We start from the raw sequence: 105,190 nt of genomic DNA, 5'->3' as shown, positions 1-105,190 counted from the left end.
CAAACAATTCAAGTAAAAGACTTCTGCTTTACCTGAGGCCAGGTGAATACTAGGGACCCAAGGTAAAACACTGCCCATAGCCAGCTAACCTAAAGCTGGCCTAACAGCCTCCAAGGGCACCCCCTCCCTGGAGCTCCACATCCCAACACACAACCTTGGCAGAAAATTTCTTCTTTACGGGAGGCATGCTACTAGGAATCCCTGAGACCAAACAGGTTCCCAGAACCCCAGAGGCCACAAAGATACTTGGAACTTCAGAGGCAATGTTGGCATGCAAAACCCAGAGGTCCTGTAGGCCACAAAAATCATCCACTGGAGAACACCTCACTGGACCTGAAGAGTTGCTAGTCAGAAGAACAACTAGCCACTTAGGCCAGAAGTCCAGAGAGGGAACAGAAACCAAGGAACAACACACCCATCCAAAACAAAGACAAACTTGGGAACCAACACCTAGACCTATAATCATCCCAAACCTAGATGCCTAAACGCCAGTGTAAGAACACAATCAAGAATAGGAAGAGCAATATGGCACCACCAGAGCCTAGCTATCCTACAACAGCAGGACCTGATCAATCCAACATAGGAGAAGCACAAGAAAAAGTCCTTAAAACCAACTTTATGAAGATGATAGTTCCTTAAAGAGGAAATGAAAAATCGTCCCCTAAAGAATGCCAAGAGAGCCAACAAAAAAGCAAACTAACAGGTGAAGGAAACTGTTCAAGACCTGAAAATGGAAATAGAAGCAAAAAACAAAAATACCCACAAACATAGGAAATTCTGGAAATGGAAAAATCTGGATAAGCAAACAGGAACTACAGACATTGAAGACATGATAGGAAAAATAGATTTGGTCAAAGAAAATGTTAAATCTAAAAAATTCCTTACACAAAACATCTAGGAAATCTGGGATACCATGAAAAGACCAAACATAAGAATAATAGAATAGAAGAAGAATCCTAACTTGAAGGCACAGAAAATATGTTCAACAAAATCATAGAAGAAAATCTTCCCAACCTAAAGAAGGACATGCCTATAAAGATACAGGAAGCTTACAGAACACCAAATAAATTGGACCAGGAAAAAAAGTTCCCATACCACATAATAATCAAAACGCTAAACACACAGAACAAAGAAAGATTAAAAGCTGCAAAAGAAAAAGACCAAGTAACATATAAAGGCAGCCCTATTAGAATTAATGCCTGACTTCTCAATGAAAACTCTAAAAAATCAAAAGGACCTGGATAGGTGGCTTGCAGACAGATGCCAGCCCAGACTACTATACACAGCAAAACTTTCAATCATCATAGATGAAGAAAACATGGTATTTCATGACAAAGTCAAATTTAAACAATATCCATCCACCAATCCAGCCCTACAAAAGGTACTAGAAGGAAAACTCCAACCCAAGGAGATTAATTACACCCACAAAAACACATGCAATAAATAACCTCATACCAGCAAAACCAAAAGAAAGGAAACACACACACACCACCACCGCCGCCACTGCTGCCACCGCCACCACCACCACTACCACCAACAACAAAATAACAGGAATTACTAATAATTGTTCATTGACATATCTCAACATCAATGGACTCAATTCCCCAATAAAAAGACACAGGTTAACAGAATAGATAGGAAAATATGATCCATCCTTCTGCTGCATACAAGAAACATACTTCAACACAAAAGAAAGACATTACCACAGAGTAAAGGATTGGAAAAAGATTTTCTAGTCAAATGGACCCAAGAAGAAAGCTGGTGTAGTACACTTCCAACTAAAATTAATCAGAAGAGATGGAGACGGATATTGTGTATTCATCAAAGGAAAAATCCACCAAGAAGACATTGCAATATTTAACATCTTCAAAAAATGCAAGGACACCCACATTTGTAAAAGAAACATTCCTAAAGCTTAAATCATGTATCAAACCTCACACATTTATTGTGGGAGACTTCAATAACCTACTCTCACCAATGGACAGGTTATCCAGACAGAAACTAAACAGAGAAATAATGGAGCTAACAGAGGTTATGACTCAAATGGATCTAACAGATATCTACAAAACATTTTACCCAAACACAAAAGAATATACCTTCTTCTCAGCACCTCATGGAACATTTTCCAAAACTGACCAAATTACTTGGTCACAAAGCAAGTTTCAACAGATACAAGGAAACTGAAATAACCTCCTGTACCTCATGAGACCACTATGGATTAAAGCTGGATTTCAACAACAGAAAGAACAGGAAGCCTGCAAACTCATGGAAACTGAACAGCTCATTTCTGAATCAACACTGGGTCAAGGAAGAAATAAAGAAAGCAATTAAAAAGTTCCTAGAATTTGATGAAAATGAATGTACAACATACCCAAACTTATGGGACACAATGAAAGCAGTGCTAAGAGAAAATTTTGTATCACTAAGTGTCATCATAAAGAAATTAGAGAAATCTCATACTAGCAACTTAACAGCACACCTGAAAGCTCTAGAACAAAAAGAAGTAAACTCACCTAGGAGGAGTAGACAACAAGAAATAATCAAAATGAGGGCTGAAATCAATAAAAAACAAAACAATACAAAGAATCAATGAAACAAAGAGCTGGTTCTTTGAGAAAATCAACAAGATAAGCAAACACTTATACAAACTAAATAAAAGGCAGGGAGAGAATATTCAAATTTTAAAAATCAGAAAAGAAAAGGGGAATATAACAAAAGACACTGAGGAAATTCAGAGAATCATTAGATCATACTTCAAAAACCTGTGCTGCACAAAATTGGAAAATCTAAAAGAAATGAATCATTTTCTGGATAGATATCACTTACCAAAGTTCAATCAATATCAAGTAAACAACTTAAATAGACCTATAACTCCTAAGGAAATAAAAGCAGTCATTAAAAGTCTCCCAGCCAAAAAAAAAAGTCCAGGGACAGATAGTTTTAGCACAGAATTCTACCAAACTTTCAAGAAAGAGATAATACCAATACTCTTCAAATTATTCCACAAAATAGAAACATAAGGAACACTGCCAAATTCTTTTTATGAGGCCACAGTCACCCTAATATGCAAACCACACAAAGACTCAAGGAAATATCCTTGAAAGTATTGGCACAGGAGATAACTTCCTGAACAGAACACTAATCACAAAAGCACTGAGATCAACAAGTAATTAGTAATGGAACCTCATGAAACTGAAAAGCTTCTGTAAGGCAAAAATATACTGTCAAAAGGTCAAAACAGCAGCCTACAGAATGGGAAAAGATATTTACCAACCTCACAGCTGACAGGAGCTGATCTCCAAAATGTGTAAAGAATTAAAGAAACTAGACATCAGCAAACCAAATAACCCAATTTAAAAAATAGATACTGATCTAAACAGAGAATTCTCAACAGAGAGATTTCAAATGACTGAGAAACACCTAAAGAATTGTTCAACATCTTTATCCATCAAGGAAATGCAGATCAAAATGACTCTGAGATTCCTTCTTATGCCTGTCAGAATGGCTAAAATAAAAAACACAAATGACAACTCATGCTGGAAAGGATATGGAGCAAGGTGAAAACTCCTCCATTGCTGGTGGGAATGCAAACTTGTACAGCCACTTTGGAAATGAATATGGTGGTTTCTCAGAAAATTGGAAAGCAATCTACTTCAACACCCAACTGTACCACTCCTGGGTCATATAACCAATGGATGCTCCACCATACCCAAAGGACACTTGCTCAACTATGTTCATAACAGCTTTATTTGTAATAGCCAGAAACTGGAAACTACCTAGATGTCCATCAATCAAAGAATAAATAAAGGAAATATGGTACATTTCTATAATGGAATATAACCCATCTGTTAAAAATAATGGCACCATGAAATTTGCCAGCAAATGGATGGATCTAGAAAAAAAATCATCCTGAGTGAGGTAACCTAGACTGAGAAAGACATCCCCCACCAGAACAAAGCTGTAGGCATTACCTGGCTCTGACAGCAGGTTACCTTTCTTTTCAGAACTGTGATACTTCCAAGTATTGCCTGGCTTCTAATGGCCAGGATACCTTTCCCTCCAGAGCTGTAATACCTACAGGTATAGCCTGGCTTCTGATGACCAGGATACCTTTCCCCCCAGAGCTGTAACATGTGTATACACTGCACTGTCAGGGATATTATTTTGCTCCAAAGACAATTGGAGGCTTGATGTCCTGCTTTGGTCTTAACAAGGTTTTCTATACTCTCTACAATCAAACTAATGTCTATTCTTCTCAGTCTCACATAAGCTGACCAAGATCAGGCCTTCACTCTAAGCTCCATGCCTCTAACTCTTCTTGAATCACACCTACCCTACCAATGACTGTATTCAATGAAGACTGGCCACTAAGCTACATCATGAGCCTCTTCCTAAGAGGACAAAAACAAGTAGCAAGGCTCTGAGCCTCCATTTTTGTGGAGACTGCACAAAAGGTAGGGCCACCCAAAGGAGCAACCATAGAAACACTCAGGACCCCAGAAAAGTCAGTGGAGGTACCAACACACACCTCCAACTCTGCCTGTGACTCCATCCTCCTACTCCTAAGCCCCTGCAGTGCCTTACAAAGTGCCTTTACAAGTAAGCAAAGCAAGCCCAAAACATTAGCTTTGATTCCTAGAGTTCTCTATATAACAATAAAATGTGCTTTTCTCTACAATTCTCCCAGCCCACCCCAAGCCTCTGAAAGGATTTTGCTACCAAAATCAGAAGAAATAGCTACACGCGCGCGCACACACACACACACACACACACACACACACACACACACACACACACACACCTCCTGGGCATCAACAAAGATGCCATAATGTTCTGGATGTCTATGTCTTTCCTGAAACTAGTATGTCAGTCTTGCTATGAGAAAACAAAGGAATCCCACGTCTTAACCTTGCCCAGTTTTCTCTGCTTGGAAATGACAGAAGACTGAACAATTAAAAACTGCTCAAGCTCAAATATTTTAGGCTGCTATACAAAAATAAATAAGAGAGCACAGTAGATAAATATAAATCAATAAATATTTGCTCTAATCTACCCTGCTAAAATCTCCCCCAAATGTATAATGCAGACTACTGAGGAAGTGCAGAGTCTAGTCACCCTTTATGACAGGCATAATTCCTGTTGAGGAAGGATCTCAGAAGACCTCTCCTCTCCTGTCCTGGTCCCTCCAAGGAAACTGGGAAAGAAAAAGGCTGGGCACTAGGTGTGGGCTAGCAACATACATTGACCCAAAAGCCATTAATCACCACCCATTCATGGAATCCACTCAGAACCATGATGCTCTCTGATGACCAGTCACCAAATCAAGAAAAAAAATTCATTTCTCCTTATTGTTCACTTTCTTTCCCTAATTCCTGCAGACTTTCTGGCTTCTTAGAAGACTCTTACCTCTTACCATATTACCTCTTCCTGGTTGGTGGCTTAAACACTGAGAGAGCCACCACTTCCATTCAGGGTGCAGAAGGATATGGTAGAGAAAATTCTGAGCACAGGAGTAGGTTTGGAACTGCGTTACTTCTGCAAGACTACTAGACCCAAAGCAGGGCATTTGGAAGACACGATCTTCCACAGTAAGAAGGGTAAAAGCCTTAGTTTCATTGTTGGTCAAAGTTCAAAGGTGAAGTATTTGTGTCATTGGTCTCATTGTGTCATTGGGGTAGATATACCCCAACATACACACACTCCTAACCAGACTATCAAACATATGCCCACACCCAGCATATAAACATTTTGATCATGCTACTGACTGTGTGGGTTGTATCCCACCAATTTCCTTTGTAGTCATTGAAAGAAGAGCAGAAACAGTTCCCAGCAATATGAGAGTGCTGTTGGCCTCCAAGAAAAGCCAATAGGAGAACAGTCTGAGCAGTAAATAGACATCGTGTCCTTTCTGAGCCCTGGAGACATTACAGTACAGCTGCCACCTAGTGGCCATCTGAAAGCTGTTTCCAGCATCTGGTTAGATAGTATTAGTACCAGAATTCCCTGTAGGAACCTTAGAACAGTTAGCCAAATTTATTACAAAGTCCACCAGCCCTGGCATCCCACTTTTGCATTACATCCCAGAATCAGGTACAGGAATCATCTGCTGTGGGAGAGCTAGTGAAGACCACACATTAGATCACTGAGAGTCTCTAAATACTACCCCAGTATTTCAGGTAGATTTGCCCTCAAAATCCCCAGGAAATGCTTAAGCAAGCAGCCCATTATGACATGTGGTAGAGAAGTGGTCCACTCCTGAAAAAGAATGTAGTCTCTAAACTCTACTCTTTTTTGTTAGAGTTATAGTCCAGAGGTCAAATGTACTCGAACACCTCAGTTAACCACATCAGTTGGAGGGTCCAAGGCACATAGCCTAATCCCATAGCAAAAGAAACTCTGCCCTTAGCCTATGGTGATATTTTATCTGTGTCCACCAATAAAGTTTATCTGAGGATCAGAGAAAAAAGCCAGCCAGTATAGTAAACATAGAAGTCAGGCAGTGGTAGCATACACCTTTAATCCTATCACTAGGCACTAGGGAGGCAGGGATCTGTCTGGATCTCTGTGAGTTCAAGGCCACACTGGGAACAGAGCCAGGCGTGGTGGCACATGCCTTAAATTCCAACACTAGTTAACCATAGAGGTCTGGAGGTCTGTACAGACAGACAGAAAGTGACAGAGCTGGGCAGGAAGAGGAAATGATGTATCTGGGCGGAGAGAAGAAATGTGTTGGCAGAACAGAAAGGCATATAGGTGTGGGTATACAGGAAGTAGGTCTCTTTGGAAGCTGCGGAGTTGGTGAGGTGAGGTTAGCTGTGGCTTTTCCTATTCTTCTGATCTCTCAGGTTTTAACCCTGATATCTGGTTCCAGGTTTTTTATTTAATAAGACCTTTTAAGATTCATGTTACATTAGCCCTTCTTTGACCCATGTTCAGAAGGAAGCTGTCGTAGTATGGCTTTCATGGTGAAGAGGTAAAGACCCAAGTGTGGAATCCATCTAGCTCTCATGGTAAAGACCCAAGTGTGGACTTCATCTGGCTCTCATGGTGAAGACTCAAGTGTAGAGTTTATCTGGCTCTCATGATAAAGACCCAAGTGTGGAGTCCATTTGGCTCTCATGGTGAAGACCCAAGTGTGGAGTTCATCTGGCTCTCATGGTGAAGACCCAAGTGTGGAGTTCATCTGGCTCTCATGGTGAAGAATCAAGAGTGGATCTGTCTGTAGATCACTAGGAGAAGGGAAGCACCAAGATCTGGCTGCAGAGGTACAGAAAGTCCCCAACATGGAAGCCCTGATAGAGGACAGCTCCCTAACACTCAGGAGAATGAAGCAGTAGGATTTTGGGTTTGAGGCTAGTTTGGGCTATATAGTGAGAACCTGTCTATAAAAACAAAACAAAAACAAAAGAGCAAACACAATATTCTCTAGAGAGAGAAAAATAATTAGTGTGACAGGGAGTTTAAAATCCACTCGTGTTGCAAGGAAAAGCTTATAGAAAGTGTGTATGTTGGGGGTGTAAAAACATGCATGCAACAGAGGGCTATAAAATCTCTACAGTTGGTTCTGGTTGCTGTCCTAGCAGTCAAACTGTAGAAACAAGAGGAATAAAAGTTTAAGGCCAGACTAGGCTTAATGGAGAGTTTCAGCACAGCCTAAGCTGCATATTAAGATCTTGTCTCACAACAACACAATGGTTTTCTGTAGTGGATAGCTGTTCTTGAAACACTGCCCTTACAGATGTAGCAGGTAACTGTCCTAACTACCTAAGATCTTGAAGTCCCTGCCCCTGGGGCATGGCTCAGGGCTACCCTTAAGACCTGAGACACACATAGGCTGCTCTTCTGTCCCTGGTGGGACTTGGATGCTGGGACAGTCTCAGGTGGAAGAACTGTGTAGAACCCTGTCTCACCTTTCCAGGACCCCACGACAATTCTGTCTTGTGAGTTTTCCTTTCTTAATAAATCCTTTTGCCCTTTAAGCAGACTCCATGGATTTCTCGCTTTAGTTTTCTTTTTCTTTGCCCCAATATTCCCATTCACACACTCAAAGGAAATAATTTGTGCCCAAAAGCTAAGTAGTCAATGAGCAATCTCATTGCATCCCTAGAGCTCAGAATCTCTATGGAACACTATAGGAGTGGGGGGGGGGGGTCGGGGGGACGGGGTTCAAGCACTGCACCAGTCCAGTTATGATAGGAAGGGATTGAAGCTTTCAATTTTCCAATAAAGGCAACCAAAGAAGACCTGATTCATTGCAAAGGCTCAGCCAACAGATCTTCCCAAATGGATCGGGTATGAGCCAGGAGGGCAAAAGAAGACTCTGGAAAAAGCTGCTTGAGATGCTAAGCCCGATACAGTTCTATTTACACAGCTGGTGAGAAGGGAAGAGAGCAATCAAAACATTTCGAAAGTTATAAAAATTCAAGTCAAAATCCAATGGTGAACTGGCGACATGAGACTTGTACTCATGGAAGACACGGGGGCTAATAACACAGAGCAGGCACAAGGGAGGGCACACAGCCTATGTGGCCTTTTTTTTTTTTTACAGTAATTAGATGAATTTTATTTATTAAAATATACAGTTGTGTATTACATAACACTATTTTAACCAAGAAATTTTGTATATCCAATGGTAGTCCCATGACATTACAGTGCATAGAGACTGTTCCAATTAGTGTAAGGACAATCTAAGAGATTCTCATAGTACCTAAACCATCCAATCCCTGGGGTTTTCAGTCTTTTGCCAACTGAACTCCCTTCCCCCTAGCTGGAGTCCTCTCAAGGCCCTTTCCTAAGAGCAGGACCCAAGGCCAGCATAGATATTACAGGGATCCCAAAAGCAGTGTGGCTCCAAAGACAAGGTCACATTTCAGTCCTGCAACAACAATGAGGGGGTTGCAGAATACAAGAAGCATGGGGGAGTGGGTTCACTTCCCTATTAGAAAGTGAGCAAGCTGGAAGCCACCTGACCCACAGACGATGTCTGCTCATATCAGCTCATGCTATTGACCAGCCTGGTCATGGCTTCTGCTGGAGACATCCCTATTCCTCCCTCAGATAGTCTTCTATTCCTCAGGAACATTCTGCGCCTTTGGCTTTAACTCTAATTAGTTCAGCTTGAACCTATTGGGATGCCCAGAGCCCTCTCCCTCTCCTCTCCTTACACTGCACAGTCAGGTATGCTGAGGCTAATAGGGAGCACCTCAGGCTATTGCTAGTGACACAAGTGTCCTGCCCAGCATCCCCTGGCTTCACCCTGAAGATGATCAGTGTCCTGTCAATCAGGGTCTGCACACTAAGTTCAAGTCACTGCATGACGGACAAGCAGGTAAAGTGAAATCAAGCCTGCTGCTGGACTCCTTCAAATCCTTGACCTCCACTAAAATTGAGGCTGCATTTTCACTATGCCCTCTCTCCAGGGACTCCAATCCTGACACAGTGCTAAGCTTTAGCTTCTCTCCATGACTCCTTCAGTCCTGGGGTCTCCACTGTTACTGAGGCTGCATATTCACTAGTGGTCTCTCTTGGCCTCTCATAGTGCTGCCCTGCATGACCTGTTCAATCCTGAAGCTCTCCTGTCACCAAAACTCATGCACATCACCAAGTTTGACTGCCAGCTTGAGATGCAGCATTGATTGGTCCTCCCTAGATGACAGCTCTGTGCTGACCCTGAGGAAATACTTCCAGAATATTTCAACTCAGTGATGCTGCTCTCCTGCTAATCACACTGGGTTTTTCATCCCCAGGTAACCAGCAACAATCATCCCTGTAAAGCAGAGGTGTTGCCCCAATGGTGCTGGGCTCCTGCTAATCATAACTGATTCTTCAGCCCCAGCAGATCAGAAACTGCTGTACCCACATGTGAAACAGGAAAATGCCCCTCAGTGAAGGTCGAGTCCATGTGTCAGCAGTGGAGAGCAAGCTCATGCCAGAAAGGACTCTCCAGCCAGGAGAAAGCAGAGTATGGTTTATAAAAGTACAACTATGTCATAGCAGGGGCAGGCCAGGGAGATGGGAGTTTCAAAAGTTCCCATTAACAACGATTTTAAAAGCTTTGGTGGGCTAAAAGAATTTGTTTTATGTTGTAAAACAATGGATCTCTCAAAACTGCAGGTAGGCTGCATGAGAATGTTCTGCTCAGCAAGACATGGTTAGCCGGGCTGTGGGCTGGGGGGCTGGGGGAAGGAGGGGGAGGAACAGACACAGAGGCCAGGGAGGGATGCTTCTTGCTACATTTCTCTTCCATGGATTACTCAGCTTGAATTTTTATTCCACCTATGACCACCTGCCCAGTGGTGGCACAGCCCACAGTTGCCTGGGACCTCTCACATCAATCATTAATCAAGACAAAGCCCCACAGATTTGCCTACAGGCCAATACGATGGAGGCCTCTTCTCCAATGGGGATCCCTCATTTCAGATGACTATAGCTTATTTAAAGTTTACAAAAACAAAACAAACAACAATAACAAAACAAAAGTTAGGGAAAAAACAAAAACAAAACAAAAATCCCACACTAATGGCACAAGAAGAAATAGCCTTTCTCTCTATGTGCTGCATATGAAGTCTTTGTACAGAAAGAGCCATGTAGATACGCAACTGAGCACAGCTTGCCATCTGCTGGCAAAATGTAATAGTAACTTTAGGGAAGCTCTCATATTTTCAAAGTTCTGGAGCACCTTTTAGGCAATTACAGTATGTCACATAGTGGGATCACGTAGCAGCAACCTGAACATATCCAGGCTGTTGGAAACAGAGGTCAGTGGAGCCCAGTGTGATGGAGTGTGTAAAGGAGGTGGTGAAGATGAGATTTTTTTACTAGATTTGTTTCTCAGCACAATCCACAGACAGTCAATGGTTGGTTTGCATTTTTTGAACATACTTGGTGATCTGGAGGGGGCGGTTCAGCAGTTAAAACCATCTGCTGCTTAGTGCAGAAGAAATGAGTTCTGTTCCTGACACTTGTGTTGAGAGACTCACAGTGACCTGTCACACTAGCTTCAGGGCATCTGACACTTTCTGGGAACTCATCTGGGCCTTTTTGGGAACCCATGTACATTCACATACACATTAATGAAACAAATTTTATTTATTTATATTTATCTCTTTCAAGACAAGGTTACTCTGTGCAGCCCTGGCTATCCTGGAACTTGCTCTGTAGGTCAGGTTGGCCTTGAACTCAGAGACCCACCTGCCTCTGCCTCCTGAGTGCTGGGATTAAAGGCATGCATCACCATACCTGGCTAAAACAAATTGTTTAAAATGCACATAGGGCTCTTTTCCATTTTAAGTTGATTTTTGTGCAGGGAAATAGATATGGGTTTAATTGCATCCTTCTACATGTAGACATACAGTTTTCCAGCACCATTTGTTGAAGATGCAGTCTTTTGTCCAGTGTGTGTTTTTGGCATCTTTGTCAAATATCATATAGCTTTAATGATGCATACTCACTCTTGGGTTATATTGATCTACATGTCTGAATTCCAGTTCACTTCATCATTATGCTTAACCAGCAGTGCTGAATCCTTGGAAAGGTTGATTAAAATGCTGTTCTTGCAAGTTCGTATTTCTTACCATGTCACAAAAATTTATTCCTTAACTTGTTCCATTATAAATGTTTGTCAATTGTTTATCTGTTGGATTTAGCAGCCTATGAGTGGAAGACACCCTTTGTCAGCTACATATCTGATAGAGGATTAATAATATACAAAGAAATCAATAAAGACTCAAGAAAATGAACAACCCAACTAAAAAACAAGCTACATTTAACTGGGTGTGATAGCAAATGCTTTAGTCCCAGCACTTGGGAGGCAGAGGCAGGCAGATCTCTGGGTTCAAGTCCATTCTTGTCTACAGAGTGAGGTCCGAGGAAGCCAGGGCTACATAGAGAAACCCTGTCTTGAAAAACAACAAAAAGACTATAGGTCAGAATAGAGTGTAGTCAAAAGGGGAAAAATGGCTAAGAAATATCTTTAAAATATGCTCAGAATCCTTAGCTGTTAGGGAAAAGCAAATAAAACCTGTTTTGAGATCTCATCTCATTGTAGCCAGAGTCCTTTAGATTTAAAAAAAAAATAGACCCCAAAATGCTAGCAAGGATGTGGTAAAAGGAGTATTGTCACTGACTGTCGGTGGGACTGCAAACTGGTCCAGCCATTCTGGATATCAGTATGGAGAATTCTCACCAAGCCAAAAGTAGATCTACCATATGACCCAGTGATATATACCCAAAGGACTCAGCATCCTATTTCACAGATACTTGCTCAGCCATGTTCATTTCCACTCTATTCACAATAGCTAGAAATTGGAAACAACCTAAATGTCCTCCGACTGATGGACTAAAAATGAAAATGTGATGCATATACACAAAGAAATACTGTTCAGCTATAAAGAAAAATGAATCATGAAATTTGCAAGTAAAAGGATGGAACTAGAAAATATTACACTGAATGAGGTAACCCAGACCCAGAAAGACAAACACCAGATGTTCTGTCTTATTTGAGTATTATCCTAGCTATGCTGGTTAGTTTTATGTCAACTTGACATAAGCTGCAATCATCTCAAAGGAGGGAACCTCAAATGGGAAATTGCCTGTATAAAATCAAGGTGTAGGAAGGCCTGTAGGGCATTTTCTTAACTAGTACATGAGGAGCATAGACTTTCCAATCAAGCCATGAGGCGTGAACCAGTAAGCAGCACTCTTCTATGGTATCTACATCAGCTTCTGGCTCCAAGTTCAAGCCCAGTTTCAGTTCCCTGTTTTGGCTTCCCTCAGTGAACCATTATTTAGGATATATAAGCCATCTACAAGTTTTGGCCATGGTGTTTCAGCACAGTAATAGTAACCCTAACTAAGACACTGGCTATGAATCTTTAGGTGTAGCATATAACCTGGAGTAATTGAAGAAATTAGGAAAGTAAAAAGGAACCAAGGGATAGTAGGACACAGTGGTATGATGGGGGAAAAGGAAGAGGGGGCATTTTAACTGGATGAGGGGAGGGAGAGTAATACAGAGGGGCAGGGAGAATTGGAAATAAATAACACTAGGGATGTTTGGGAAAGCCATAGGGAAAATTATTTTATGTTTACCTGAAAATACATATCTATAAATTAGTGTGTGCATATACATATAATATTTACATATATTTAAATAAATTTATAACACTTGGAATGATAATGCTTCCCCCAAAAGCCATTGTCCATCTAGCAAAAACCTCTGTGCCAGATAAAACATTCCTTCCTGTTGTGATCAGGGAAGTCCAAGAGACTCCCAAATAATATAGATTATTGTCATTACCCTTGGTTAGCTCCCAGAACTCGAAGGTAAGACCCTAATGCTGAAGAAACCACAAACCTCAGACATAGGGCTTGAAGGAATTGAGCTGGAACTGACCTGAATGCCTCCTTCCTGAGGACTCTCGCAGTATCTAAAGGTGCTGTATAAGCTGTCAAGGGTGAAAACTAATCCACAGACCCGTCTCTAAGCCTATGAACCACAACAATGACGAACATAGCAAGGCATGCCCAAGCACGTGATAGTAGTACTTTTATCTTGGGGGTAACCAATAGCCAACTAGTTAAACTTAAATCTCACTCAATAGGTGGGAATTTATGCTTGCTACTGCAAACCAAGTCAAGAACTTGGAGCTGGACAGGTCACAGTTCTTAGAGGAGAACCTACTATTGCCACTCTCCCAAGTCATTATACTTCCTAACTGCATTCTAAATACTTATACTTGTGCACATAGATAAGTGGACCTGTTACTCCTCACCAATGAATCTTCTTTTTGCAGAAGATGGAGACCGTTGCAGAAAGCTACAACTGGTCAAAATTCAGAGAACAAGTAATGATGGGTGCCAAACACCAATTGATACATCTGAAACACAATCCCTACACCTAAGACTCCAGGAACATCTTGTAAAGGGATGGAATGCTTGTTAAGGGTCAAAGGACCAGCAATCTTTCTTGAAGATTGCCTTTTATATACAGCAAAGAATCTGTATCCATGAAATCACAATACAGTCACCTAAACTAGGTCTGAAAAATGACACCAACTGACATGCCAAAATATATGGGATGGGGGGATCTCACAAGCCCTACCCTACATGAAGAGCTATGTGCATTTAATGGCTTTTGGGAGAAGGGGATTCAGTGTTCTCCAGGAACAAACACCCTGATATATTATCCAATCTCAAGTAGTTAGCCCCAAACACATATACATCAAAGCAATACCAAATACCAGCAGGTTGTAGGCTGTGTGTGTGTGTGTGTGTGTGTGTGTGTGTGTGTGTGTGTGTACAAAAACTAAAGAAGAGGTCATGAATTTGAGATAGAATTGGGCTAACATGAGAGGCATTGAAGGCAGAAGAGGGAGTAATGAGAATGATGTACATACAATACTCATGTGATAGTCTAAAAAAATAAGTTAAAAATTCGCTTGTAATTAAAAAAATGAGAAACGTTTTCCTTAACAATTCTCATGTAACTAGATTGTACATAATCAAGTGCCACTCACAAGCGTCACTCAGTTGTATCAAGCAGTGTTGGAGCACTATAGTTTTCAAGGGAGTAATCAATTACTAACATCAGATGGGACAGGTCATAGAACTTCCTAGCTCACTTGCCAGAGCACATTCTTAAGTGGACTGAGAAGGAGGTGACATCTAGTGGCTGGGAATTGCACATGAACCTGGGTGTGAGCTCAGGAGTCCTTCACTGCAAGAAATGTGCAGTTTCACCCGAGAGAGGAAAACATCTACCTTCTTCTGTTCTTTTCTGTGAAGATAGTGTCAGCATCATACCTTCAGGGAGCTAGCAGCAGGGTCTGCACAGTCTCATAGTGAGATTGCAAATTAAACAAATCTCCGCCTGGGGAGATGGCTCAGGGGTTAAGTGCACCTGTTGCTCTTGCAGAGGACCTAGGTTTGGATCCCAGCACCTACATACAACCACTTATAACTCCAGTTCCAGGGGACTTAACACCCTTTTCTGACCTTTGCAGGCACCAGGAATGTACACGGTGCACATACAAGTATGTAGGCAAAATGCTCACAGACATGAAATAAAACAAGTATTTTAAAAATTGGGGTGAAAAAGTGTTTTTATCAACATTCCATGTTCTTAGACTTTCTGGCTGGTAGATTTATTGTCAGATCTGATATTGTCAATTCCGAATCTTGTAAGTCTTAGAAGCTTGCAGTATTCTCTCCCAAGTCACTCCTCTAAAGGCTGCATACACACTAGACTTCTTTCTAGCTCGTGTTTCTCCTCACCTTCTGTCATTTCTTGCCTTTATATAATCCATCTATGCCCTTGCTGAAAAATAGACATATGAACCTGTTTTGAGGTGTGTTATGGTTTTTATTGTTATTATGCATAACCATGCAAGTTTTCATCTTGACATGTCTTCTTCTTGGAGGAATTTTGGTTACTGCTTTTCATAGAAGGCTGTGCTTCATGGTTTCTGTTAATGAAAACTTCCTCATTACCATCTCAAACTTCTGTGAAAAGAAAAAATACATACTTCATAAGATAAATAGCAACGTTATAGACTAATTTTAGAGCAGTTTTTTTTTTTTTTGGTGATAAGATTGGAGGTCTTTCAGACCCCTTCATTTTGGTCGACTCTCCCTCCCCACTCCATCTCCACTATCCTCCCATCCTCTTTCAATTTAAAAATTTTGAACCCCAGTGTTACCCCCTCTGCTTGCATATTACCTAGGATCTGATCTACCATCCTATCTCTCTTAAGGCACCCCTTTCCAGTGGTATTTTCCCAACTCCTATCACCTACAGGAACTCTAAATTGAATACACAAAATAATGAAATAAAGCTGAAATACACATATGGGAGAGAACATGCATTTGTTTTTCTCACCTGGGTTACCTCACTCAGTGCAGTTTTTTTCCAGTTTCACCCATTTATCTGCAATTTTCATATTTGTTAACAGCTGGATAAAAATTTTGCTGTGTATACATACCACATTGTCATTATCCATTCACCAGTTGATGGAAATCTACAGATTCCATTTCCTGGCTACTTCGAATAAAGCAGCAATAAGTGTAAATGAGCAAGTGTCTGGGCAGTAGGATAGACAGTCCTTTGGTATATGCTTAGGAGTGGAATAATTGCATCTTATGGTGGTTCTATTTCAACCTTTTTGAGGAATCTCCACACTGTTTTTCATAGTGGCTGGACCAGTTTGTCTTCCTGTCAAGAGTGAATGAGGGTTCCTCTTTTCCCACATCATTGCCAGCATTTGCTAAGATTTATTTTATTGATAATAACCTTTCTGACTAGGGTGAAATTAAATTTCAAAGTAGATTTCATTTAAAAATGGATGTATCTCTTTAACATTTTTAAAAGTGCTAACTAGCCATTCATATTTCTTCTTCTGAGAATTCTTTGAACAAATATGTAGCTTGTTTTTTTTATTAGGTAGTTCACTTACTTGATTTTTTTTTTTGAGGTTTGTGTATGCCCTAGATATTAATCCTTGTAGCAACCATTCTTTCAAACTATTTTTGGATTGCCAGCACCCAAATAATGACAGGGAAACTTCTTATTAATTATAAAAACTTGGCCTTTAGCTTAGGCTTGTCCCCAACTAGCTCTTATAACTCAAATTAAGCTGATTCTACTAATCTACATTCGGCCATGTAGCTTTTACCTTTCCTCAGTATGATATGTCCAACTTATTTCAAGTCTGCTGCCGAAATCTCCATGCCTAGATTCCCCTTGAGTTTCTTTCTTTCTCTGGGAGTCCTGCCTATCCTCTCCTGCCTAGCTATTGACCATTTGCTCTTTATTAAACCAACCAGAAGGCACCTTAGGCAAAGATACATCTTTACAGTCTAAACAAATACTTGGCAACAAATTCTCAGTCAGATGTACAGCTAGTGAAGATTTCCTCACTTTTATCTCCTCACTTATTGTTTCCTTTGTTGCACAGAAGCCTTTTTATTTCATGAAATATCATTTGTTAGTTGTTGGTTTTATTTCATGAGTACCAAGAGGCCTAGTTAGAAGATTCCTTACTCTGCCTATACATTGTAGTGTGCTCTATATCCCTTCTTCTAGCAGTTTCAGTCTTAGGTTTTACATTGAGGGCTTTCATCCACTTGGATTTGATTTTTGTGCAGAATGAGAGTTAAGACTCAAGTTTCATTCACCTCCATGTAGACCTTCAATTTACCCAACACCATTTGTTGAAAAGATTCTCTTTCCTCCAGTGTGTATTGTTGCTGGAGAATTTCTCTCCAGCTCCCACCACCAAGTCCCGCCAGTCTCAGAGCCCACTTATAAAATAAACACACAGACTCTTACATTATTTAAACTGCTTGGCCATTAGCTCAGGCCTGTTATTGTCTAGCTCTTACTCTTATATTTAGCCCATTTCTATTAATCTTTACTTTGCCACATGGCTCATGGCTTACTGGTACCTTACATCTTCCTTGTCCTGATGGCGGCTGGCAGTGTCCCCTCTCAGCCTTCCACTTCCCAGAATTCTTTTCCTTGTCCCGCCTGTACTTCCTGCCTAGCCAATGGCCAATCAGTGATTTATTTACTGACCAATCAGCAACACACTTGACATACAGACCATCCCACAGCACTTCCCCTTTTCTTTTCTTAAAAAGGAAGGTTTTAACTTTAACATAGTAAAATTACATATAACAAAACAATTATCAAGCAAGAATTACAGTTACAATATTAAAGAAGAGATCCTACCTATCTTATATTTGTAAGTTTAAGGTTTTATATCTAACTTATCTTTTATTATAACTAAGGAAAATTGTAAGTATCTAGTCTTTAACCACATCAAAGACCTCAGAAGGATATACTACTACCTGAGAAATGGAGAAGGATATAAGCAACTTTTAGGAGTCTTGTAGGGTAGACAGAGACAGCTGGCAGCCTGGACAGTCATTCAAAGTTCTCTTGTAAAGTTGGGGCATCTGTCTTCAGCCCACAGGCCTAGAGTCTCTTATTCACTTTTCTCTGTGTCCTGTAGAATGTCTGGCAGTTTTCTCTGCAAAGCAGGAACCTGAAGGACCATTTTGTCAAGCAAAGTTCAGTGGTCACCTTTGTATGGGTCCTGCATGTCCAGTTGATCAGACAGTCCAGGCAAGAACAGTTTCTTGCCCAAATGGCTATTTTTGTCAAGGTGAAGATAAACTCCGTATGGAGTGTCTTCGATGCCCATCCTCCTCTCTGAAGTAAATCGGTGCTGTCAGGAGCAGACATGTCTCATTGTCCAGAAAGTCTAAATTTTTAAAACATTTTAAATGCCATATTCTGTAGGTCTTTCAAGTGTTTGAAGACTACCTATCTATCTGAAATATATCTATGTATACCTAGAAGACTTAACTAACATGGCTACAAATATTATCATAGATGACTAACTATTAATCTATTTTTTAATTATCCATTACAATTTTAAATGAGTTACATAAACATAATACCTCAAACAAGAATAGAAATATATATACAGTATAACAAAATTAAGTTTAAACTTGTATCAATAAACTAAAATCTGTAGCAATGTAAAACATTTTAAACAAGTTGTTACTCTTTAAAAGTAGGTTCATTAATCTACCCTTTCATCCTATCATATCTAAACTATCCCCTTTTTTTCTTTAGAAAGAGATTGTATTTATAATCAACCTGATTTAAATAAAAATATTGGTTTTTCTCTGTCCCACACCAGAGGGCTCTTCTGATTTGGGACACAAGAATCTCTTAACCATTTTTTTTTTTTGAGCAATATGTCTGGGTTTAGAGGGGGAGTGAGCCAATTCCATCTCTAAAGCCAGCTTGGTATATTTGGGAATTTGGGCGTAGCTTCTCTTACTACTTCCTGCTGGAGGGGGGTGCTGTATCTTATGGGGACACAAAGAAAATTTTAGGATCATGGAGTAGTTCATGAGGCTGTATCGTCTGAGCCATTTGCCTTGAAACCATTCTGGATGTTGAGTCATCTGGGCCATGGTGTCATTGGAGACCTTTCAGGGGGTCTTGGCTGGTCAAACCTGATGTATCTTAATCTGGAACAAATCCATAGTCTCTGGCTTTCTGTGGAAACAAAAGCAGAGACTCTGTTCCAAAGCAACATATCCTTATATCCAAATTTTGAAGTCAAGGTACCTTTAAAATATACATTTTGGCATAACTCAACAGCTTTTACAATCAAATGTTTTTCTGCAGTTACGAATATCAAAGAGAACATAATCCAGATTCTCTGTGTGGTAGTCATCTTTACGTGGCTTATTTTTTTATATTAGCTTGAGCCTATTGCTTTAAACTGCAGCCTTCTAAGCCTGAAACAGCGCAGTGGCTGCTGGCTCCGCCCACTTTAGCTTCCCAACATGGCGGCCGCTTTCCGCCAGCTCTGGGAGCCGTAACTCTCAGAAATAGTGGGTCTACACTTTTACCAAAGTAGCGTGTAGCCCAGAAACCCCTTTTTTTGTTTTGTACTAGCAAAGGCTAAATCCACCACACAGTTTAATGTGCTACTTGCAGAGGCCTCATTCCCACCATACTGCAGGTCGAGAGCGCACGCTAGGAACCCGCCAGTAGCTCAAACCGGCAGCTGCCGCTTATTTGAGAGAGACAATTAGGAAGCTGTTTTTAGGTCCGTTTTAGAATCTTTTTTCTAAGTTTTTAGGTGGAAACTCTTGCCACCACGTTGGACGCCATTTGTTGCTGGAGAATTTCTCTCCAGCTCCCACCACCAAGTCCCGCCAGTCTCAGAGCCCACTTATAAAATAAACACACAGACTCTTACATTATTTAAACTGCTTGGCCATTAGCTCAGGCCTGTTATTGTCTAGCTCTTACTCTTATATTTAGCCCATTTCTATTAATCTTTACTTTGCCACATGGCTCATGGCTTACTGGTACCTTACATCTTCCTTGTCCTGATGGCGGCTGGCAGTGTCCCCTCTCAGCCTTCCACTTCCCAGAATTCTTTTCCTTGTCCCGCCTGTACTTCCTGCCTAGCCAATGGCCAATCAGTGATTTATTTACTGACCAATCAGCAACACACTTGACATACAGACCATCCCACAGCAGTGTATTTTTGTCAAAAATAGGTTTGCTGTGATCTCTTGGGCTTAGGTCTGGATCTACTATTCAAGTGATTATATATATATGTGTGTGTGTGTGTGTGTGTGTGTGTGTGTGTGTGTGTGTGTCTGGTTTTTTGTGCAAGTACCATGCAATTGTTTCTTTTATTAATAGAGCTGTGGAGTACAACTTAAGACCAGATATATAATAATGCCTAAAACATTGTTCTTTTGACTCAAGATTACTTTGGCTATCTGGGGATCTTTAGTATTTCCATGTGAGTTTAAGATTGTTATTTCTATTCTATGATAACTGGTATGGAGACTTTTATTGGGATTTCAATGAATATATACATTGTTTGGGGAAAGATGGCCATTTTTCACAGTATCATTTGTATTCATCTATGAGCATGAGAGGTCTTTCCATCTTTTAGTATCTTCCTTAATTTCTTATTTCTTAGTTTTAAAGTTTTCATCATAGAGATCTTTTACTAACTTCATTAGATTTACCATAAGGTATTTTTTTTGTCTATTGTAAATGATATTGTTTCCCTGATTTCCTTATCATTGAGTTTACCATTGGTATATAGAAAAGCCACGTATAGTAATTTTGTATACTGCAGCTTTGCTGAGTTTCTCAATTCTAGGAGTTTTCTTTATCTCTGAGATAAAGCCAACTTGACCATGGTTTGATCTTTTTGTATTTGTGTCTGTATTTCATTTTCATGTACTGTCTTGTGTGTTCATCAGGAACATTGACATGTAACTCTCCTTTGTTGTGTCTTCACATAGTTTGGGCACAACAGTTAAGACTGGCTTTGTAAAAGGAGCTTGGAAGTTTTCTTTCTATTTTTATTTTTTGGAATTTTTGAGGAGTGGTTGTAATTCTCATTTTTTTGGATTTCTTTGTTTTCTTGAAACCTTGTGTGTGTTTATTAGAACCCTTTATTCTTTTGAGTTCCATGTCTTGAGTTTTGTCTGAGTTATGCTTGTTAGAGACCATTACTATAAGATTGGTAGTTTGTTGGGGGACATATTATCTAGTATTTTCATATTGCTTATGTTTTTGCCATGGGATCTAGGCATTTGGAATTAGGTTGTTGGTTGCATCTTTGATGAGTTTTTATCCTGTTGGACCTGGGATGGGGTGGTGACTTGATTGTTGAGGGTCTCTGCAAAAAGTGGAGGGATTTGTTAGGATTGTTTTTAATCTGTAGATCACTTTGGTTAATAGTTTCATTCTAATAATAGTAGTTTTTTGAGTTCATGAACATAGGATACCTTCCCACTTATCTATGTACTTTTTTTTTGATTGGTGAATATTTACTTTGTATTTATCAGTTTGTCAGTGTTCTCTAAAAGCCAGCTTCAACAACAGCAACACAATACCTCTCCATATTTACAGATTACATTTGTACTTAAATGTTTTTTAAGACATTGACACTTTTGCTTCCGTAAGTCAAGACACTTATACTTTCTGCTTAAACTGAGTGCACACATCAGCCAGTAGTGAGAATTTAGGACTTCCATGTCTTTTATGAGCATATATACTGCTCTGTTTATCTGTAAAATTTATAAATTCCACAATACATACTAGCACTTTTGCATGCTATGGTTTCCTAAAGACATTTTCCTTTAACCTCTCTCTGACCTCAGACAGTCTACTATATGCATTTTAGCCCTAATTTTCAGCCACAAATAACTGTGGATTTCTTAGTTAGTGAGCAATATTTCCAAGCAATGCTCCTACTTTTCCAGTTGACTGGTTTTCAGCTTAGGTGAAATATACATGCAATTATTATTCAGCTGGCATCTGGAAAAGCAAAAGCAGGCAAACAAAATAATTTGTAAAATCTGCTCTTTTGTCTTTGGAACCAGAGACTAGGGTCTGACACTGGGAACTCAGCCTAGTGTCTTCCCACGGTCATCCTCTTGAGAAGTCAATATAAGTGAAAATACCACAGCATTCTAGACCATCTTATGTTGCCCTTATATTGAATCATAATTTTCTAGCTTCCTGAAAATCTTTACTTCCAAGATTCATGAAAAATAGCTTTCTGACCATTTCTGGTAATGTTCTTCTTAAGTCCCATGAGCAGGACAGGCACATGCTCCAACATTTTGTTGATATCACTGTATTCGGGATATTCTAAACCTCCCTAGCTCCTATAACTTGATTTATCTTCAATTGTGAATATCATCTACCCCATATGACCAACACAGAAAACATGGTGTTTTCTAAATGACTTCTCTCTTTTGAATCTTCTGTCTGAGAATTATTATCTTACTTACTCAGTGGCTGAAGCCAGAAGACTGTCTTTTCTCATTTCTTTGGTACTGCAGCAGCCAATTATCAGATCCCCCATGTGCACTGCAGCCTTTTAAGAATCATTTTATCATCCACCCATCCTAAACTCACTGTTTCCAAGTTAGTTCAGGCTTCTGTAATACTTTACATCAATTATTGCCAGGTGTCCTGCCTGGGTAACTTGTGTCTCACTTCTTCCCACTCTACTTCCTATAAGCATGTGCTAAAATCACCGTTGTTTACTTCAAAAGGCCTAGGACACATGGCATTTCCTATCTTCTGTTCTTACTGTCATAAACACATTCAGAATAAAGAATTATGTGTACCTAGCTCTGGAGCACCCAGCAAGAGTTGAAAAAATGAATCTTGAATGTCTAAAAGAGACTCATAATACTACCCCCATAGTAATTTACATAGCCATAGCACAGAAGGCACAGAAATGCAGCATCCAACAGAAAATCTTTACACACAAGCATCAAGAGAGTTTGTTTGTGTGTGTGTGTGTGTATACTTAGAAACTTAAAAAAAACTGAATTCTCTTTCTTGCCTCTTTATCTCTGACTTTGAAATTCCAGCCTACATTTCTGGGTATATTTCAGTATTATCTTGCCTGGTTCCTACCCATGGAATATGCATACCTCACAGTCCTGCACTGAATTATACACGAAATGGAAATCTCCAGATCAGAAATAATGCTGCTCCTGGCACAAAAGGAGGGCAAATACAGTTGTTAGGAGAAAGACTCACTCTCAACAGAAGCTATAAGCTGAGTGTAGGTCTGCTAAGAAGTCTTGCTTCTGCCATTTACTCACTTTTCATTCCATTGGATTTGCATTTGCCTGTAAGAGCATACTTAATTCAACCATAGCTCAAGCCATATATAAAATTCAGATTTCCAAAACGTGAACATCCATGCCTTGATTTATAGAATTACTTTTATATATAATACTTTGATTCAGTGTTTGAATGGCCAAATAGAACATGGAACAGTGTGCTGGATAGTTTTATCTTAACTTGACACAAGCTAAAGTCATTTGAGAGGAGGGAACCTCAATTAAGAAAATGTCTTCATAAGATCAGGCTGTAGGCAAGTATGTAGGGCATTTTCTTAATTAGTAATTGATGGAGGAGGGCCCAGCCATTGTGGGTGATGCTATGACCAGGATGGTGGTTCAGGTTTTGTAAGAAAGCAGGCTGAGAAAGCCATCGAGAACAAGCCATTAAGCAGCACCCCTCTATGGCCTCTGCATCAGCTCCTGCCTCCAGGTTCCTGCCCTATTTGAGTTCCTGTCCTAACTTCCTTCAGTGATGGACTATGATGTGGAAGTGTAAGCCAAATAAACCCTTTCCTCTCCAAGTTGCTTTGGTCATGGTGTTTCATCACAGCAATAGAAACCCTAACTAAGACAAATAGCATGCTGTTCTATCCCGGAGGGGCCTTCCTGGAAGGTTTTCTTTACTTCACAGTTTCCTCACTTTCTTGTAGACACTGAATCTCAACATGGCCCAGGAACGTGATGACAACATTCCACACATTGATTTGTTATTGGAAATCCACAGCTAGAGACCTTAGGGTTATCATCCTTAAGGCTAGATTTAAGACCTGCTTAACAAGAAAGAAACAATGCCTGGTACTGGAAACCTAGCTAACTGGTCAGTGCTAGAGACGTCATGGTTATTGAAAGAGAATCTATAACCATTAATTTACTAAATCAGCATAATCCCTAACAACAGTTCTATAAACATTTGTCTTTATACCCACAGATAAGTGTAGTCTTCACCTCTCATCAAGGAAAGTTTTCTTTGCAATAAATGGGTGTAAAACAAAGTGTTAAATGGTCTTATTAATAAAAACCCAGAGGTAAATATTAGGGTAAAAAGCTGAGAGATCAGAAAAGCAGAAAGAAGCCAGCCACGTTCTTACCCGCTTGGAGATCTTCTGTCAAAGAGACCTACTTCCTGTATACCCACACCTATATGCCTTTCTGTTCTGCCATTTCATTTCCTCTCTGCCCAGCTACATCAATCCCTCTTTCTGCCCAGTTCTGTCACTTCCTGTCTGTCTGTACAGACCTCTAGACCTTTAAGGTTAACTAGTGTTGGAATTTAAGGCATGTACCACCACGCCTGGCTCTGTTCCCAGTGTGGCCTTGAACTCACAGAGATCCAGACAGATCCCTGCCTCCTGAGTAGTAGGATTAAAGGTGTGTGCTACCATTACCTGACTTCTATGTTTACTATAGTGGCTGGCTTTTTCCTCTGATCCTCAGATAAACTTTATTGGGGGACACAGATAAAATATCACCACAGATGGGGACTAATACAGAAAACCACAACCAATCAAAATGCAGAATTATGGAGCCTAGACCCAATGGGTACATCTACTAAACACTCTTTGAACCTAAGGCTTAGGAAACATTGTGAAAGAAGAAGCAGAGGATCAGGGAGTTTGCTGTGAGGTTGTGTCTCACATCAATTGGTTGTCCAGTGCCAAATGATCAGCCCTAAAAACATACATACAAGCAATATTATATGGACTAAACAGCTTACATTTAGGAATATATATGTATATACAAATATGCATGTAATAACAGTAGAAAAGGAGGCCATAAATTTGAAGGAGAGTGGGAGTAGGTATATGGGATGGTTTGGAGGGAGGAAAGGGAAGTTGTAATTATATTATAATCTCAAAAATAAAATTAAAAAGAAAAGAAAAGTCATTGAAGTATACACTTTATAGTACATACTCTAGTGTTCTCCGTCCTCCTCATTGCCCTCTGTGAACACATTACTGATGACGGTTTCTGCTTCAGATACATTAGACGCCCCATGGATAGCGTTTCTCAAAATATCTATTCCATATCTGGCTCGGAGGGAATCTGGGGAGAGTAGTTTTGCTTCTTCTGGGTCTACTGGACCCATCATTCGTCTCCATTCTGCAACAGCATTCCACTTGGTCAGAACCATGATTACAGACATGCCCCTGCAAATAGCAATTCTTTTAGAAGGCCAGCTCCTTCAAGGATTGAACGCAGGGCTAAGGAAAGAATGCTTCCGGTCCATCCAGAACATTTTTTTCCTAACAATATGATCCTGTGCTTCCTATGTTTTCTCCTTTTTCAAGAAGTTTTGTGTTATTTGAGTGCTGTAGTTTAATTCTAAAGAATGAATGTGAATGGATTTATAGTTTTACTACTTTGGAGACCACACAAACATTGTTATGGATCCAGGACTTTTGCTTCATGTTCACCCTTCAGCCTCTAGTTCTTTAGGGGTTGCCTCCATTGCAGAAAAGCATCTTGCACAGACCACCCTCCTTCCCTAGATGTCCTGATGCAAAGATGTCTTACCTCAGCTCAATGCAAAGCCACCTGTATGGCTAGTCTAATTGGTCAGCAGAAACTTTGGTCATCTGTAGAGCACTCTGAGCTCTTCCTCTTGCCCTCCTGCCTCTCTTTCCTGCCTCACCCTCACACAATCCTCTAAATACATAGCTTGAATCATGAACTCTCCCCAGGAAATGTAACCTACAACAAATGCATCTGGAGCGTTACTTTCATAGTGTTCATGATGCAGGTTCTCAGTCATTTTCCCTTCCTGTGAAGTGGTTTCCTCTTCATTTTACAGAAAAGGAGATTTAAGCATAGTTCTGAATTGGCTAATGAAGAACCTAAACCCTGACAGCATCTACATGTAGTGTGAAGAACTAAAGAAACAGGAGGAGGGAGGGACAGAAAGGAAAGGAAGGAGGGAAGAAATTGTAAAAATAAATAAACTTTAAAAGTTAACAAGATGTCTTTTCATGAGGCAGATTAGACAGAAAGTTGTTAAAAAATAATTTGTGTTTCCCACAGTTTCTAGAGTGTACAATTACCACTTCTACAATACAAACAACCACATTTCAGAAACTTACGAAGATAAGACTTCTAAGACATTTTTATAAAAGTCTTTTCCTGTTATTTTGAAATAAACTTTGTTTGCATGCTCTGGAGTCAAGTGCATTTCCTTCAGCATGGTCAACTCAAATCCTGCCTCTTTAATGGCCTTCAGGATCTCCGCTAAGGAAACAAACATTAATTAACATTGTAGATCATTCACTCCATGTTCATGGTATATTCAAGATCAAAATACCAGAGGAAAATAATAGTTCAACTTGCATCTTGTAGTTTATATATATACAAAATTGTGTACAATTAAAAGCACCAAATTAACATCCAGAAGACCTTCAGAATTTTAGCATGAATGTCTTGCTTTGATCAACTGATGTAGAATCAAAAGGAAAAGGAGATCTGCTGGCATGCTGCTAAGCATGAAGAGATATTTTCATCCTTAGGTCCCAAATGCCCAAGAATGTCTTATATGATCTGTACTGGGGAATAGCCAAGGTGAAAATTCTTGTCTGAAGTGGAAAGGTGTGCTGAGTGCATTAATGCACTGAATCCTGCAAGAATCTCATCAACAGCCTGAGCATTGAAGTCCCATTGCATTCTCCAGACCAAGGGGAACCAACCGAAAGACTTGGAGCTTTCTAGTAAAGGAAGAAGGGTGGGGAAAGACAGGATTCAAGAGAAGAGGGAAGGGGAAGGGAAAGTAAGACACAGCTGAAGGAAGTGTACTTGACTCCAGAGCATGCAAAGGAAATAGGAAAGAAAGGATTTATTTTATTTACTCCAAATAAAAAACACTCAGAGATGCTGGGCTGGGAGGAAAGGTGAGTGAGATCTAATCTTTAGAAAACCTGAAGAATGCTGGGCTTTTCTTGCTGGCAAGGAGATAGCTAGGATCTACCTCAGGAGACCCTCTGAGAAGAAATGTGAGATTCCAAAGCATACAACAGAAATGGGCCAATCTTATAAGTTTATCATAAGAAAATGATATTATAAAGAGTAATGTGTATGGTGCTAAGCCACAGTCCAAGAAACAATTATCTCTGGACTCTCAGGGATTTTTATTTTTAGAAATGTCGATTTTTGTGATAGGCCTGAACAGAGCAAGCTACTATCACAAAGCAGTGTGTCTTAGTTGGTATCTCTACTGCTACGATAAAACACCATGATTGAAAACAACTTGGGGAGGATAGGGGTTACTTCATCTTGTACTTCCACATCACAGTCTATCATTGAAAGAAGTTAGGGCAGGAATTCAAGAGGCATAAAATGAAGCAGAAACCATGATGATGTGCTTCTTACTGGCCTGCTCCCCATGGCTTGCTCAGTCTTGTTACAGTTCTTACAAAACTTAGGACCATCTTCCCAGGAGTGGCACTTCCCACAACGAGTTAGGCCCTCCCATGTCAATCATCAACCATCAATAAAGAAAATGTCCTCCAGATTTGTTTGCAGTCCAATCCATTGAGGTTATTTTTCTCAATTCAGGTTCTTTATTATTAAATGAATCTAGCTTGTTTAAGTTGAGAATACATGTCAGTACAATTAACCACTTGCCAACTTGACCCACAAACACATCACTATCCAACCACAACCTTCCTGGTTCCTTCTGTCCTCCAGATATCATGTTAACATTAATATCACAATGTCAAACATCACAACTCTTAAAACACCCGGTCTTCAAAAACTCAGTCTTTAAAAAGCATCCAGAATCCCAGACTTCAAGCCTCTCTAAAATATCCTGTCTCTCTAAGACTTTAAAGTCTCTCTAAACTCCAAAGTCTCTTTAAAAGTTCAAAGTCAACTGTGAGCACCTGTCAAAATAAAAAAAAAAATGAGGTAAATACTTTCTTACTCCAAAAGGGAAGCATCTATTCACAGTCACAGTCAAATCAAAGCAAAACAAAGTTTCAAGGTGTGGAAGTCTCAGTGTTTGATGCCTAAGACCTATTCACAATCCTCTGGGATCTAAAGAGACCCATGCCTTCAAATTTGCTGTTTGTGGCACAGGACAGCTTGTCTCGTAGGCTCAGGCCCACCCCACACCAAACATGCTGCTGTCCTTGGTGATTGTCCCATGGTACTGTCATCTCCAGAATCCTGAGGTCTCTGCTGCAACTGAGCTTCACCTTCACCAATAGCTTCTGGGCTCTTTCAGGGACTCTGACCTTGCCACGTGGTGCCAAACCTCAACTTCTCTCGGTTATCCCTTTAATCCTCAGGCTTCTACTGCAACTGAGGCTGCACTTCACCAGTGGACTCTCACTATGTCCAGCCGCAACTCTTCTTCATGACTCCTTTCATGCCTTCAAAATCAGTAATACCTGGGAGACTCTTACATATTACCAAGTTCAGCTGCCAATACAAGTTTCAGTCTTGGCCACCATTGGATCATGACCCTGCAGAAACACCTCTCAGAATATTTTACCTCAGCGATACTGATCTCTTCTTAATCACTGCTAATTTCGTAGCACCAGCTAACTAGCACTAGTTGTCCCAGTAAAGCAAAGGTTTTACTTTAGTGGTATCGGTCTCTAATCAATTACAGATGATGCTTCAGCTACAGCTGACCAGACACCACTGATTCTTAACACAAAATATCATACGAAAGTCACAGCATGGTCTTCGCTTTCCCCTGACACTTCATAGGCCAGACCTCCGTCATCCACATTGCTCTCAACATTCTTATCTGCCAAGATGCCACAGAATGGACCTTTAAGCTCTGACCTCTTGATCGTTTCTCCAGCCCAAAGCTCTAAGGACCTTTCACAATCCTCCCCCAAATATGGTGGGTTCTGTCAAACCAATAGTCCATTCTCTGGTACCAATTTCTGTCTTAGTTAGGGTTGATTTTACTGTTATAAAAACACATTAAGACACAGCCAGTCCCCAGGAACCTCCAACCCTCTCTGCCCCAGTTGCTGACCAGTAGGGAAAACTCCTGTGACCAGGTTCCTCCACCAAACCCCCCCATCAGACCCTGCAATCTACAAGACCCATGCCCTACCCCAATACTCATCTGTCTGAAACCCCATTAACTTCCTGAGACAAGAAATCCACCAGCTCTCATTGGACCAAGAGGTGAGTGACTCCCCTCCCACCCAGAAAGTCCTTCCTGTAGGACCCAGGCCCTGGGACACAGCCAGTCCCCAAGAACCCCCACCCCTGTCTGCCCCAGGTGTTGGCCAGCAGGGAAAACTCCTGTGACCAGGTTCCCCCACCAAAACCTCCCATTGGACCCTGCACTCTACAAGACCCATTCCCTACCCCAATATCCATCTGCCTGAGACCCCAGTAACTTCTTGAGACAAGGAATTCACCACCTCTCATTGGACCAAGAGAGGCTTCCTGAGACACAGAATCCATCAACTCTGACTGGACCAAAAGCTCTGATAAGACCAAGAGTGGCTCCCTGAGTCACAGAATCAGCTAGCTTGAATTAAGCCAAAAGCAGCTCCCTGAAAATACAGAATCTGCCAGCTCCAGTTAGACCAAGAGCTAAGATTGGACCCAGAGGGGCCCCCAGAGACACAGACACAACAAGCACAGAGTGGACCAATAGCAGCTTGCTCAGACACAGACACCTCTTGCACCTATTAGAGGAAGAGATGAGCAGACATCAGTGCAAAAATACATACAACAACATAAAGAGCAATATGGTATCACTAAAACCTAGTGGTTCTACAACAGCAAGACCTGAACATCACAATGTAGAAGAAGCAGAAGAAAGCAACCTTAAAAATAGCTTCATGGAGGTGTTAGAGGCTGTCAGGAGCCATCCCCAGTGGTCCGGATGTAAGGAGTCAGCGGGAGAAGGAAGTGAGCCAGGCCATGGTGGTCGAGAGAATCTTGCAGCCTCACCAACTAGCAGCCAGTGTTTTTTTTGTTTTTTTTTGTTTTTTTTTTGTTTTGTTTTTTTTAAAATACAGGATTTAGTTAGCAGGGATACATTCATGATGTTCCAAAACATAGATCATATCATTTTTGGTTTTGGACAAGTGTTTCACTTCCTTTTGCTCATCTTTTTGTCTTCATTAATAAACTATAACAGAACAGAGTTATCATTTCCAATCATTTCCCCTCAAGTTTTGACATCATTAATAAACAGAGTTATCATTCTTACTCATTAACCCCATGACCCAATACAAGAATAAATGAAACAAAAAGTTGGTTCTTTGAGAAAAATCAACAAGATAGACAAGCCCTTATCCAGACTAACCAAAAGGCAGAGAGAGAGCATCCAAATTAACAAAATAAGAAACAAAAGGGAGATATAACAACTGACAATGAGGAAATCCAGAGAATCATCAGGTCATACTTCAAAAACCTGTACTCCACAAAATTGGAAAATCTAAAAGAAATGGACAATTTTCTGGATAGGTACCACATACCAAAGTTCAATCAAGACCAAATAAACAATTTAAATAAACCAGTAATTCCTAAGGAAATAGAAACAGTCAATAAAAGTCTCCCAACCAAAAAAGCCTAGGACCAGATGGTTTCAGTGCAGAATTCTACCAAATTTTCAAAGAAGAGTTACTACCAATACTCTTCAAACTCTTCCACACAATAGAAACAGAAAGAACGTTACCAAACTTCTTTCATGAGGCTACAGTTACTGTGATTCCCAAGCCACACAAAGATGCAACAAAGAAAGAGAATTACAGACCAATCTCCCTCATGAACATTGATGCAAAAATACTCAATAAAATACTGGCAAACTGACTCCAAGAACACATCAAAAACATTATCCACCATGATCAAGTAGGCTTCATCCTAGAGACGCAAGGATGGTTCAACATACAAAAGTCTGTCAATGTAATACACCATTAAACAAACTGAAAGAAAAAAAACACATCATTTCATTAGATGCTGAAAAGGCCTTTGACAAAATCCAACACCCCTTCATATTAAAGGTCTTGAGGAGATCTGGAATACAGAGAGCATAACTAAACATAATAAAGGCAATTTACAGCAAGCCAACAGCCAACATCAAATTAAATGGAGAGAAACTCAAAGCAATTCCACTAAAATCAAGAACAAGACAAGGCTGTCTGACCTCCCCATATTTATTCAATATACTTGAAGTTCTAGCTAGAGCAATAAGACAACAAAAGCAGATCAATGGGATACAAATTGGAAAGGAAGAAGGCAAACTTTCACTATTTGCAGATGATATGATAGTTTACATAAGTGACCCCAAAAATTCTACCAGGGAACTCCTATAGTTAATAAACACCCTCAGTAATGTGGCAGGATATAAGATTAGCTCAAAAAATTCAGTAGCCCTCCTATATACAAATGATAAATGGGCTGAGAAAGAAATAAGAGAAACATCAATCTTTACAATAGCCACAAATAATATAAAATACCTTGAGGTAACTCTAACTAAGCAAGTGAAACATCTGTATGACAAGAACTTTAAGTCTCTGAAGAAAGAAATTGAAGAATATATCAGAAAATGGAAAGATCTTCTATGCTCATGGATAGGTAAGATTAACATAGTAAAAATGGCAATTTTATAAAAAGCAATCTACAGATTCAATGCAATCCCCATCAAAATCTCAACACAATTCTTCACAGACCTGGAAAGTATAATACTCAACTTCATTTGAAAAAACAGAAAACCCAGGATAGCTAAAAGAATATTGTACAACAAAGCCACCTCTGGAGGCATCACCATCGCTGACATCAAGCTCTACTATAGAGCTATAGTAATAAAAACAGCTTGGTATTGGCATAAAAACAGACATGTGGACCAATGGAATCAAATTGAAGACCCTAACATTAACCTACACACCTATGAACACCTGATTTTCAACTAAGAAGCCAAAACTGTACAATGGAAAAAATAAAGCATCTTCAACAAATGGTGCTGGCATAACTGGACATCAGCATGAAGAAGTTTGTAAATAGATCCATATCTATCACCATGCACAAAACTCAAATCCAAGTGGATCAAAGACCTCCATATACAACGAGTTACATTGTACCTAATAGAACAGAAAGTAGGAAATAGTCTTGAATGCACTGGCACAGGAGACCACTTCTTAAATATAACACCAGTAGCATAGACACTCAGAACAACAATTAATAAATGGGACTTCCTGAAACTGAGAAGATTCTGTAAGGCAAGTGACACAGTAAACTGAACTGAACTGGCTTTCCCCAGAGATCAGACCACTGAATACCCTGTCATTACAGAGCTTTTTTCCAATGACTGATGGAAGCAGAAGCAGAGATCCACAGCCAGTTACTAGACAGAGCTCCAGGAGTCTAGTCAAAGAGAGAAAAGAGGGATTCTATGAGCAAGTGCATCAGGATCATGATGGGGAAACACACAGGAAACACCAAGCCAAACTATCGGGAACTCACGAAAGTTGGGTCAATGGCTATGGAGCCTGAATGGGACTGGACTAGGCCCTCTGCATGGCCTAGGCTGTTGTGTAGCTTGACCTGCTTGGGGGAGGCCCCCTGGCGGTAGGATCAGAATCAATCTCTAGTGCATGAGCAGGCTTTTTGGAGCCCACTACCTATGATGGGACACCTCATGCAGCCTTGAAGCAGGGGGGAAGGGCTTGGACTTGCCTCTACTGAATGTGCCTCCCCATGGGAGGACATCCTTTCTTGTGGGTGGGAATGGGGAGAGGGCTGGGAGGGGGAGGAGGGAAGAGGGGGATCTTTGATTGGTGTGTAAAATGATTGAAAGAATTTTCTTATTAAAAACAAAAACAAAAAACACAATGATTGAAAATAACTTGAGGGTGAAAAGATTTATTTCATCATATACTTTCTGCATCACAGTCCATCATTGAAGGAAGTTAGAGCAGGGACTCAAGAGGCAGGTTTGAAATAGAAGCCCTAAAAGAACATTGTTTACTCACTTGTTCCCAATAGCTGACTCATCCTCTTTCTTATACAATCCATAACCCTCTGCCTAGAGGTGGCAACACTCACAGTGAACTAGTCCCACTTACCTCAATAGTTAATCAAGAAAGTGGCTCTTCGTGCATGAGCCATCTTTCCTGGCCTAGTTCCAGACCCACAGCCCAAGAACCACCTTTCCTAGTTAAGTCCTTGAGCCCTCTTTGTGCCAGGGCCACCTTACCTGGTAAAATCCCTTCTTCCCATTAGCACCCCTCAAACCCTCTGCCATCTGCAAACCAACAATCCTAGTTCCAGACCTGTGTCTTTGAAGCCTTTTTATATGTGAAACCCCTTTGCCTGGCCTAGCTCTACAGCCATGGTTTGGGAGCCAGCTTCCCTGATCCAGTTAAATAGCTCATCAACCGGCTTTACCTGGGCTAACTCCGGTCACACATCTCCTGTACTGGCCCAATCTAAGGAAAGCTAGACTATCATATCAGATACACAAGCAAAGAAAGAATTCCACGTGCCTGGGTTAGATCACAAAAACAAAAACAGTATGTCAAAACAGTATGTCCCCCATCAGATCCACTAGTCCTGCAGAAGAACCCAGGAGGCAGAATTTAAAAGAACAATCATAAACTTCACCAAATAACGCAATGAATTTAAAGAAGATATGAATAAACACTTCAATTAAGTCTATATTGATAAGAATGAGTATTTGAGTAATGTCCAAGAAAATAAATACTCAACTGAATGAAAGAATACAGATAAGTCAGTATTTGAAGACTGAATTCAATAAAGAAAAACATTGAAGGGAACACAAGCCAAAATAACAATAAAATTGAAAAACTTAATATCTCAATTAGAAAATTAAGGGGGAAAAGCTTCTTGTAGAATAAATCAAGCAGAAGATAAAATGTCAAGACTTGATGATATAGTAGATGCTTACATCTTTGTTCCTGAGTCATGTGAGGCTTGATCAATGCCAGCGTGGCCTGAGGAGGGAAGAACTCCTCTATTTCCTTCTCTGCTGCCACCTTTGAACTGCTTCCATAGAACTGGTTGATAGGAAAATTTCCTGTGGCAAACTGTACACAGAGGCTTTGAAAAAGAGGCCAAGTCAAAAATTGAATGTAATATAGCAATCTAATGTAATAGGACACTACTCATTTAATTTGCTTTAAAAAATATCATGCAACAGATCTCATTCCATATCTAGGTACTGTGCAAAAGGAAGTAATTAGCCAGTGACTTGGACATACTATATATATATCCTTTCAGGGAGGTAGCAGACATTAGAAAGGAAATACATAAACATTTAAATCCCATTGTTAATGGGTATTACCAAGGAAAACTAAAGAACAGGACCCCTGAAGTGAAAAGAGACCTAGACTAGAATCCTGGCTAGCTACATGACCTCACTTGGTAAAATTTAAGTTCTCTGTATAGTGGTGTTAAGGTTAATCTTGGTTTTTCTCATCAAAATTTCAAAACTTTTAGGATCAACTAAAGACATTGCAGCTATGACTACAGCTTTAATAAGGGTCATTTGTCATAAGCTGTGGTTATGGTAGATATTTCTTTCAGTAAGTGAGATGAACCATTAGCTGGGTTCTTAGTTTCCAGGCCCACATCAAACATCCCACCTTCTCTTGCAAAACTATAGCTATTTTCAAGCTTACATTAAACCAGGTCTGTACAATAAGAAGTCAGTTACTCCACCAGATACAGGAGCTTTCATGAGCAGCCATCTCAGACTAACACTGCACTTCCTGTATCTTAGACTTGAAGAGAAATTAAACTGCATTGCATGAAAAAGAGTAGGGAGCCATGGTGTGAGCAATACCTCTCTGGATCAGATGCATAAGCTTCCTCAACAGTTTTTGGTCCTATTAACTGTTTCCAATGTTCCACACTGTTTTCCCTCAATAGAACAAGGGCATAAGATGGACTGCTGTTAGAAAAAAAAGAAAAACCAAAGGTTAATGAAAGAATGTCTCAGTAGCTAATGACATACAGAGAACACAAGTGTGAGTGTTGTTAAACTGACTGCAGCATGTCAAACAATCTATAAGGAGTCCAACTTTAATATATGTTGGAATCCACACAAGAGCATACTTACATGAACTGGGAAGAAAGACAGGAGAGGGAAGGGTAGGACCCCAGTTCTTTAAAAAGGTTTCTTCCAGGCTATTATGCTCTGGTTGGTTGATGTAACTCTGCTGGGTCTTTGCTTCAGCTGCATTTCAGTTACTCCTCTAGAAACCAGGCAACTTTCTAGCATCTCATTTCTTCTCCAGGATGTATGATATTGAAGGTTATCAAAGCCCCCAAAAGAGTAATTAGACTGCCCAAAGAGTCAAATAGTTCTCAGTTTGGTCTTGGCGATGCTGTCCACTCTGGAATTCTGCATCCAACTCAACTGGAAACTGATATGTGTCTGTGTCCATGGGACTTATTATTTACCCTAACAATGTTCCAGGAATGGAGAGGAAACAGATATTTGAGCAGAGAATGAGTACAGTAACATGACTGACAAAGACATAGACCAGGAACTTGTTTATAGAATTTAGAAGTATGCCAAATCAATAAAAAGGTAGCTTAAGAAAAGGTTGAAATGAGTGGAAATAGATCACAACTCTTTCTAACTCTGAACATTGCTTTACCTGCACATGAATGCTATAAGTTTGTTAAAATACTCTTCGTTCTCATAGTTCTTGCACACTGTTCTGGCTTCTTCCTCTGATAATGACATTTGTCTCTGCAACAGTATGGTGAACCCTTCATTCTGAATAACGTTCAAAACGTTATCTAAATAAAAACAGTCATGACAAAGTAAGTTTCAAACTTGCAGATTCCTCGCTATAAACACAACTCATGGTGCAGCATTGTGAGGTATCTTGTGTGTCTAATTACCTTGGGAAATGTAAAAGTTTACAAAAACAGCTTCTTAGGTTTCAAGATGAATGACACTATTTTTTTCCTTTGGTTTTTCAAGACAGGAATTCTCTGTATAATAGCCCCGGCTGTCTTGGAACACACTTTGTAGACCAGGCTGGCCTTGAACTCACAGAGATCTGCCTGCCTCTTTCTCCCGAGTACTAGGATTAAAGGTGTGTGCCACTCCTGCCTGGCAGAATGGCATTTCTTAATATATCACTTATAATGTTGCTTCAAATTTTCCTGGCACACAGTAGTTACTCACAAATACTTACACAAAGGAGCCTCAGGAAGTAATTTCTTTTGCTTCGCATGTATCATATACATGCAGATATGTGGTGATTTGAGTGAAAATGGCCTCCGTAGGTTCATATACTTAAATGTTTGGTCCTAAGTTTGTGGAACAGTTTGTGAAGGATCAGGAGATGTGTCCTTGTTGGAGGAGGTGTGCCACTGGGTGTGTGTTTTGAAGTTTGAAAGCACATACCATTGCCAGTTAGTTCTCTCTTTCTCTGCCTCCAACTTGAGGATTAAATGTAAGCTCTTAGGGATTGCTCTAAGACCATACTTGCCATCATAAGACATGATGCTGGGATCTGTAGACACCACTGGATAAACCAAAAATACAATGCTTAACTCAGAGCCCAATCAGTATTATGCCTGCTTGATTAATTTTTACAATCAGATTCAAGGAGTATCAAACTAAGGAAGGCACACACAAGGACAGCCAACTACCACTCCAGGTAAGCATAGTTTCATTAGTGGCAATAGCATGATGGATTGCCACTATCAACTGCCAATCATATAAACCTAAAAAGGATCAAAAATTGAGACTAGAATCAAACCAAGGACCAGAAGAGTAGGATGTCTGAGAAATGTTTCAATTTTCTTTCCCTACTTTATCACCATCCCAGCAACTTTAAGCAGCACTAAGTTCCCTGAGCCATGACAGCAATCTGTTACTATCTTAGCTTCTATTAAAATTCATAAAGGAAAGAGAACCGACTTTGTTTAAGCAAAAATATTTTATATACTCTTCAAAAAGATGAGCTTTCTAGCATTGACTAGAGTATATTTGCTTTCTTTAGAAAAATGGAAAGAATGTATCAGTTGTCCAGTAATGGGAGTCAGGAGCTGAAATGCAGTCCAAACCAAGGCATCTGATGTGGACAGAGAAATCATGTTAAACATTGTTGAGAGAGAGAGGGAAGGAGGAAGGGAGGGAGGGAGGGAGAGAAAGAGAGAGAGAGAGAGAGAGAGAGAGAGAGAGAGAGAGAGATTTGAATTTGGGGCACCTAGGAGACCTGGCAGAGCACACATGGAAGGAGGAAGGAGTCGGAAAGTTGAGAAGCTTTCAGACACAATGAACAATCTGTCGAAGAGGTGTCAATGCAGGGGAGCAAAGAAGCAAGGACCAGCTAAGGGTACTAAGATCCCATGGAGGTTTTTGGATTTGTGAATGTGTCACTGAATTATGTTTATTGACGTGTTAGACTATATCCCTGTAGTAACCAGGAAGCTTCACTCTTGGGGAAGAAAGCAATGTTGGAAGAGAATAAGGGGCATCTGCAGATGGACACTCTGTGATAAGCAGAGATGGCACGCATGGAATAAAAAAGGGCTAGGGATCTGAAGGGTCATATACAGCAAAAAGTTATCTCTTTTAGCCAAGGATGATGCTTTATCACTTATAGAGTAATAAGGCATAAATAAACGAAAACTCCCTCAGCTTTCTACCACTAGCACTATTCAAATCTGCAGGTCTTGAGAATCTCTTTCTCTTACTGTAGAGGAAATAAGGTCTTCTCTCCAAGGCTAATCCTCACACCTCTGCTACATAAGTCATTTCTGCCTGGATCTATTCGTCGTCAGTCCTTCAGCTAATTTAGTCACACGGCACAATTCAAATACAAAAGACTCAAAAGTGTAGCTCTGCCGGGCGGTGGTGGCGCACGCCTTTAATCCCAGCACTCAGGAGGCAGAGCCAGGCAGATCTCTGTGAGTTCGAGGCCAGCCTGGGCTACCAAGTGAGTTCCAGGAAAAGGCGCAAAGCTACGCAGAGAAACCTTATCTCGAAAAACCAAAAAAAAAAAAAAAAAAAAAAGTGTAGCTCTAAGATGGATGATATGATGGGGAGCAAGTGATCCTGGTGACACATGCCACAGCTCTAACCTCACAGCATTAATCTTCTCAGAATAGTCCTACTACCTAGAAGAGTATTATTGGCCAAATACCAAGCTGCTGAGTGTGTCTTGAACATATACATATTTTATTGCTTTTCCACAATCAAACCATAAGAATAATTTACATAGCATTTACACTGCATTACATATTGCAAGTCATATAGAGATCATCTGATATACACAGTGGCATGGATGTACATCACAAGCAAAGGATACCCCACTATGTATGGGGTTGAATATCCTAGGATTTAGCATTCAGTGCAACTCTGTAGCCAATCCCTGAAAACACTAAGGGAGGAGTGACCTCAGGAAATAACATTTAACCACTGCCTGAGCAAAACAAATAAATAAATGAGGTGGACTTCTGAATGTTGAATTGTGTGGTATGAAGATCATATCTTTAAAAAGATACTCTAAAATATATTCAGGCTACATTTAGTACTGCCTTGATTTTTGTTAAATTATATTTTTTGAGGTTATTGTATAATTACATTTCCTTGTTTGGGGTTTGGGGGAGGTATTTTTGGTTGGTTGGGTATTTTGATTTGTTGTTGTTGTTTAGAGAGAAAGCAAAAGAAAATGAAGTTGGATGAGGAGGGAGGTAGGGATGATCTGGGAAAGGTTGGGGGAAAGGAAAGCATATGATCAAAAAATATGTGTGAAAAAAATTAAGCCAATAAAAATTAAAACCTCAAAGAAAATGAAATACTTAGGTGACTTTTCTGGGTTTATTTTGTCTTCTGTCTTTCAGATGAAATCTAACAATTGAACATCAAAGGTCAAGACAAAACCAAAACCAAATGCACTGGAGACAGTACTGACTGCCTGTCAGGACCAAAGTGAGGTCTACTTAGGCTATGGGAATGAACAACTCTTTCCTCACAAGTTCTGTCAGATGAAAACCTAAAATCACGCTATGTTTCAGTGGAGTGTTCAATATGCATACACGTAATACTGGTGGGAACAGACAAAAAGCCTTTGAAAATGACATGCTTGCTTTTAGCGTTATTCCATCTCAAGTAAGAAAATATAAACTGTTGGTCATTTTACTATTGTTTTATATGTAATCTGTAGACCAATCACTAACAGAAATATATAAATTATACATACATTCTTATGGTTAAATTAACATGAGTCACTTAAAAAGCATGCAAATTCTAAAAGAAAGCAGGAAGGAGGAAACAGAGAATTCCAAATTGATAACGACATTTAATTTAAATGCCATAAACACAGCAATTAAAAGACAGATGCTCAGACTTAATTTGGTTCTAGGACTATATTCTGTGCTAATTACTGGTAAAGAGACCACATGATAATGGAAATAGTTGACAAGCTTAGGTACAAAATGTAGAGAAGGAGCTGAGATGTCTTCAAGGAAATAAAAAGAAACAACAACAACAACAACAAAATACTGCTACCATTTATGTTACTGCACTTGCCCCTGCCACTCCCATCCTTAAGGGACTCTTCCTCAGATCCTCAGCTGTGCCACTCTCCTCCAAGCATGACATGGCCATTGCTGTCTCAGAATCAGAGCACTGTGGTCACCATTAAGGCTGGAATAGGGGAAGTCTCATAAAGCTCAGGAGACCCAGGAGGTCCACAAGATACAAGATCCCACTCTTAACAGGTTCTATTACAAATAGTTAACAAATTCGGGGAAGGGAGATTCTACCTTGGTATAGACACACATGTGTTGCCTCTTCTCCTGTAACTAATGTCAATAAAAGCCACTGATGCACCAAGATAGACTTGGGTGTAATCATTTATTCTGTCTGTAATTGGTCTCTTTACTAGGGACAAAGGGAAATAGAATGCTTAGGAGACGTCATGCAATACAGGGGTATATCTTAGGTACAGCTTAGGTGTATATCTTAGGTACAGCTGAGCGCTATGTATCATTTCCTACATGTATACAAATAAGAGATTAGCAGATACTAATTATAAAGTAGAACAAATGTTTTAGGGGGAAGTTTCTGAGACAGTTTCACCCTATAGCCCATGCTGGCCTTGAACTCATGATAATCTTCCTGCCTCAGGTTCCAAACTGCTGAGATTTCTTGAGTTAGCTACACCACCCAGCTAAAATAGAACAAAATGTTTATCAATTTATTAACAGTGGTATAAATGTTATTTATAAGTGATTTATCTCTGAATATATCTGTGTGCAATGCTCACTAAAACACTCCAACTAGTATCTGAGATGGCCACTGAAAGACTAGATGGCAGGCAATACTGAAAAACTGAGTGCATCAAAGTATGCCCAAGAGAAAAATCAATCATTTTGAAATACAACCAGAAAATTCTCCGACACAAGTTTTTTACAGGAAACTAGTTTATCATAGACTTATCCAGTCTAGGGAAAGGGCAATCAAGCAACTGTAGCATATTTTGACCTCCTTGTCTCACATAAGGAAAGATTATGTCTAAGAAAGGCTTTGAATTGTTCAGTCAGGGCACTCAGGTCCAATAGAATCTTAGTTTTCATTAGAAGGTGAACAAGCACTCCTCCTGCCAATTTTAATAACAGTAAAGAAATCGAAGTAATTTTTAAAAAGGAGGAAGGAAGTCTAAAAAGGAAAAACCAGGCACTGAAGCAAACTGATACACATGTGATTTAGAAGCATCAAAGGATCAGCAGAATTGGTAGTTGGGCCACAAGCCAAGATGAATCAATGAGTTGATGATACATTAATAAGAACTCTCCAAACTGAAATGTGAAACAAATGAAGTAGCAGAGGATAGTGTACAAGAACGGTTGGACAATTATAAAGTGACCCAAACCCATAATGGCTGTACCAGAAATAAAGAACCAGAAGAAAGAACTAGGACAAAAAAATGAGAAAATTATAATAGCTAAGAATTATGTTTAATTAATGATTGCAAGCTGGAGAACACAGAATATGATAAATTCCAAAATATTATAACTATGCATAGTCTTTCAACTGTAGAAAATAAACATAACAAGAAAACCTTGAGGAAGGATCTAAAATAACTTACCTACAGAACAGGATAAGAATTACACTGCTACCGGGCAGTGGTGGCGCATGCCTTTAATCCCAGCACTCGGGAGGCAGAGCCAGGTGGATCTCTGTGAGTTCGAGGCCAGCCTGGGCTACCAACTGAGTTCCAGGAAAGGTGCAAAGCTACACAGAGAAACCCTGTCTCGGAAAAAAAAAAAAGAATTACACTGTTATTCCCTTGGATACTGTGACAGTAAGAAAGTAGAGACTATCTAAAGTTCTGAAAATAATGTACTAACCTAGGATCCTGGGTTTGGTGAAATTAGGCATCAAAAGTAAAGTACAAATAAAACATTCTCATGTTGTAGGATATTTGTTTACACTGTGGGAAGATGTGTCATTGTGATTGGTTTAATAAAAAGATGCACAGCCAATAGCTAGGCAGGAGAGGTTAGGTAGGACTCTTGTCAGAGAGAGGAACTCAGAGGGTCAGAATCTAGGCATGCGAGAGACACCAGCAAGACGCTGAGAAAGTTGGATACACATTATAAAGGAAAGGTACAAAGCCCCATGGCAAAATATAGATTAATAGAAGCAGGTTAATTAAGTAATAACAGTTAGTTGGGAATAAGCCTAAGCTAAAGGCTGAGTTGGTGGCCAACAAGAAAGTCTGACTCTATTCTTAGACATACAAACACAGACAACAGGTCTCATGAGTCGATAGGAATTGGAAGAAATGTTTCAGGAAAAGGAAATTATTGTATTAAGAATTTAAGGACATCTACACTGAAAAGGAGAGACATATGAGAGTAAAAGTGATGGTGCAATAACAGCTGTTACTTTTCAGATTCTCAATTCAGTGTTGGCATTCAGTACAGAGTATTTATGGTGAAGAGGTGAAAAAAATGAATTGCTTCCAGGTTAGAAGGGGCAGAACCAACTGGGGATTCTCTAATAACTGAACTACCCATCAAAAAGTATAATATTATATCAAGGATGGATAAATGGCTGAGCAGGTAAGAACATTTGCTGCTCTTGCAGAGAGCCAGGGTTCAGTTCCTAGTACCCACATGTTGAGTTATGATTGTCTATAATCATGAAACTCTAGCAACCAGAAAGTCTGGTGTCCTCTTCTGGCATTCATGGACACTAGGCATGCACATTGTGCACAAACAGATGGGCAAACAAAAAAACTCATATACATAAATTATAAATAAATTTAAATTTTAAAAAATGGGCATAGCTGAAAGTTTTCCTGTGATGGATGATGTGGTTCGTTCCATAAGCTGTGAATATGTGTTGCTCTGGTTGATAAATAAAGCCATTTGGCCAATGGTGTGGCAGAATAAGGTTAGGAGGGATATTCTAACTAGAGAGGAGGAAAGAGAAATTCAGAACAGAGGAGACACACCAGCCAGCTGTCCAAGGAGCAACACGTAATGGATGCAAGTAACACCACAGAACACATGGCAAAACATAGATTAATAGAAATGGGTTAAGATATAAGAGCTAGCCAGCAAGAGGCCTGCCATAGACTATACAGTTTGTAGATAATATAAGCCTCTGTGTGTTTATTTGGATCTGAGTGGCTGTCAACTTGGTGTACTCGAATTTCCATAAGGCCTAAAAGAGTGTAAAAAAGGATTCTAAACACACACAAAAAAATGGAGCTAAAAACAGCTTTCTAGTTGTGTCTCTCAGGCAAGCTGGGATTACAGTATGACAGGTTCACAGAGGCGTGTGGGCTTGACCTGCAGCATGCCATATTACTGCCATGATACGCAGAGGCATCTCCAAGTTGTGCTGTATGCTGCATGATGGATTTAGCTTTTGCTAGTACAGACAAAAAGGAAAAAAGGTTTCTGGGCTACATGCTGCTTTAATGGAGACATAGACCCACTGCTTCTGAAAGCTGATGGTACATATGGCCCGGAGTTGGAGGTAAATTACCTCTGCCATGTTGAAAAGCTGAAATGGGCAGAGTCAGCAGCCAAGGCTTTTTGTGCTGGCCACACAGTTTAGCAGTTTAAAGTCTCTTCTGGCCAGAAAAGAATTATAGATTCAGAATAAGACAGATTCAGAGGAGATAAACCCTAAATAGTTTACAATGTATATAAAAATGTACATAGGCCTAAAAGAGAGGGGAAAAGGAATATAGACAGTTATATAAAGAAATAGAAAAAATTTAAAAATAAAGTCTTTAAAGAGAAAGTAAAAGTATTATTTTTTTAAAAGCCATGTAAAGATGGATATCACACAGAGAGTCTGGATTATATTGTCTTTAGGATTTTTAACTGCAGAGAGACAATTGAGTGTAAAAACTGCTGAGTTAAATCACTATGTATATTTTAAATGTATCTCAATTTCAAAATTTATGTCTAAGGATACGTTGCTTTGGAAAAGAGATTCTGCTTTTGTTTCCACAGAAGATGAGAACCTATGGATTGCTTCTAGGCTAATATAGTTTAACCAGCCAAGACCCCCTGAAAGGTCTCCAATGACACAATGGCCCAGATGATCCAACATCCAGAATGGCTTCAAGGCAACTGGCTCAGACAATGCAGCCTCACATACTATTCCAGTCAGGACTTGACCATAATTCTTAATTTTCTCAGGATTCCCATAAGAATACAGTGCCCTTTATAAGCAGGAAGTAGCCTAGAAAACTATGCCCACATTCCCAAAAAATGGATCATGGATGTTTGTCTTTGTTTAGATTGTTGGTTACAAATTGTTATTGGCCATAGTCAATATCTTTCTAAAGAAGAAAGGGGAATATGATATGGAAATATATGATAGAGATATGAAAAGATAAAAGGATGGATCGTTGAACTTACTTTTAAAGAGCAATTTGTTTAAAATGTTTTACATTGGTATAGATTTTAATTTATTGATACAAATTTAAAGTTAATTTTGTTATACTGTATGTATATTTATACTCTTGTTTAAGGTATTATGTTTGTGTAGCTCATTTAAATTGTAATGGGTAATTAAGAAATACATATTAATAATTAGTCCTCTATGATAATCAAACTTATAGTCATGTTAGTTAAGTTTTCTAGGTATACATAGATATATTTCAGTTAGGTAGGTAATCTTCAAACACTTCAAAGACATACAGAATATGGCATTTAAAATGTTTTAAAAACATAGACTTTCCTGGACAATGAGACATGTCTGGTCCTGGCAGCAACAATTTACTTCAGAGAGAAAGGTGGGCATCAAAGACACTCCATATGGAGTTTATCTTCTTCTTGGCAAAAATAGCCATTTGGGCAAGAAATTGTTCTTTCCTGGACTGCTTGACAAAATGTTGCATCGACTGGACATTCAGGACCCATAGGAAGGTGACCACTGAACTTTGCAAGGAAAAATGGTCTTTCAGGTTCCTGCTTTGCAGAAGAAATTGCTAGACATTCTACAGGACACAGAAAGAAGTGACTGAGAGAATAGGCCTATGGGCTGAAGATGGATGTCCCAACACTGCAGAGGAACTTTGGATGACTGTCCAGGCAGGCTGCTGTCTCTGTCATTTTCAGAGTTTTGGAAGTTGCTTACAATGTTCTTCCTGTTTACTTAGGTAATATTATATCCTTCTGAGGTCTTGAAGTAGTTGAAGACTAGATAGTTATAACTATGGTTTTCCTTGGTTATGATAAGAGATAAGGTAGATATGAAACTACCTTGGACTCACAAATATAGGTTAAATAAAATATTTCCTTTAAATTTGCCAAATATAAAGAGACTAGATATTGTAACTGTAATTGCTGATGGATAACTGTTTTGTTATATATAATTTTACTATGTTAAAGTTAAAACTTCCCTTTTTAATTAAACAGAAAAAAGGGAAATGCTGTGGGATAATGCTTTTGTACACTGGTTTAATAAAATGCTGATTGGCCAGTAGCCAGGCAGGAAGTGTAGGTGGGATAAGCAGACAAGGAGAATTCTGGAAAGAGGAAGGCTGAGTCAGGTGACACCAGCCCACCATCCAGGGAGCAGCATGTAATGGCACACAGGTAAAGCCACAGAACATGTGGCGACATATATATTAACAGAAATGGGCTGACTTTAAGTGTAAGAGCTAGTTAGCAGTAAGCCTGAGCTAATAGCTGAGCAGTTTTAATTAATATAAGCCTCTGTGTATTTACTTGGGTCTGAGTGGCTGTGGACCAGGCAGGACCAGGAAAACTTCCAGCTACACAAACTGAAAAGACAGCAAAGAGCTCAGACCTGGCAGGGTGTGCACAAGAAAGAGAAGCACAGCGACTTTCAGGCCTGAGACTCCATGTGAACCTAATCTGCAAGAGGATAAATGACATCATGTATTTCTCTCCACACCTGGACTGTTTGAAACCAGGAATGAAACTTCATACACACTATGAACGTTAATTCAGGTATAGTAACAATATTGTGGCATTAATTACAACATATAATAATACAAGATAGTTACAACAAGAAAAGTGGGGCAGAAGCACAACTCTGCACATGGGAGCTACAGGGTAGGTTAGTGGTTTGCTAAAAGTTTTTCCAAAGCATTAAGTCTATTAATTTAAAAAAGCAACATGGTCATGATAAAAAAAATCCAAAAGGAAAAAAAATACAAAAAAAAATAGTAAAACCTCCGAAACAGAAAATCCCAGGCACAGATGACATCTCTAACAAATCTCAGAAAACATTTAGGAAATATCTGAAGTAAATAATGTTCTGCCTCTTCCAGAAAACATGGGAGAAAAGACTTTCCTTTCTCTCATTTTGTAAGTTCCATATTATTTGACACCCAAACCAGATTACCATAAAAGAAACCACAAATATCTCCCATGTATACAGACACAAAAGTGCTTAAGAACACACAAGAAGCAAGCAGGGTATGCAAAGCTTGTTCAGTCTTCAAAAATTAATCTATCATATTATCAAATATAGAAAAATACATAGTTGCAGTAGACAAATAATAAATTGTTCACAACATGACAACATTCATTTACAATAAGACATACTATCTACTCAATCCCCAGCAGTGCAAAATAAAATAATAAAAGCATTAACAAAAAAAAAATAAAATTCACCTTAAACCACTTAATATGTGGAAATTTCCTTAATCAATAGCTGACAATGAACTGAATGTTACAAAAACTGAACCTTTTGCCTTAAGATATGGTGTCTCACTACTCCTTTTCAACATTAGCTCCTAATCAGCATCACACAAACACTTCAGCTTGTACAAGGAATAAAAGCAAAAGAAACCAAGGCACATGAATGGAAAGAAAGAGTGTGCATGTCCCCCAAGGCAGATGACATAATGGCATTTTAAATGATTCTCAGTCCTGTTCAGGACATTTGACAATCAATGTCTAGAGATATTCACATTGTTACAATTTAGCTTGGAAAGGATGCCCCTGATACCTAGAGGCAAAAGAGTGATGGTAAGCATTTGTCAATGTAGCATGTGATGACCTATGTACCCACACACTCAAAAAGAAAATTACCTGCCCCAAATATAAATAGAGCTAGGGTTACAATACAGTATTCTATGATGATATCTCTAATACTGTGTCAAAGCTTTTATACAAATGTTTCAAGACATTAGGCATAAAAAAATGAGTAAATAAATGAGTGGTATTATCTAGGACCTCTATTCTCACTTTGGGGCATTTGCTATACTGCATAACAATGGATCGGGGTTTAAAATGTCCAGCAATTAGGGATGCGGCTGTAGCTCATTATTAGAGAGCTTAACTACAAATATGAGAGCCTGAGCACACCCCCCAGTACTGAAAAACAAAGAGGCAAATAAAAACTAACATTCAGAGTACCAGGCACTTTGTGTATGCTTGCTCATCTTAGTCTTTTGATTTTTACAAATGAAATAGACCTGGTACAATATCTTACTCAGGTCATACTACTGATCAGCTTTTCCCAGAGCTCTATCCTGAGCTGAGGCAGTGCAGACTTGAGGTAGTTGTCCTGCCTCCTAGTGTCCTTTACGGCCCTGACAGTGGTGAGACAGACTCTAACAAGTCACAGATTAGAAAATACTTTGTAAGCTCTTCAGCTAAAAATGTTTTATCCATTATAATGGATTAAGTGATAACAACATTCAAATCCTACCCACCAAGTTCTTATTTTGTGCTTCATTCCTACCTTTACTTTCCTCATAGACATCTGGCCGCAGTAATGCCAGGGTCCTTTGTATATTCTTGCTTTTCATGGTTTTGAAATTAGGGAATAAGATGTCAATCCACTGAGAAACCTTAGACGCATCATCCTCAACATCGCAAAACTCAGATATGTGTTGTCGTTCCAAGTAGTCTTGCAAACTGTTGAAATCCAAAATATAACCTAAGATTATTGTAACTTAAGGTATAAACTTATATGAAACTGTATATGTTAATGAATTAGAGCTTAATAACACATACAAAAATTCTTTCTGCCCATACATTATCACTCTGAAAGTAACTCCTGCTGCTTCCAAAGCCCTTTAGCATCCACTGAATCCCCTTTTATGTTGTTCTGTCCTGCTTAAAACTTTAAACTAAATGACATCATAACCTTGCTCAGAGGTAGAATACTTGGGTAGCATGCAGAAGGCTTTAGGTTCTAGACCCAACAATACAATAGCAAAACAAATTCTAGAATTACCTGCTACCTAAGAAATATGAAGTGACCAGAAACCACAAGAAAAACTCACATTTTCGAAAGGAGGAAACATCTTGTAACTCCCTGACAGAAGCTGCAACAGCACTGGGACATGGAGCAGCAGAGGACCTAGCCACAGAGTCTTCTACTCACAAAACTCATTCAGGCCCATCCTGCAAAACTGCTGGCTCCAACTACACCTCTTAGTCTTCAGCAGAATAAAGGTCATGGGCAGCAACACATAAAAACAGCATTCTGAAAATTGCTTTCTCATTTTGAAATATCTAGAAATTTATTATCAAAATATACATTTATTTTGTTACCATCAATTCCATACCAGTAAGAATCTTAAGTAAAAGAGAGAGTCTGGAAGATGGAAGAAGGTGTGCAGTGTTGGAGGATGGGCAGGATTGATTAAGACAATGCGTGCGTGGTTCCAGTATCCCCTCTAGGCCTGAGACAATGAGGCCAGATGGCGTGCCCGGCTTAGAAGGGTCAGCACGGAGAGCTTTTCCCTTTCTAACTTTCTTAGCATAAACATTCAGAGAAATCCCCCATTTTCTGAACATATAGTATTCTAGGTTGACTGAAAGGAAACTTGTAGTATCTACATAAGAATATTAGGTTTTGAGACATTTGGGCATTATGCTCCATCAGCTAATGACACATTATAATGTCTGGCCTTAGCTACCTGTCCCGTTTCTTCTTTGACACCATAGGTGCAAACTTAACATGAGTCTCTTCTGGATACTCAAATGGTTCTTCATCTTCTGCATCAGACTGAGGTAGAGTTTCTTCCTGGATAACCTCTTCTTCTTCTCCTTGAGATGTAATGAGCACACAGCTTAGGCCGCTTGTTACAAAAGATACAAAGTCTTCAAAGTCGGGCTACAAAAGAAGATGAGAAACTCTTTCCCTCTGGCTCCCAATGCAGGGGCATTAAAGTGGTGGCCACTGTGAAAAAACAGTAAAATCTTCTCTTTCATGGTCATTAGCAATGTTATGTCACCCTTATAAACCTTCTGTTTGCAGGAACATTTTTGCACAATACACATTGACAGCCAGCAGAAAATGATTTTAAATCATGTACACAACTACTTCCCAACACTAGAATGTTGCTAATTCATCTGAAAGGTTAGTTAAAACACCTTCAGCTGCCTATATACTCTTGGAAATGAGCTCTTTCTCTGGAGCATGATCCAGGGGCCCAAATCTTTTTTTTTTTTTTTTTTTTTTTTTTTGGTTTTTTGAGACAGGGTTTCTCTGTGTAGCTTTGCGCCTTTCCTGGGACTCACTTGGTAGTCCAGGCTGGCCTCGAACTCACAGAGATCCGCCTGGCTCTGCCTCCCGAGTGCTGGGATTAAAGGCGTGCGCCACCACCGCCCGGCCAGGGGCCCAAATCTTAAAGAAAATCAATTCTCTCTCCACAGTTATCATTGCTACTAGCTCCTTAGCTAAGGGTGGGACTTTGTGCCCACCTCCCCATCGCTACACTAGGATTTTGTCTGGCTTCAGCTTGAATAGGTCCTATACATGGTGTCACAAACAAATTTGATAGCTTTTTTGTTTTGTTTTGTCTTTTTGTTGTTTTTTGTTTTTGTTTTGAGACAAGATTTCTCCATGTAGTTTTGGTGCCTGTCCTGGATCTCACTTTGTAGACCAGGCTGGCCTTGAACTCACAGAGATACACCTGCCTCAGCCTCCTGAGTGCTGGGGTTAAAGGTTTATGCCACCATTGCCTGGCTTTGTTTTAATGAGGACACAAGTTAGGTGGGTAAGGTAGAGGAGGCAAACCTAGAAGGAGTTGGGAAAAAGGAGAGAAATGAATAAACATATTGTCCAAAATCCTCAAAGAACGTATACAGACACACATGTGCACACACACACACACACACACACACACACACACACATACACAAGGTGTGGGAAGAGAGATGGGGCAGGGGGGAGGGGGAGGATATGGGTGAGATCTTTTGGTGCATAATCCCAGAGTCTAATTTGGTAACTGTCGTGGTTGATCCAAAATGTCCCCCAATGGCCATGTGTTAAATAAAATCTTGGTCACCAACATGTGATTGCATCTGCAAGCAATGAAACACTTAGGTAGATGGCTGTTCAATTACTAGATACTTTCCTGAAGCAGTTATCAGGGTTCTGATAGCCTCTCAATCACTCTTTATCTTGTGGCTTCATGAAGTGAGCAGCTTTCTTTCACCGTGATTTCCTAAATAGGATGCTCTGCCTCCCCACAGACACTAAAGGTATGGGTCCAGACCATTAAGGAATGAAACGTCTTCAGTCATGAGCCAAAATGAAACTTTCTTCCTTTTCAGTTGACTTTCTCAAGTATATTTGTCACAGTGATAGAAATCTGACTGACATAATAGCTTCTGAGTGACATTCCTAAGATGTTTTTTATTAAAAGTACCCAAGTGTTGGTGACACAGCTGGCTAAATTCTTTATTTTTTATATGTGGAAACTAGGGCCAAGAGAGATAGCTGGAGTGATACATCAGTTATGAAAGTGCTGACCAGTAGAGCTTTCTGTATGGGTAACACACTCAGGACTCTCCAACAATCTTCCTGGATATGGCTATTGAGCACCTAAAATGTGGATCAATTTCTAAATGTTATTTAGTTTAAATGAATTTAAATTCAAATAGCCACATGTACTTACTGCCCATCACAATGGCAGAGTGTTTTTAGATCTCCCTTTTAAAGTCACAACCCCCTCTTCTTTAAATTTTTTTTTAAACACTGCCTTTCCCACATTCTTCCAGGAAGAAGACAACTTGCTTGAGTATATATAGACTTAGATGTGGACAAGGAGTGGATTACAGCATCCCTAGGTACCAGATAAAAAGGAGTACTTTCAGCCAAGTCTGAAAATTGATGGGAGATGACTGGCTCTTCACTCCCAGAGAACATAGCAGAAAGAAGTCTTCAACAAAACAAATGATTTGATTTTGCCTGGGTGCTACTGTTTCCACTGGAGATGTTCCCAGACACGCCATAGTTGGCATCATCAAGATGTGGACATCGTCAAGGCACCAAAAGTTTATTCAGTTGGTTATACTTACTAATTATCTATTCTGTAATGTAAACTTATAGCAAACACTGTAATTGAATATATATGTGCATGTATAAATACGTAAATGAATACACAGTGTTTTTTTAAAAGCCTTCTTACCTGGTCTGCATTATGACTATAAAATTCCCTCACTAGCTCTTCAGGGAGAAACATGTTGTCCTTTGCTTCTATGATAAATCCTTCTTTGACAATCTTCAATTCAGGTAAGGTCAGAAGTAAACATGACACAAGAAAACATATAAAATAAATTAGGGCTGTTTACTTCAGGACTTAATAATTACCTAGTTTTAATCTGTTCAGGTAAAGACCCCAAGAAAACCTACATTTGAAGTGGCTCAGAAATGCATAAAGGGGTTCCTTTGATACTCCCTAGATATCTATGTTTTTAAAACTTCAATAGAAGATTTCAAAATATTTATATTACAGTGGACTACCTCAAAATTTGAAAGACTAACATAAAAGGATGGGGAAAATAGGAATATAATTCTAAGAAAATAAACACATACTCCATATAATCTTTCTGAATTATTCATAAAATTGAAATTTAAAAATACTTCTCAACTATGTTCAAAACTATTTTAGCTTCTTTTGTTTCCGTGTTTTCATTTTTGAAGGCTAACTCAATTGAAACACTAGATCCCATAATATATTGTCCCCAGGAAACACACCTTACTAGTAAAGGCATCCACAGACTGAGAGTCAAATGATTAGAAACAATCTATCAAGCAAACAGTAACTGAAAACTACCTGACATAGCAATCCTGATAGCTGATAGGGTATATATAAAGCAAAAAATAGTAAGAATAGATTTCTTAAAGACATTACATATTTAAGAAGGTGATGATTTGGCAAGAATATATGCCAATAACAAATACACATGCACTGAATGTTCAGCCTCAAATATTATGGAACAAACACTAATGGAGTTCAAAGGTCAGTTTGATCATGATGTAGGTGATTTCAGCACCCCACTCTCAATTTCAGATTCATCATTCAAACTGAAAATCAACAATGAAACCTCAAAGCAAACAGATATGCAACAGTAGGGTAAACACACAAGGAGAATTCTGGGAAGAGAAAGAGCAGAGTCAGGAGTCACCAGCGAGACACAGAGGAAGCAAGATGTGAAGGCAGAACTGAGAAAAGGTACAAAGCCAGGTGGCTAAATATAGATAAGAATTATGAGTTAATTTAAGTGTAAGAGCTAGTCAGTAATAAGCCTGAGCTAATGGCTAAGCAGTTATAATTAATATAAGCTTCTGAGTGATTATTTTATAAGCAGCTGAGGGACTGTGTGGCTGAGCAGGACTCAGAAAAACTTCCAACTACAATTGGCATACCAACGTGGGGCTCTTGATTTTCCACAAGGCCTAAAAGAGTTTAAAAAGGGCTTCTAAATACACAATAATGGAGCTAAAAACAGCTTTCTACTTCATGTCTTATGCAGGCTGAGATATAGAGATGCCAAGGTACAGAGATGCCATGGCTTGTGGACTTGAACTACAGTATGGTGGGTTCATGGTATGGGGGCTGAAACATAGCATGGCGGATTCCCACCATGGTACACAGAGGCATCTACAAGTCCCGCTGTATGGTGCATAGTGGATTTAGCTTTTGCTAATACAAAAACAAACAAAACAACAACAACAACAAAAGAGGTTTCTGGGCTACATGCTGCTTTAATGGAGGAATAGATCTGAGAGTTGGTGGTACACATGGCTCCCAGAGCTGGTGGTAAATGTATCCCTGCCATGTTGAAAAGCTGAGGTGGGTGGAGTCAACAGCCAAGGCTGCCACTTCTAACCACTCTTCAGTTTAAAGCAATAGATTCACAATAAGACAGATTCAGATGGGACAAACCCTAAAGAGTTTACAGTGTGTAAAAATGTATGTAGGCTTGGAAGAGAGAGGAAAAGGAATATAGACATTTATATAAAGAAATAGAAAGTTTTAAAAAAGAAAGTCTTTAAAGAGAAAGTAAAAATAATATAAAAAATAAACCACGTAAAGATGGAAATCACACAGAGTCTGGATTATATTGTCTTTAGGATTTTTAACTGCAGAGAGACATTGGATTGTAAAGGCTACTCAGTTAAACCAATATGTATATTTTAAAGGTATCTTGACTTCAAAATTTATGTCTAAGGATATATTGCTTTGGAAAAGAGGTTCTGCTTTTGTTTCCACAGAAGATGAGAACCTATGGATTGCCTCCAGGCTAATATGGTTTGACCAGCCAAGACCCCCTGAAAGGTCTCCAATGACACCATGGCCCAGATGATCCAACATCCAGAATGGCTTCAAGGCAATTGGCTCAGACAATGTAGCCTCACAGACTATTCTGGTCAGAACTTAACTGTAATTCTTAATTTTCTCAGGCAATCATAAGATTGCCAGCACCCTCAACCAGCAAGAGGCAGTATGAGAAGCTATGCCCAAATTCCCAAAATATTGTTAATAAATGTTTATTTTTATTTAAAGGAGATTGATTATAAATGCAATCTCTTTCTAAAGAAGAAAAGAGAATAGTATAGATATGATAGGATGAAAGGGTAGATTACTGAACCTACTTTTAAAGAGCAAGAACTTGTTTAAAGATGTTTTATATTGCTATGGATTTTAGTTTATTGATACAAATTTTAAGTTAATTTTATTATACTGTATATATATATATATACAGTTTATATATATGTTTAAGGTATTGTGTTTATGTAACTCATTTCAATTGTAATGTATAATTAGAAATACAGATTAACAATTAGTCATCCATGATAATCAAACTTGTAGTCATATTAGTTGTCATCTAGATATACATAGATATATTTCAGTTAGGTAGATAATCTTGAAACACTTCAAAGATTTACAGAATATGGCATTTAAAATGTTTTAAAAACTTAGACTTTCTGGACAATGAGACACGTCTGCTCCTGGCAGCACCGAATTTACTTCAAGGAAAGATGATGGGCACGAAAGACACTCCTTATGGAGTTTATCTCCTTCATGGCAAAAGTTAGCCATTTGGGCAAGAAATCGTTCTTGCCTGGACTGCTTGACAAAATGTTGTATCGACTGGACATACAGGAGTCACCAGCCAGACACATAGGAAGCAAGATTTGAAGGCAGAACAGAGAAAAGGTACCAAGCCAGATGACTACATATAGATAAGAATTATGGGTTAATTTAAATGTAAGAGCTAGTCTGTAATAAACCTGAGCTAATGGCTAAGCAGTTATAATTAATATAAGCCTCTGTGTGCTTACTTGGGGGGATGCAAGTGGGAGAGATCTGTCCTGGTCGGGACACAGGAAAACTTCCAGCTACACATGGTCCCATAAAATTTGAAACCCATGAAAAAAAATTTGGTAACTACATAAATTCATTGACACTAAACAATACACCCTTGAATGTTAATGACTCACTGAGTCAACCAAATAGGAAATTTGAAAAATTCCTGGAAATAAATGATGGTGAAAGCACAAAGTCCCAATACCTTTGGGATATAGCTAGGACAAGTGTAGGAGGAAACTTTATAGGTATGAATGTTTACAATACAAGTATCTGAGGAAGAGAGAAAAGAAATGTCTAAGAATTATCAAGAAAATAACTTACAGTTGGACCTCAAGCACAATCTATATAAGAGTAAGAAATAGTAAGGATCAGGATAGATATCATTAAATTGGAGACTACAACAACAATATATAGAATGAATCAAACAAAGACTCGTTTCTCTGATAAAATAAGATGGGAAACCAAGATAACTAAGAGAAAGAAGACCTAAATTAGTAAATAAGAGATGGAAAAGAGGAATTTACTACAGATGCCACTGAAATACAGAAAGGCATTAGTAAGTTCTTTGAAAATTTATATTTCAAAAAAGTGGAAAATTGAGAAGAAATGAATAACTGCCTAGATATGTATTACCTACAAAAATTCAATCAGGAAAATATGAACAACTTAGATGAATCTATAAATCAGTAAGATTGAAGTAGTAATACAAAAACTGCTCAACAAATACAAGTTCAGGTCCAGATGAATTCCGCCAAACCTTTAAAGAAGAGCAAATATTAATGTGCCTTAAACTGACCAATAACAGAGAAATGGAAAGAATAGTATCAGTAAATTCACACTCTCTGAAGCCAGCATTGCCCAGATTCCAAAGCAGGATAAGGACACAACAAAGAAACAAACCTACAGATCAACTTATCCAGGGAATATAAACATGAAAATTCTCAAAGTCTTGCAAACTTGTAATTAGAAGTTTTCCTGTGTCCTGGCTGGCCAAAGGTTGGGACAAATCTCTCCCATTTGTGTCCCCCAAGTAAACACACAGAGTCTTACATTAATTATAACTTCTCGGCCATTAGCTCACACTTATTACTGACTAGCTCTCACATTTAAATTAACCCATAATTCTTATTTATGTTTAGCCATGTGGTTTGGTACCTTTTCTCAGTTCTGCCTTGTCATCTTGCTTCCTCTGTGTCTGGCTGGTGGCTACTGACCTTTTCCTCTTCCCAGCATCCACCTAGGCTGCTTGTTCTGCCTATACTACCTGCTTGGCTACTGGCCAGTCAGTGTGTCATTAAACCAGTGTTCAAGAGCATTATCCCACAGCACAAACTATATTAAAAAATACATTAAGAAGTTCATACATCATGATCAAGTTGATTTCACTGCAGGATGCAATGTTTATTCTACAGACACAAATCAATAAGTGTAATTCAGCATATAAATTGAACAAAGGACAGAAAAAAAACATGATCATTTCAATCAGAGTGAAGAAGGCTTTGACAAGCTGAATATCCTCTCATAAGAAAATTTCTGAAGAGACTAGAGATAGGAGCACATTCAAGCATAGTAAGGACTATCTATGAAGAATCTACAGCCAACACTATGCTAGCCACAGAAACAATGAAAGCATTGCCTCTAAACTTCGGAATAACACAAGAATATCCACTATCTCTACTCTTATTTAATGTAGTGCTAGACATCTATAGCTAGAAATCTTAGGTAAAGCAAGAAGGCATGAGAAAAAAACAAAAGGAATTCAAATATGGAGGAAGAAGACATGCCATCCCCATTTGTAAATGGCATGACCTTATACTTAACCTTGCAGACTCTATTAGAAAAATTAGAGCTAACAAACTCCAGCAAAGTAGCCAGGTACAAAAAATCAACATAAAAATATCACTAGCATTTCTATACACTGATAACAAACCTGTCCCTCCCCACCACCCTCCTCCCCAAAAAAACAGAGAAAACCTTGTTAAAACAAAAAGAAAACACCTAGGTCTAAAACCTAACCGTACAGGTGAAACAATATCAATACAAGGAACATCTTAAGACACTAAATAAAAAAAACTAGAAAAAAGACACTAGTCACTTTGACTTTTTATAGGAAATATTTGTCCATCTGCATTAGAATCAATTTCACATACATGTAAGGAACTGTGAAAATTGTATCTTATAAATATTTCCATATAAGGCATACTATAAATAAAAATAATGTAAAAATATACTTTGGGTCTAAAAGCAAGTATTAAATGGTTTCTTAAATTGTCATGCATTGAAAAGTGCCATTTGTTTATAAAATACAAGAAAAAAGCAAGTTAATATGAGTTTATAACAATGTTGTATCACTAATAGCTAAAGAAAAAGAACATTTATAACAGTATTATATAGCATCTAAAATCTTGAAAGTTTCTGTAGGGTGGTAGTAAGGCAGTTAATTCAAGAAAGATACAGGAGATGAGGTCCTTTGCCAGTAGCTGTGTCAGAGGAGCAGCAGGTGGCAATTGAAGTTCATGGTATCAGTCCACTGGAGGGTCAACCCTGGTTAGGCAAGGCCACAAGACTCCAGACTCCAGAATGTCTTTTGCTCCTGCTGTGCCTTTACATGTTTGCTGTGGCTATATTTCTCTGGGACCTGGCATGAAATGGATGTGGAGAGATCCCCACTGCTTGTAATGTAGTGTGTTTATCCCATGAAAACATCCCATTCTACTGGACATTTTAATCTGTGGATTGTCACAAAGATGATTCCTCCCTAAGCTGTACTGCCTAATTGATAATAATAATGATAGCTAATACAGAGTTTTGATGAATGAAAGTAAATACAAGGAAATATTATACAGCTAGGGCCTATAAGTTTTACCTAAGGAGCTACATAGATCACAGTTCAGGTTAATGATTAAGGAAAACAATTGAGTCCCCAGGAGCCAGGCTGGCTCTAATTCTCTTAATACTGTAAAATGCAGTCACAGGTTTTGGTGTGTGTCATTAGGTGAAACAAAGCTTCAAAATAATTTCAGCTTAGACCAGATGCTTTGATAATAGTTTTAAGATGAATAACACCAGAAAACAATCTAAAGTTCACAAGGACACATAGCTGAGTTGTCTGATTCATTAGGCTAGGGTTGAAAATATAAAGCAGCCCGATTGCTGCTAGCTGGCATACATTTTTTGCTATGTCTGATTGATAATCAAAAGTGATGAATAATTCCTTGTACCCATTCCTGACATCAATTTTCTGATATAAGAAACTGTTAATGAATTGTTATGTACACTGAAGATTCAAAGTTCAGCTGACTAACTTTTTTATGTATAAAAGTTTAGGTTTGTGACTTCTTTAAAATTCCTTATGATTACCTGTCAAGATAGATAATAATGCGATTAATCCTTTCATTGTAACCACAATGGCTGAGGAAAAATGCTCCTTGCTTGCTCATGTTCTATTAATCTGTAACAAGTTACTTAGATGTACCACATATGGGTTATTGGGGTGACTCTGTTTTTAATCATGTAAGTGAGACAAAAATATGTTTTACCTATATTCATTATAATTATTCACTTGAAAAATGAAATGTAACCACATTGTGATTCATGTATTGCCTGAAAGATTTTGTGAAGGTATATAAGCTGTAGAGGGAAAGAAAAAAAAGAGAACAACAGAGAAGAATAAAGAAGGAAACCATCAAGAGAGTATGTGGGTGTTTTTTTCCCTAACCTCTACAGATAGAAAAGTCTAGTACACGCTGACACTGTGGATTTCCCTTTGATCCCTGTGCTGCCTGGAGTCTGGTCCCCCAGGCAGCAATAGTCTTTGTAAGACAGAATAAGCAAACTCTTTTAGATGGAGCTAGGAAGAGCAATTCAGTGTTTTCTATTTTATCAGAAGGTATTATTTTGTAATTAATTTAAACAACTTTTGGTAAGTATTACTTACTTTTTCCTTAATTTCTATATGTTTTCTCCTGAGTACAGCATCAGGTTTGATAATAGCCATATTGTAAGATTCCCCTAAGAGAAAAACCAAATGTTAATCTTCTTGGCTCAGAACCAGGATAATGAAAGATCTGGCAATTAGAAATATGAATTGATAATGTCTGAATTACTAAGGAGACATGATATGAGTATATGGGCACTATAGTTTTGATACAATTCTCATACATTAGAATCACATCTGTGGTTCCTATCAGTCAGTATTACCAGTGAGTAAAGCTTCAATCATGCACTTTGAAGATACAAATCACAAATCAACAGAGCTACCACGTAAAAAAATGGACTCTTCCCACAAACTTCCTGTACTGGTTATCTTAGTTACCTTTTCTGTTACTATAGTAAAATACCTGACAGAAGTGACTTTCAGTAGAAAGGGTTTATTCTGGCTCACAGATCAAGAAAATTGTCCTCCATGGTGGGGAAGGCAAGATGGCAGAATGTTGAGGCCACTGGTCATATCACATCCCCAGTCGACAAGAAAAGAGTGATGAATGAAGCCTGCCACTGAGCTATTGGTTCTCTTTTGTGTTCTTCAAGCTTCAACACTGGTAATAGTAATGGTACCATCTACAAGTGGGCAGGTCTTCCCACCTCAGATAACCTGAATAAGGTGATCCTGCACTGACACCCACAGACACTTCTGTTCTGGGTGATTCTAGATTCTGTCAAACTGACAGTTAACACTACCCATCACATCAGATCACTGAATGTAAGTTACTCTTTGCCTTTACAACTCCACAGAGAATGAACACACACACACACGTGTGTGTATATGTGCTCATGAGTATAACACAAGCACAAGAGTATTTGCACACACATGTACACAGTCAAACAGATGCACACACAAACACATAGAGCTGTGGTTCTCAACCCTCCTAATGCTGTGACCCTTTAATACAGTTCTTTCGTGTTGTGGTGAGCCTCAATTAAATTATTTTTGTTGCTACTCCATAACTGTAATTTTGCTACTGTTATGAATTGTAGTGTAAATATCTGTGTTCTCTGATGGTCTTAGGAAACCCCCATGAAAGGGTTGTTTGACCCCCAAAGGGGTCACAACCCACAGGTTGAGAAACACTGACATGGAGACTCCAGAAAAGGCATGACATTTTCAACTGAGATTAAATCAAAAATACTGAATTCAAAGAAGAAATTATTTTTGCAAGGCTTGGAAGGTGAAAGATGAACTGGAAACTGGATCCCAGATCAGTTGCAGAAGATAGGAACACATACTCCTGGGTAAGCAATGAAGGGTCTTTAATCAGAAATCAAAGGCGTAAGGCAAGGGGAAACGAAGATGTGAGCCATTATGCAGAGGAACAGCCCTGCACTGCCTCTCACTGATACAGCAGCTCTTCATTGCTACCATAATGTAGTAAAGGGGCACATGTACAGAAAAGGCACTGGACTCCCTTGTGACTTACCAACACTTTCATACTGTCCTTCCCCCAGCTCTTCTTCAGATTCATCTACTAGTGGAATTTCCACATACTGTGAAAGAGAAATGGAAGTAGAACAGCCCCTTTAGTGTGATAGTCAAGGAATGCCAGAAATTTTGTTTATAATAAATAAAAGCCAGGGGGAATAAAAGGTAGAACACAAAAGCGCCTATGATTTACAGTGGCAACATGCTTCCTGAGGAAGCGGTATTATGTCAGCCCCTAGCTAGAGATGGAGCACTATAGTTCACATAAAGTGCCCCTGAAGAGCCATGTGTGAGAGGCTGAAGCCCACGTCTGTGATGTTAGTGTGAGGTGGTGGACAATTTTAAAGTAAGGCCTCGTTGGAGCAACATGGTTCATTTGAGACACGCCCTTGAAGGATCTCTTCCTCTCCTCTTTCTTTTTCATTTTTCGGCTCCCATGAGTTGAGCAACTTGTTCCCCTACCAACTGCCTGCCATGATGTGCTGTCTTGCCACAGCCCTAAAGCAACAGGAAGGAAGGACAATGAAGTCACAGGAGCCTAGCCATACCTCTCCTCTTTATAAGCCAACTGTCGTGAGTATTTTATCACAGTGAGATAAAGTGGCCTGCCATATATAGCTAGGGAAAATGCTGTAAGGAAACATAAAATAGGATGCACTTCAAAAGTTATAATAGCCATTCATCAATAGTATTACCTGAGAACGAGCCATTTCACCTGCTATAACTTTCCTTTCTTCTTCTATCAAGCCAATGACCTTTCTATTGATAAGTGGTGCATTTGCACCCCGAATCTTTGCAACAATTTTACCATTCTACAAGAGAAAGGAAAGTATAAAGAAACTTTCATTTTCATATGAAGTCCATAATTAACATTTACTCTGGACTAAGTTCCCTCTCTTTGATCCCATTTCCCACCACCATCCTTTGGATACTGTTATCAGCCATTTGAAAGTGGTACTGATGAGACAGTTCACTTTGATTTGGTAACATCAGCAATTAGAGTTCCACACTTTGTCTGTCCTCTATAAAAGGCATGGCTGCATTCCCACCTCCTTGCAGCATCATTACACTACCACCCAGGTCTGTAACCCCACCACCTATAGCACATCACCGCCCTACACGTGCACTCACAGAATACCTGCCTCATTCATCCTTGCTTTGAATGTGAGGGATTCTAGACAGGGCCTTAGTTTGATCTAATGATGTTCTAATTTCCTTTATGTGGCCATGCACACTGACCAAAGGCAATTTGGGAAGGAAAATGTTTATCTGTGCTATGCTTCTCTACCACACTTCATCATTGAGGGAAATCAGGGCAAGAACTTGAAGTAGAACCCATAGAAGAACTCAGCTTTCCAGCTTGTCCTCAAGCTTTCTTATACAGCTAAGGACTGCATGCTTAAGGATGGTGCCACTTACAGGGGGCTGGGCCCTTCTACATCCATTAATAATCAAGCCGAGCATCCACAGACATACTCACAGCCCAATCTGACTTAGGCAACTCCTCAATTAAGACTCTCCTGATAGATGAATGTTGTGTCAGGTTGACAATGAAAACTAAGATAGATGCCATATCCCTTCGCGTTGAGCCACAGCAGCTGGAAAAACAGTAGCCAGCCCCTGCAGTTCAGCCTGCCCTGCACCCCCTGCCCTCAATGTAAGAAGGGATTCCACTGGGCTAAGGGGTGGTAGAAGAGCTCAGGGAACTCAGCTTTAAGCAATTGTTCCACTCTCTTTGGATCTGTAATTCCCACAAGGGGTCCTGCACTTTCGTCTGTCTTTTACCTTATATACACTAAGCATCTATTTATGGACATAGAACTAGGCATGATGGCATGGAATGAGAGGCCTTGTATCTAACCCTATTAAATAACAAACAAAAAACCAGAAGACCCACAAAAGCACCGACACGTGGAATAGCAACCCCATTGGTACCATTAAGGGAGGCTTAGAGCACCCAGAGCATCTACAAGAACTTGTTTGGTCAGGGAGATCAGCTGAGATATTACTGAATATCGGGAAGTGTTTCTTGCTTTAAGATATGAAGGATGATAAGAGGTCATGAAGGGGGGAAGTAAAAGAGAGGAAATATACTATGCAGAAAGAATAACAGATGCAAGAGCATAGGCCCTGTAGGAGACATGGCAAGGGAAGAGGCCTTCTGGGAAAGTGGGGCTGAACCCAGTATGCATGGTCTCAATACCCAGAGAAACCCAGACTGTATGGAGCTTTGGGCACCTTGGAAGGAGAAGACATCCCTCCCTCAGTCAAAAACCACTAGAACGCTGGACTACAGATTGTGCTCACGATTAACATTCTTTTTTTTTTTTAAAGATTTATTTCATTTTGTGCATGTCCTCATGCATGAGTATGTGTGTGTGTGTGTGTGTGTGTGTGTGTGTGTGTGTGTGTGTGTGTGTACACATGAGGTCAGCCTGGAGCTGGAGTTACAGGTGATTGTGAGACACTGTTGTGGGTGATGTGCACTTAACTGCTAAGCCATCCCTCTAGCCCCACAATTAAAATTCCAATTGTGGAGGTTATTTTTCCGGCTTTGTGGAAGGCCTTGAAGGGAGCAAGAGAAGATGTCTGTGTGCAATTCAGGTGTACGTCTAAGGATTCTCAGTCCGATACCAGCCTGACAATTCTCTTGAACAGAACTGTTCTGGCTGAAACTTGCTAGAAGGAAGTTTTTTGCCAGCTGAGAAACCTGACTGATTAAAGAGGTCGGGATGAGAGTGTTTAAGTAACAAATGGTCAGCTGGAGGGCAGTTTTGTAAGTAGGGAATGTTATTCTTCCCTAAGTGGTTGTTGATCTGGTGTGTTCAGGAAAAAAGTGCCTGAAACATGAATACAGTGCTTAGTGGATGAAGTATGCTGGGAGGAAAGATCCTTGATGGAAAAGAGACTAGGAATTCACAAGCCATGGCAGAGTGAGGTGTCAATATAGATAATGAAACCCAGAGGGGACACGGGAACCTGGGTTTGAAAATCAGACTTTGAACCAATGCCAAACTGTGACATTAGCAGCAGAATTTACTCTAAGATCTGAAGTAATAGAACCGATGTGGGAAACTAGATAATTAATCAAATGTAGTGGATTCTAACAAACAAAGGAAAATAAAGTAACTGAAGTATGAGTGATAGGAAGAAAGAGAGACATCTACTTTGTTCATGGTCTGACAAAAATCCGAAAAAAAAAAAAGTCACCACTTCTAGGCTTCAGGAAGAATGTTCCAAAGCAGCAAGCCTTCCCTCTGTGAAGTTTCTCATCCTGATTCCTTAAACTGCAAATAGGCTTGGTGGCATCAAAACCATCACTCTAAACAAAGACCATATTGCTTCAAAAGCTGAAAATACTATACATCAAGAGCTATACATTCAACATAATGCAAGAACATGATATATTTTTATTCAACTAAATCAGTAATTCATTTGCTTGAAATAGTTACAAGAGCATTATTTAACAGAATCGAGACCTTGTATACAAGAAGTGCTATTAATAATTATTTCTACTATTGAAAACTAAGCACCCTCACCAGAAGGTTGACCGAGTGGTGTTTACCTCTGCTGAAGTTTCTCTTGATGACCACGAGATTGAGGGCTTAACTGTAGACTGGTTTTAGGAGATAACATTTATCACATTGTTTTCTGACTATTGCAGTTGTGTGTCCAATGCAAAATACAGGTTAAGCACCGACAAGTGTAAAGGGGAAATAAGATCACCACCACCACCCATAGAAAGCAATGAGAACAACTTGGGAATAAACTTTCTACACTATTTCTAAACATTTGTAAACACAGAGATGGGAGCAAAATGCAATAGAGAGAGTGATTAGGCAAATGCTTTCACACAAATCCATGAATACTTAGAATCAATTCTCTCCTGCAGCTCATCTGAGAACGGTTCCTCATTCCAGTAAATGCCGACTTGTCTTTTTTCTAATCAGCTCAGTATGTGATAGTCTTAACAAGCTCCCCAAAGGCAAATTATTAAATTTATTATCAGGCAAACAGAGATAAGGCAAACACTGTGCAATTACCAGCACCAGCAAACAGCCCCATGGTAATTTTCCCTGCTACCTGCTCCTTCACAGGAATCTGATAATGAGATGATGAATGCTATACTTACAAGACTAAAGAGGAACACAGGCTCACATTTATCTCTAAACGGCTGCAGAGTCACAATGCTGTCAGCTTCAGCCTGAAGGATAAATTATTTTATACAATAATGTAAATATTTTATACAACAATGAGAAAGCAATATCCACACTATTCTGGATCTTACGTTCAAATGGTATAGAGATATACACAATTTTCTGGAACAGCAACATTTTCTGGTTTTGTAATAGTTGCATTAGGGATCAAACTGCACGCATAAGTAACTCAAGCCTGTGTTATTTTGGTGCCCGCAGTCAAACTCACCTCTGTTTCTACCTTCCTCACTGCCTGGTCCTGCCATTACTCTTCCAATCCAGCCCAAGTGTCCTTGATCCAAAGAATGTCTCTTACTCCCTCCTGACAGGTCACTTCTGGCTCCATATTGTACTTGACTGTCTCTCACCCAAGGCAGACTGTCTCGTTCAACACTGTACCACAGGCAGGTGTGGGGCTGCCTCACTTGCTTTGTTAAGAAAGTAATGATTTTCCAACTACATGTAACTCTAGCTCCAGGGGATCCAACACCCCTGGCCTCTTGGTACACTCACACTCAACATACATGCACCCATACACAGACACCACCTCACATACAGAGAGAAAGACACAGACATACATACACACAGACACAGACACACACACACACACACACACACACACACACACACACACACACATGCACAAAATTAAAAATTATAAAGAAAAGAAGGACAGAATGCTTCTGCAGAAGGGGATGGCTAGTTGAAACCATGTGAGGTCAGGAAGCAAACTGACTCCAAGTGTGACTTGAAGGTCTATGTAGTTTAGAGATCTGGAGTACATTGTTTTGGCAGTTTATAGCTGGCTGACTCAGATATGCATCTGTCTAATAGAAATGTATTTTAGGTTCTCTGGTAGTCATGTAAAAGAAACAGGTGAATATAAAGTAATAAAATACTTTCCTTAACTCAATATATTATCAGTTCAACATGTATTCAATGTAAAAAGTATTAATAATGTCTCATATCATTTTCCATAATAAATCTTAAAATGTATTATTTTATAAAAATTCATATTTAAAGCATATTTTAGTGATTAATATTCAATAAATAATTAATCAATAATTGACCTCTGATAAAAAGTAGGTTCATATAATATATTACATTTCACAATAATTTAATTTGATAATATCAGTTTTTAAATTTTTTAAATTTATTTGTGTGTGTGTGAGAGAGAGAGAGAATCAGGTAGACAGACAGACACATAGACAGAGAAAGAGAGAGATTCTGTCTCTACTTTCATTTGAGTCCCAGAGATCAAACCCATGTCATCAGGCCTGCCAGCGAGTGCCTTTATCCACTGAACTATCTCAACAGCCTTCAGTTTTTAAGATCAGATTAATTAAAATTGAAAACTCATTTCTGTAATTGGTCTAGATAGATTTCAAGTGTTCTGTTTTACATTAAGGCATATTGAACAACAAGATTCTAACCAATTGTTAACTGGATATAGAGAAATTGAATAACCAATACAATTGGGTTAAATAAATTTGACTATGATATTTAATCTCATCAATTTTATAACCAATAGGTGAAAAGAGAAATTATTTCCTTTGAACCATTTGTGCATAGATAAGAATCTCGGGATCTACTCCATGACATCCAGGACACAGCTCCCCATCATCTTAACCTCAGGGACATATATTAACCATGTCATGAGGTAAAAGAAATATCAACAGATACATGTCCATTTTTATATTTTTCTGAGGTTTGCAGTCATGATGGGTTATCTCAGTCAGCATCCCAGGAATTAGATAAAATCATACTAATTCTCAAACTAGTAGAACTAAATACATAGTAAAACTGCCAAGCACACATTGTTTGTTTAGAGTGAAGATTGGCAGGTTGCTTAAGTTGAGACAATACTTGAAGCACTTGGGAATCCGTAAGCCCTAATGTAACAGTAAACAAGTTGAATGAAAACGAAAAGCTTACAACTGCGAAGTGAAGAATCTCATCTTCATTCAGTTCATTTTTCAGTTTTCTGAATAACGCTTGCACGGCTTTGCAAGGTCCACACCAGGCTTGGTAAACATCAATCACTAGAAGATGGCGACATTTATCAAAAGGCAGAGTCAAAGGAGCTAGAGGCTGGGACATTCCCATCCCAGGTGAGGAGGAAGGCAGCTTTGAAACACAAGAGTTGAATTCTGTAAGGTGTCCCCAGTGCTTGGGGACAAAGCCTGGATGCAGACAGCAGAGAGCCCCGGTACCTGTTAGGCCTTTGTTCAGCAACATCTCATCCCACAGGTTCTGACTATTGATGACTGACTGTGAAAAGCAAAACACTGTAAGACAGGGCAAGTGTCATTGCACCAGACACAAACCTGCTGGCAGGACAGACCCACCTGTAGCTGGATTTCACGCTTTTTGCTTGCCATTTATCTACTTCTGTGTGAAAAAGGGAAAGAAACATGGAACATGAAGGAATTTCAACACTATTAATCTTTGTATACCCAAACAATGTCTTCATGTACGGACCAATTTCCCTTCAGAAAATACTGGCCTGCTCAGACTGGCCTCTAGAGAGGAGTCAATGTCATAGGCAGACTAGTGCATGCTGGGAACGGATTCTTCCAACAAACAAAAGAATGTTAAGAATGTTAGGGGGTTCTGTTTAAAGTGATAGTCTATGCGCACTGTGTATGTGCTATATGTGTGTGTGTTTTAACATTGTAAAGTCATACTGTGTGTGTTGTATTGTGTGTTTTAACATTGTAAAGTTATACTATGTGTTATATTTATTTTTTTTAAATATTGTGATGTTCTCTTACATCTTCAGTGGAACATGTTCATTGGCTATGTACATATACTCTTCAGAGCTGCTCACTCCAAGGTTATTGAGTTTTTAGAATAAAATCACGAATGTTCGCTAAAGCACAGCATGAATTTTCCTTGGGTGTTAACACCAAGGATGGGTAGTAGGCGTTAAGGTGAAAGAAAGGAATAGCCTCTAAGACTACTTCCCAACAAAGTTGCTATATATCATAGCAAAACGGGCCCTCTCAGCTGGACTGGGACCTTAAAGGACATTTAAATTGGCCCTCTGCCTGGGGTTTATGGCCCTTGGTAGCGTGAGCTCCTGAAGTTCAGTACCTAGACTGCTGAGTCAGGCCCAGACTGAGGGTGGCAGAGCTCCTGCTGCGCCTTCTTCCCTAGCAGGTCCAGCTAAAGGAGGGGATGAGGGATGCCTGGTATCACCCCCTGGAAGATGAAGAGCAAAGACGCCAACGTTCAGCCCTCGAGGCCTGGTCTGCCCTTCTTCCTTCCTGTGGCAGAGGCTCGAGGCTCCTGTTCATAGCAGGTAGAACTGGGCACCAAACCCAAGAGCAGCTGGCGCCTAAAAACCCTTCACCACTCCTGCGACAGCCCTGGAAACACGATTTCCATCTTCTCAAGACCCCTCCTTCTGCTGCTTCCTGCTGAGTTGCTGAGTGGCTGTATCTGAGCCTGTCCTGGGTGTCCCCTGACACACACACACACACACACACACACACACACACACACACACACACACACACACACACACACACACCCCACCCCACATGCCTCAGCATTTCTGGTTTCCAGGGAGGCTTCTCGAGCAGACCTGACCATCTCTCTCCTGGACTTTGGAGCCTTTTTGATTGGCCACGCCTTGTAATAAAGGATACAAATTGCTCAAACTGGAGCAGAAGATGCAGTCCCTTCCTGCTGCTCTGACTCTCCACCTTTGTTGAATCTACCCTGGCGTTCCCGCCTTCCTCCCTTCCCGCCTAGGATTAGGCTCACAGAACTGTTTGAACTATTTCAATTTTTAGACTTACAGATATGTTGCCGAAATGATGTTCAGGATTCCCACGCACCCTTCCCTCAGCTCCAAGATTAGGGCAAGAAGCCACAATGCAATCACCAGAAAAACAAGGTCCACCAATCCAGCAATCACTTACTATGTATACTTTATCTCAAGTCTGCAGTTTCTCTACCAATGCAGCTTTCTTTGGGCCAGGATCCATTCCAGAGCCCATGTACTGTCAAGGAAGCATGTATAAACTGCTTATTCCAATATTCCCAGCAACAGAGGAACAGTGAATAAGACATGGCATGCCTGCATTGTTAAGTGTTACACCGATGTGTATGTAGGGCTACATACTGCTATTGGTATCTACAGGTGCTGACACGAAAAACTACCAAGTTAAGTTTTTAAATGAAAAGGGAAGACAGGAGAGTGCCGAGAATAATGACATTTATGTGTAACCCGTCTATATATCCCCAAACCTTGCCTATTTCTTTAGAAAAGTGTGTTATTTATTTGTGCACTTATTCTCTCAATACAGTCAGAATATGGTTAGTGTAAAATGTAACCATGTGTGTTTAACAGGAGTACAGTTTTCATCTGGGGTTGCAGCAGGTAGTAAGTGACAGGTCAAAAAAGCTATTCCATGTGTCTGCTGCATTTGGATACTGACACAGAAAATTATACTATTACTTGTGCAATCAAACACATTAACTCTGAAGAAATAAAGCAAAAGCAATGTAAATGATGCAGAAAGAGAAGGTGATACTGAAGGGTGCTTACCTTGAAAGGTGGTTAAAGATTGCAGACCTGGTGTACACACCGAAAATATATTGTCTGTCTCTGGTGCGGTCATTCTTGCATTTCTATTCTTTACATATTCAGTATTTTATGTGAATGTATTTTTTTTGAAAAGCAGTGGAAGGCATACCTATGAATATTTATCTTGATATTATCTCCAATTCTTTTTGATTGTCCATGAATTCTTTTCCAGATTCATTTCAATTTCAGGAAAATGAACTTTATCTGTTTTTTCATCTACATTAACATGTCACTTCACTTACTTTTCCAGGATCTCTTTTTTTCCCTAAGTTAATAACCTCCCCCCACCAAAACATCATGGTGTAAGCCTTTCCTTTACTAGATAACTCAATTTTCTTCAAAAGATATTTTCTTTTCTGTCTTTGGGGAAATAGCACAAACCTTGAAACTGAAGGACTCAGAGTGAAATGTAAGCTTTACATTTCCCTTGCAGGCTGACCTGAGAGCATTTCTACACACTCCTTCCAACACTACTTTTTCCCAAGCTCACGTGACTGTCATAGCCGTGTGTTTTTGAGATCCACACTGTAAAGGACTAGAGCAAGAACTTTGTTAAGGAGTGGGCTTGTGTATTTGCGTCTTCCCTATTTCCTTTGTTTGTTTCCTCTTGAGACAAAACCTGATGACAGTGTAGGATTTCCAAAGACGTAAAATGTGCCAGGAGGGCCATAGCCCAGCAGAGCGCTTGTCACACATGCATAAAGCCCAGGCTGCATCTCGGTGCAAACAAAAGTCAGACATACCAGTTATTGTGCTAGCTGAAAGTGAATTTTCTAACAAAACTTTCACAGAAGTTCATGGATCCCTAATTCCTAAATTACTAAAAATAATAAGAGCTTAGAGAATATTCTGTTTGCTAATGCTATTAAACTTATTAAATGAAATCTTGATCTTTTCACCTGAATGTATTCTTCCGGAAGTCCTTATATGAATTTTTCACTTTTTTATGTTTATAAAAACATTTTGTTGTTTATTGTCTCTAATTGAAGTTCACAATTAAAAACTCTTAGTTGCAACTTCTCAGGATGTCCATTAGGTGGCAGTATGTACTTCTGCGGCTATGACAAGCTGTGCAGGAGGAAATTGCACAAAAATCTCTGATCACGTGCTGCCTCCAGGGCTCTGAAACTTCTCTGCCTGTAGTACACTGAGGATCGACCACAACCTGGGATGTCAAAGATATGAAGAGCTTTCGGCTCCTACACCAGGGCTTTGCATCGATTATCCTGTCGTGGATCATCATCTTACCTCCCTGTAATAAAACAACACTAGCTGGAGGAAGCAGGGCATTTCAACAATTAACCTTCCCAGGTGACACTGAACCCCGTGGTCCCAGGTTCTGCTTGCTTGCTTGCTGTTGGAGAGAGAGTCTCTCACTGCATCCTCCAGGTTAGCCTCTTCTTAGCACAGTCTCTTTGTATCATTTCTCTCTTCAAAATATGCAATAAACTGCACACTCAGTGTTTAAATATATTATTTTGCATGCTTGTTTATTTAGAAATGCTTTTCTTCTATTCGATCCAACTGCTCTTAGCTCACCTTTCTGCAGTGCATTGCATGTTCCTAAAGCAGGAATCACCAAACACATGTTCACTTTCTTGGTCACAATTTCTAGAAACTCACCACCAATTAAAGTAGCTTAAGGTAACCCTTATTGGGTGTCCTTCAAAAGCAATTATGTTCAATTGTTCCTCATGCCTATAGAACCACAGTTCTTTAAGCTGGCTTCTACAGCCCTGGGAGAATTGAGCTAGTAACTTGAATGAATTGAGAATGCATTTTTGAGTGTGAAAAGATTATTATCCTGAATCTATGCCATTGCTGTTGATGAGTTCTCAGGAAGTGCAAAGAACTTCTCATCTTATAGTTGTGGAAACTGAGACCCCAAATTGACAAGACAATAGCCCAAGCAATAGACCAGGTGTGTCTTCCCTCACATGTCACCTCCTGCCTTTCTAATTGAGAAGAAACGCTGCTGAGATGCATAGTACATTGCCTCCCCTCAGGGTCCCCACAACTGTGACTTTATTTTATTTATTTTTAATTTTGGTAGAGAAACCAGCTCCTTCATGTTCCAGCTTTCTTTTTTAATTTTTTATTTTTATCCCATGTGTACGGGAGTTTCAAGTGTATGCATGTTTGTGCATCCAAAGCACATACTACCTGCAGAAGCCAGAATCCCCTGAAACGAGTCCCCTGAAACCATGTGGGGGCTGAAAATCAAGCCCAGGTCCTCTAGAAGAGTAGCAGTGCTCTTAACCACTGAGCCATCTCTTCAATGGATGGCCTATCCTTCTTAGTCACACTGGAAATTCTACAATTCTAGTAGCTTCACAAGCTGACCAAATAAGAATGGCCAATCAGAAATGTTGTTTATTTCCTATACATGTTGATATCGTCATGCTTCTCCCACATCCTCTCCTTTATTCACCCCCTTTGGGAACCATAAGGCAGAAGGAGTTCTGTCCATATATCAATGGCTATATTGGCTTTTGTTTGAGAGACAAATCTTTGTGTGCTCAACCACTGAAATCGCATATTTTGCTTGGTAGATGAGCATTTTCTAGTCTAGCCTGATTAGTTCATTTGTATAGAAAAGTGCATTCTCATGCCAGCAAACCTAAAATTTTTTCAAAAAAATCATCATTTTCCTGCTTAGTAAACCTTCCCCCCCTACACACATACAAAATATTTGAATATGTATCTAAAAATAAGGGCATATAATCTCATAATAACACTTTTCTGCATGTAACATGAAAGCCAAATAAAAATTGTGTGAAGTCTAGTAGTTTATTTTTCTCAGGGTAAAAGAAGTGTAGATGAAGACAGTTTAAGAAAGATGACCCACACCCAAAACATCATCAAAAGCCAGCCTCTTAGTGACTCCTTTTCCCTGGGGTCTCCTGGTTTCAGTACCTATATCCTTGATTAATCATAAAGGAAAATGTCAATTAAATATGATGTGGTAGGGCCCGGGATAGGTGTTGTCCATAGATACTGTGGAAATGGAGGCTCGGGGGAGGCTTTCTAAAGGAAGCCAAGGGTGTTTCCGTGGTTCCTGGAAGGTAAGGAGGGCTCATCACATTTCCCTGAAGAGGACATGCATGTCCTGAAAATGACATGAATGTTGAATCACATCGCTGGGAGGCCAGGCCATGGGGGTGCAGCCAGGTCAGCAGAGTGCTTGTCTCCAAGCAGGTGGAAGCTCCTCTGAGGAAGCTAGAATAAACGCCAATAGAAGTGAACCCAGTGAAGGATTACACAGTGATGTAATGATTTCTGTAGTTTAAAAACCTACTCTGGCAAGGAACCAGAGAATGTGTTGGAAGAGAACAGGCAGAAATGAAGAAAACACAGCCAGGGAAGGCAGAGGAGCAATCAATTGAGAAAGACTGCTTGCTGTGAGGTAACAAGGAAAGGAAGCAGAAAGCATGGGTACTACCAGAAGATGGGGAGCACTTGATAGGTGTCTGGTGTGTCCCCAGCTGCCGCAATGCTAGGGTGCCACTTCAATTCCAGATTGCTTCAATAAGGCAAGCTACTGGAATTTTACCTTTGTTTCCCAAAGCACATATAATTATGTTTATATATTTAGTTTATTAAACATGCCAAAGTATTGTTTTTTTAAAAAAAAACAATGTGTATAGCTTAATTAAGATGCCTTATTGCCAATAAATGCTAATGTTTCCTTGTAACATGAATTTTATGGGAGTATCCAGCCGCTTTCTGATTGGGCTTAAGGTCTAACCTGTGAAATGGGACCTGTGAAATATCTGACATTGTTGAAGGAACAAGTGCCTAGATAACCCTAGGGAAAAACCCAATTCTGTCATTATGCTAAATGAACATCAAATTAAAATGACTCCTAATGACTTATTGCTATACCTGTGCATCAGAGCATATCTTAACCCTATGGGAGAAGCATTTCCTTGCATCAGAAGGCAGTTAACTCAGAAAGCCTCAACTGGTCAATGTACAGACAGTAAGGGACTGTGGAATGCTCAGCCCTAAATGGGACACTAGTGTCACACCCCTAACCCAAGTCTCAGGTGTCTTTGTAGAAGAGGAACATAGTGTAAGAGCTAGAGGCATTCGATAACATCAAAGAAATGGCATTTCCCATCCACAATAGGACAGATGCCATGTGCACAGATGCATGCACAAGACCTGTACAAACTCCAGCCAGACAAAAATCTTGCATAGAGTGGGGGGAAAGTGAACAAGAAATCCCATCAGTAGCTGACAGCTGGTATTTTTGGCTTTTGGGTGAGGAGGGTCTGCTGTGGGATGTATGGCAAATGTGTTGCTAATTAATCAATAAAACACTGATTGGCCGTTGGCTAGGCAGGAAGTATAGGCGGGGCAAGGAGGAGAATAAAGCTGGGAAGTGGAAGGCTGAGTCAGAGAGACACTGCCAGCCGCCACGATGAGAAACAGCTTGTGAAGATGCCGGTAAGCCACGAGCCATGTGGCAAGGTTAGATTAAAGGAAATGGATTAATTTAAGCTATAAGAACAGTTAGCAAGAAGCCTGCCACGGCCATACAGTTTGAAAGCAACATAAGTCTCTGTGTTTACTTGGTCGGGTCTGAGAGGCTGTGGGACTGGCGGGTGATAGAGATTTGTCCTGACTGTGGGCCAGGCAGGAAAACTCTAGCTACAAGGGTCAGTTTTCTTTAATGATGAGACCCCTTGTAAGATGACCACACACCAGAGCTAACCATGCTCCCAATACTATGTGGGCAACACAATTGGGAAAGGAGGAGGAGGAGGGGGAGGGAAAGGGGGGTGTGGAAGGGGAAAAGAAGGGAGAGGGGGAGGAAAGAAGAAGGAGAAGAAGGAGGAGGAGAAGGAGAAGGGGAAGAAGGAGAAGAAGAAATTTGAAAGTTGTGGAAAGGATGGACAGGATAGGAGGGTGGGAAGGCTAATTAATGGTGCAGATTGTAGGGATGGATGTTTTCAGAATACATTGTATGGAACGCTCAAAGAATTAATGAAATTATTGGCAGGGGGACTGACCACAAAGGAGAAGACAGATCCATAGAACAGAAGAAAGCACTTAGAAATTTTCAAAAGCTAATGGTATCTGGAATATTAGAACAATTGCACAGACAGCCCATTCGAGAATGCTAAAACCTTCAATTTGGAAAACAACAACAACAAAAAAGGAAACATATTTAAGCATGTAACTCCAATTAGATGATTAGATTATGTAATTTATTACTGAGAAATTCTCCATATAGGAAAGATTAAATAAAAACAAACATTTGGCCAGATGGTGATCTGATTAAATGAGTGAATACTTCACCTTATCTGATTTTCAAGTTCAAAATATTTCTGGGTTTCTTAAAATATTTTTTTGTGAAGAGATATGCTTTTATTCCACACTTGCAGGGTGTAATAGCATCAGTGTTTACAAAGTATAGTATTATTAATTTTTAATAAAGAATGTAATTGAATGCTTGTTTTTAAAATATTGGCTTAATCTTTGTGTAAGAAAATTGCTCAAACGTCTGGATAAGTTTTTTTAAACTTATTTCAATGCTGAAAATACTTCTTCACATGAGACTATGACTTTCAAAGGAATGGAGGAAAGGCTGTCTGTGTTCACCCTATCACAATATAGAAAATATTCCATGTCAGGAGATTGTCTTGTGTTCTTTCAGTATCTAGATCTCAGTTGGTTTCTCCATCCAATTAATCAGGGTACTTTATAGTTAGTGAATCATGGTGTGTGTAGGGGATGAGAACATTTTGGAAATTTTTTTTAACACAATAAAAAAACCTTGTTTTTTAAAAATTATTCATCCCATTTGCTTGCTTGTGTGCGTGTGCATTCACAGTAGTGCCAAGGTCCTCTGTAGCCACGTCAGTCAGAGGACAACTTGCAGCATTTGGTTTTTTCCTTCCACCATGTGCATTCCAGGGATCAAACTCAAGTCAGGCATGGTGGCAAGGACCTTTGTCCACCAAGCCACCTCACCAGCCTGAATATTTATTGTTGAAAGCATTTTTACTTGTCTGCGTTTAAGATAGTTCATAAGTTGATCTCATCCCTCTTATGCTGCTGGAGTAGAATACCGGTTAATTTGTGAAGAAAATAAACTTATTTTCCACAGTTTGGGAGTCTTGCTAAATCAATATCAAGGTGCTAGCAGAGGGCTAGTGGCTTTCCTATGGTAACTATATGGTTGATAAGGGAGAGTGTTGGGGACACAGAGGTCTTTGCACTCACAGAGAAACACTATGAGAACCAGGAATGTTAGTCATGCAGGGGGGTCTCCTTAATAGAGGAGATACAAACCAAGTACCTGCCTTCCACCCAGAAAGCTGAGAGTGGAGGCTGTTAACGACTTGGTGACCTTTTGTCTAGCTATGGAGGCAGACTTCACCCACCTTTTGCTATAGAGGAAGACCTCATCCAAATTTCCCAGAATGATTATTCCAGAATCTTCCCTTGCTAGACCATTATCCACCCTTAAGGGAGATGTCACATGTACTTTATGGCCTGCTGACCTCTATGCTATCTGTCAGAGACCTCACTAGATTCTAGGTCTTTTAGTTATAGAACTCACTCTCATGGTCACATGTACTGTGTAAAGAGTCTCTATGTAGTCACACCTTAAGCTTTATTGTGAATCTGGATATTGTGAGATATTTGTTTATGCTGTGTGAGTATGTGCCTTTGTCAAGGCACCTTCTGATTGGTTTAATAAAGAAATGAATAGCCAATAGCTAGGCAGGAGAGACTAGAAGGGACTTCTGGGCTAAGAGCAATTTGAGATGAATCTAGGTGCACAAAAGTCACCAGCCAGATACGGAGGAAGCAGAGTGGGCAGAGATGAGGGGACTGAGCCACGTGGCAGAATGTAGGTTAACATAAATGGGTTAATTTAAGTTATAAGAACTAGTTAAGAACAAGCCTAATCTAAGGCTGAGCATTCATAAATAATAAGAAGTCTCTGTTTCGTTATTTGGGAGCTGGCTGTCAGTACAAAGAAAGACTCACTACACCTGGAACTGGACTGACTGTACTGGTTGTTGCCTGGAAACCTTTCCCCAAATTGTACTGTTTTAAATATGCTGACAATGAGTCACCTGATATTAGACTCCCTGAAGTCGGATCCAGGTTAACAAAGTCAATCTGCACTGGGTTTTCACTTTTATCTCTTTGTAGGGTTTGCTTCCCTGTATGACACCTGCAAGGACCCCCTCAGGAGAGCACGAGCAATCACAAGCCCACAGGCCTGAGGGGAAAGGGGTTAAACCTAGCCTTTTCTGGAGAACCATCCCAGGTAACACAGGGCCACACTTGAAAAATAGCAGAAGTCCATTCACCAAAAGTGGCATCTTCAGGAAGTTGTTACATCTCAACACTGTCACATTGTGGTGGACTTTAGTCCAATACATGGAACTTAGAAGGACACATTGAAACTACAGAATATCTAAGGTCCATTTTCATTATTAACTTATGGTTGACTAACACTAAGGAACAGATTAAAGATGAGTGATATTCTGTAATTGGGGTCTGTAATTTGTTAAAAGGTGCATACAGGTGAATACCCTAACTGTTATCGCAGAACATTTCTCCGATGACTGATGGAAGCAGATGCAGAGATCCACAGCCAATCACTAGACAGAGCTCCAGGAGTCCAGTCAAAGAGAGAGAAGAGGGATTCTATGAGCAAGTGCATCAAGATCATGATGGGGAAACCTGCAGAGATGACCAAACCAAACTAGTGGGAACTCATGGAAGTTGGATCAATAGCTGTGGAGCCTACATGGGACTGGATTAGGCCCTTTGCATGGTGAGACAGTTGTGTAGCTTGATCTGCTTGGGGGGCCCCCTGGTGGTAAGATCAGAATCCATCTCTGGTGCATGAGTGGGCTTTGTGGAGCCCACTACCTATAACAGGACACCTTGTGCAGCCTTAAGGCACTGGGAAGGGCTTGAACTTGCCTCTGCTGAATGTGCCTCCCCATGGGAGGCCTTGCCTTCTTGTGGGAGGGAGTGGGGCTTGGGGGTTGGAAGGGGAGGCTGGTGGGGGTGGGAGGAGGGAAGAGGGGATCTTTGATTGGTGTGTAAAATAAATGAAAATTTTTTCTTAATGAAAAAAAAAAAAAGAATATTCCTCAGATGGTTTAAAAGCAAAATCTGCTTCATCAATGCTCTTAGCTTTTGTTTATCTGAATTTTTAACGTGAAGGATATTTTTCTCAAATATGGACTAAGTTAAAGCTGGTGGGATTTGGTGTTTGCTTCTCCTAGCAAATTGGAAGAACTCTCTGGCCTGGCTTTCACAGTTTCTGTGACTGTGTGTTGTCAGTGTGGCTTCCCTGTCTCTAGTCCCTTTTATTTGGTTGTTTTTATGATCTTTATCATTAAGACTTCTGCAGTTTTTCTAGCATATGCTACAGAATTGATTTGTTTCCTCTGCTAGGGTTTAGAGTGCACACTGATGCCTTATATCTTGTTTGAAATAAACATTTTGAATGGTTAAAAAAATGGTGCATACAACTCTGTTATCATTACTAGAGGGTGATGATAATTAATTTAGTTTGGATAATTATCACCTGGTTTTGCTGGAACCAAGGATGAAGACGGTTTGGGGCAAGATGCACAACTGAGATGTGTCTGTATAAGCAGCTCCTGACGAGAGACACTGGGTAGCTTTGCACACGTACAGTGTTGGAAGAGCTTGAGACAAGTATGTTTTCTGTTACTCAGAAATGGAAGAACAAAGATGCCAAGAAGGACATTACTTATAATGAATATGTAATTAAAGGTATTATGTATTTCTCATGTTTCAGATAAGCAAGCAAAATTAATGACAACATTTATTTATTTATTTACTTATTTATTTATTTATTTATTTATTTATTTATTTATTTATTTATTTTATATGTATGCGTGTTTTGTCTGCGTGTATGTCTGTACACTGCCTGCATGCTTAAGTGCCCAGGGAGGCCAGAAGAAGGTGTTGGATATCCTTGAAATGGAGTTAAAGATGGCTGTGAGCTGCCATGTGGGTGCTGGGCATTCAACCCTGGTCCTAAAGAAAAGCATTCAGTGCTCTTAACCAGAGAGCTTTTTCTCCAGCCACATAACTTTCTTTCCTTAACTTTGTAGATTGGTTTATATGCCCAGAGAATTTGACGAAAGCATCTATACAAAACTGAAAATGCCAGGCTGAAAGTACAGACTACATACAGTCAGCATGTGGGGGCAGTAGAATACACAGCCCAGCAGAGTACATAGTTCGAGGATGAGGACATCCAGGAACATCAATATTTAGGAACAGGTAGAATCCATGAAAGTTATGAAAGGAAACTACAAGAAATCACCAAAACCAGCAAGAGGAGCAAATGTCAGCAGTAAAAGAATGATTCAATAAGGCTGAAAACTTCAAAAATGGGCCAGTCTTAAGTGTAGTCATTTATAGCATGATCCAAGCAGCCTGAGCAACAAGGTCACCAAGTTGATATGATCTCACCTGCAGCTTAGTCACATGGGAAAACTGCCCAAGAAGTGAATGTAAAAGTAAGAAATGGAGCCAGAACCAATAGTGCTTTCTAGAATCTAAGGAGTGAAGGATGGAAGAGAAGAGTCCATTGCCAAGGAAAGGAGGTGGTGGATGACTTGTATAGTGTTAATAAGGTGGCATCAGTTTGACTATTTAAATGCTGATTTAGCAGTCACTGGAGGAGAGGCTGGTGAACTGGAAGACAGATGAGAGGGCATAGATGGAGGGGACGGCCTCAGGTGAGAGGAAGAGCATTTCTTCCAGCAAGATCTAAAACAGCAACAAACAAACCCAAAATCTCTCTGCAGTCTATTTTCTCCATTGTATTCATTTCTAGTGTATTTATGTAAATTGTTTCTATTAAAGACACTTTGACAGATCCTTGTGGTGGACAAATGCTACCAATAAAAAAGTCCTGTGTATAAAGGCTATATTATATCTAGTCCAGTCTATAACCCCAAATATTTAAAAATGAAAAAGTAAGATAAAAAGATTAAGGCATCCACATTATTCTCAGAAAAATACCAAATAAAAAGAACATATTATACATGCAATTGTTAGACGAAATACTCCCAGACATCAATGAATATAGCTATGCATGACTGTCAATTTATAATTTCATCCTCCCATGCTCCTATCTTCTATATTCCTATGTGTATATATTTATATATTCTCTGCTGCATATGTTATATATATATATACACACACATATATATTTTTTTCTGTACACACATCATTTATCAGGTGAATTCACTAAACTTTTACATTTGTGTCATTTCAGTAAGAACACAAATATTACTAATAGAAAATGACCTGTTGAGTTTTGCCCAGGTAGAAGTTAAGATGCCGGGGGTTGGGGGGATTTCTTTCTTTTGTTCATAGGGAACAATGTCAACAAATCAGTCAACTTCCATGCATTTATGGCTGCTTTTTGATAGTCTTCTGCCCCAGGAAATGTTTCCTAGGAAGTCTCCATGAAGCCATATGGATTAACCGTGGTCTCTATTGGCTTGGCCAAATTTCCTGACTTCCCGTCCCACCAATGTTTTTGCTGCGGATTAAAATGTGTTTTAGTTGATGACTTCTGTGGAGGTTAAATGTTTGAAATTTATAATCCCTGCTTATGGTGAATATTCAGTATAATATTCAGTTGTTAACTATTTCTCTGCAGAGATATTACTTTAGACAATTTTTCCTTGTGTTTCTGTGTAGAATTATATTCCTTTTAAAACTTGCAAAAGCATCATTTAACAAAAGTCTCTATCATCAATTTGTAAAAGTAGAATGGGGGTAAAGCAGCAGAGGGCCACTGCTGATGTCCTGTTCCACTGAGTCATTGGTCACTAAATGAGAAAACAAAATTTGACTACAGCCTTTGATTTTAGGTCATCTTAACACCATTATGTCATCTGAGACAAATCACTCTTTCCACAGAATAAGAAAGGTCATGAATACCCGTGACATATTGTTCTGTATTAAATTGTTGTGCTCCGCACAGAGATAGAGTAACAGAGTTGAATTTGTTCTCTGGCCTAACACGATAGAAAAAAATAATGAAATGCAAGAAATAATGATTTTAAAGACATTAACTAGACATAAGCAAAGAAGGGTGGTGATCAACAGGCAATAGGAACCAAAGGAGATGAGTCCCTCCCTCCGTACTCCCCCCAGTGAACTCCTTCCTCTGCACTTCTCCCCTTGAACTCCTCCCCCTCCAATTCTCCTCCCTTCCCTCCTCCCCCTGAAGTTCTACTTCTGCTGTTCCCAGCAAACTGAGGAAAGGAGAATGCAGAAGTACAGCAGGAACTCTGTTCAGTGTTCACGGAGTTGGGAGTGGAACATGATCCCACCTGGCATGTTGAAGTACTTAACATGGTGAGTGTTGGGTGGAGAACTCAAAAACTACTGGCTGAGTACTGGGGAATTAATCACTGAGGTTGAACACAGCTGTGAACCTGCTTAATGAATCTTAGAACTCCTAAAAGGACCAAACTGCATCGCAGGAAAAAAAAAAACCCACAAAATTATAAAAGCACCAAACAGTCAATATCCAGCCAGGTAGAATTTCCATTAGATGCCACTGAATTAAAAAAAAAAAAAGATAGATACAGAGCTGGAAAGAGGACTCAGCAGTTAAGAACACTTACAGCTTTACCAGAGGACTAGAGTTCAGATCTCTTATCAGGAAGTTCACAAATGTCTGGGACTCCAGCTCCAGTGGATCCGACATTCCCTTCTGGCTTTCATGGGCCATACCTCCACATGCCATATGCCACACATGCCCATACCTCCCCTAAACACACACACACAAAATCCTTTAAAAAATTATAGATGCATGACTAAGGAGGAAAGGAGCATAATGAGGAGCAAAGTCAATCAAGAGAAGCTAATTCATAAGTGACATTGATTCTGAGACAGCAGACAAGGTCATTCCTGTAGTTTGGATCTTAAATGTCTCCCCAAAGCCCACCTGTTAAAGTCTTGACCTCCAGCTAGTGTTACTGGAACCTTTAAAAGAAAGCTGTCAGGTTACTGACATGTACTGAAGGTTGTCAGTGAACTGAAGATCACACTATCCCTACAGCAGGATAGTGGACCCCACCCTCTTAGCATCCCCTTCACAGTTCCTGCACAAATAGAATGTAAGCTGCCTCTTGGATTTGTGAACATGCAGAGCTGGCTGGGAGTAACCACTACATTTTCTTCACTGAATTCTTTAGGTGGAAACTGTCTTGAGTCTGAACATTATGTATCGCCACTAAAGTACTTGTTGGTATTACAGGCTTGAGCTTGAGTAAGAAAATAGAGGGGAATAAAAGGAGAAAAGTAGTCTGGTAGTGAGAAAGCCTTTCTAAAAACAAGAAGGTGGTGAAGGGAAATCTTTAAGAAGATGTAATAAGATCACAATACAGGAGACAGAATCCCTGTAATATATTCCATCTGAGCCACAAGAGCTACAAAATGAGCTCATATAGAATTCCAAAGCAGTATATTTTGTTGTATATTCAATGATTTACCTAGTCATATGGAAATTATTCACCATTTATGACATCACACTTTTAGATTCTAGAATTGTCATAGTTCTGGAATTGTCATAGTTCCTGCCCTCTCTCCATCCCACTTTTCTCTGTTGCATTTATTTGCCTAAAGTAACAATAACCTAAGATTTTGTAAAATTAAAATGCTTCCAGGTACTTACATAATTTTCATCTCACAAGAATATCCCATGACAAGACATGTGTGTAATTGGCCTCAACTTCTAGATTCTAAAACACAAATACGGCACTCAGAAACATACTGATTGTGTAGCCTGAGATAGGGCTACTCACCCTAGCCTTTGACTGAATTCTGAAGCCCTGTATGTCAACAAAGATACCACTACAGAGGGTCAAGAGACCTTATTTGTCTTTGTAGGTAATTGTACTTCATTTTATTTTATTATTTTATGTGTGGGGGTGTTTAGCCTGCATGTATGTCTGCATACCTCTGTGTGTTTGGTCTCTTTAAAAGCTAGAAAGGATGTCAGATGCCTTTAAATTGGAGTTACAGATAGTTGTAAGACAACATGTGGGTGCTGGCAATCAAATGGGATCTTCTGGAAGAGAAGCCAAGGCAGATCAATCTCTAAAGTCCTGCAGGTCTTTTCTTACTGGTGTAATTATTCCTTTCAAAAACTTTTTCTAGAAAATTCTGCCTTTAATTTCAACTGATCATGATATCCATAGAGGTCTGCTCCTTTCAAATTGAGCAACTAGACTTTAATAATTGGACTTTGAATGAAATCAGATTTTACTCTGTAGTCCACATGTTTTATCTATCAAATACATTGCCTATGACATTTGCTTTCATCTGTCCCTCTGAGCACTGGGTAAATAAAACTAAGAATCTGTGTGCGTTGACGGAGACTGTGTCATTCACGAGGCCATCCTTTGTCCATTGCCACAGGCTAGCCTTAGAAAACATGGAGGCTGCTGTGGTTTTAAAAATTCCTGTGCCAAGTCCAGTATTCATGAAGAGGAATCCCATCAAGACACATAAGAGAGGAAAATTAAAAGTAAAGATAAGGTTCCTGTAAGATACTAGACTGTCCTGACTATGGCCTAGGAAAGCAGATTTAGATGATCCCAAATTCCATTTTCCAACATGGTAACAGTTTGATGAACTTTTGTAGTAACATGATGAATAAAGTAATAAATGAAGGCACCTTTTCAATACATTGGTGGGACCTAAGTAGGTAGGTTGATGGCCAAGTGAAGGAACCTCTGTTATAGGTCCCAGATACTACCTAGATACTCTTAGTCTTTTGGCTGTTGGAAACTAAGGTTTTGTTAAGTTAATACATTCCACTAACTTTTGTCTGTTACTCGTAGATACTGTGTCCAAAACAAAGGTGGGCAAGTGTTCTATAATAGTGTCCAATAGGATTGAAACATTTATCCTATAGGAAGTTCCTAAAGCAGGAAAGTAAACAACTTGAAATAGCTTCAGGAAGTCCCTGAAACTGACCAGATTCACAAGGCTCCTCCCTGCCAGAGTAAGCAGAAAAAGCTGGAAATCCCCCTCAGAGGAAGGGAAGCTGAGTGGCAAAGAAGACTCTCGAGAGGAGAAAAGCTGCAAAGAAGACTCTGAATCCAGGCCAACTGCCTGGAAGAGGTTTAGGTCAGAGTCACTTGGAAAGAAACTCTCCAATCTATTGAGCTGCCTTTAGTCTGTGCAGTGCGATTCAGGTTCCTTAGCTTTCGTGAGCCCTGGTGCATGCTGGGGTGGACCTTGGTGATGCAGCTGGCCTTGAGTCATTTCTGATCCTGTAAGTCACCCCAATAAAACTCATTGGTTCACCAAGCTGGACTTGGTGGTGTCCATATTTTGTTCAGTCGTGGAATCCCTATCGGGGGTGAGTAGATGTGTGTTGCATCTCCTGGTGAAAGATTTTATCACGCAACAGCAAGTAATGCTATTTAGTGGCTAAAGATAGTCCAAGATAAATTGTAATTGGGATCTGGATATGCAACATTCCAACCTCTCCACAGTAATCAAAATTCTAATCAGTTAATCGACCATGCGGAAGGTTCAGTTGAAGGTGTAATTTATTTCTGAGAACTTTAGTTCACAGGAGAAAAGCAGACGATGTACAGAACTGAGGAGCATGGTGGAATGTATCCACTGTTATGGCTACATAGAGAACAGTTTCAAAGTAGGTGGAAAAATCCTGTCTCTCTATATCCATCTCTCCCTCTCACTAAGTCTTGGACACAGAAGTCCTAAGAAAGAAAAATCAAAACCAAACTAAATTTGCAAAAACCAGCAACACTGAAATAGAATGTTTTTGATAGCTAATAACCATACTGGACATGGCTGAAGAGACAAGCTTGAATGCATCAACAGAGGCTCTAGAACTGGCTTAAACAAGTAAGTCCAGAGCCATAGCCCTCTCTCTCTCTCTCTCTCTGTCATACATTAACTCAAAATAGACCACAGACCAAAAGGTAAAACACAGAAATAGAACCTCAAAAGTGAGCACAAGAGAGAGGCCAGCAACCCTAGATTGATTGTTTCTGAAAACAAGAGGAAATAACTGATAAGCTAGGATTCATTAAACTAAAAAAAAAAATCTACTTTGAAAGAGAATAAAAAGACAAGTAGACTGGGAGAAAATGTTTATACTTGATATAATTGATTAAGTATCCATATCTGCAATATATGAAGTTTTTTTTGTTTGTTTTTTTCGAGACAGGGTTTCTCTGTGTAGCTTTGCGACTTTCCTGGAACTCACTTGGTAGCCCAGGCTGGCCTCGAACTCACAGAGATCTGCCTGGCTCTGCCTCCCAAGTGCTGGGATTAAAGGCATGCACCACTACCGCCCGGCAATAAAAATATTTTTAAATGAACCCAAAATTTAAACACATACTTCATAAAAAGATACATAATAATACAAGTTAATTTATAAAAAGATGTTCTGTGCCACATGCTAACCTGAAAATGCAAATTAGAGGAACCATGAAGTACCAGGACACAGTAATTATGATGGCCAAAATCCAGAAGTCCAACCACAGAAACTCCTGCTCGTTGCTGGTAGGGGATAAAATGATACAGCCTCTTTCTAACTGCTAACTGCAGAAATTGAAGGCATTATAAGCAGCTCATTACAAAATAGAACTCACTTGGCCCTATGATACAGCAGTCTGCTTCCTCAGTATTTACTCAGGTTAGCTGAAAGACCAGAACCACATAAAAGCCTGTATGGAATACCCATAGTAGCTTGGAAAGTGATATTCTCCAGAAGGTGAGTAGATAGTCATCAAAGTGTCAGAATATTGTTTGATACTAAAAAGGAATGATAATACCTACCATAAAAAGATTCCAGGAAAACTTAAGCTATAAGGCTGTATGCTTTATAGTCCCAGTCATATGAGTCTGAAAATTGCACTTAAAAAGATAAGTGGTCCAAGGGTTAGGACAAGGGAGGGAAGGATAAAGAGAGCCAGAAGATTTTCCCACTTACTTTGAAACTATTCTCTATGCAGCTAAAACAGTGGATACCTACCATCATGCAGTTTCAAATCCTCTAGAATATATAAAACCACGAATGAACTGTAATAGTAACTGTAGACTTTGAGTAGTACAGAAAGCAATGTTGTTACATTGATGTGGTAAAGGTACCACTCCTAGGAAGGATGCTGGTATGGTGTAGGGGTGGAAATATGTGAGGGTAAGAGGTACCTGGGGCTACTATACGTTCTTCTCAAGCTTCCTGTCAACTGGAAACTGCTCCCAAACAAGTTCCCAATAGAACAAATAAGATTTACGTGAAATAAATATCCCCATGTCTCATGGATCATATGTTGCAACTGTCCTTCTCACAGGCCTGTCATTAACAGCACTGAAGGTGCCTCTCCACTGAGTAGAGGTGATCACTAGCTCTGTTTTCCTGTCCCCAAATCCCTTCTGAAACTTTCAGAGACAACATTCAAATATTGCTACTTACAGCTTCATCTAGGCTAACTGAGGAAGCCAGCTGCCTTCTTTATCACAACCTTTAATCAAGATACTTCCCTAAGCTGAGAACACTTGTTCCCTTAAGAGAAAAACATTTTCATAGAGAATAATGTCCTTGCTAGAAGTCTTCTAGAATGAAGGGTTTCATAGTATCCCACCATATATCCTCCTTTGAAAATTAACAAGCAATCACACTAAATATATTTATTCATATTTAGACCCTCATGCTAGTGATAGCCCACATATATAGCATCAGTACTATGCAATTAGCTTATTTTTTGTATATAAATAGAAAATTTTCCACTACTGTTACCACACTTGCTAAAGTCAGAACCTGAGCCTTGGCAGCCCTACAAGCTAGTCTGGCTTCGGTCCTCAGTAGGCCAATTAGAGGAAAGCAGAAAAGGGAGATTTATTCAATGCAGCCACAATAGGAGGAGCAAATAGAGGTTGGATGACTCCTTGTTTACTGTCAAAGTCCTGATATAAGGCTGAGGTTTAAATAGAGGACAAGAGGTGTGCACAACCAAGCAGTCCTGTTCACAGTGTGGTCCTGCTGGCCGCTGACCTATTATTGTCTGAGCTCCAGCCTCTCCTGCAAGATGGTCAAGGAGTTGTCAGAAGTGTGTAACGTATCTTTCAGAGAGACAGGTTTCTCTTCTGGCTGGAACACACTTCAGTTTCTCCCTTCCCTCAGCCTGGTTTTCCTGGGTAAATTCCAATTTCTTGGGGACCATTGCTTCAATAGTCTGGCGCTTTAAAGAAAGGACACAAGTGTCTTCCTCTGGAATGTCTTTGCCGTGCCTTGCTACTCCCTCCGCACAGCAACAAATCATCCTTTTGTATGCTCCCGTGCTCCATGCAATAGGAGTGTGGTGTGGGCCGTACTGCATGCTGCTCCCATGCTCCATGCAACAGGAGTGTGGTGTGGGCTGTACTGCATGCTGCTCCTATGCTCCATGCACCAGGAGTGTGGTGTGGGCCGTACTGCATGCTGCTCCTGTGCTCCATGCAACAGGAGTGTGGTGTGGGCCGTATTGCATGCTGCTCCTGTGCTCCATGCAACAGGAGTGTGGTGTGGGCTGTACTGCATGCTGCTCCCATTCTCCATGCAACAGGAGTGTGGTGTGGGCTGTACTGCATGCTGCTCCTGTGCTCCATGCAATAGGAGTGTGGTGTGGGCCATACTGCATGCTGCTCCCGTGCCCCATGCAACAGGAGTGTGATGTCGGCTGTATTGCATGCTGCTCCTGTGCTCCATGCAACAGGAGTGTGGTGTCAGCTGTACTGCATGCTACTCCCGTGCCCCATACAATAGGAGTGTGGTGTCAGCCGTACTGCATGCTGCTCCCATTCTCCATGCAACAGGAGTGTGGTGTCGGCCGTACTGCATGCTGTTCCCATTCTCCATGCAACAGGAGTGTGGTGTTGGCCATACTGCATGCTGTGCTTTAGGCCCTGAATGTTTTCCTCTTACAGTTTCTCTCATTTCAAGCAACCTATGTGATCTTTCTGCTTGATGAGCTCAGTGGAGAGATCTTATGGCAATTGAAATTCTAAATCCACTTTCAAGGTGGTACATGCACATTTGAAATGGTGGGTGTAATAATTTTTCTTTTTAAAAATAAATTTCCTGTTGTTATTTTCAATGTATGTGTTTATGTATGGAAATATGTATGTGTTGGGGGGCGGGCAACAGGGGCCAGAGGTGCCACCTGATATCAGTAGTGGGAACCAAACTCAGGTCCTCTCCAAGAGCAGGGCTTGCTTTTAACCTCTGAGCCATCTCTCCAGCTCAGCAGAATGTGTGCTTAGCCTTCTTCAAAACCAGAGTGAGTTATAAGAATATTCTCTAACTGTAATTTAAAGGGACCCTTTGTAAAGTAATAGTGAAAAAAGGGAAAGTGTACTCACACAATGAACTAAGCTATGTGGGGATACTTGATAGTCAAAACGAAGAAGGTTGCAACTTAAGAAAGATGAGCTTAAGTGAATTATAAAATAGATGCATATTTTTACAGAAAAATGCTGTCAAAGAAAGAGAAATTTTTTTACTCATTCCCTGTATTTGTTAGAAAAAAAGAAATTGAAGGAGGAGCTGAGGACATGTTAGCAACAACCACAAGTCCCTGCTAGATTCTCAGTGTTCTGGAGTTTATGCCAGAATTGAAGCCTTATAAGTCTTGTACCCTGGGGGAGGGGAAGAAGCAAGTGAGTCCTCTTCAAGGCAGGCATACAAGACCATCCTTATCTTTCATCTAGCACCAAGAGTTTGTTTCCACTGAAAACTCAACCTCCTCTCCCTGCCCTGTTATTTGTTTAAATATCACAAAAGCTTTTCCTTCACGAGAAGATGAAGATCGTGCACAGACGGAGAGGGTGTGGTCTGTTTCTCTACTCCTTCTGTTTTAAGGCATAGGTTTAAGCTCTGTAGAACTCTAGTTAACTTCTTTAAAAGAAGTAGAATGCAGGTTGTATTAACAGCGTGACCTAGATGGATGAACTTGAGGATGCTGCTCTTTCGAGAAATGTGGGCAAGAATAGGGAAGTCATTAAGGGACATGATGAACCCAGAGATTAGCACCACCTGATCTGAAGAGGCAGTACAAAACACAGTGGTAAAAGAATCTAACGAGAGCCAGGCTACCGGCAGGAACAGTTTTCTGGAAAGGATGTAGGCAGCTGCTGAACTGTAATGACCAGGAAGGGAAGAATTCTCAGTCTCCCTCCTCCCACTAGATGGCACCTCCTGACAATGGTCAAATCTAACAAGATGCCAGACAGCAAAAAACCCCTAATACAGGCATGGAGGCCAGCCTATTGCTTAGAGCAAGGCAAGGCAGAAAGAGTGCCGAAAAGATGGTATGGAGGAAAGGAACAACACTTATGGTTAGAAGATTCATAATCAGAAATATTCAAACACATTCATCAAGAGACTGACTGAGATTCTGCCCATGGGACAGAAAAACAAGCTTATGGGAGTCCTGGGCCAAACAGAACTGTTTGGAACTCAGCCAAGGAGTTTGGAAAGGGCAATTGTTCATCATGTTCCTTCTGTGAATCAGAAGCTAATGGTCACTGAGATAGCTGCCTCACAGGTCTTTTCTTTGTGTAATTTCCTCTTCTGGCTCCACATCCTCCTGTGTCCCTCTCATGAACTCCTCTCAAATTTGTGACCTCTTTTATAATCATTATTTTTACAAACACACACACACACACACACTTGTGTGTGCATGGGCATGCCTGTGTGCGTGTATAATCTATAGCTGACTGAGTCCAATTAGTGTTGCTCATGTGTACATGTGTTTAGGGTTTTGCATTTAGGGTTGGGAAAATTGCTGGGTTCTCAACCCTGGAGAAAACTGATTCTCCCTATCTTGGCAGACTTGGACTGCCTGTAGCTCTTCATCTAAAGGTGGGACCATGTGAAACCCACTTCCCCTATCAAAATTGACATGTTGTAACTGTTGCAGTCATGACACATGTCATGCACAAGCAAACATATTGTTGAAATTCTATGGATACAGCATTCTTGTCTTGTCTAGAAGACACTAGCTCCCAGCAGTCTTCCTGGCTTTTACAACTTTTCTATCTCTGATGTTCTCTGAGCCTTAAGTGTAAGGGCTGTGTTATAGATGTACCAGTTGGGACTTTGAACCCCATGCTCACTTATTCTCTGCATTTTGTCCAGTTGTGGATCTTAGTAGTAGTTCCCATCTGTTGCAAAAAGAAGCTTCTTTGATGAGAGGTGAGAGGTACAGTTGGCTATGGGTCTACAGATATTTATAATATACCAGCTGGTCCTTGTCATGGTTCCGAGGTTTCACAGTTAGTTATGACTGTTTATTACATTTTTCCCTTAGCAGCTTGCCTAACACCTTCCAATACTACAAGAGCTAGTTCCCAGGGAGGAGGCTTCAAGGTTAGTACCACTTTGATTTTTCTAAGTCCTGTGACCAGAGTGTTTGCTGTCTTCAACAATAGGGTCTTACCTTCAACTCTGGGAGGCAACCGGGGCAACAGCAACCATCTGTATTGTGTTGGAGTCACTTGGACCCCCTCTGACCAACAACTCTTAAGAGAAGAGTACCTTGCCTGACGCTAGAGATTTTTTAGACAGTCTGTGAATACTGGTGTGAACGTTATCACTCCATGTGGGAAAACAACATTTAAATCACATGACACCACACACACACACACACACACACACACACACACACACACAATGTATTTTTTTAATTTTATGTATATGGATGATTTGCCTGCATGTATGTCCCTGTATTGCTGTGCGCCTGCTGCCTGTGGAGATAAGAAGGCTTCAGATATCCTATTACTGAAGTTATAGATAATTAAGTCACCATGGGGGTGCTGAGAGTTGAACCTAGGTCCTCCGAAAAAGCACCCAGTGCTTTTAACTGCTGAGCCATCTCTCCAGCTTTAATGTATGTATTTTCAAGTTAAGTTTGTAAAAGGTTACCCAATAACTTCTTCAAACATTCTTAGTGTTATTCATCTCTCCTCCTTTTTCTGTGTTATCCTCCCTCCTGTTCCTCAGGGGTCTCCTCCATCCATCCCCCCTTTCCCTCTTCACAGCACCTGTGCCCTCCTGTGCCCTTTTTAGAGGCCCTTCCCCCCTCATCTTACTCCATGGTCCCTTACTCACTTCTGTGTTTACTCCAAGTTACACATTCAGATCTCAAGGTTCAGAGTTAGGATCCACAAATAAGAGAGAGAATGTGACAGTTGTCTTCCCAGGTCTGGGTTACCTCACTCAGTATTGTATTTTCTAATCCATTTCATGATTTCTTTTTTCTTTACAGTTGAAAAAAATTCCACTGCATAAATACTACATTTCATTATCTGATTATCAGCTGACTGACGTCTAGGCTGCTTCCATTTTGTATCTATTTTTAGTAGAATGGCAATCAATATGGCCAAACAATTACCTTTGTATCGAGGCACATTAATCTTTTATTCTTTTAAAACTTCATACTGATGTTATCCATATACCACTACTTCCCTCCAACTTCCTCTGGTGCCCCTCACCCAACTGCATCCCAACTTCAAGTCCTCCATTTCTGTTGTTGTTATAAATAGTAACACAATGAGTCCAATTGGTGATGCCCATATGTGCATAGGTATGGGGTCATCCAACAAAATGTAAGCAAACCAACAGCAGCCATGTCTATAAAGGAGAGTGACTCTTTCTCCCTTAGCAGCCATCAGCTGCCAAGACCTCCCCAGTCAAGCCTTGAAATCCCACATCCCACTCATACTGGAATTTCAACTACCTTGATTGTGTGCAAATTTTGTTCAGGTAACCATAATTGCTGTAAATTGATGTGTATAATAGTTGTGTCATGTCCAGAATAAGTCAATATTTCATAGCTTCCCTTCATAGCCATAGCTCTGACATCCTTTCTTCCCCTTCTTTTGAGATGTTCCTTGAGCTTTGGATGGAGGAAGGTTGATAAAGATGTCCCAATCCACAGTCGAGCACTCACAGCTACTTATATTTGACACTTTGACAAATTATGATTCTCTTCACTAGCCACTACCTACTGCAAAAAGAAGCTTCTTCAAAATCTTGAATATAAACAAATAATTAGAAAGCTATTTGACAGAATGATCATTTAGCAGAACAGTATTAGATTACTCTAGAGCCTACAATCTCCCCAGTCATTGGCTTCTGACCAGCTTCCAGTACAGTACCAGGTATGAAATCCTTATTGTAGAGGAGGCTGCATACCCATCCGTGAGAACACCTGGTGTGGAAGTCCCTGCACTGACTTCCTTCAGTGACAAGGACTCTGATGTGTCAGTGTGATCCAAATAAACCCTTTCCTCTCCTGGTTGTTTTTGTCAGTGTTCTATCGCAGAAGCAGGAACCAAGTAGGATACAAAGAACAAAAGTTATCACACTATGTTTATAGAGCCTTTAGGACATGCTGGGCACGGCTATTTGTGTCGTGTATAACCACGTGAGTTTTATCTTAACTGTCTGATATAGGTTCTATTTTGCACAGGGTGGGGGAAGGGGAGTAAGCACCAAAAAATATGCTTGCAAACTTTCTGTAGAGAAAGTTTCTGGAGCTCATCTCTGGATGTTCTCGGGATGATTGCACCAGTGTTCTATCAATTAAGCGTGAGCTGTCTTTGATACTGAAACATGGCTGCTAAGTTAGGATATGCTGTCTTCAGTAAACAAGAGACTTTGAAGACTTTAGTATAAATGAATGAAAGATAGTAAAATAGCTCATGGGTAATCTTATATTAGTTATATCTTCAAGTGAAAATATTTTAATTAAGGAAATTAATAAAACTTTTATCTTTTTAATTTTTGGTATTATTATTATTATATTTTTCATTATTTAAAACAACTTTCAAATTCAAATATATTCTGATCATGTTCTTTCCCTCTCCCAAGTTCTCCCAGATCCTCTTCCCCTCCCTACCCACCCAACTCTAAGTTCTTTCCCAAAACTCAAACAAAAACACAATATAACAACAAACCTCCCAAAACCAAGAAAAAAAATGAAACCACATCAAAAACAAAAACAAAAAACCCTAAACACTGTAACCAAATAAAAACACACACACATATACACACACACCAAAAAAAAACAAATCAAAACAAAACAAAACAAAAAAAACAACTCCCTCCAGAGTCCAATTATATGCTAGTCAACTACTCCTGAACATGAGGCCTATCCTAGAGTGGTTGATATACTCAGTGTCACTCTATTGGAGAAGACTGATTTTTCTCTCTCCCAGCAAGCATAAGTGATATTTAAATTGTTAACTTTATCCTAGTGGGTAGGTTTTCATTCATTCATTCATTTATTCATTTTTAAAAATATAACATGATAAACAATAATAAAACAAAAACTATCACATCCTGGTTGGGTAAGACAAACTAACAGAAGGAAAAGAGCCCAAGAGAAGGCACAGAAATCAGAGACCAACATGTTTGCACACTTAGAAAACCCATAAAAACACTAAACTGGAAGTTATAACATAGGCACAGAGGACTTAGTGCATACTCATGCAGGCCCTATGTCTCAGTCTCTGAGTTCATGAGAGCTTTTGCTCATGTTGATTTAGAAGGCCTTGTTTTCTAGGTGTCCTCTTTTATCTCTGGCTCTTACACTCTTTCTGCCTCCTCTTCCATTCGGTTCCTTGACCTCTGAGGGGAGGGATTTAATGGAGACATCCTGTTTAGGATTGAGTGTTCAAGGTCTCTCATTCTACATAATATCTTACTGTGGCTCTATATATTTATTTCCATCTGCTGTAGGAAGAAGCTTGTGTGCTGAAAGCTGAATAATCACTGGTCTATGAGTACAGCAGAATATTGTTAGAAGCCATTTTATCACATTTTTTAGACCAGTAGTGTTTGGCTTTACCCTAGGTCCTTGGGCTATCTAGTCTCAGATTCTTGGTCATCCAAGAAGTGTCAAGTATGTGTTCCATCTGGTGAAGTAGGCCTTAAGTCAAATCAGTTATTGGACTGTTACCCCCACAAGCTTTGTGCTACCATTGTCCTAGAATTGTCTTGAAGGTCTTACACAATTGAACTTAAAAAGGTTTGCAGCTGGGTTGGTACTTACGTTTTTCTTTTGAGAGCATGCAGGGTATGCTCCTGTACCAAAGACGCTGGAATATAGAGGTGAAGTCTCTAGGTGAAGACTTGACGCCTTCATTTTTAAATTGTGTAGGTGTCCTCAACAATGGGGTCTTTCTGTCAAATTGTGTCAAACTTCAGTCTTCGCAATAGCCTGGGTTATTTAGGGATTCCTGTGGGGCCCCAATTAGCTAACAACTCAATTAGATGTATGGCATCAAATTTTTAAATTATATATGGTAATTATATGTTGCTGCATAATGAATTATTCAAAAGTAGAATACTTCCTTGTCTCTCATAATTCTATTTGTTTATTTGGTAAGGTTTCCAGTCTGTGCTATCCTGCTGTAGCAACACAGAACAGACTAAGACACAAGCCCCAGATACTGTAACTGATAGTGATTCAGGAGCCCATACATAAGGAACTAATGGTCTATACTTAACATTTACAGTTCTTATCCAATCCCCAGTTGTCCCCCTTGCCATCTACCCTAAAGTATCAAGATGTTTCCATGTACTGTCCTATATTTATACCCCTGTTACTCAAGCTTCTGATGCAATAACAGACACAGTTCTTGTTATCTTGGAGAATAGGCAATGATGTGTTTGTTATTAACAGAAACTGGGACAGAGACTAGCAAGTGGTTTATAAAACTCAGATATGGTGCCCTACATAGAAGTATTATGTATGTATGTATCTATGTATGTATGTGTATAGTAATACATGTGATTAATATGCTATAAAACATTGTACATCACCCAAGACATAATGGTCAAATGAGCCATTTCTGCTTCCATACGAGAATCTAGCAGTGGCTTAACTGAGTTGTTCTGTCTCAGGGTCTCTCATGATACAACAGTGAATGTGCCAACCCAGTAGGCAGTTATTTCATGGTTTAATGAGAAAGAATTCACAACCAGGCTCACTCACAGAGTTGCTAAGAAGTCTTAGTTCTTTGCCATATGGGCTTTTCCACAAGCCTATGGCATGCCATGGCTTTCTCCCGAACAAATAACCCAAATAGAAAGATAGCAGTCACAGCTTCTTCATGGGCTGTCATGGGAAGTGACATCCCTCTCCAGTGTCTGCTCTGTTACAAGTCAGCAGAGGAGGTGGAAGGGCTTGTGCAGTGACATGAGTGTTTGTAGGTAGCAGTCACTTGGCATCCCTCTGAGAGGCCATCATATTAAAAACCAGTCGTGGAAATTCGCATACTGCTCAGTTGAATACCAACTAAATCACTTGCAACCATTGTGAAAACACTAGACGTATCAATCCTGAAAGGGGTAAGAAAATGCAATTTAAGCATGCTGATTCTTGTTTTGTAATAAAATTATAAAACATTTGGACTATAGTACTTTGAAGTGTAATTGATAACCATAGTGTTAATAAAACAAGTTTTATGGGCAAAAATAAGCATTTACTAATATCCTGATTTAATAATGGCTTTAGTAGTAAAGCATGAGATGAACATTGATCAGGAAGATTTCAAGATTCTAATGTATATTTCTACATGGATCAAAATTCTGTGAAATTTTGGTTCTTGTGTTAATATTACTTTTGAATCACTGTGACCAATACCCAATACAATAACTTAAAGGATGAAATGTTGAAATGTTTATTTTGGTTCTTAGATTCAGTGAATTCTCCATGGTCTCTTGGCCCAATGCACTTGGGAAGAAAATGTGGGGGAAAGAGCACACAGTAAGGATGTGTCTTCCCTTCTTAGTAAACAAAAAGGCAAGACAGGAGGGTGCAGTGGTGCTATATCCTCAAGAACCATGCCCAACAACCTATTTCCTCCAGCTTGGTCCTTCTGCCCAAAGTTCCCAGAATATCACCAAATGGAGGCCAAGATTTTTAGTACATAAGCTTTTGAAGGGGCTACTTCATGTCTAAACCATAACATTATTTTCTGCCCCCTAGAAGTCTTTTGTTCCTATCACAAATGGAAAGTATACTCTGCCCATCTTCAAGAGGTCCCAGAGTATTCACAGCTGCAACAGTGTTCAAAAGCTCAAGTTCAAGGCTCAGGAGATGGCTCAATGAGTGAAGGCACTTGATGTGAGGCCTGAAGACCTGAGTTAGATCCCTGGAACCCATACAGTGGAGAAGAGAGCTGACTAATAACATCTAGTGCATGCACGTGCACACATAAACACAAATTAATTAATTAATCAGTTAATGTAATTTTTTTAAATCCTGTTAAACATCTCTTCTGGGTCTTAAAGTAAACTTTTAGCTGTGAGCGTCTGTAGAATTTCTTTTAAGTTACCTTCTTGAACATGCATTGGCATGGAGTAAATAATCTCACCCCAAAAGGAGTAAATGGGGTGATAGCAAGAGGGATAGGCCCCAAGTAAAACTAAATCCCAGCAGAATAAACATTAGATTCTATATTCCATTTCAAGCACCACATGGTGGCATGATCTAATCTCCAAAGGCTTGAGCAGTCCTCTCTGCCCATGGTCTTATAAGAGAAACCCACATAGACTGTTATATTTTCCTCATTTATTTTTTAGTTTTACGGTGTGTGTGTGGAGGGGGGGTTCTCTCCTTCCACTATATAGGTTCTGAGGATCAAGCTCAAATGGTCAAGTTTTGTGGCAGCACCTTTACCTGCTGAGTCGTCTTTCCAGACCCTTTAAAGATTGGCCTTGAACTTGTAATCCTCTTGCTTCAGACTCTTCAGCATATCCTACTAGAGTGTACCAGCACAGCTGACCACATAGCTTCCCTTGTCTTGTTCCTCTTCCTGTTTTTATGGACACACATTCAACATTCCTGGGATCACCAATATCCTGAGTTCTCCCTGGGAGCTCAGACTTGACTTTAATTGACTGGACTCCTGGAGCTTCCTTTGGAATCTTGGTCTCATCCTCCCATAATTCTTGTCTTCTGGAGGCTTGCAAAATCAATATTCACTGTAACCTGGCTAAAAGCATCCAGAAAAAATGTGCCATCACCTGAGTGCTGTACTGCCTTGACGTTTCATCTACCAAATGTATTAGTCCATCATCTTTAAACAGTTTGACACATAATTTCAGGACATGGACAAATGAAGGTTTTGTCACAATTAGCACAGACTACATCAGGTACAATTTCCAGGGAGTTCCTACTGTCATCTGAAACTTCATAGGCCTGTTCTTAAAAGTCAGTATCTCTTATCAGCATTTTGGTCTTCTGAGTTCCCATAGAATCAGTCATTAAACACTACCTATAACATTTCAGACTCTCTCTAATCTACATTTCCCAATTCTTCCAAAATAGCATTTCAGAAACTCCCTAACTACACCCCCAATTCTTGCAAATTCTACCCACCAATCAGTTCCAAAGGCCCAAGAACCATATGATCAGGCATAGAAATAACAATGACTCTGTGTTCTGGTATCATTTTTTTAATGAGTCACTTTGTGATTTTGTAACCAAGTAACTAACAAACTAACTTAAAGGAAGATTTATTTTAGCTCACAGTTTGACACCATGAACTTGAGCAAAATATCATTATAGAAGGTGGTGTGTGGAAAATAGCCATCTTCACCTATTGGAATAGAAGCATAAAATAAGAGAGGAAGAACCTTTGACCTACTTCCTTTAGGTAGGTCTTGCCTCCAAAAGATTCCAGAACACCAAAATGGGAACCAAGCTTTCAATACATGAGCCTTTTCAGGGTATACTCCATCATTAAATCATAATAGCCTGTTGTGGAATATTATTTTAAGGATGTTACATTTGTTTATGCTGTGGAATATTTGTTTAATGATGCAAAGATGTGCTGCATTCTTTTATGTTGTATTTGTTTAACTGTGAAGCTGTGATACTGTGCCTGTCTAAAACACCTGATTGGTCTAATAAAGAGCTGAACGGCCCATAGCAAGGCAGAAGAAAGGATAGGCAGGGCTGGCAGGCAGAGAAAATAAATAGAAGGAGAAATCTGGGGAGAAAAAGATCGAGAAGCAAGAGGATCAAGGAGCCAGAAAAGAAGAAGCCAGCCACCCTGCCACACAGCCAGACATGGAATAAGAAGGAAAGAAAAGAAATAGAGAAAGGTAAAAGCCAAGAGGCAAAACTAAGGCTGGTCATTTATAAGAAAGAATAAACCTCCATGTGAATTTATTTAGGAGCTGGGTGGCTGGCTCCCCAAAGAGCAAAAGAGCCAAAAGAGTAAGAAAAGAAAACCAACTACAGTAACCCTGTCTTAAAATTGCACTCCAAAAGATGCCACTGAATTAGGGAAGGAAGAACTTTTACTCTGAATCCTACATGTTAAGCATTCTTTTCTATCAAAGTACCCATGGAAAGAATTATCTGACTCAAAGTTCAATGATTAAAAGACACAGATTCACCATACACACTAGGTCCAAAACTCATTTGTATTAACTATGCTCCCCTATTAGCCACTAGAGCATTGTTTGATTGTGGTATTAATTAAATACATTCTTCAAGTGTGTATTATTATAAGCAAAGTATAAGTACATGTCAATTTCTATATGATACAAACAGAATACAGTTAATTATTTTGATTGCTTTTATTGAGCACAGCAGACACAGGTTCTCATTTAATTATATGATGGTTCTTGGATATGTAGGGTATTTTGGAAAAATCATAAAAAGCACTCTACGGCCTCAAAAGTTTGTGCCTAAAGAGTCTATTGGCAAGTTCAACCTAGGTCCAGTTTCTTGATGCCTTTTCCAATGTCTTTCACTGCTGTTGTATTGAAGGTAGATCAGGAGCTAATCTCTGCCTTCCAAGTCCATACTATACCTTGATCAGAATGAACCACACCAATGCCTAATCTCATGGAAGAGTTTCTTCTAACTCTCTTGACCACTCTATTCAAGCTAATGATCCCCTCCCATTACCAATATCATAGGAAATTGTAAGTTGAATAAATTAAGGCAACTTTAGAGCCCTGTTTATCTGTAAATCCCCTATCTATAGGCTCTCTAGATCTTGGTGGCCAGGAATGGGGGAATCAAATACATTCAGAGAAAATTTGATAGAGTAAATGATAGTAAAAATGATAGGATACTGGAATAACCACTAGATGTGATTGACTGAGTTAATACTGCATAAAATGGAAACTGGAAAGAATTGCGTGTTTGATTGTTAAAATGTTAAAAAAATAGAACATATTCTGGGATACATTTAGGGCCTGTAAGTGTTCTCAAAGTAAAGGGGATGACTATGGTTAATTAAGTTTTGTAAGAAAATAGTTTTGGCAAAAAGAAATCTAAAAATTTGGTGTTCAGGAACACAGAGCTTGGAAATTTTTAAGATGACAACAGCCCCTCACCTATTCAATTGACATGTTATTCATCATGATATTCTCTAAAGCAGTCACAAAAAAATCATAGGAAGGTCTAATGGATGATGCCACCTATGAAGCACAACATATCCAGGCAGCAGAAGGCTGTTAAAGCAACACAGATTTCATTGTAAAGTATTAACTTAGAATTATTTTCCTCTGGATAATTTTGAATAAAATACACCCTGAATGCATGGTGGGGTATAAAGCAGACAACTATGACTATCAGAAAGAAGAAACTCTTGACTTGGGCTCTGTACTCTTGATGGGCCCACATATCAGGCCAATAGTCTCTTATCAAACACAGAATGACAGCCAGCTGTATCAGAAAGAGGACCAGAACTGTTGTCATTATAATGGCAATCATAGAGTAGTTCAAGATGATGATATCCGTACAGTTGAGAGATCTATGAAACTCAAAACATCGCTGTTGTTCTACATAACTTGGATCTGTGCCATACTGTAAAAAAAATATTGGCAAAAAGATGAAGCTTCCCACCATCCAAATAATAATACTTAGGACCACAGCATGGAACTTCTGTAACTGTTGCATTTGGAGTTTCTTAAAATAGATGAGCAACCGAAGTGTGACAATGGCCACATAGAAAACAAAGGTAAAGTACATATGACCGTATATGACACCGCTGACCACTCGGCAGGTAAAAGACCCAAGCTTCCAGACTGCTGAGAGGTAGTAGCTGAGGCGGAACGGCAGAGTAACCAGGAGGAGGGAGTGCAGCACAATGATATTAATGATGATCGTGGCAATCGCTGATTGGCTATTCCTTTTAAACATCATGCGTGACATCATAACTGATCCAAGGGTGCCTCCAAATAAAACCACACTATAGGCTATTACCAGAATTGTTCTGCAGTAGGCATCACAGTGGTCTCGGTCCACACTTGAGCCATTTGACACGGTGGTTCCATTCATCACACCCATGGTTTGTCATGAAGAAATTAGATCATAAACTGCTAAATCAAAAGTTTTATAAAATTATGATTGACATATTAAAACTAGGCAATCATGTACAAATATTGAACTTTTCAATCCTTGGTGACTCTCTAAAAACCTTGAGATCATACAAAAGGAGTACTATTGTAGATTCCACTCAGTAATTCAAACAAACTAGAGACAAGAGTGCATGGAATTAAATAAGGAAGTTGAGTTTAACTGTAAAATTCAGAGCTGTACCCCTAGGCATTCAACAGCCGGATATGTTCATTGTACACATATCAGGACAAGGGTGGCATGAGAGAGCAATATCTATGTCTATGTAGTATGTAAAACTCAAGAGCCCAAAACTCCCTAAGTAATTGAAATAAATTGTGTGTGTGGTACATGTGTGCTCACATGTGTGTGCATGTATACCTGTGTGGAGGTCAGTTAACTTCAGGTTGTCTTCCTCAATGACTCTCCACTTCAATTTTTGAGACAGAATTTCTCAGACCATCCGAGATCTGTCTCTCCAAACCCTTCTCCCACCTCCCAGAGCTGGGATTACAGACAAATGCCTCCACATCTAGCTTTTATACGGACCCTGAGGATCCAGGCTCAGGCTTTCCTGCTTACAGTGAGCCTCTCCCCAGCCCATAAATAGAATTTAAAGACAACATATTCATGTTACACAAAATAAGCAAATTTAAGTGAAGCTGGCATCAGTAGAAACCCAGTGCCCATCAGATCAGATTTATAAATACAACCCTCAATTTTCAGGCAAATGGATTTATAGCAATATAGAGAAAACCCACACAAATCATGTCATTATCATACAAGGTGTGTCAGGTGACATTTGAGATTATTTTCTGGGAGTGGTTTTTGAGCAAGAAGCTCCTTAGCATGTGCGGATCCCTGGACCTATCTATTTCTGCTTAAATCGGGATCCTTTCATGCACTGCTGAGTTAGATTTTGGTGCAATGCTATTGGAGGATGGTTTGCTTGGTTGTTATTCAAGTTTTTCAAGTGTGAGAGTTTGAGGGGCAGATCATGAAGGGAGCCACTGGGGTGGCTTTCAGCCATCTGGCAAATACATGCAGTTCTGTAGTTAGAGACTGGCAATGGGCCCTGAGCCACTGCAGACTCCGCAGCTTCCACTGTAGAGTGAGGAAGGCTGTGCTGGCTGCAGGAAATGGTTATTCGGACATTCAGTGTGCTAGTTTGCTTCAGACAACTTTATGATAAAAAAAAATCATGATTTTTAATATTAAGTTATAAGATGTAGTTTTAGCGCTTAACTTTTACTCTGTCGCCATAGATAATTAGGATATTTAAAATTGTCACTGCATCAATATGCATTTAAGAAGCATCTCACTGTTTAAAGTGACAATAATCTCTCGAGACCTCTGTTCTAATATTATGAGACCCAGGCATTAGCAGCGCCAGCTCCCAGCCGAGGCTCTGAAGCTCGTCCTCATGTGCCTCTTGCCCACCTGGTGAGAGGCGGAGTAGAATTATTTGTGTCTGAGTGAGAAGTCATTCACATGCTAAATCTAAACAGTTTGGAGATTTTTCTGCAAATATGACATTTTTTTGGAGAGAATAAGCTAATTTTTAAATTTGTTTGAATCTATCATAGTTATTGCCTTCAATAAGATTTTATGTCAACTTAAAAACATTACAACTTCGATAACAATATAAATTTTTATGGACAAAATGAACATTTTAATAAAGTACATACATTCAAAATATGTAATATATGCCTACTTTTATATGAAACTTTATCTTATATGATATTAAAATCAACAAATATAACATTAATTTAGTGTTTAAATTTTGGTCTTTTTCAAATCTAGGTGTATATGATTTAAGTTTGAAACTAACTCAAAGCAGTTTTGAAATTTATCTGAATTTGAATTTTGAAATTAATTTGAAACTAACAAAGCCTGAATTATCTTGCATTCCCAAAGCTAAAGTGTGCATGTCCTGAAGGCAGAGGAAAGAATTTGGGAAAAGACAAATAGCTTCACCATTGAGCAATTGCTTTACAATGAGACAGGTATTTAAACTTCCTTCTAGCTATAAAAAAAGAATTGAATAATGCCTCCCTTCAAGAATTAATTTGGATTGCATTCATATAGAAAACTGAAATCAGGACACTTGTAGGAAAGACTCAAAAAGACATGTACAGCAAGTAGAACCTAGACATAAAATAATCTCTGTGCATCCACACATCTATGTGTTGGTATATAGATGTGTATGAAAATTAGAAATTAGAAATTAGTCATGAAATTAGAAAAGAGAGCATGACAATAGAGAAAGAGATCTTAAAAGAAAGGAAGAACAGAAAGTACTACATTTAAAAAGGTGGACACAAATGCTAAATGAGCACTGAGTTATTCACCTGGTCCCTGTGTAATATTTTTCATAGGCAAGATAACTCAAAGTGAGAATTGCTAACCCATACACCATGTCACTCTTAATTTCATCACAAATTTAAATCACTCTGCAAATTATTTTGTATACCACTGCCAAGAGTACAAGAAGGTTTGTGCTTGATGACAACTAACTTTCTGATTGCATGTTTGTTTGCTTTTATTTGTTTGTTGATGTAATAGATAAACTCTGTTAAAAATTTAAAAATAAATAAATAAATAAATAAAAAAGATTCAATTATACCAAAGAACTACCTCAAGACTGGCTTCCTATTGTCTCCCAGGTTGAATTTCTTCTCTCTTTTCTTCCTCAAAAATAAACAGCTAGGACACAGAAGAGAAAAATACAAAAGATGTCAAAATAAAGGATGTTTGGAAGTAATAGCTACTCATGCTAAGAAGAAAACATAGGAAGAGAATACAACACTAAGTAAAATATTGGTGGTTTGGAACCCGACTACACTTTATCCTTCCTAGGCACACAACTAAGCAGTATTTTTCAGCCTTCCTTTCAGTCAGATGTGGCCATGTTCCAGAGATTGTTCCAGAGGACATGGTCAGGAGTGGCATGTGCTGCTGAGTTCCTTCTCTCCTCTGCAGACTGTCATGGAGAAAATCAGGACAACTGGGTTCACAAGCTACCTGTTGGATATGAGAGAGGCTGTCATAACCCAGTCCTCTAAAAACATCTTTGTGGTGCTGGAGACAGCTTGACTGAGTCCCTTTCTAAGCCTGTTTCACATAGAAACAATGAAGTTCTGCTTTGTTACTTTAGTGATTATTGGGAATTTAATAGTCAATGTAGTTTAACTTACCATATCATATATGTGTGCACATGTATGTAAGTATGTATATGTGTATTTATGTGTCCATTTATATGTTTAATCTATGTAGTTTAAGTCATTATTTCAAAGTAAACATAAAAGACAGGGGATAAAGATATAGTATTAAATAAATATAGTATATTAATGTGCTTCAAAATGAAACAGCATATTAAGTTCAAAAAATAAAAATAAAAAAATAAAAAGGTGGACAATTTGAGGGAAGGGACACAGACAGACAATGGCGAGCAGGGGTAATGGAGGAAGATAGTGGGGGGGAGGGCGAGTAAGAGCATTGCAACGTAACGGTGCACATGATTAAAAACATAACGAAACGTTCCTATGTGTGCTAACTGAAAAATTAATAGATCGACAAATAAAAGTACCTAACCGATTTCCTGATATCTTACATTTCCTCCTCTATAATGTACACGAAGACATTTCACATGACACACAAGACTTGCTCTGCCTTTTATTATTTCTCAGAAACTTCCCACATTTTCTCTCAAAACTTTATACATTGTGACTACAACCCCACTATCCTTCAAAGGCCTATCATTAATTCTGGGTATTTCTTTGCTCTTTAAAACCAAGTACCAAAACTTCCTTCCACCAAAAACCAAAGACAGCCGCCAAAAGCACTTACCTGCTCCTTTCCAGTTGTGATTGGTACTGGTGGAAAAACCCAAGGCACTGTGGTCATCTGTTGGTCTATACCAGAGCAGGCAGTAAAAGCAGTTGCTGGAACGAAGACTGCCCTAATACAGCAGTCAACAGACCCACGAGTAGGGTCATGAATGGAGGGACTAGCTCAAGCCTTGCACTGCAGGCTCAAGAAGTCCAACAACCGAGATGCAGAGTTGTGATAAGTCATCTGAGCACAAACGGACCTTTATCTCTACAGTGGACGGATTCAAAACCACTCCTCAGTGGAGAGCCTTTTGTTTTCACTCCCAATTTCTTCTTTGCAAAATTAAGATGAAAACCGTAGAGGAATCTTCCAGTGTGGTTTCTCATCCCGCTTTTGTGTACCACCCCAAATGTTCTGTACTCAGAATGAGAAAGGTATGGGGAAATACTCCCTGTACAGCTTTCTCACTGGTGGTATCCCTTCACGTTCCATTGTTCAGAGGCTCCCTCCTCCCAGACAGGCTGCTTTATGGAGATATGATTCTCCTGAAGACTGGCCTTCGACTGTTTTAACTTCTACCGAGGGTTTGTTTCTCTCAATGGTCCCATCTTCTTACACAAGCTGTCTAACCCTCTAGCCTAACTTCACAGTCATCTTTAGCTGTCCTAAGACATTGAAACATAATGTAAAACAAGTGTGAATTTAATACCAGAGAAAGATAAAAGGGACCAACACACCTTCAACAGTTGCAGAGAGACCTGTCCCAGTCACACCAATCAACGTTCTGCAGAAACTAAAAACAACTGAGATGTTATTGGCTGTAATGCAAGCTCATTAAGGCCTACACTCGAGCATCAATGGAGACTGTTTTCAAATTGTTTTAGAAAAAATAAACATCACTTGTACCTGTGCCATCTGCTACTCAATCATCCAACAGTGCTTATTACTTTGAAGATGTAAAATTACAGAATCTACATGTAACAGACCCTTCTGCCTAATTATTTAAATAAAACTTTAAACAAAGGACAAAAATTTGACTCTCACTAAGAAAGTTAAAATTTTACCAGCTCAACTCAGCTAGGGAAAAAAAAATCACATGGAAACAATTTCCAACCAATTGTAAGCATCTCTTTTTAAGTCAAATTAATTCATAAAATACAAAATCTGGGTCACAGCCCAGATTTGGATGTATTAATCTGACAATCTTTATTTTTAGAATAAAATCTGTTTCTGGAATCTCTATGCTAAAGTATGTTCCCATAGAAACGGGGCTATGTTTAGCGGTTGCTTGTATGAGGAAGGAAAACTGGGAAACAGGTTCAATGCAACCAACAGCAGAGAATGAAAATAAAACAACTGCAACCGAGAACTATGTATGCACTGCGCACCTACTGTTCACACTGCTGGCACAGATTTCTGCTAAAATGTACATATGTTCTATCACAGCAGGAAGAACGCAGCAACCCCACACTGTCTCCACCCACAGTCAGACTCAGCCTTTTCTCCATGCAGACATGAGGATTCTTTAAAGAGAAACAGCAAATCCCTAATCCTTAGAAGTAATTTACTTCAGGGTAATGCAATCTTATTTAACAAACAAAGCCTCTGAAACTTCAGAGCTAAGGACATTATCACAGGCTGAAGAATTAGTTTGGGGCAGTCAAGGAGGAAAACTACAGCTCTTGTTCCAAAATAGCATCCCCACTCCACAAGGATTCACGTTAGGAGGGTTTCTGTATGCATAGCAGTTAATTTGTTTTCTACTGTTTATTTTAATATTTGGATTAACATTCTTTTGCTACACAAAATGAATACTTTTGACATTTTAATACAAGTATATTATATTTTTTTTCTTGAATTTTGCTGATTAACTTTTCTCGTATCCTTTTTCCCCATTCATTGTCTCCTTCTTCCTTTCAAATAGTCCCTACTGTTATTATATGCATGTATACACACACACACACACACACACACACACACACACACACACACACTCTGTTTAACATATTAGAGAAGAGACAATATTTGCCTTTTTGAATCCAGCATATTTCTCATACCACGATGATTTAGAATCCTATTCATTTCCTGAAACTGACATGATTTTATTCTTTATTATCAAAACACTATTGTGTATATTCCTCATTTTCTTCATCATTCACCTGCTATTGGGCATGTAGGCTGGTTCATCCTCCTGGCTATTATGAACACTGCAGCTGTAACAAGGTTGTGCTAGTGTCTCTGTAGCACAATGGCTTGGATCCTTCTGGTGTATGCTCAGAGTGCTATGTCTGGGACACATGGTAGGTCTACTTTGAGCTTTTTGAGGGACCTACACATGGATTTCCATGGTGGCTGCACCAGTATCTACAGGATCTTTTCCCCTCAGCATCCCTGCCAGCATTACTGCTGTTTGTCTTGCTGAGGACTGTGGGAAGCTTGAGATAACCTCTGAAACCTTGGTTTTGCAATGG

General features: G+C 39.5%; 2 protein-coding genes across 6 annotated transcripts; both read right to left on the bottom strand.

Annotated features, from left to right (window-relative positions):
- Positions 1-15,340: 15,340 nt before the first annotated feature.
- On the bottom strand, positions 15,341-67,013 carry Nme8 (NME/NM23 family member 8). 5 transcript variants are annotated; one of them, XM_059263363.1, is made up of 17 exons: positions 66,942-67,013; positions 66,194-66,236; positions 66,059-66,116; positions 65,781-65,887; positions 63,782-63,853; positions 60,345-60,461; positions 59,648-59,714; positions 58,168-58,241; positions 51,042-51,134; positions 48,543-48,739; positions 47,357-47,532; positions 35,796-35,940; positions 34,976-35,083; positions 34,079-34,230; positions 26,286-26,430; positions 25,120-25,355; positions 15,341-15,501 (listed from the first exon to the last, which is right to left on the bottom strand). In XM_059263363.1, exons 2-16 carry the CDS (start codon positions 66,224-66,226, stop codon positions 25,121-25,123), a joined length of 1,779 nt encoding a protein of 592 aa, XP_059119346.1. In that variant the 5' UTR covers positions 66,227-66,236; positions 66,942-67,013; the 3' UTR covers positions 15,341-15,501; position 25,120. The 5 variants fall into 5 exon arrangements, 4 of the variants coding, with proteins under 4 accessions (XP_059119346.1, XP_059119345.1, XP_059119348.1 ...); XM_059263362.1 differs by lacking the exon at positions 66,942-67,013 and adding an exon at positions 66,352-66,367; XR_009379352.1 differs by lacking the exon at positions 66,942-67,013 and having other exon boundaries at positions 25,120-25,308; positions 66,194-66,345.
- A 30,210-nt stretch (positions 67,014-97,223) lies between these two features.
- LOC131911031 (probable G-protein coupled receptor 141) lies at positions 97,224-98,837 on the bottom strand. Its single transcript, XM_059263011.1, has one exon. The coding sequence runs from the start codon at positions 98,835-98,837 to the stop codon at positions 97,950-97,952; it is 888 nt and encodes a 295-aa protein (XP_059118994.1). The 3' UTR covers positions 97,224-97,949.
- Positions 98,838-105,190: the final 6,353 nt, after the last annotated feature.

This window comes from Peromyscus eremicus, chromosome 5 (assembly GCF_949786415.1).
Source record: "Peromyscus eremicus chromosome 5, PerEre_H2_v1, whole genome shotgun sequence".
In the NCBI taxonomy this organism is placed as follows: domain Eukaryota; kingdom Metazoa; phylum Chordata; class Mammalia; order Rodentia; family Cricetidae; genus Peromyscus; species Peromyscus eremicus.
This window is presented reverse-complemented; position numbering and strand designations above follow the sequence as displayed.

What these genes read in the sequence shown, in the direction of transcription:
- Nme8 (XM_059263363.1), bottom strand. Translation starts at nt 66,226, where the DNA reads ATGGCAAGCAAAAAGCGTGAAATCCAGCTACAG. An exon ending in ATATAGAAATTAAGGAAAAA is followed by an intron (nt 51,135 to 58,167) that starts GTAAGTAATACT and finishes CCTGAATTGAAG; the next exon opens with ATTGTCAAAGAAGGATTTAT. An exon ending in CTTATAGCATTCATGTGCAG is followed by an intron (nt 35,084 to 35,795) that starts GTAAAGCAATGT and finishes TTTTTCTAACAG; the next exon opens with CAGTCCATCTTATGCCCTTG.
- LOC131911031 (XM_059263011.1), bottom strand. Translation starts at nt 98,837, where the DNA reads ATGGGTGTGATGAATGGAACCACCGTGTCAAATGGCTCAAGTGTGGAC.